Source organism: Hyperolius riggenbachi, chromosome 6, assembly GCF_040937935.1.
Source record: "Hyperolius riggenbachi isolate aHypRig1 chromosome 6, aHypRig1.pri, whole genome shotgun sequence".
Classification (NCBI taxonomy): domain Eukaryota; kingdom Metazoa; phylum Chordata; class Amphibia; order Anura; family Hyperoliidae; genus Hyperolius; species Hyperolius riggenbachi.
The window spans coordinates 335,209,692-335,350,189 of NC_090651.1; the positions used below are offsets into that span (position 1 = coordinate 335,209,692).

A 140,498-nucleotide genomic window follows, 5' to 3' on the forward strand; every position below is an offset into this window, starting at 1 on the left:
CCCGACGAGGCTGCAAGGTTTGTTGACTTCCTAAACAGTAATGTTTTGAATCTTGTTTTCACCTTCCAATGGTCACCTACTGAGGTCAATTATCTTGACCTCACTCTTAGGGGTGACCCTGGTCTGGCCTCTGTGGTCTCCAGTACATACCGCAAACCCTGCAGTGGCAACTCCACCCTGAGAGCGAATAGTTGCCACCCGTTCCACACTATCCGGGCGGTCCCGGTGGGCGAGTCCATTCGGATTCGCAGGAATTGTTCCGACCCTTCGGCTCTTGGGGTGGAGTTGGACGCTGTAGGCTCCTGTCTTACGGAGCGTGGGTATCCTAACTGGATGATACAGAGGGGGAGAAAACAGGCTGCTATGAGAACTAGGGATGAACTTCTACACCCCAGTTCTCATGCGACACGTTCACAGCGCACTAGGGACACGATATTTGTGACCACCTACAGTCAGGAGTACAGACAGGTCACACAGATTGTAAAAAGATGCCTGCCAGTCTTGCAGGCTGATGATACCTTTAATGAGATTCTTAAACAGGGAGTCAGTTTTGCTAGCAGAAGGGCCCCTACACTGGGGAGCATTCTGTCCCCCAGTTTGTTTTCTAGTAGCCTTCAGCGACCGTGTTGGTTGACCACCCTTGGTTCCTACAGATGCAATTTTTCCACGTGTAACTACTGTGGTGTACATAATTCCACTTGTTCTGTTGCTTCCTTTTCTAATGGGAAAGTGTTCCCCATCAAACAATACATAAATTGCCATACAAAGTCCGTTGTCTATCTTGTCTCTTGTTCTCTATGCCAATTACAATATGTGGGGTGCACTACTCGACACCTCAGACAACGGGTAGGTGAACACTATAGAGGGGCTGGCTGGCTCACTTTGGAGGTTTCCAATGTAGCCAAGCATTTCAGATCGGTCCACTCAGGAGACATGTCCTCCTTCTCATTTCAGGGCATAGAGCGTGTCAGCAGACCTTTGAGAGGAGGCGACGTTTACAAACGTCTCCTCACTCGAGAAGCATACTGGATCTTCCAGTTAGGGACACGCTCACCAAGAGGCCTGAATGCTAGATGGGACCTACACTCAGTTACCTGATAGTGTTACCATCTCTGCTTTGCCTAACTTTCTATTCTGGTCTGTCCTTTATAATATTTACAGTACTGTGTTATCTTATGCCATATTTATTGCTGTCGTATTCTTACAATGTATTTAATCATATGTATTTATACTTTATACTTTGTATATGTTTTTATCCTATTACTGTGATTGGGGCATTTCCCCAAAAATGTTTGTGATACACCTCTTTGTGAGGGTGGAGTCTTGAGCACGTGATACTGGGCGTGGTGCAACTCTACTTAAAGACCACCCTTGTTCACTTGCACCTATGCTATGATTAAGGACGTGTAACGTCCGAAACATGTCAGCATTTGGTGTTGGTTTTTAGCCTATGTGATTGATACAATAAAGCCGGTTTGACCTTACCGACATTGTGCGGACCTCACTTTTCATATTCTCTCACTGGTTTAAACTGCCTGGCTTACCACCTGCTCTGATTGAGTGTGTAGCTGCTGATAAGTCAGCTGATCTTTCCCTTCCATGCAAAACCTTTCAGTATGACAATCAGTTCAATGTGTCTGTTGCCACTTCAGGTTTTAAGCAGCCATCCAAAGCCTCTAGGTCTAAACGTAAAAGATCTAGGAAGGCTTCCCAGCGGAAAGATCCGTTGCCCTTAGCAACCACAAATAAAGAGGTTATTTCTGTCAAGTCTGAAATGTGCAAAACCATTCAGTATAACAATGATGTTGATCTGTTTCCTGTTTTTTTGCCTCAATCCAGAGCTTATGTGGATCCTGCTATAGGTAGGTATTAAAGCAGTTAAAAAAATCTGTTCTTGTTCCTGAACTCCACCCCTATGGAGATTATTTGGATACTGGCCTGTTTGAACCCCCATTTGCTTCCTGGGATATTGGGGCCTTGCTGGAAGAATTCGATTTTGATTGGAAAGCCTTTTGCGATTTTTACATCGCAAAAAGCGAAGATGTCTTGAATGCTTGTCTCGATTCTATGTACCTTCTGATTGATTCCGATGAATGTGACAAGGATGATGTGGATCTGGTGATCTATGTATGGCAAACGATTTTGGATGCGTTGCACAAACACCAACCAATTGATTCCAATAAAGAGACATCGTTGTCGGATGATTGTTCCTGCCTTTCTGGGGTAAAGCATGAGAGTCTTGACTTTGTGCAATCTGAAATGAATGAGTATGCCGCTGTGGTTGGTTCCTGTGCGAATCCTGAAGGATTCTCTCCTGACAGTGTGCAGTTTGAATCTGTGCGATCTGATGCCTGTTTCTCGGATGTTCCTGCAGATTGTGATCGGCATGAGTCTGCCGGTTTCCTCAAGGATGTGTGGGATCCTTTGTCAGTTAGAAACAGATCTTTGAGATCTTCCGTCTGTGACCCTGCTATGGGGAAAATTTCTCGACTATGCAGCGTCAAAAGTAAAATTTTTATGCCTAATAAAGTTTATCCTGTTGATGTCGCCATTTCTTCTGCAAATGAGTCTCTGTCTCACCCTGTTCACACCTGTAAGGGCCCGTTGCCTGATGACAGTTGCTCCAGTGTTTCGGTCCTAGATGCCTTGCAGTCTGCTCCGCAGATCGCAGAGGTTTGCGCTATAGAAGCGTCAGTTTCACAACCTAAAGTGAATTTTGATTCGCAGGTTTTGCGTTCTGATTCCTTGGATTCGACATGGTTAGCCGAATCTAAGAGTGAGACAGCGCTTCGGTTTTGCAAATCTGATGCTGAACCTTCTTTGCCTTGTTCAGAGACGCTTTCTCTGAATCTGCCCTGTACCATGAATAAAAACATGATCTCCACTTGCACTGACATTTGTGAGTCCCTTTCTTGTTTTGAGGAAAATGCTGGTTCTGCACCCTGTACTCTGGATGAGTTAATATTGCCTTGTACAATGTCTCCTGCAGTGCCCCTAGAGGCTCGTCTAGGTATTGCTGCTATACTCACCTGTTTTTCTGCAGTTTTGGAGTTGCAAGCTAGTTTGACTGCTACGCAGAATTCGGGGTGCAGTGAGATTAAAGTTGGGGAGTCAGTGTGTGTTCTAGTAGATATTCCTGTACATTCCGCTCATGATGAGGAGATCCAGTCTCAGTTTATAGTGGAACCTTCCCTGGGACATTTGCCCTGTCCACAAAATAAAGTTCCAGTTTTGCCCTGTAACATGGGTAGTTCAGAATCCTTCTCAGAAAACTTGAAAAATGATGTTCCTCAAGTTTTGTCTGATGTTCTGGAGGTCTCAGAGTTCCTCCCAAAGGGAGCAGAACTTGTAGGAGATGTCTCCTGCCCCCCAAGTCCTTCTGAGGTGTTGCCCACTTCAGTAGGCATTGCTGTTGTGCTGACTACCTTTGCAGCTCTGATGGAGCTTCACTCATATGTAGTCAATGATGATATTGCAGTCACAGAAATTTCTGAATTTGAGTCCGAGTCTTCTTTTGAAAGTCCAGTGCTTGAGACCATTGCTCGTGATGATTCTCTGCCCGGTCCTGGTTTTGGTTTCCTCGTGTCGGACTCTGAGGTTGGCAGTTCCCCGACATGTCCTGCGGTTTCTCCTGTGCTGGTGTACCCCAGTGTGCTCTGTGACCCAGAAAGCCCAAGTGTGCCTCGGTTACCAGCGTACTCAGATGCTTCCTCGGTGGAGACATGCTCTGATATGGCCTGCCTGCTTGCATGCCCAGAAGTGGTCCCTGAAAGTCTTGATCTTGATGGGGGTCCTCGTAATTCTGAATCCAGAATTGTCATTGGTTCCATGGGGGTTCTTGGTAATTCTCCATGTGAGCCTGGTGATTGTTCTGCCCTCTTGGGATCTCTGTGGAGCTTCAAAAGGTTCTGGGAGATTCCGGGAGAAATTTTGCTTGGTACCCTGGATAAGATCAACGGTGGCTTTTGTGTTGTAAGGGACACTTCGAACAGGTATTGTGGCAGGTTTGGTATTTTCAGACGCTCCTTGGAAGGTGGTGGGTATTGTCTGGAGGGTGTCGATGGCTTCTTCTCTGGCGTTCACAGTCCTGATGGGTGTTATACTGAGACTGGTAGTACTGATGGGCATGTTTCGGTGGCTTCTGTTTCCGATGAGGTCGGTTTCGGGTGGACTGACTCTGGAATTGGACCTTGTCGGGCTGTCCTGACCTTCATGAGTCTTCAGTTTGAGTCTGTTGCTAATAGCAGTTTTGAGGGTCGTCTGGAATTCGACCCTGGAGGGGGGGGGGGGGGGTACTGTGATGATTTGCTCAGCTGCCTGTGCAGGCAGGCAGCTTTTTGACCATTGTTTTGATTTGCATGCTGCAGGACTCTGTCAGTTTTGCAGCTTGTGCTTGCAGAGGAATTTGCATACGTTGTCATGCAAATTGCCTGGCCACATTCATTGGAGGCGTGTACTATAAGTACTATGTCTTTCCCACAATGCTTTGCTGTTCATAAGGATTTCATCCTATGTAACACTCCTGGTGGGGTGTCAGCCTTGCTCTCTGTTTGAACATCAGCTTAGAGTAATTCCTGAATCTGCGCTAGGCAGATTTCCCCTAGTGCAGTTAGGATTGTATCAGTGGCGTTCCTACCGTCAAGCGGCAGGGGCGGCCCGCACCGGGTGTCTTGATGCTTAGGGGGTGACACCGGGAGTCCTGTGTTGCCGCCCCTGCCGCTGCAGTCAGTGCACATGTTGTGCAAATGTGGGATTTTACACCCCCCGTGGCCGTCCCCGCTGACAACCTATATGTGTCCCCCCCCCCCGGGGCCTTCCCCGGTGACAGGCAGGACTCAGGAGCAGCCCAGCTTCAGACCTCCGACCAGCCGGCGACCAGTATGCGGGCGCTAGGACCCAGCGGACACCGCACTGACATGCGGAAGTGACATCACTTCCGCATATACGGCGTGGTGTTCACTGAGTTCGGTGCGCCCGCATACTGGTCGCCGGCTGATACTGAGGTCTGAAGCTGGGCTGCTCCTGCCTGTCACCGGGGAAGGCCTGTGAGGTGAGGTGAGGTGAGGTGAGGGGGGGGGGGGGGTAGGTTGTCAGCGGGGACAGCCACGGGGGGTGTAAAATCCCAAATTTGCACAACGAGTGAAGGGCACCTGTCACTATCTAACCTGGGGGGGATCCCTATTACTATCTAACCTAGGGGGTCCCTGTCACTAACTGGGGGTCGCTGTCACTATCTTACCTGGGGCAGTGGGGGGTCCCTGTCACTATCTAACCTGGGGTGTCCCTGTCACTATCTAACCTGGGGTGTCCCTGTCACTATCTAACCTGGGGGGTCCCTGTCACTATCTAACCTGGGGGGTCCCTGTCACTAACCTGGGGGTCGCTGTCACTATCTAACCTGGGGGGGTCCCTGTCACTATCTAACCTGGGGGGGTCCCTGTCACTATCTAACCTGGGGGGGTCCCAGTCACTAACTAACCTGGGGGTCACTGTCACTATCTAACCTGGGGGTCGCTGTCACTATCTAACCTGGGGGTCGCTGTCACTATCTAACCTGGGGGTCGCTGTCACTATCTAACCTGGGGGGGTCCCTGTCACTATCTAACCGGGGGTCGCAGTCACTAACTAACCTGGGGGTCGCTGTCACTATCTAACCTGGGGGGTCCCTGTCACTATCTAACTGGGGGTCGCTGTCACTAACTAACCTGGGGGTCGCTGTCACTATTTAACCTGGGGGGTTGCCGTCGCTGTCACTATCTAACCTGGGGGGTCGCTGTCACTATCTAACCTGGGGGGTCGCTGTCACTATCTAACCTGGGGGGTCCCTGTCACTATCTAACCTGGGGGGTCCCTTTCACTAACCTGGGGGATCGCTGTCACTATCTAACCTGGGGGGTCCCTGTCACTATCTAAACGGGGGTCGCTGTCACTAACCTGGGGGTCCCTGTCACTGCCTAACCTGGGGGGTCCCTGTCACTGCCTAACCTGGGGGGTCCCTGTCACTGCCTAACCTGGGGGGTCCCTGTCACTGCCTAACCGGGGGTTGCTGTCACTAACCTGGGGGTCGCTGTCACTATCTAACCTGGGAGGTCCCTGTCACTAACCTGGGGGTCCCTGTCACTATCTAACCTGGGGGGTCCCTGTCACTATCTAACCTGGGGGGTCCCTGTCACTATCTAACCTGGGGGGTCCCTGTCACTATCTAACCTGGGGGGTCCCTGTCACTATCTAACCTGGGGGGTCGCTGTCACTAACCTGGGGGGTCCCTGTCACTATCTAACCTGGGGGGTCGCTGTCACTATCTAACCTGGGGGGTCCCTGTCACTATCTAACCGGGGGTCGCTGTCACTATCTAACCTGGGGGGTCCCTGTCACTATCTAACCTGGGTGGTCCCTGTCACTATCTAACCTGGGGGGGTCGCTGTCACTATCTAACCTGGGGGTCGCTGTCACTATCTAACCTGGGGGATCCCTGTCACTATCTAACTGGGGGTCGCTGTCACTATCTAACCTGGGGGGTCCCTGTCACTATCTAACCTGGGGGTCGCTGTCACTATCTAACCTGGGGGGTCGCTGTCACTACCTAACCTGGGGTTTCCTGTCACTATCTACCCTGGGGGTCGCTGTCACTATCTAACCTGGGGGTCGCTGTCACTATCTAACCTGGGGGTCACTGTCACTATCTAACCTGGGGGTCCCTGTCACTATCTAACCTGGGGGGTCCCTGTCACTATCTAACCTGGGGGGTCCCTGTCACTATCTAACCTGGGGGGTCCCTGTCACTATCTAACCTGGGGGGTCCCTTTCACTAACCTGGGGGATCGCTGTCACTATCTAACCTGGGGGGTCCCTGTCACTATCTAAACGGGGGTCGCTGTCACTAACCTGGGGGTCGCTGTCACTAACCTGGGGGTCGCTGTCACTAACCTGGGGGTCGCTGTCACTAACCTGGGGGGTCCCTGTCACTGCCTAACCTGGGGGGTCCCTGTCACTGCCTAACCTGGGGGGTCCCTGTCACTGCCTAACCGGGGGTTGCTGTCACTAACCTGGGGGTCGCTGTCACTATCTAACCTGGGGGGTCCCTGTCACTATCTAACCGGGGGTCGCTGTCACTATCTAACCTGGGGGTCCCTGTCACTATCTAACCTGGGGGGTCCCTGTCACTATCTAACCGGGGGTCGCTGTCACTATCTAACCTGGGGGGTCCCTGTCACTATCTAACCTGGGGGGGTCCCTGTCACTATCTAACCTGGGGGGGTCGCTGTCACTATCTAACCTGGGGGTCGCTGTCACTATCTAACCTGGGGGATCCCTGTCACTATCTAACTGGGGGTCGCTGTCACTATCTAACCTGGGGGGTCCCTGTCACTATCTAACCTGGGGGTCGCTGTCACTATCTAACCTGGGGGGTCGCTGTCACTACCTAACCTGGGGTTTCCTGTCACTATCTACCCTGGGGGTCGCTGTCACTATCTAACCTGGGGGTCGCTGTCACTATCTAACCTGGGGGTCACTGTCACTATCTAACCTGGGGGTCACTGTCACTATGTAACCTGGGGGGTCCCTGTCACTATCTAACCTGGGGGGGTCGCTGTCTAACCTGGGGGGGTCGCTGTCTAACCTGGGGGGGTCGCTGTCTAACCTGGGGGGGTCGCTGTCTAACCTGGGGGGGTCGCTGTCTAACCTGGGGGGGTCGCTGTCTAACCTGGGGGGTCGCTGTCTAAACTGGGGGTCCCTGTCGCTATCTAAACTGGGGGTCCCTGTCACTATCTAGAATTCAAATATACCAGCACTCCAGCTTTCTCAAAGAATCACGCTCTTTTATTGATATTGGTAACCACACACGCCTTGAGAAAGGGGGACCCTGCGAGGCCCCGAAACAATTGTCGGTCATTTCTGTGGATATGTTAGCTCAATAAAAGAGCGTGATTCTTTGAGAAAGCTGGAGTGCTGGTATATTTGAATTCTGGACTTATACTTTGGTGGTTTGCCTATACCACAATACCAAGCACCCTACCAAAGATGGTGTGCCCAGTCACAACTTTTCCTGTTCCTGTCACTATCTAAACTGGGGGTTCATGTCACTACACAAACTGGGGGGCACCAGTCACTAGCTGAACTGGGGGGCACCAGTCACTAGCTAAATTGGGGGGCACCTGTCACTAGCTGAACTGGGGGGCACCTGTCACTACCTAAACTGGGGGGTACCTGTCACTACCTAAACTGGGGGGTACCTGTCACTAACTTAACTGGGGGGCTCCAGTCACTAATTGAGCTGGGGGGCTCCTGTAACTACTTAAACTGGGGGGCTCCTGGCACTACCTAAACTGTGGGGCACCTCTCACTACCTAAACTATCTAGGCCAGCCAGCCCAACATAACCACCAGCCAACCAGCCCAGAATCACTGGCAAAAAGGCCACAGCATCACCACCAGTCAGGCCAGCATTTACTTCAACCAGCCAGTCCAGCCACAGCATCACCGCCAGCCAGCCCAGCCACAGCATCACCGCCAGTCAGGCCACAGCATCACTGCCAGGCCTTTCAGCTCACACATCATCGCCAATCCAGACAAAAATAGTATTGCCAGCCAGGCACAGCAGCCAGTAGAGGAGAATTCAGAAGCCAGGTGAGAGGTGTCTACCATATTAATGGGGCATTTTGCCTATTTATTTGAAATGCTGTATATTTATGTGCCTCATGACTGCTGAATTTGTCTTGTTGGTGGCCTCATGGTTACTGGATTTGTCTTTTTGGGGGCCTCATGATTTGTTGTGGGCCTCAAGATTGCTGAATTTGTCTTGCTGGGGGCCTCATGATTGCTGAATTTGTCTTGTTGGGGGACTCATAATTTATTGGGGGCCTCATGATTGTTGAATTTGACTTGTTGGGGGCCTCAAGATTGCTGAATTTGTCTTGTTGGGGGCCTCATGATTGCTAACTGCGAGACTATGGGAAAAGCGGAATCAACCTCATATGAGACAATAGCATTGAGGCCTGGAACCCACTGAAAACCGCAAACGCAAAACGCAACCGCTAGCGTTTTGTCTGAGCGGTTTGCAAGCGGATTCATGCGCGTTTTTGGTCGTGTTTTGCAACATTGTATTTTTTTCCCCAGCGGGTGCCTAGCGTTTTGCGTTTTTATCCTGATTGGTCCTGTGAATTATTTTTCATTTTGTTACAGTGTGCTGAACCGCAAAACGCTAGCAAAACCGCTCAGTTTAGGTTTTGCTGAGCGTTTCCGCTAGCGGTTCAATACTTTACATTGAAGCGCTAACGCTCCCAAAATGCTGCATGTCCTGCGTTTGCGTTTCTGAGAAACGCAAACGCTCCTGTGGAAGTTGCCCCATCGATTAACATTAGCCCATCGTTTTGGCAAACTGCTAGCGTATCGCAGTGCTGCCAAAACGCTGCCAAAAGCGCTCCTGTGGGTTCCAGCCCTAAAGGAGTTATCCGGGCAGTTTTAATAAAATTAACCGGGGGCTTCCTCCAGCCCCAAGCTCCCAGGACCTCCCTCGCCGCATCTCTGCTCTCAGCCGTTCGCCGGAGCTCCGACCCGGTCCCCGGCGATGATGTCAGAGCGACCTGGAGGTTGCTCTGTACTGCGCCTGCGCGATCGGCGCTGTCAATCACCGCCACGTGGGCCGGAGCGGACTGCGCAGGTGGTAGTAGTTCTTAGCCTCCGGCGAACGGCTGAGAGCAGAGATGCGGCGAGGGAGGTCCTGGGAGCTTGGGGCGTTCATTTTATTAAAACTGCCCGGATAACTCCTTTAAACCTACTTTTTTTTTTTTTTTTTTAGCTTTTTAAAACAGAAAATAAAACTGGGGGGGTTTTAAAAAAAAATAAATACATTTTTCAGGAGTAGGATGGATGAAATTGTTTATCTTCACAGTTTATTTTCAACTTGGATTTTCCATAATGTTCATGTATGAGTTAAAATGTTTGTATTTAGTTTAAATTGCTGTTGGCACTTTGCGATAGATAAGTGACTTTTCGCCACCACTGTCCTAATCTAATGTCCCACCATTGCTAAGTTCATGTAAACTAGTCTCCACCCGTGACCACACCCACATTTTGGTATATGACCACACACATTTTTTGCGCAACGTAGCCCCAATTACGGGGGGGCAGGGCTGTGGAGTCTGAGTCGAAGAGTCGGAGTCTGGGCAATTTTGGGCACCTGGAGTTGGAGTTGGAGTCGTTGATTTCATAAACTGAGGAGTCGGGTGATTTTGGTACAAAATCCACAGCCCTGTTAAGTATTAAGACTAAGGAGTCGGAGTTGAAGCTATTTTGGGTACCCGGAGTCGGAGTCGTGGTTTCATAAACTGAGGAGTCGGAAGATTTTTGTACCGACTCCACAGCCCGGGGGGGGGGGGGGGGGGGTGACTGTGGATAACCAGCACCGGGTGCCAAATACCCTAGGTACGCCACTGGATTGTATTATCTGTTTTGCCTGTTCCGTCTGTCTTGTGTTTGGATCGCACAAGCCCTAGCGTTAGCGGCTGTGGATCCTTCTGATTGTGTCTGGAGTGTAGGTTGGAACAGCGGTTGTTTCTGCCTACCTCATCTGTTCTGTCTCCTGGGATTGCGCTAGCCACCTTTCGCTAGCGCTGTGGATCCTTCTGTTCTGTCTCCTGGGATCGCGCTAGCCACTTTTCGCTAGTGCTGTGGATCCTTCTGTTCTGTCTCCTGGGATCGCGCTAGCCACTTTTCGCTAGCGCTGTGGATCCTTCTGTTCTGTCTCCTGGGATCGCGCTAGCCACTTTTCGCTAGCGCTGTGGATCCTTCTGTTCTGTCTCCTGGGATCGCGCTAGCCACTTTTCGCTAGCGCTGTGGATCCTTCTGTTCTGTCTCCTGGGATCGCGCTAGCCACTTTTCGCTAGCGCTGTGGATCCTTCTGTTCTGTCTCCTGGGATCGCGCTAGCCACTTTTCGCAAGCGCTGTGGATCCTTCTGTTCTGTCTCCTGGGATCGCGCTAGCCACTTTTCGCTAGCGCTGGGGATCCTTCTGTTCTGCTACTCTGTACTTGGATCGCGCTAGCTACTTTTCGCTAGTGCTGTGGATCCTATCTCTCGCTTGTCCCTGTTTTCGTGTGTCTGTCTGCTACGCTTGCTGGAGGCTTGGTGAGGTAACCGTTAAGCAAGCGCTCGCTTCCTCTGTTTCATGTTTGTCTGTTAATGGTTAGTTAGGCGTGCTTGTCTCTATTGTGCTTATCACGTGGAGACCGCGCATAACCGCGTGCACTGTTGCGAATGAGTGCGGTGTTCACGGTTAGCTAGCATTTGTTATTTTCCGTATCTCCTCATTGTATTATTTGCTGTGCCTTTGCTAACCTCGTATTCTGTCCTGATCTGCCTTGTGTCTCGTCTGGCGATCGCACCTCTCGCGATCGCGTTCCTATTTCATATCTGCTGTTGTGTGTGTGCGGTCGCGGGGTGGCGACTGGATTGGCGCACACACATACAACCTGTCCCTTTGCTCATTCTCAATCGCAATCGCCTCTCTTGCGATTGCGTTCTGCGTTTCGTACAATTCCTGTCTGGCATTTGTGGAGGTACAGAGGATTGGTTCCTCTGCACTCCCCAGCGCCATCTGCCGACAGGACTTTTCCCTCTACGGGTGCGTAGCACCTTTTGCTGGGTTCCTGCAAATTATACGCTTGTGGAGGATTTCCGCCGTGTCAGCGCACGCGTTGTGCGCTGATCACGGGGAAAGTTCCACAATCGTTACAATATATATATATGGGCGCTCATCAGGATTCCGGATATCCGGGTAACCCGGATAATCCGAGCTTTTTCATATATCCGACCGGATTCGGATTCCGGATACCTGGGCCAAAATCCAGATAGGTAACTGCGGATATTTGGCCGCATATCGCGGATATCCGCGGCTATTGCGGGTATCCGGATCCGATTAGTGCTATTTGTATTGCAGCAGGTAAAAAAGATCTCTATCCACCCTCCTCCTCTATTGTCTTCCAGGGATTTGTAGGATGTCAAAAGCCAGCTCACATACATTGACCAGGAATCAAACCCAGGTGAACTGCTTGGAAGGCAGCTATGCTCACCACTATACCACCAATGCTACATGCTGAAGCCAGCCTAGCATGTACCCTTGTGATATACCCAAGAGAAAAATGAGCTTGCTTAGGGATTTGTAGGATGGTCACTCCCAGAGTGCACCTCAAAAAATCCGGAGATAGAGCCTTCTGTCATGCTGCCCCTACTCTTTGGAACTCCCTACCACACCCAGTAAAGACAGCACCATCCCTGGAGCTATTCAAATCCAGACTGAAAAGCCACCTGTTTAGCCTGGCATTTCCAGACTTATAAAATTCTTCCTCTGTACCACGATGGTCGGAGCCATGCTTATGCGCTTTGAGTCCCATGGGAGAAAAGCGCTTTACAAATGTTATTTGTTGTTGTTGTTGTTGTTCAAAAGCAAGCTCACATACATTGGCCAGGAATCAAACCCAGGTCAACTGCTTGGAAGGCAGCTATGCTCACCACTATACCACCAACGCTACATGCTGAAGCCAGCCTAGCATGTACCATTGTGATATACCCATCCACAGTTGGGACAAGGTCCTCCAGCACCCAAGGCTGAGACACCAAAGTGCGCCCCTCCATCCCTCCACAACAGCCGTCACACACTGATTGCTATTAGACTAAGAGGCACCCCAGGGCCCCCAACACCTTAATCTCTAGTCATCTGGCTTGTAGTCACTTCCATGTATCTCCTTTTCTTATTTCTTTCTGCTTCAAACACAATTAGGAATGACAGCTGAATGAATTGTGCGCCACCTACTACACTGCGCCCTGAGGCTGGAGCCTCTCCAGCCTATGCCTCGGCCCGGCCCTGTACCCATCCATCTCAAGGTTGTGCGTGCTCTGGCTTCACAAATGCTTTGCTGCATACCTCGGTTATAACGAGTGGTTATTTCAGACAACGTTGTTCTTCTATCAGCTTGAATCAGTCGGCCCATTCTTCTCCTCTAGCATCAACAAGGCATTTTCGCCCACAGGACTGCCGCATACCGGATGTTTTTCCCTTTTCACATTCTTTGTAATCCCTAGAAATGGTTGTGCGTGTAAATCCCAGTAATTGAGCAGATTGTGAAATACTCAGATCGGCCCGTCTGGCACCAACCATGCAACGCTCAAAATTGCTTAAATCACCTTTCTTTCCCATTCTGACATTCCGTTTGGAGTTCAGGAGATTGTCTTGAACAGGAGCACACCCCTAAGTGCATTGAAGCAACTGTCATGTGATTGGTTGATTAGATAATTGCATTAATGAGACATTGAACAGGTGTTCCCAATAATCCTTTAGGTGAGTGTGTGTGTGTGTGTGTGTGTATATATATATATATATATATATATATATATATATATATATATATATGATTATGATTATTATTATTGTGGAATTTGTATGGTTGCTGAGAAGTGAACAATCCGTTCAGTTCCTCTTGTTAGGACTAAAAGGTTCACTATTGCTAAAACTTGCAAGATTTAACCACTTTGCCTCTTGAGAATTCATCTTAGCTCCACTACCCAAAGAAAGCCCAATGTGTGGTAAAAAAAATGTATAGATCATTTAGGTGTGATAAGTAGTGATAAAGTTATTGGCAAACGAATGGGAGGATTGCTGAAATGGGAAAATAGCTCTGGCCCATAAGGGGAACACAACCTGTAGTAGTCAAGTGGTTAAACTAATTGTATACACATACATTTATAAAGTACTTTTCTGCCAGAGTAGAATGCACTGTAAATTATCTTTTTCCTGGGTCACTGTTACTTACAGTAGGCAGTAAAAATCTGACAGGTTTTGGACAAGTTTATTCTTTAGAATAGCACTCTCTAGAAGTGATCTATACAACGATGCCATCAGCCTCTCTACTCACTTGCACACTGTTTCGGCATTTAGAAGGAGCCAATGCCATACAGTAAATGCTATTAAATATAAAGCAATCCTTGAGATCCTCCCATGAGGAGATGGACTAGTCCACAAACTGATCTGTCAGATCTTTACTACTATAAGTGACAGTGACATAGGAAAAATACATTTATAATTACATTTTCTCTTGGAGAAATGCACATTTTACACATATGTATATTACATTTTACAATTATTAGCGATATAAAGGTCCTACATTATTTTTAAATGCTTACAAGCATATGTAATCTCAAATGTTTAGCTGCTTCATTCTGATTGATATATACAGTATCAAGACTAATAGACACTATCATACCTTCCTATCAGTAGGTCAGTTTGCGCAAGTGTGGGAAATAAGCAACAACAATTCCTGCTCTGTGCAAAGAAGAAAAGTGAAACTACCTGGTCAATCTGTACTGATAAGCACAGTGTAGCACAGAGTACATATTTTATATTAACCTCTTTCAGACGATGTTAATTGAAACCCTGTTTGTGGCTGCTTAAAAAGGAACTGTTGCAAAAATCTTAACATCTAAAACACATACAAATAAGAAGTACATTTCTCCCAGAGTAAAATGAGCCATACATTACTTTTCTCCTATGTTGCTGTCACTTACGGTAGGTAGTAAAAATCTGACATTACCGACAGGTTTTGCGCTAGTCCATCTCTTCATGGGGGATTCTCAGCATGGCCTTTATTCTTTATAAAGACATTCCCTGAAAATGATTAACCCCCCTATGAGAAGATGGGCTAGTCCAAAATCTGTCGGCAGGGTCGGACTGGGCCACAGTAGTACAGTTTTTTCCCTCGGTGGGCCCCGCCTCCAGGTCTCTGGTGGGCCCCCCCTCCTTGTCTGACAGAGCTCCAATTGCTGCCTGCAGCACAAAAATTCTCTTCTCAGTGCTGTAATCACTCATGCTGAGAGCAGTGGCGTAGCTAAGGAGCTGTAGGCCTCGATGCAAATTTCACAATGGGGCCCCCCAAGCACTCTATACATAACAATTGATACGACGCACCAAAACCTGCCAATGGCAACTACAGTGTCAGAGGTGCAAGAAGGGGATGGGAAATAGCTTGTTAATGATTACCACTGTTCAAAGTATCTATAGAAGTGATTATTATGAGCACAGAACCAATAGAGAGGCAATACTGTAGTTGAGGGAGGGCCCTTCGGGGCCCCTTTGGCCCAAGGGCCCCGATGCGGTTGCAACCTCTGCGGTCGCAACCTCTGTAAAGTAGGACATTACTTTATATTGAAGGAGTGGACTCTATGCAAAGTTTTGGTGGGTAGCAGTGTCTCTGAATTACAATGCTGCTAAGATCATGTACATTTGTCCCTGTCCATAATACATCATGACCACAACCACCTTCCGGTGCATGGTCACGCCCTTTTTTCACTGCAATCAATGGATGTGTGGGCCCCAGGTTGAAATCTCTTTCGTGGGCCCCCAGTGTCCCAGTCCGACCCTGTCTGCCGGTAATGTCAGATGTCTACTACTTACTGTAAGTGACAGCAAAATAGGAGAAAAGTAATTTATGGCTCATTTTACTCTGGGAGAAATGTACTTCTTATTTGTATGTGTTTTAAATTTTAAGATTTTCGCAACAGTTCCTCTTTAAGCCTGCCAGGGCATAGATTTAAACTATTCTCCGCCGTGCACTCGCACTATTCCTGTTACTCTTGCCAATCCGGCGACACTGCAGCCCACTCGTTCTGCTGTCACAGTGACACCAGAGCTCAGTATCCCCCTCAACAACAAAAAACAACAACAAATAACATTTGTAAAGCGCTTTTCTCCTATAGGACTCAAAGCGCATAATCATGGCTCAGACCAGTAATTGGTTGATTCGTACATTGTGGTACAGAGGAAGAATTCTGTAAGTCCTGTAGAGATGGCCGAACCTATGATTTTCGTTTCGCGAACCGGGTTCGCGTACTTCCGCAAAAGTTTGCAGCAACTTTTGCGAACCGCAATAGACTTCAATGGGGAGGCGAACTTTGAAAACTTTTATGCTGGCCAGAAAAGTGATGGAAAAGATATTTCAAGGGGTCTAACACCTGAGTTTTTTCAGTGACTACAAGAGGGAAACATTTTTTCAAAAAGACCTTATCGTTTTTAAGAAAATCGATTTTAAAATTCTCCTCCTGACCGTGGGAAAATTAAACGCTCGCCAACTTTAGCGGTTAATAGCAAAGCCCCTTTAAAAGCTAGAAACACCAAAATTGCTGGGAATGTTAAGAAGAACAGTGGGAATAAGAGGAAAAAAAGGACGACTTTATACTTTTTGAGAAAATCGATTTTAAAGTTTCAAAGAAAAAAGAGCAGATTCATTAAAAAGAACCGGATCATTCACGAACCGTTAGTATAGCTTAGAATGCGTCCTGTGCCGGATGTATAGCTGCCGGCTCCCGCTGTCTCTTCCCACCTGCCTTCACCTGTCACCCTCACCTAGGCTGGCACCTGGTGAACCCAGGTGCCAGCCTAGGTGAGGGTGACAGGCGAAGGCAGGTGGGGAGAGAAAACGGGAGCCGGCAGCTATGGGTCCCAAAGGATGCATTCTCTGCTATGTGGGGGGCGGCGGAGATCTTCAATCAACTTAATTGAAGATCGCAAGATAAGAGGATACTATATTCATGGGATCATTTACCGAGGATATTGGCGTGGGAATTTTTTTTTAAAGGTACAGTGAAGTAATTCTGGTTAATTAACAACATTAAAGGATTTTTTTCGTCTGGAGGGCTTCGCGACGGGCGGCATGACGTCACTGACTTCATCGATGTCGTGACATCATTGGGAGTCCCGATCTACCCCTCAGCGCTGCCTGGCACTGATTGGCCAGGCAGCGCACGGGGTCTGGGGGGGGGGGGGGGGGGCGGCGCGGTGAGCGGCGGCAGCTAATCGACGCAGAGCGCCGGCGATCAGAGTGCACACACAGCTAGCAAAGTGCTAGCTGCGTGTTGCAAAAAAAAAAGTATGTAAATCGGCCCAGCAGGGCCTGAGAAATCCTCCTGTGCAGCATAGCCGGTGCTCAGCACGGGCTTACCGCCAGGGAGGTTAAAGGATTTTTTTCGTTGTTGTGTTTTATTTCATTTAACCCTTTGTGGAAATGGGTAAGGGGTACTTTGTACACCTATACTCATTTCTCCTGGGAGGGTGTGGGCATCTGGGGTCTCCTTCTTAAAGGGGACTCCCAGATGCCACCATGAACCACCCCCCAGGGAGTCGTCGCCCCCACCTCCTCCTGGGGCACCAGAGGTGGGGAAGAGCCACTTGTCCAAGGGCTCAGGGGGGGGGGGAGTGGAAGGTTTGGCCGCCCCTCTCCCCCAGAGCCTCCCCATACCATGGACCACGCGGGCTGGTATAGCTCAGGGTGCGAAGCCCCACGCGGCCAGGGCTCCGCATTCTGGCTTTCCCAGCCTGCATGGGGGACAAAGGGTTACAGAGACCTCGGTAGGGGGGACCCCACGTCATTTTATTTTCAGATTTCCCACACTTAGCACATAAAAATAATTAAAAAAAATATTTTTTAAAGGACTTCCGAGGCCACAACGGATCAGGTTCTCATCCCCCTATCAATATGGCCACCACAGATTGCCGCGGCTGTGCAGTCCCCATAGACGTGATTGCGGCTGCGCAGCTCTAGGCCTCCTCCCGCCGCGTCATCAATATGAGTACATACATTGGACGCATCCTCCATGGATCTGGATTATGAAAAGGTATTTAACTTTTTTCACATTTGTGGCCTCGGAAGTCCTTTAAATATTGTTTCCTGCTATATTTTTAACATATCCTGCAAATTTGGTGTTGCTAGGATGTAAGGGGTCTTTGCTATTAACTGCTAAAGTCGGCAGGTGATAACCAACCAGAGTTATAGGGGTGCAAAAGTGCTAAATTTTGCCATTGGCTTTCATTGGGCTCCCTATTTCACTTTCAAAAATCTCAAATCTTTTCAAAGGACGATGGCTCAGCAGTGGCAAATTTTCTAGCATTGTAGGGACTTTTAGGGGGCTCAGGACTGGTGAGTTTGGGGCCCCTAGGCCAAAGAGGTCATAGCCTAGGGTCACAAAAGCTTGTTTTTTTTGACAATGATGGCGGTGACGAACGTAAATCGCCACCATGTCTGTTAGCAAAGTCTAAAGCTCACGACATGTCGCATGCAGGTAGAAGGCATATTGTTGTACTTGCACTCCAACGTTGGGTTCCCTACATCTCTGCAAACCAGAGTTATGGGGGTGCAAAAGTGCTGAATTTTGCCATTGGCTTTCATTGAGATCCCTATTTCACTTTCAAAAATCTCAAATCTTTTCAAAGGACAATGGCTCAAGAGTGGCAAATTTTCTAGCATTGTAGGGACTTTTAGGGGGCTCAGGACTGGAGAGTGTGGGGCCCCTAGGCCAAAGAGGTCATAGCCTAGGGTCACAAAAGCTTGTTTTTTTGGCAATGATGGTGGTGACGAACGTAAATAGCCTCCATGTCCGTTAGCAAAGTCTGAAGCTCACGACATGTTGCATGCAGGTAGAAGGCATATTGTTGTACTTGCACTCCAACGTTGGGTTCCCTACATCTCTGCATGGGGGTGCAAAAGTGTTAAAATCTCCCATAGGCTTTCATTGGGGCCTAGGTATTGAGGGTACAAAAGCGCAGGTTTCTGCCAAACGGTATGGCTGAGCGGCCCCAAATTTTCAGGCTTTGCACGGAGTTTAAAGGGAACCAGAGAGGAAGCACCCTTGTGTATTTTACCATGTATATCAGTAAGAACATTAGAGAAAACACTTACCATGCTCTCTGTTTCCTCCTCACTGCTAAAAGTGTCTGTTAACCTTCCTGGCGGTAAGCCCGAACTGAGTTCGGGCTATGCCGCCGGAAGGCACCGCTCAGGCCCCGCTGGGCCGATTTGCATAATTTTTTTTTTGCTGCACGCAGCTAGCACTTTGCTAGCTGCGTGCAGTGCCCGATCGCCGCCGCTACCCGCCGATCCGCCGCAATTCCTCTCGCCGCGGCCGCCCCCCCCCCCCCAGACCCCGTGCGCTGCCTGGCCAATCAGTGCCAGGCAGCGCTATGGGGCAGATCGGAGTCCCCTCTGACGTCACGACGTCGATGACGTCGGTGACGTCATCCCGCCCGTCGCCATGGCGACGGGGGAAGCCCTCCAGGAGATCCCGTTCTTTGAACGGGATCTCCGGATCTCCGATCGCCGGCGGCGATCGGAGGGGCTGGGGGGATGCCGCTGAGCAGCGGCTATCATGTAGCGAGACTTTGTCTCGCTACATGAAAAAAAAAAAAAAATTTAAAAAAAAAGATTTGCTGCCCCCTGGCGATTTTTTTGCAAACCGCCAGGAGGGTTAACAGCAGTCACAAGAATCCCAGACTGAGCAATTAAATCTGGCTTTGCTGGGAATGATTACTGCTGAGTCATTATAGCAAAGCCACAAGGGGGCAGGCTTGGGCTTGAAATAACACCACAGAAGACAGACTTAGCTATAATCTTTCTGTAGCAAAGCTAGACGGAGCAGCCTGACTTCTCAGTCAGGGATTCTTATCAGACGTGATAACAGTCAGATTACACAGAGAACAATGAAACAAAGGGCAGATTAGGTGTTTACTGTCATGTTCCCACTGATTTATAAGGTAAAATACAAGAGGGTGCTTCATCTCTGGTTCTCTTTAAGGGGGCTTGGGGCTGGTGAGTTTCGGGCCCTTACCTTACCGTTCGGCAGAAACTTGCGCTTTTGTACCCTCAAAACCTAGGCCCCAATGAAAGTCTATGGGGGATTTTAGCATTTTGCACCCCCATAACTCTAGTTTGCAGAGATGTAGGGAACCCAACGTTAGAGTGCAAGTACAACAATATGCTTTCTACCTGCATGCGACATGTAGTGAGCTTCAAAGTTTGCTAACGGACATGGCGGCGATTTACGTTCGTCACCGCCATCATTGCCAAAAAAACAAACATTTGTGACCCTAGGCTATGACCTATTTGGTCTAGGGGCCCCACACTCACTAGTCCTGAGCCCCCTAAAAGTCCCTACAATGCTAGAAAATTTGCCACTGCTGAGCCATCATCCATTGAAAAGATTTGAGATTTTTGAAAGTGAAATACGGAGCCCAATGAAAGCCAATGGCAAAATTCAGCACTTTTGCACCCCTATAACTCTGGTTGGTTATCACCTGACAACTTTACCAGTTAATAGCAAAGGCCCCTTACATCCTAGCAACACCAAATTTGCAGGATATGTTAAAAAGATAGCAGGAAACAATATTTAAAGGACTTCCGAGGCCACAAATGTGAAAAAAGTTAAATAGCTTTTCTTAATCCAGATCCACGGAGGACGCCATCCACACCCTCCCGTTCATTCCGCCATGGCTCCCGCAGTAATACCGGCCCCGGTCAGGTCCCGCCACAGATTGCCATAGCTGCGCAGTCCGCATAGACACGATTGCGGCTGCACAGCTCTAGGGCCACCTCCCGATGCGTCCGATGTATGCACGCATATTGATGATGCGGCGGGAGGAGGCCCTAGAGCTGCGCAGCCGCGGCAATCTGTGGCGGCCATATTGAGGGGGGAATGAGAACCCGACCCGATCAGAGAGGTTGGGACCCGACCGGGGCCGGTATTACTGTGGGAGCCATGGCGGAATGAACGGGAGGGCGTGGATGGTGTCCTCCATGGATCTGGATTATGAAAAGGTATTTAACTTTTTTCATATATGTGGCCACGGAAGTCCTTTAAAAAAATAATTTTTCTAAAATAATTTGTATGTGCTGAGTGTGGGAAACCTGAAAAAAAAATGATGTGGGGTCCCCCTACCTAGCTCTCTGTAACCCCTTGTCCCCCATGCAGGCTGGGATAGCCAGAATGCAGAGCCCTGGCCGTGTGGGGCTTCGCACCCTGAGCTATACCAGCCCGCATGGTCCATGGTATGGGGGGGCTCCGGGGGAGGGGCAGCCAAGCCTTCCCCTTTCCCCTGAGCCCTTGTCCAATAACCTCTCAGGCCAGGGTTGGTGGTAACATCCGAGAGAATCAGGGAGCTCTGCGTGCCACTGCTGGTCCGGTCTCCTTTTTTTCTACCCTTTAAAAAGGGGACCCCAGATGCCCACCCTCCTCCCAGGAGAAATGAGTATAGGGGTACAAAGTACCCATTACCCATTTCCACTGAGGGTTAAATGAAATAAAAACACAACAACGAAAAAAATCCTTTAACCTCCCTGGCGGTAAGCCCGTCTCTGTCACAGAGGCGCTCAGTGTGGTTTTGATGCTGATAAGCTGTATGCTCCTTTTTGATTGGCCTGATGAAGCGGGATTGAGCCCGTGAAACGCGTTGCCTATTTTTACTGTGGAGTATAAATAAATTGTTGTTTGACTGTTGATGCAACAGTCCTTCCTTTGTTTGCTTTGTCTGCATGGATGGGATAGGCCCACCACCATAGCCGGCCTTTGACCTGAGCGACTGGAGCGGTCGCTCAGGGCGCCGGCTTCCAAGGGGGCGCCTATAGCTGGCTACCTATACTGAGGGCACCTACACCTGACTTCCTATACTGGGGGCACCTATGCTTGGCTACCTATATTGAGGGCACCTGCACATGAGATCCTATACTGGGGGCACCCATACCTGTCTACCTACCTATACTTACAGTAGTCTGAGGGCATTTTATTGGGGGTGGGGGGCGCACTGCGGCTATAACGCATGGTGCAAATTGTCGGCGCTGTGCTGTCATTCCAATTGGGGGGGGGGGGAACCTAACTGTCCCACTGATTGTTTTAATTAATATTCCTGAAATGTTCTAGACTTCATTTTTAAATTTATTCAGGATAATGCACTCTTTTCATCCATTTTGTGGTTATTAGTATTTTTCTATTATACATATGTGATGTGTCAAGGAGATCTGAGCATTTGGCATGATGTGTCAGAACTTCAAAAAGGTTGGGAACCATTGTCCTAGGGGGTAACTCAGGAGAAAAGGTGAATTGCATATGGGCCTGTGTGTGTGCGTGCGTGCGTGCGTGCGTGCACACGTGAAAAGGATGAAGGAGGGGCACCAAAATCAGGTTTCGCTCAGGGCGCTGGGAAACCTAAGGCCGGCCCTGCCCACCACTGCCCCATCGGTTTTAAGCTCATTTAAGTGACTTTTATTCTATTGGCGCCTCTGGAACGCTTCTACATATTTAGATTACAAAGGTCAGCACTACAGAGAACACTTAATAGCTTAATAACTATAAACCATAGATGCAATTTTTTTGTTTAGAAAAGCTGTAATATCAAAATAATCTACCACCAACACAAATACATCAGCAGCAACAGAAATCTTCATTGTATCCGTGGAATAAAGAGAGTTCATTATTTTATTGCAGCCATTGTGTATTGAATAATGCAGAAATAGAATATAAAAAGGATAAAATACACTAAAAACTGTTTAAAATGGGTGGTAGTGGTGGACTTACCACCCAGCAGAAGACACAAGTGGTCCGATTTGGAAAAAAAACAAACAATACAATATTGACATACGAGGGTTGAATGAAAAGTAATGCCTCCACCTCCATAACTCGTCAACAGCACTGGTTTGTGGCAAGTACTGGATTGTTCAGTAGACTCTCCTCTACAGTTCCAGTTGGTAGGAAGCCTTAGCGTTGGACGGTTGTGTTGTTGCAGTGCAAAGTATGAAACCCTGCGCAGAAGGTCGGTCAATGCGATTTAAGCAACGTGCTGTTATTGAATGTATCCATGTTGATTTCCTTGAACGTGGAACAACAATCAATTCGGTGTGGTACATCACAACCAGGGGCGTAACTAGAAATCACTGGGCCCCCCTGCGAATATTTGGATGCCCCCCCCCCCCCCCATAGGTGCCAAATAATCGTAATGGGGCAGCGTTTCACTGTAAATTAATTGTAAAGTGGGCAGCATTTCACCAGACAATCGTAATGTGGGCCAAAAAATCGTAATGTGGGCAGAGTTCACCAGAAAATCGTAATGTGGGACAGAAAATCATAATGTGGGCAGAGTTCACCAGAAAATCGTGATGTGGGCAGCAGTTACCAGAAAATTGTAACGTGGGCAGCAGTCACCAAAAAATTGTAACATGGGCAGCATTCACCAGAAAATTGTAACGTGGGCAGCAGTCACCAGAAAATTGTAACGTGGGCAGCAGTCACCAGAAAATTGTAACGTGGACAGCATTCACCAGACAATCGTAATGTGGGCAGCGTTCACCAGAATATCGTAATGTGGGCCAGAAAATCGTAATGTGGGCAGCGTTCACCAGAAAATCGTAACGTGGACAGCATTCACCAGACAATCGTAACGTGGGCAGTGTTCACCAGAAAATCGTAATGTGGGCCAGAAAATCGTAATGTGGGCAGAGTTCACCAGAAAATCGCAATGTGGGCAGCAGTCACCAGAAAATCGCAATGTGGGCAGCAGTCACCAGAAAATCCTAATGTGGGCAGCAGTCACCAGAAAATCACAATGTGGGCAGCAGACACCAGAAAATCGCAATGTGGGCAGCAGACACCAGAAAATCCTAATGTGGGCAGCAGTCACCAGAAAATCGCAATGTGGGCAGCAGTCACCAGAAAATCGCAATGTGGGCAGCAGACACCAGAAAATCGCAATGTGGGCAGCAGTCACCAGAAAATCCTAATGTGGGCAGCAGGCACTAGAAAATCCTAATGTGGGCAGCAGTCACCAGAAAATCGTAATGTGGGCAGCAGTCACCAGAAAATCGTAATGTGGGCAGCAGGCACTAGAAAATCGTAATGTGGGCAGCAGGCACTAGAAAATCGTAATGTGGGCAGCAGTCACCAGAAAATCGCAATGTGGGCAGCAGTCACCAGGAAAAAAAAATGCCCCTGTAAAAAGAAAAACAATTCACTTACCTGTCAGGAGTCTCTCCTGGCCTCTGGTGCGCAGCTCCCCGATGATCCTCCTGTGCACTGCAGCACATCTCCTGCGCTGACAGGCAGAGTGCAGGGCTACGGCAAGATGGCTGCCGAAGCCCTGTACTGGAGACACAAATAGTCTCCAGTGCAGGGCTTCTTCGGCAGCCATCTTGCCGTAGCCCTGCTCTGCCTGCCGGAGGAATATGCAGGCTGCTGGAGCGGGGCTGCGTGGAATGAACTGGCTGCAGCGTCTATTAGACGCTGCGGCCAGTTGAGCACCTTGTGTGGGGTCCAGAATCGGGCGGGCGGCGGCGGCGCTCCCCCGCGCACAGTGAGCGGGCCCTAGAGCGGCCCCGGGCCCCCCTGCGGCTGACGGGGTCGCATCCCCGGTAGGTACCCCACTGATCACAATGCTGCGAACTTTGAAACGACGGCTGACTAGAGTTGGGCCGAACCTCCGATTTTAGAACCGCAATAGACTTCAATGGGGAGGCGAACTTTGAAAAATAGAAAAAATTATGCTGGCCACAAAAGTGATGGAAAAGATGTTTCAAGGGGTCTAACACCTGGAGGGGGGCATGGCGGAGTGGGATACATGCCAAAAGTCCCCGGGAAAAATCTGGATTTGACGCAAAGCAGCGTTTTAAGGGCAGAAATCACATTGAATGCTAAATGACAGGCCTAAAGTGCTTTAAAACATCTTGCATGTGTATACATCAATCAGGTAGTGTAATTAAGGTACTGCTTCACACTGACACACCAAACTCACCGTGTAACGCACCGCAAACAGCTTTTTGTGTAGTGACGGCCGTGCTGGACTGGTGCGCACCATGGCGAGAACAGGTATGCAGTGGCGGGTTCACTGAACAGAACAGGTATGCAGTGGCGGGTTCACTGAACAGAACAGGTATACAGTGGCGGGTTCACAGAACAGGTATGCAGTGGCGGGTTCACTGAACAGGTATGCAGTGGTGGGTTCACTGAACAGGTATGCAGTGGTGGGTTCACAGTACAGGTATGCAGTGGTGGGTTCACAGAACAGGTATGCAGTGGCAGGTTCACTGAACAGGTATGCAGTGGTGGGTTCACTGAACAGGTATGCAGTGGTGGGTTCACAGTACAGGTATGCAGTGGTGGGTTCACAGTACAGGTATGCAACAGAACAGGTATGCAGCCAGGAACAAGCTAAGCCTAACTAATCTTTCTCTATGAGAGACAGTCTGCAGCAGCTCGCCCTACTCTCACTAACGCAGGCAGATGAGTGAGCCTAATGGCCGCCGCTGCCTGCCTTTTATTAGGGGGGGAGTGGCTCCAGGGGCTAGTGTAGCCTAATTGGCTACACTGGGCCTGCTGACTGTGATGTAGAGGGTCAAAGTTGACCCTCATGGGTGCATTATGGGGCGAACCGAACTTCCGCAAAAGTTCGCCTGCGGGACGCGAACGCGAACCACTGAAGTTCGCATGGAACCGTTCGCAGGCGAACCGTTTGGCCCAACTCTACGGCTGACGAGAGTCCGAAAGGAAAAGAAAAATGTTTTCCTGCAGCATGACAATGCCAGACCACACACAGCAAATGCCACCACAGCAGAACTGCAGAGACTGAACCTCACCACCGTACGGCATCTTCCATACAGTCCAGATTTGGCGCCGTCTGACTTCCATCTGTTCCCGATAATGAAAGAAAGTCTTCGGGGACATCATTACGCTTCCGATGAAGAAGTTGAGAGAACTGTGAGAAGCTGGTTGCGGAAACAGAGTGTCGAGTTCTTTCGTGACGGCTTCAGGAAACTTGTTCATCGTTGGCAGACAAGTATCCAATTGTCTGGCGATTATGTGGAAAAGTGAATATTGACTATTAAAGATCACATTCTAAGGATTATTTCTGTATTTGATTTATTAAAATATTCCCATCCAAATCCAAGTTATGGAGGTGTAGGCATTACTTTTCATTCAACCCTCGTACAATCCGCTTATTGAATGTACAGCAATACCTAGAAAGCCCACTAGATGGCACTGTATGATACTGAAAGCTATGGTTTGTTGTGTTGGTTTATCTTCCCCTTTTGTTCCTGATTCTCTTTCTAGTAGTGTGTGTGACTGATTAAGTAGTGTGATAGCTCTGCTGCCTGGTTGGAGCAGAAAAAAATGGCTCATGTCACAATAGAAACTTTCTGGCGCACCATTGAACAGCATGGTAAACGTAATTTACCTTTTTGAGGTGCAACATTCTGGTGCCAGAATGTTGCACTTCAAAACGGTAAATTATGTTTACAATGGTGCGTCAGAAAGTTTCTATTGCGGTGAGAGGAGGTTCAGTGTGACAGACAGCAGGGTTAAATGATACATTACCTGCTCCTGGATGATCGCTTTTCCTCTCCACTTGTTAGTTTGAATGAGCCCGGCAGCCAGCCAATCACCATGCGGCTTCAGTCCCCACATTGTGATTGGCTGGCTACAGGACTCTTTCAAACTAAACATTTGGAGAGGAAACTGGATCGCCGGGACCTGGTAACCATGCCGGTAATTACATCTTATTGCTAAGGTTATCAGAGCCGTTTCTAGGTGAAATGGGGCCCTGGGGCAAAAAAAAAAACAAGGGGCCCCCTAGATCAGGGTTTTTCATTCCTGTCCTCAAGGCCCACCAACAGTGCATGTTTTGTGGAAATCCGCAGATGAAGTTAATCAGCTCTGCTGAGACACTAATTACCTCACCTGTGCATGTTTGTGCAGGGGCCGAGTCCTGCGTGAACGCGGGTGAATGGCGTCCACCCACTTATTCTTCAGGGTGAACGCCGTTCACCCCGGCTTGTGTGGAGGGGAGCAGAGCAGAGAAGGCGAGCTATGGGGACAGCGGGGATGGGCGGAAATCTCCCCTCCATCCCTCACCTTTGTGCTCCCCTTCCTGCCTCTCCCCTCCAGCTTTGTGAAGTGTCGGGCCCGGCGGCGAAAGTGGGCGGAGACTTTCCGCCTTCTTCTAGCCGCAAGGGACGCTCCGCTCTGTGTGCGGCTAGAAGACCAGACTAGCCGCACACAGAGCGCTCCGCTCCTCCCTTGCGGCTGGAACGAGGTAAGTCTCCGCCCACTTTCGCCGCCGGGCCCGACACTTCACAACGCTGGAGGAGAGAGGCAGGAAGGGGAGCACAAAGGTGAGGGATGGGGGGGGGGGGAGATTTCCGTCCATCCCCGCTGTCCCCATAGCTCGCCTTCTTTGCTCTGCTCCCTCCGGGTGGGGGCACACCTGGCTACCTGGGCACATATACCCCTGCCTACATATACTGGAGACATATACCCCTGGCTACATATACTGGGCATATATACCCCTGGCTGCATATACTGGGCATATATACCCCTGGCTGCATATACTGGGCATATATACCCCCTGCCTACATATACTGGGCATATATACCCCTGGCTGCATATACTGGGCATATATACCCCCTGCCTACATATACTGGGCATATATACCCCTGGCTAAATATACTGGGCATATATACCCCTGGCTGCATATACTGGGCATATATACCCCCTGCCTATATATACTGGGCATATATACCCCTGACTGCATATACTGGGCATATATACCCCCTGCCTACATATACTGGGCATATATACCCCTGGCTAAATATACTGGGGACATATACCCCTGGCTACATATACTGGGCATATATACCCCTGGCTACATATACTAGGCATATATACCCCTGGCTACATATACTGGGCATATATACCCCTGGCTACATATACTGGGCATATATACCCCTGGCTGCATATACTGGGCATATATACCCTTGGCTGCATATACTGGGCATATATACCCCTGGCTGCATATACTGGGCATATATACCCCCTGCCTACATATACTGGGCATATATACCCCTGGCTAAATATACTGGGGACATATACCCCTGGCTACATATACTGGGCATATATACCCCTGGCTACATATACTGGGCATATATACCCCTGGCTACATATACTGGGCATATATACCCCTGGCTACATATACTGGGCATATATACCCCTGGCTGCATATACTGGGCATATATACCCCTGGCTGCATATACTGGGCATATATACCCCTGGCTGCATATACTGGGCATATATACCCCCTGCCTACATATACTGGGCATATATACCCCTGGCTACATATACTAGGCAACTATACCTCTGGCTACATATACTGGGGACTACTATACTCATGGCTACTTATACTGGGGACACCTATAGACCTTGCTACCTATGCTGGGGGTACCTATTTTGGGGGAACTGCTGTCAGATTATCTGCATTTTTGTGGAATCGCTGTTATGTATTTTGGGGAACAGCTGCCAGATTATGTATGTTTGGGGGACCACTACTGCCAGATTATGTCTTTTGGGTGTTACGTGTATTTTGGGTGATCCGCTGCCAGGTTTCGCGTATTTTGGGGAACTGCTTCCAAATTATGTGTATGTCCGGGGAACTGCTGCTGCCACATTGTCTATTTTGGGGGAACCACTTCCATATTATCTGTATTTTGGAGGAACTTCTACCAGATTATGTGTCTTTTTGGTGAAATGCTGTCAGATTACATCTATTTTTGGGGGATACACTACGGCAGAGCTCAAACTTCCTCGGCAGACCTTTTACATCACTGCTAAGGTCATGTATATTTGGCCCCACCCATGACCACACCCATCGTGTGCTTGAACACGCCCATTTTTTGGCGCGCCGCAGGGGTTCTCCTAGTGAGTCCACTCACTTCTTTTCCCAGGACTAGACCCCTGTGTTTGTGGTTTTCTGCAAAACATGTACTGTTGGTGGGCCTTGAGGACAGGGTTGAAAAGCCCTGCCCTAGATGACTAGATGACACTCACTGACATTACAAGGGTTTACAGGGCATGCTTAAAGTGTCTTATGGGGCTGCTAACAGGAGACCGAGAAGGTGGAGCACAACGTCATGGGAACGACCTGACCAGAGGGGGCTGGAGGAAGCCCCAGGTATGTATAAATCTTTTATTATCTCTCATCTCAGGGTCACTTTAAAGTCATCCCCCCACCAATAGGGTTTACATGGCACTAGCAGGCTTCAAGTACTCAAAATCACCAACCGCAATACCCTCCCCCCTCCCATAAACAGGGTTAACATTACATTAGTAGGCAGCAGGCTTGAAGTCTTAACCACTTAACCCCCCCCCTACCCCGCCCCCTCCCGTCCTCCTCCATCACTTATGGCAGGCAACTTGTCAACTTCAAGGACACCCCCCCTTCCCCACCGGACTGAGCTTGACTCACCAGCACAGGAGGTCAGCAGGTGCCTGAAGGTTTGTCTTTAGTAACTGAAAGGCTAGATATGGCCAATATTTTATTTTTTTTGGTGTTATTCATTTATTTTTGATTACTTTGTTGTTTTTTTTACAGGAAATTAAACTACTTTAATTTTTTTTACAGGAAAATTACCATTGTCAACTGCTGTTCGTGGTTGTGCCACAAAAAGCCTGTGTGATTTGGGGAGTCAGTCTGCAAGCGCGGATGGAGTAGACATTAAGTACATCTGCACCAGTGGAAGCCCAGACCTACAGAAAGGCTTCTACCTTCTGATTTGCCTCTCTGTGCTCATGTTCTTGTTTGAAAGCATTTAAAAATTAAAAAAGAAAGGAAAAATACAGGTAGTCCCCAGTTAATGAAAGAGATAGGGACTGTAGGTTTGTTCTGATCCTGAATCTGTTCCCAAGTCAGAACACTGTGCCATCTATATCCCCTGTACCTCCTTTATAACACCCCTCCCCCCCCCCCCCCCATACCTACAGTGTCCTCTGCGTCACCTAACCTCTGTTCCCCCATTCCTTCAGTGTCTCCCTCTGTGCTACCCCCCCCCCCTGCCCCCCCCCCCCCCCCCACACACACACACACACAAACACACACATAGTCACCTCTGTCTCCCCGTGCCCTCAGTATAATGCAGCAAAATGTCATTTTACTGGTTTAAAAATACATTTTGAACTAGGCCTGATCCTAGCAGGCTGAAGATAAATAATAGGCCTACCTATACTCATTCTGCTGAAAGAGAAGCTTATGAATGTGTTTTGTCTCTGAACTTTTTATACTTATGATTTAATACAAATATTTCTTAAAAGAAACCTGAACTGAAAATTAAACATCAAAATAAATATACACATGTCATACTTGCCTCCCGTGTAGTCTACTTCTCAATCTTTTTCTCCTCTCCTGCGTCCTGTTTGTCCACTGTGATCAAGGGAACTCTCTGTCCTCCATTTTGAAAATGGCCATTACCCCAAAACAGCTTTCTGGTCAGCACACTGTAAAACTGTAACATTGCCCACGTGAGCCATAGGGAAACATGGACATTAACTGGCACATCAGTTGTCCTCTCAGCTATAATTGATAGCAACTAGAGTTGGGCCGAACGGTTCGCCTGCGAACGGTTCCATGCGAACTTCAGTGGTTCGCGTTCGCGTCCCACAGGCGAACTTTTGCGGAAGTTCGGTTCGCCCCATAATGCACCATGAGGGTCAACTTTGACCCTCTACATCACAGTCAGCAGGCCCAGTGTAGCCAATTAGGCTACACTAGCCCCTGGAGCCACTCCCCCCCTAATAAAAGGCAGGCAGCGGCGGCCATTACGGTCACTCGTGTGCCTGCGTTAGTGAGAGTAGGGCGAGCTGCTGCAGTGCAGACTGTCTCTCATAGGGAAAGATTAGTTAGGCTTAGCTTGTTCCTGGCTGCATACCTGTTCTGTGAACCCACCACTGCATACCTGTACTGTGAACCCACCACTGCATACCTGTTCTGTGAACCCACCACTGCATACCTGTACTGTGAACCCACCACTGCATACCTGTTCTGTGAACCCACCACTGCATACCTGTACTGTGAACCCACCACTGCATACCTGTACTGTGAACCCACCACTGCATACCTGTTCTGTGAACCCTCCACTGCATACCTGTACTGTGAACCCACCACTGCATACCTGTTCTGTGAACCCACCACTGCATACCTGTTCTGTGAACCCTCCACTGCATACCTGTACTGTAAACCCACCACTGCATACCTGTTCTGTGAACCCACCACTGCATACCTGTACTGTGAACCCACCACTGCATACCTGTTCTGTGAACCCACCACTGCATACCACTGCATACCTGTACTGTGAACCCACCACTGCATACCTGTTCAGTGAACCCACCACTGCATACCTGTTCAGTGAACCCACCACTGCATACCTGTTCAGTGAACCTGCCACTGCATACCTGTTCAGTGAACCCGCCACTGCATACCTGTTCTGTTCAGTGAACCCGCCACTGTATACCTGTTTAGTGAACCTGCCACTGCATACCTGTTCAGTGAACCCACCACTGCATACCTGTTCAGTGAACCTGCCACTGCATACCTGTTCAGTGAACCCGCCACTGCATACCTGTTCTGTTCAGTGAACCCACCACTGTATACCTGTTTAGTGAACCTGCCACTGCATACCTGTTCAGTGAACCCGCCACTGCATACCTGTTCTGTTCAGTGAACCCGCCACTGTATACCTGTTTAGTGAACCTGCCACTGCATACCTGTTCAGTGAACCCGCCACTGCATACCTGTTCTGTTCAGTGAACCCGCCACTGTATACCTGTTTAGTGAACCTGCCACTGCATACCTGTTCAGTGAACCCGCCACTGCATACCTGTTCTATTCAGTGAACCCGCCACTGTATACTTGTTCAGTGAACCTGCCACTGCATACCTGTTCTGTGAACCCGCCACTGTATACCTGTTCTGTTCAGTGAACAGTTTGGTGTGTCAGTGTGAAGCAGTACCTTAATTACACTACCTGATTTATGTATACACATGCAAGATGTTTTAAAGCACTTTAGGCCTGTCATTTAGCATTCAATGTGTTTTCTGCCCTTAAAACGCTGCTTTGCGTCAAATCCAGATTTTTCCCGGGGACTTTTGGCATGTATCCCACTCCGCCATGCCCCCCTTCAGGTGTTAGACCCCTTGAAACATCTTTTCCATCACTTTTGTGGCCAGCATAATTTTTTTTTTTCAAAGTTCGCATCCCCATTGAAGTCTATTGCGGTTCGCGAACTTTAACGCGAACCGAACCTTCTGCGGAAGTTCGCGAACCCGGTTCGCGAACCTAAAATCAGAGGTTCGGCCCAACTCTAATAGCAACTGATATATAACTGACAGCAACTGATATATTTCAGTTCTGACAAAATGTTGTCAGAACTGGAAGGGATCACTGTAAGAAGAAAATGGTGAGCTTGTGAGTGGAACTAATGGCAAGGTAACTATGTAATGTTCATTTGAAGTTACCGCATGTGTTTATTTTAAATAATTTTACTCAGTACAGGTTCCCTTTAAAAAGAACTTGATTGGTGTCTGGAGGATTTCTTTACAGTTCAAGCATTCTGGAGGTGTTACAAACCTGTTGCCATGGTGCCCCGGATCGATTCAGTGGCAGGAGGGGGAGCGGGCAGTTACAAACTCACCTCCGATCACCGCAGACACAGCCTCCAGCTCCTTCTGACTTCCTCCTCCGGCGTCCGTCGCCTTGGTTACAGCGCCCCCTGTGATAACGCACGGGGACGCTGTTACCAATGCGAGCTACGCCAGAGGAGGAAGTCAGAAGGAGCTGGATGCTGTGTCTGCGGCGATCGGAGGTGAGTTTGTAACTGCCCGCTACCCCGCCCCCCCCCCCCCCCCCCGCCGCTCTGCCCAGCTCCCTCCTTCCTTACTCCTGCCTCCCTGGGGACAGCTACCTATCTAATCTATACTGCGGAAAGCTGCCTATCTAACCTATACTGGGGGAAGCTACCTATCTGATCTATACTGGGGGAAGCTACCTATCTAACCTATACTGCGGGAAGCTATCTATCTAACCTATACTGGGTGAAGCTGCCTATCTAACCTATACTGCTGAAAGCTGCCTATCTAACCTATACTGGGGGAAGCTACCTATCTGATCTATACTGGGGAAGCTACCTATCTAACCTATACTGCGGGAAGCTATCTATCTAACCTATACTGGGTGAAGCTGCCTATCTAACCTATACTGCTGAAAGCTGCCTATCTAACCTATACTGGGGAAGCTACCTATCTGATCTATACTGGGGGAAGCTACCTATCTAACCTATACTGCGGGAAGCTACCTATCTAACCTATACTGGGGGAAGCTGCCTATCTAATCTACACTGGGGGAAGCTGCCTATCTAATCTACACTGGGGGAAGATGCCTAGCTAACCTACACTGGGGGAAGCTGCATATCTAATCTACACTGGGGGAAGCTGCCTATCTAATCTACACTGGGGGAAGCTGCCTATCTAACCGACGCTGGGGGCAGCTACCTATCTAACCTACACTGGGGGCAGCTACCTATGTAACCTACGCTGTGGGCAGCTACCTATCTAAACTACGCTGGGGGAAGCTACCTATCTCTCCACGCTGTGGGAAGCTACCTATCTAACCTATACTAGCCAGCCGAAGACAAGACAGAAGCCAGGTGAGGGGCTTATATATGTAAAATGCTGCCTATTGAATATGTTTAAGGTACGCCACTGCTATGTTCATGAACATTCGGCCCCACCTTTGACCACGCCCACTTTACATGGCATGACCACGCCCATTTTTCAGCACGGCGTGCTAAGCGCATCTTGATGCCCAGGGGTGCCCCGGATCTCACAGGAACCTAGAAACGCCCCTGACTACCTGCACTTCAACTTAGATGCAAAGAATCAATAAACATGTACTGTATGTTATTGTTTCAAGCTGTATCCCTCAGCCAATAAAATCATTGGGCCTAAAAGTTGTGCATTGTATTACTATGTAACGTTTTTGTTAAATGGAACACAATCTATTTGTATTTAATTTGAGTTTTATTATTAAAGATTTTTTTTTAATCCATAAACAGTGTAAACACTGGGGGGCCTCATCAAAGATTTTCTGGGGAGGCACCATTATTTGTAGTTATGCCTCTGCCCCTACCTTTTACGCACCACACTATGGTGGTAACAGTTCTACTAATGACAACAGATACTTATATTTTACCATTGGTTTTAGTGCTTTTGTGAAAAAAAATCATGTTTTAGGTCTTGTTTATGCTTATTTAATTACAATTCAGAACTTTTTTTTTTTTAAGCATATGCAAAGTTTGGTTCTCTAGTATAAATTTGTTTGAACAAGAGGAAGAGAGGAAAAAAAAATTTACCAGACGGGAGGGGCTATTGATAGCTGTGATTAATGTCTTTGCTTAGCACACATTTGAAATTAATGTGTCGTTATCTGCATCTTGAAGTAACAAGCTTAATGCAATATAGATTTTTCAGTTGCTATTTTTCCTTTTTGCCGTCATGTTAGCTTTGATCTGCATGTTGGTGTCGGCAACGTGCAAAGAACCAGGAGACTTCAGAGCATTTTTAAGCCTACAGGTGCATGTCAATATATTACGATATCATCAAGTGAATTGATTTCAGTAATTCAATGTAAGAATGTAAACTTATATATTATATAGATTCATTATATATAGAGTAATATATTTCAAGTGTTTATTTCTGTGTACATTTAAGGGCCAGTGCACACCAAAAACAGCTAGCGTATCCGCAAACGCTAGCAGTTTTTGAAGCGGTTTTCATGAGCAATTCTAGGCATGTTTGGAGCGATTTTCTAAACATGCCTACTGTTTTTTGGTGTGTTTTTGGGTAGCAGATTTAATATTTTGTTAAAGTAAAGCTGTTACTGGACAGCTTCTGCTTGAAAAATTGCTCTGATCCAAACAGCGTACGTTAAAAAGGGGCGATGGGAAAAAAGGGCGCCGGGTTTTTAACGATAAACATGGATTACGTTTAAAAATGTATTTCGTTTAAAAGTAATGTTTTTAAACGTTATAAATCATTAAATAATGTGTATTAAATCGGCAATTGTAAAAACGTTAATTTTTCGTTTAAATAATGAAACGCATAATAACGTTTAAAAAAAAAATTACTAAGTAACCCTCCCTGTACCTACCCCTAACCCCTAGACCCCCCTGTTGATGCCTAAACCTAAGACCCCCCCTGTTGGTGCCTAAGTAACCCTCCCTGTACCTACCCCTAACCCCTAGACCCCCCTGTTAGTGCCTAAACCTAAGACCCCCCTGTTGGTGCCTAAACCTAAGACCCCCCTGTTAGTGCCTAAACCTAAGACCCCCCTGTTGGGGCCTAAACCTAAGACCCCCCTGTTGGTGCCTAAACCTAAGACCCCCTGTTGGTGCCTAAACCTAAGACCCCCCTGTTGGTGCCTAAACCTAAGACCCCCTGTTGGTGCCTAAACCTAAGACCCCCCTGTTGGTGCCTAAACCTAAGACCCCCCTGTTGGTGCCTAAACCTAAGACCCCCCTGTAATTTTTTTCGTTTAAAAATAATGTAAAAAAAAAAAAAAAAAAAAAAAGTAATGTTTTTCGTTTAAAAATAATGTTTGGGAAAAATATTGTACTGGTTTTCGTTTAAAAATAATATTTAAACATGTATAAATATTTAAATAATGTGTAATCATGAGAAACAGTAATAAAACATTAAGTCTCCGGGCGCCGCTTTTAAAACGTTAGTTTTCTCCGGCGCCCTTTTTTCCTACCGGGCGCCCATTAAACGATATTTATTATAGAAGTGAATGGCGGCGCCCGATTTGTCCACTAGCCTCAGGCGCCCAAATTTACTGTTTCCCTCTTACCCACCCTGTTTTAAAAGAACAGGCAAATGTTTGATTTCATGAGGGCAGCCATCTTTTTGGTTGAAAGGAGGTGACAGGGAGCATGAGACACAGTTCCAACTGTCCTGTGTGCTGATCACCCCTCCCATTTGCTAGACAACGTGAATAACAACATAAGAAATCCCATCATGCTTTGCACAGCATCAGGGGAAAAAAGCCCAGGAAGTTTTCTTTGATGTGTGGAGCTTAGCTAAAAATGCAGCTAAAAATGATGCTTTGGTAAGAAAAAGTTCTGATGCTGTGAAACTGTTAAAGAAACACCTTGGGCTTGATTCACAAAGCGGTGCTAACTGTTAGCACGCCTGTGAAAAGCCCCTTAGCACGTCTAAAAGCGTTTTTTTTGGCGTGCTAATTTGCGCGCGAAACGCCTCGCACGCAAAGTTATGCGCGCAAAGTTTTGCGCGCTCATTGCACAGAGCGCAGGGCGCTCCGCGCGAAGTGCACATTAAAGCCTATGGGACTTAGTGTGCACTTAGGACTTTGCGCGCGCAAAACTTTGCTCGCGGTACTTAACGCACAATCTGATTTAGAAAACCGGTGCTAACCTACTTAGCACCCTGGTTAGTGCTCCTAAAGACTTTAGACATGCTCAGTAGGTTAGTACCGCTTTGTGAATCAAGCCCCAAGCCTTTTCAGTTCTGCTGAGCAGATTTTTAGTCCGGAGGTTCACTTTAACATTGAGGCAGAAACGCCTCAGAAATCGCAAAAATGCAGCAGGACCCAAGTTCGCGTGTCGGGAAAAAACAAACCGCTCTGATGTGCACCATCCCATTGAAATACATTAGCCAAGCGTTTTTCTACAGCCAAGCGTTTTAAAAAATGCTCAGAACCGCTCTTGGTGTGCAACACCAGCCCTTAAAGAGGTGCCCTTTAATTATGGAGCTGGAACCTGCTGAAAACGATTTCTGATAAAATATTAAGAAAAAGACACCGAGAGCCCAATATGGTGTAGTATGCTCAGGACAATAGTGAATAATGTAATGTGAGAAGGTTATACTCACAAACAAGGGTTACCGCTGAGGCAACCACTGTGTATGCAGGTGAGGAGATTAGACCTGTCCTCACTCAGGGTTAAGAAGTCGCTCTCTGTAGATAGACGAAAGGTAGGGGTGGGTCCCCCTTCCACCAAGGGTGGACACTATAATGACTTTGATGAACAGAGGCGCCAGCAGAATAAAAACAATAATTAAAAGTTTTAAAATATGCTGGGGAGGCAGTGGTGGACTTACCTCCGAAAGCAGACTAGACTACTTGTCTGATATAAATAAACACTTTATTAGTACCCCAATAGATGCAACGCGTTTCACAGGACCAAGCCCGCTTCATCAGGCAATAAAACAGGGGACAAAACAGTAGCTCTCAGGTAGCACGTATAGCGCTATAGCACAGAGGCGCTATACGTGCTACCTGAGAGCTACTGTTTTGTCCCGTTTTATTGCCTGATGAAGCGGGCTTGGTCCTGCGAAACGCGTTGCATCTATTGGGGTACTAATAAAGTGTTTATTTATGTCAGACAAGTAGTCTAGTCTGCTTTCGGAGGTAAGTCCACCACTGCCTCCCCAGCATATTTTAAAACTTTGAATTATTGTTTTTATTCTGCTGGCGCCTCTGTTCATCAAAGTCTGATAAAATATTGGTAATGTTACCGGCTTCCTAACCTACCTCACACTGACCGTTCCCTACCTACGCCTAGCACTAACCCCCCTCTTACCTACACCTCACCTAACACTAACTCCCTAGTTCCTTCTTACCTATAACACTAACCCCCCCACCTATGCCTAACACTAACATCACAAGCACCATTCAGCAGCCAAACGGGTGCACGGCTCCTAACCATGAAGCCCAAGGTACGCCAAGCTCACTCCCGCTATGTTGGCTACAAGATAGGACAGGATAGCCACATACTGATATCCAGAGTTCAGAATCAGTGCCGCAATAGTCGCAAATTACATTACGGTCTATGGCATTGCCCAATATACTGAACAGGCTGTGCACCTAATTTACCTGCTCTGTTTATGTATTTTCATTGTATGTCTCATAGCTAATAATTAAAAAAAACAAACAAAACATAATACAGTATCTCAGAAAATTATTATTATTAATTTATAAAGTGCCAACATATTCTGTGGCGCTGTACTAAGTAAGTAAAAAAACTGTGGTGACCTAATGTTCAAAGCAGTAACCAATTTATTCCAACACATGAAGCATAAAAACAGTATACGATTACTTACATCTTGTTCCCTTACTGACCATCTCCTGACGACGTTGAACAGCCGAAACCGGTCGGGAACTGCAGATTGGGCATTTGTCTTCTGCATCCTTGTTTGCCTATAGTGCATTATACATTCACAATATGTGCTATACGTTTTAAGGGTCCCTGTCATAATGGCCCGCAATGTAAGCAATTGTATACTGTTTTTATGCTAAATGTGTTGAAATAAATTGCTTACTGCTTTGAACATAAAGTGACCACTTTTTTTTTCCATTTATCTAGGTTGCGGTTACCTATACATATTGTGTTTGAGCACTGTGATGACTGCAGACCCCAAGGTTGACTCCAAGTGCTAAGGATTTTTGGCATACCATATACATATATGGATATGGTCGCCTGAGCAGCTGGTGGTTTTTCATTTTTTGGAACAGAACCTATATTCCTGTTTGACATTGATCGCTGTACAAAGTAATAAACAAACACGGGGTACATAATAATACAGACAATGGTATACACCAAGTGGTACAAAATACAGAATCGGTACAAAATACAGAATTTGTAATTATCTGCATATATACAGTAATAGGCTAAGTGCTTCAACCTTCAAGCAAGAAGAAGAAGTAGCGCCCTGCCCCCAGGGCCGGTCCAAGCAAGAAGAAGGGGCCGGTCCAAGCAAGAAGAAGAAGTAGCGCCCTACCCCCAGGGCCGGTCCAAGCAAGAAGAAGGGGCCTGTCCAAGCAAGAAGAAGAAGTAGCGCCCTGCCCCCAGGGGCGGTCCTACACTTGCCGCCGAGCTGGAGGGGGTAGCGGGCAGGAAGGGGGTATTAGGCACAGCGGCGGGGAGGGGGGTCGGACCCCCCTCCCTCACCTGGGTCCCCCATCTGCGCTCACCCTCCAGCTTAAGCTCAGCAGCAGCCGCCGCTATTAGTAAGAGGCAGCGGGCGGGGATGACTCACCTCTTCCGCATTCCATCGTGCATCCCACTGTCATCACTTCCTGCAATGCCGTCCACTTACAAAACAGTGGCCGGCATTGCAGGAAGTGATGACAGTGGAGCGCACGCTGGAACGCGGAAGAGTCATCTGCTGCTGAGCTTAAGCTGGAGGGGGAGCGCAGATGGGGGACCCAGGTGAGGGAGGGAAGGTCCGACCCCCCTCCCCACCGCTGTGCCAAATACCCCCTTCCTGCCCGCTACCCTCTTATGTGGCGAAAAGGATGAGAGACCCCTGCCCTTGCGAGCTTACATTCTAAAGGATGGGGGGGGGGGGGGGCAGGAGGTGTGGTAGTATACAATAAACATACCTAGAGGCAGTGTGTTTTTAGGATATCTAGTAGGACTGCAACTTGGCTAGGTCAAAGGGGGAAGGGCCCAAGGTAGAGCTTATGCTTGTCGGAAAAGTTAGTTGTGAGGAAGATATCAAAGGTTGGAGAGAAAATTAGAATGTATTGTGAAAAGATTCAATATTGTATTCAAATGGTATATCATTCCACCCAACTTATTAACCCAAAACTCCTGCAATGTTGTCCTGAGCTGTTATATGGTCTCCCAGTATGACCCAGGGGCCACACAAACATAAAGAAGACTGCTGACTTGACATTATCCAGAAGACAGTCACTGACTCCATCCACAAGGAGGAGAAGCTACAAAAGATCATTGCTATTAAGCTGGCTACCCACAGAGTGCTGTACCCATGCATATTCATAGAAAGTTAAAGGAATACTGTAGGGGTCGGGGGAAAATTAGTTGAACTTACCCGGGGCTTCTAATGGTCCCCCACAGACATCCTGTGCCGATGCTCCGGCCCCGCCTCCAGTTCACTTCTGGAATTTCAGACTTTAAAGTCTGAAAACCACTGCGCCTGCATTGCCGTGTCCTCGCTCCCGCTGATGTCACCAGGAGCGTACTGCGCAGGCCCAGTATGGTCTGTGGCTGCGCAGTACGCTCCTGGTGGCATCAGCGGGAGCGAGGACACAACAATGCAGGCACAGTGGTTTTCAGACTTTAAAGTCTGAAATTCCAGAAGTGACCCGGAGGCGGCGCCGGAGCATCGATGAGTGGCTGCGCGGGCACAGGATGTCTGTGGGGGACCATTAGAAGCCCCGGGTAAGTTCACCTCATTTTCCCCCGACCCCCTACAGTATTACTTTAAGTGGAAGGAAAAAATGTAGCAGAAAAATTGGAAAAAGCTTTAGGGATAACTGCAGCCTTGAGAAAAATGAATCTATATAATGTATGAAAGCAAGTTATGGGATGATAACTAGACTTGTACCTGAAGCTGGCCATTCTACTTTCTCCTTACCTTGTGAGCGTGAGTCATTGCTAAATATAACACTTGAGCAGGTCTTCTGGCAGAATGTGAAAAAATGTTTCCTTATTGCTTCTAAATATGCAATCATACAAAATACAATAGCTATTACCTTTTGTACAGGCATAATGTGATGTGCACAGGTGATTTATTGTTTTGTGTTCAGTAAATAGTTTGTGTTTTCTGGAGAGTCCTCCTGGAGACCACCGATCAGCGCAGTGGCACTCTGGAAGTTCACAACTGTGCTCCTATCCATGAGCAAGTGCAGCCGCACTGCGCAGGTGCCGGACACCTCCTGCCTGCGCAGTAGCACTGAGGAGCTCAGTCTTTGTGGAAAAAGCCAAGCGGCTCCGTGGTACTCCAAGACATCCTGTATGTCAGGAACCGGCCCGCGGCACGCCTGCGTATACGGTTCCCGACTGCGGGTTTGACCAGATCAAGCGGGGTGCAGCCTTATTCAAGCTAAAAACAAGGCTGTGACCCCTCAAACGCTCCTTACTGCCACCACTAGCCGTTTCTAGACCCGTCCACTCAGCTGTCGAGTGCTCAACACGCAATCTGCGTTTTCGTATTTGGGTCAGCTTTGCGCTTTAGGCCGAATACGAGAACGCCATGCACACCCACACACAATTGCAATCTTACACTGTAGTGAAGCAAAACCACTAACAGTCGTTCCGAACGATACTGTTAGCCACTCTGCTGTCGAGCTACTCGCACTGGCGTTTTCGTACGTTGGGTCAGCTGCGCGCTTAGGCCAACGTATGACAAACGCCCCACACACAATGCAATTACAATCTTATACGGTAGTGTCGCTCAATCATACAATGAGGCATGAACTTAGTAAGGGCTCATTTCCACTATCGCGAATTCGCATGCGTTTTTCGCATGCAAATTCGCATAGCAATACAAGTGAATGGGACTGTTTCCACTTGTCAGGATTCCTGTGCGTTTTTCTGTGCAGAAAAAATTCGGATGGCAGAGCCATCAGAATTCGCATACCGCATACCGCTATGCGAATCGCATGCAATGCATTTAATAGGAAATTCGCATGCGGTTTAGGTATGCGAATTTTCATGCGAATTTTCATGCGAATTCGCATAGAAACAATGGAAAAAGCACTCCAGCACTGCCAAGGTTAAATTCGCATGCATCGTCATCCATGCGAATTCGCATGCGACTTCGCATGAAAATTTGCATGCACCCGCATGCGAAGTTCGCATCCGCATGCGAATTTTTACCTCGGCGATTCGCACCGCACAAGTGGAAATGCAGCCTTACACTTCAGTCTCTTCTAGGCTATGAGTGTTAGTTTAGTACAGCAGAAGTCAAGCTTATTAAATAACAATTTAATATTCCAGAAAAAAATGGAACAATGCAGAAAATAATATATACAAAAGATGTACAAAAAACAAAGTAAAAAAGTTACAAAGTAAAAGTTACAAGATACACACATGGTGATTTGCTTACCAAATAAACAGACATCAAGATAGAAGAATCTTGGACTTGGGTTCTGTGGACGGACACCGTTCTGGTTGGACCAGGAGCCCACTTAGCGTGGAGTGGGAGTCCGGCTTCAGCTACTGTCAGGAGTGGACTGATTTTAGGTATCTGCCTCCTGCCTTTTATGTTGGAATATTTGTCTTGAGGCTGCAAGCCTGTTTGGACGGGGGGAACTAGTTTTAATTACATCCTCAGTCATAATTTGATTCCCAGATCTACTTCCTCATGTAAAATGTGTATTATAGCACACACACAACAAAAGACTTCCTTAACATCCAATTTTCAGTAGGCTGTCATGTAAATTTCAAACATGCCTGTTCCTATTCACCCTTGGTCACCTTCAGAGGCACCTGTAGTGGTCATTGACAAGCAGACCATCACACCTGAGACAGCAGATGGCCTAATGAGCCATTTCCTTGCCCCAAGCTAGTAATTCCAGGCAACAGCTCCCTTCTAGCAGACAATGGTAGAGTTGATCTACATACAGACTAACACATTAGCATTCAGGTTCCTGGCCAGGTGACACCTTAAAAAGCCAGACTAGCTTTTAGCAGACATACGTATCTGAGACAGTGCAGACAGAAAAATGACAAAATATGTCCCTGTATTACCGTTAACCTCGTAACTAGCTGCTATATTCCTGACACTGCACAGCGTGGCCACACACATTTATAGACGGTAGTGCAGATGCAAACTTCCAGAGGATCCCAGCCCTGGATCACAGGTTTCCTCTAGCTTTGTGGTGGAATGCTCCACCCCCATTGTATCACATCGCAACATCGAAAAAAGGTCATTCATATAACCCTGCTGCAGAGTGGGGCAACAGGGTCATATGCATAGCACTGCCCACCCAACGCACGCCCTGTGCGCCCGTTGCCTAGTGACATACTACCTGCTGGACAGGAAGTACGTCACTGTGATTCCTGTGTTTTCTATAATCATAATGGCATGGTTTGCCATGTCACAATAACATTGTATTTAAATATTTTGCATTGCCCATTGACTTACATATGCATTCCACTGCCGCTGGAAAGCGGAAGTCCGACGGTAACACGCTTTTGACTTTGCAGCGGGTCGGCAGCCAATTAGGCACTTGTAGCACAACGCAACACCATAAGCCCCTTTGCCTTGCATTGCTGTTGCGTTACTCTGTGGTAAAATAGGGTAACGCAAGAAACACTTGCAAGGCAAGCGTAAAAGGCGCCTCAGTGTATAAAATCAGTATGCAGAACTTTGAACTCTCTTTATAGTAAAGTGTACTGGAGCAAAATTTATTTTAGCTAAGTTTACAAAACATTTTATCTTTGAATTCTTTCAAATTGATTTCCTTGATTTGAAAAATGTATAAGAAGAGAAAGATGCCCTCAACTGGTACCATAAAAGTCCGATCTTTATTTGAAAGTGAACATACTGGACATGGCATATTAGCTCACACATATCAGAACTTCACACTTGCTCCTTAGTCATAGCATCATGTGGCCTGGCTGCCCATGGTCCTGCTCCTGGTCGAATTGGTGGGGTGGTGAGAGGTGTCCACTTTTGTCTACATTGAAAAATGTATGTTTTGACTTTTTTACCACAAAATCAAAGTTTGCATTTTTGTGTAATTGTGAAATCACAAAATTTTATTATGGGGGAGGTGATGGTGTTGCTGGGACTTAAAGTGTACCAGAGACAAGCTTAACTAAAAGTTTTATAAATACCTGAGGCTTCATCCAGACCCATGCGCACAGATCGCTCCCACGCCGCTGTCCTCAGTCTTCTCCCTCTTCGGTACCGGGTCCCGTAACTTCAGCCAGTCACGGCCAGTGTGCGCAAGAGAAGTGCTGCCGGAGAGATACGTAGAGGAAGCACTTCTCTTGCGCAGACTGGCCGCGACTGGCTGAAGATACGGGACCCGGTAACGAAGAGGGAAAAGACTGAGCATGGCGGTCTGGGAGCAATCCGTGCGCATGGGGCTGGAGGAAGCCCCAGGTATGTATAAAACTTTTTAGTTAAGCTTGTCTCTGGTTTCCTTTAATCACTTACATTCCAGAAGTCTCTGGCCTCTTAAGGACCAGAAACGTCTTGGTAAAAAAAGGGGCTCAGGTCATAGACGTCACACCGCATGGTCCCGTCTCTCTCAACAGTCGCACCGCTCTCCTGTTGCTGGAGTCCACTCACTCTGCTGTCAGTACAATTTCATTGGCTCCTGACCCTTTGATGACTGTGAGCCAATCACAGTGATCACAGGGTCAGAAGCCAATGAAGTTGGCTCCTGAGTCCTGACTGGCTTACTGAGCTCTGCTGTCATATCGACAGTAGAGCGAGTGGCCTGCAGGGATGGGAGAGTGGCGTGATTGGCGATAGTGGCTGGCAGGAGCCTGAGGTGCGGTAATTCAAATCTATGCCCTGGCAGGGATACCAGGGCCCAAACAGGGTGTAGATTTCAATTTCCGTAATTTGGAAGCAGTTAAAGAGATAGATTTGCAACATATACCAATTGCTAATATTATTTTTGGTAGTTATTTATTATAGTGTCAACAAGTTTGGGAGTCCCTTGGTCGAATTCTATTCACTCCCCTGGAGAGATCGAATCATCATTGGAAAGCTCTAAGGTCTTAGCTTTTGTTTACTACAGGCCCCGTTCCGATGCACCTTCCCAATTTATGTGCTGTTCACTGTACCTGCCTCTTGTTTCCACTCCTGCCACCCGACATCCCAGAGGTGGCTTCCAAACGATGACTCGATCTCGTCAGGGGAGTAGATAGAATTTGACCAAGAGGTTTCCAAAGTCGTTGATGGTTTATTACATGAGGATCTTATTTTTTTGTGATTGTCCTGCAAAGGTTACTAAATACAAAATAATTTTTTTTTGTTGCACGCAGCTAGCACTCTGCTAGCTGCGTGCATGACTCGAGCACCGCTGCTCCCCGCCGATTCGCCATCACGTGGATCGGACTCCCTCTGACGTCACAACGTCCATGACGTCGGTGACGTCATCGCGCCCGTCGCCATGGCGACGGGGGAAGCCCTAATGGAAATCCCGTTCAGAACGATTTCCTGACGGGCCTGATCGCCGGAGGCGATCGGAGGGGATGGGGGGATGCCGCTGCTCAGCGGCTGTCATGCAGCTAGCGCTAGGCTAGCTTCATGATTTTTTTTTAAAAAAAACATTAAAAAAAAACTGCTGTGCTGCCCCCTAGCGGTTTTAATTGACCACCAGGGAGGTTAAAAAATTGCACCATTAATGGGAACCTTAAGCTAGTCCGGTCCAGGTTTCCTGGATCTCTTAAAGAAAACCAGAGATGAAGCACCCTCATGTATTTTACCATATATATGAATGGGAACATGACAGTAAACACCTACCCTGCTCTTTGTTTCATTCCTCACTGGTTAGTCTGTCTGTTATCAGCTCTGATAAAAGTCCCCGACTGAGCATTCAGTATAGCTCTGCCCCAAATGATTATATCTGAGTCAGTCTTCTGTGATTTATTTTCAAGCCTGCCCGCTACTGGCTTTGGTTTCCTGCTACGAGGATACATAGCAGGAAAGCAGAGCCACAAGGGGGCAGACTTGGGCTTGAAAATAAATCACAGAAGACTGACTCAGCTATAATCATTTGGGGCAGAGCTATACTGAATGCTCAGTCGGGGACTTTTATCAGAGCTGATAACAGACAGACTAACCAGTGAAGAATGAAACAAAGAGCAGGGTAGGTGTTTACTGTCATGTTCCCATTGATACATATGGTAAAATACATGAGGGTGCTTCGTCTCTGGTTCTCTTTAAGTTATCCTCTCTGGAGGTGCCTGGAGATCTCTGGAAATCTGAAACTCTGGAAATTACAGTAACTAATATACCTGTAGGAATGTATTTAGTGCATCTTGCAGTTGATCTTTAAAGGGGAACTGAAGTAAGAGGTATACGGAGGCTGACATATTTATTTCCTTTTAATCAATACCAGTTGCCTGGCAGCCCTGCTGGTCTATTTCTCTGCAGTAGTATCTGAATAACACCAGAAACAAGCATGCAGCTAGTCTTGTCAGATCTGACTTTAAAGTCTAAGGGCTCGTTTCCACTATTGCGGTGCAGAATCGCCTGGATTCCACCGCTGATGAAATCGCATGCGGATGCGATTCCCCATGCGTTTTGTGCCGCGAATTCGCATGCGAATTCGCATAGGTGAGCGTACATGCGATTTTAACCATGTCACTGCCTGTGTGAATTTACATCAGTACCTATGCGAATTCGCATGCGAATTCGCGGCAAAAAACGCATGGGGAAAACGCATGCGATTTCCCTATTAAATACATTGCATGCGATTCGCATGCATTCCACTCTCAGGCGAATTCGTTGGCTCTTATGTGCGTTTTTTCACCGCTCCAAAAAACGCACATCACCAACGCAAGAGTGGAAACAGGCCCATCCACTTACATTACATGTGCAAATCCGCATGCGTTGGACGCATGCGGATTCGCGATAGTGGAAACGAGCCCTGAAACACCTGATCTGCTGCATGCTTGTTCAGGGGCGATGGCTAATAGTATTAGAGGCAGAGGATCAGCAAGGCTGCCAGGCAACTGGTATTGCTTAAAAGGAAATAAACATGGCAGCCTCCATATACCTCTCTCTTCAGTTCCCCTTTAAGCATCTTGTGACAAGAAAAATTACACATTAATCAGCTTTTTTTTTTTCTCCAGTTATGGTCAACGGGGCGGTGGGCAGAATTCTAACCTGCTATTGTGTAACTGGCTACACGTGTTTACATCTCCCCACCCACAATGCAAATGATAGATATATGGATTTTACTTAAGTTTTTCTTCAGCCATCAGGAGTGAATTCACCATAACTGAAGACCCAGAGAAGGTGAACACTTCCATGATGTCTCCTCTTGGGATCCTCGCTGTGCTCTTGGGTTTAGTGGCATCTGGTAAGTAGGTTATGTAAATCTGTTAGTACTTTGGTTGAATATAGGTTTAATTCATAATTCACTAATTTTTTGTTCCTGCTATTATTATTATTTTTATTTATATAACTCCAACATCTTCTGTAGCACTGTACATAGTACAAAACAAATATTGGGGAACGTATATACAAGTTCCATACATTGTACAGTCATGACGGTCAATAGTACACGTACAAATGCATACATAGTTAATGTGTAGTTTGAGATATCTCTAAAGTTAGTACATATTCATATGGTAGATTACAGCACTATAAGAAACACTAGGAGGTGGTCCCTGCCCTTGTGAGCTTACAATCTAGAGGGTGGTGGGGAGGAAACAATAGGGAAGGAAACACAGGGGATGGGGCAGGAAACTTCCAATGCTAGCAAATTATAGGCTTGTCTGAATTATGTCTGCTATTATATTTTGTTTTGTTTTCCCCCAGAAACCCTTTTTCAATTCACTAGTTTACAATAAGGGACAATAACACAAAGGTTTATTGCACACTGCTTACAGTTAAAGAGGGACTGTATCCAAAATAACATAATACATGCATTCTTTTACAATATTAATTTTTTTTTTCATCATAAAGAATTCTTTATTGAATTTTCAAAAAAAGGATGAATACATACGTTTGTGTGGTAAACAGATCTACACTTAAGATATACAGTTGGCTGATACAGTATATATATAAACATGAGATAAATTACCTTTAATATTAGGCCAAGGAATTATTATGAAATAGCGAATAGCAAGAGTATATACATTTCAGTGATGACAGTGTGACATAGCACGAGAGAAGAATACTAATACTAGTAATAATAGTGATGGTTCTTATGATAAACTTATACAATATTAATTTAAAGATTATTTAGTCATTGTAAAATCTTTCCTCTTCCTGATTAACTTTTTTGAAGTTAATCACAGGCGGTGACATCTTTAATCCTGGCAGGTGATCTCTGCGGAATGTTCGTTTTTGGAGAATTCTAAACGTAGTAGAAAAGATCTCTTGTCTCGCCGTATGCTCGGGGAAGGTGGTGGTGGTGGGTGAGGTTTGAATGCGCATAAAACCATAAAAAAACACAACCTAGGTTAATGCTTCATACACACTTGAGATAACAGTCTTTGGAAAATGAAAGATCACAGACCAATTTTACCCCATTCCATGCAGTATGAGAGCCATACTCTACACAGTCTATTCTATGGAGCTGAACTCCACTTCAGACAGAAATCTTTGCAAGATGCTGCACACAAAGATGCCCGTACACACTCAAAAGATCATTATCTGCAAAAGATCTGTTCCTGCAAAAGATCCATTCCATGCAAAATGCATTATAGTCTATGAGATCTGCAGATCCTCATACACACTTGGTTTAACAGACTTCATCTGCATATCTGGCAATCATCTGCAGATCTGAAAATCCACCCTGTTGAATCTGATCTGCAGATGATCTGCAGATGATTGTCTGTTAAACCAAGTGTGTATGATGATCTGCAGATCTCATAGACTATAATGCATTTTGCATGGAATGGATATTTTGCAGGAACAGATCTTTTGCAGATAATGATCTTTTGAATGTGTACGGGCATCTTTGTGTGCAGCATCCTGCAAAGATTTTATTTGTTGGGGAGTGCAGCTCCATAGAATAGACTGTGTAGAGTATGGCTCTCATACTACATGAAGGGTGGTAAGATTGGTCTGTGATCTTTCATTTTCCAAAGACTTTTATCTCAAGTGTGTATGAAGCATAAGCCTCAGTGGGAGGGCAGGACTACATATAGTAACATACAGTATAGCTATTGTAAGTGTTTTTGATGCTGAATCCAGGCTGGGTATCCTTAATGATTTACTGCATATGTTGTTATAGTTCTACTTTCAAGGACCACTGAAGTGGGAAGAATATGGAGGCTGCCATATTTATTTATTTTTAAACAATACCAGTTGCCTGACAGCCCTGCTGGTCTATTTGGCTGCAGTAGTGTCTGAATTACACTAGAAACAAGCATGCAGCTAATCTTATCAGATCTGAAAATAATGTCAGAAATACCTGATCTGCTGCATGCTTGTTCAGGGTCTATAGCTGAAAGTATTAGAGGCAGAGATCAGCAGGGCTGCCAGGCAACTGGTATTGCTTAACAGGAAATAAATATGGTAGCCTCCATATACCTCTCACTTTGGTTGCCCTTTAAGGCAACAGTGTAAATCATGGAGTGCACAAGGCAAAGAGGAAGTGATGACGCCACACAGAGGTTAATATTGAGGTGATGTTCTTGTTCTACATGGCGCAATACCACACCAATGTTTTGAGACCACGTGGAGGCTTATTATCAAGGCAATGTGACAATCGTGCCAACAATATAAATGGCAATGACAATATTTTACAGCTGGCTATCCACCTCTAGGAACCCACTATGACAGCGGTTTGCATTGTCCAAGTGGGTGTTGCATAGTGTGCAACAGTAATGTAACTTCCAGTTAGATTATTGCCACGAGCATTTTACCTTGATAAAGAGACCCAATGTGGTCTTGAAACGCTGGCACATCAGCAATAAATTTGTTCATCATTTGAAGGAAGTGCTGCATGTTACCTCTACAAAGTTCCTAGAAGACTGTTCATTGCACTCTACTCTAAGCCATACATTCACTCTAATTCAGGGGTCTCAAACTGAATTTACCTGGGGGCCGCAGAAGGCAAAGTCAGGATGAGGCTGGGCCGCATAAGGGATTTCACAAAAAAAGTCAATCAGCAGCTCCCGCCCGCAGAGCTGAAGCTGAAAGCTCTGCCCCTTCCAGGAAATGCCGGCGGATGGCCCCCCCGGGCGATTTGGGGGCTCTGCAGCCCTTGTTTAGCGGCGGGATGCGGCGGATTACTTGGGGGCACTGAAGCGAACTATAAGGAAGCTTTTGCCGGCGCGGGCCACAAAATATTGTATCGATGGCCGCAAATGGCCCGCGGGCCGCGAGTTTAAGACCCCTGCTCTAATTAATAATTCATAAACAATAATAAGTGATCAGGCTTATGAAAACGAATAAGGAGCAGCCGCTACAAACTGTGCCTCTTCTGGAAGCACTATCTGGTTTAGAAACAAATCCAGCTGCTCTCATTCTTCCATCATAATTTCGAACTATTGCTGCTGAACCTTACTTGCTATGTAAATGCCTAATTGTTTAGCCTGTTTAGGTTGCTCTGTGAACAAGCTACATATTCCAACCACTCTACTATGATACAACATGCTGGGGCCTTTACCAGACACAGAGATTTTACTTTTAACCTCAACCTACAAGGCGTTTCTAATTAATAAAATAGTAATGGTCTCAACACAGAGCCTTGGGGTACTGCACTTGTAAGGATGAACCAGTGTAATTTGCCTTCTTAAAACAGTAAGAACCAGTAAGAGTACTTATCATTATTACTTTCTACTCAATCTGTAAACCAGTTTTCTATGCATTTACCCACTATACAGTATTTTGTAGCCCAAAAAATGATCTTGAAAACTAATAGTCTGAGAAGAAACACATCAGGTGTTTTGGCAAAGTGAAGCCACTCCTGTTTATATGAGGTTGATTTTCAAAAAATATTTATTCCACTATCTCTTGGCTTATTAACTTATGAGAATTAACTTTTTAACCCAAGTTGTCACCTAGGAGATAATTTTTCATCTTCTATTTAAAATAACTTTCCAGGATCTGGAGTCGGGAAGACATTTTTTCCCTTTGGGGCTAATTGGACCATGCCTTGTAAGGGTTTTTTCGCCTTCCTCTGGATCAACAGGGATATGTGAGGGAGCAGGCTGGTGTTGTACTTTGTACTGGTTGAACTCGATGGACGTATGTCTTTTTTCAACCAAAATAACTATGTAACTATAGCACTTTTCAACTGAAAATGTACCAAAAAGTAGTTGAAAAAGTACTATCAAACTTATTTCAAGGATTTTCTTGCTTTCTGGTGCCTTAAAGGCATTTTATTGACAAGTTTAAAAATATATCACCTAGGAGAAAACTCATGAGAATAAATTAATTGCATATGGGCCCATTTCTGTTGTAACTCATGATTTATTTCTCTATGTCTGACTTAACTCATGAGTTCTCTCTTCCAATATCTTTGTCTAGTCTTTTTGTCTTTGTGATTAAACCCCTGTTTGCTAGTTTTATAAAAAAAAAGCAGGTAGACTTGTTTAGAAATAACTAAATTTTATAGGTCTAGCCTGGCTGTTGCTTATGATATTATTATATTTCCATATCTGATCCCCTAACAACCCCCATCCCCAAACATATATTTACTACAATACAATATTGTGGGTCTATACACGTATATGCGTCTATAAGTTCTATTTGAGATTGTTGATCCCATTTTAAAGGGCACTTGAAATGACATGTGACACCAATAAATATAGATACATACAGTGCTAGTACCACTAATAACTTGCCTGTGGTCCCTTTCTATTTTGTAGATAGCCAGAGTTTAAAAAGAGTGCATCTGTCTAGGCAATTGAGACATTTGAACAGCAGTCAAATTCAACCCCTACTCATCTGAAAAGTAACATAACCCATAACACTTCTATCTGGCCGAGGAAACAATCCTGATAAATAGATGGGTCTGTGAAGTTCAAACAGCTATTACTTATGTTTGTTTTTCAGCTGAATGAAGCAGACTTTATATCAGACTGCCATGGCTGCTGTTAGATTTTTATAAATTCAACCATTAGACCTTAGTCTTATATTTTTATTTTCAGTTTAGCTACTATTAGTACTGCCTGTGTATATTACACAGGCAGTCCAGGTTCTGGATAGACACTGGTCTATGTCATGGCAAGTTTGAGCTGCTGGCCTACCACTATGTATTATATATTATTTCTGATTCTGATTCTGCTTCTGAACCACAGGAGTAATAGACTGAAATTCTGAATATGCTCTATTGTTGTGCAACAATTCTAAGTAGAGAATCTGTCTGAGTTAATGCTTAGTCTGTTCCATTATGTCTTTCTCCATAGGCTACTCACTCACATGTATGCAGTGCTCATCTACAACATCCAATTCCTGTACGGGTCCCAGTGTGCAATGTGCCAACGGCACAGTGTGTTCAGCGATTTATGTATTAACCAGCGTAGGTAAGCATCTGGTCTCCATCTGCCTCCTGACCTACAAGAATGCATAATAATAATAAGAAGAAGATTTGATTGCTAACTTGATTGAGGATTATCAAAAGATGTAGCATCATATGCCTAAAGCACAGGTGTCAAACTTCAGGCCTGAAGGGCCAGATCCATGTTTAGGATGGGCTGAGAGAGGAATGTGTTCTACCTGATAGATCACACCTTTCCTGATTCAGACCCATCAATTAATTTGAGCTGTGTCAAAAATGTGTGAGGACCTCGGCCCTCGAAGGACCGGTTTGACATCCCTGGTCTAAAGCTATGTACCCACAGCCAGATGGATCAGTGGATTTCCACTGATGAACGTTTTTCCCCCAATCCATCTAGCCAAATCTCGAAGCATTGTTGGTGGCCACGCAAACAAATGATCATGTAAATGATTGCTTACACGATCGTGGCAAATTACTGCGAAAGTCAATATGGATTGGACCAATCTTCTGCCATATGATTCAACACGGCGGTCGTTTGAAAACGAACAACTGCCGCGGGTGGTCTGCATCGTGAAACATTGTTTAAAAATGTTTAAATGCTGTTAGTTACGCGATATTGTGAAAAAAGTTTGTTTGCCACAAAAAATTGCATTGTGGGTACAGGCCTTTAGATTCCAATCTGGCTTCTGGTTCACGCTACAAGCGCTTTTGACCATTTTTCCGATCGCCCGGGAGTCCAAAAGAGCTTTGCAAATGCAATCCAAAGGCAGTGATCCCACTATAGTGATTTATTTTTTTCGGAATCACAAAAACATTTTTTTCATCTATTGCACTTGTGTTTAAAGTAAAGGAATGTCACAAAATCCAAAAGCTTTCAAAATGATTGGGACATTTACTGGACAAAAAAAAAATGTGTGCAGTGGCCGACCCGCTTCGCAAGGATCATCCTTGTTCCATCAGATGTAATTTGGCAATAAATATATCATTGCCAAACTGCCTCTGATGAAGCAAGCGTGATCCTTCTGAAACGTGTCAGTCCATGAATGCATTTTATCTTTATCCTATAAATGTTTGTTCCTTACCTATTGGCACAAGTAGCCTGTGGTTTACTCATATCCTGATCTGGTCAAGGACTCATCTGGAGAGCTTCAATATCTTCCATATTGGGTCCCTGGACGCTGCTTCCACATAGATGGGATGATTGAGTTTGAGTGTGGTCCAAGTGAGCTCTCCCTTGGACTAGGGGTTTAATATAGAATTTAGCCTTGGGCAAAGCACTAAACAGTATGAAATGGCCAGCGGGCCATCCACTTCATCCACACTTCCCTGATTAATTTACTTATTGTTGTATGCAATATGCAGGATCTTGAGAATGCTCTGAACTTTTTTCATTGCAAAAAATAATACTCTTTGTGTGTACACCAGGTGGCGTTGACTCTCCGCTGTACAGCTTATCCTGTTCAGACCATAACTACTTTAACATGAGTGGAAGCGCCAGCACATTTGGAGGACGTATGAAAGTTGCCACAGGACACTGCGACACTGATAACTGCTCCCCAATTTTACCAAACAGTAAGTGATCCCCTATTCTTCATCCCACAAATCCCACAAATATAAATGTCCTTTGTCCAGGGCCGGCGCTACCATAGAGGCAAAGGGGGCAATCGCCCCAAGGCCCCAGAGCTTGTAAGGGCCCCCCAGGTGTCTCCTCCCTTAATTGTTCCTCCCAGGGGCCTCTGCAGAGTCTTTGGAAGAGTAGTGTCTCACCTGTGCTGGTGGGCAGGTGAGATTCTACACTGCCAAAGGGCCCAGGAAAGAAAATGTGGCTGCAACAAAGGGCCCCTAATGCCGCTTTTTGGCCGGGTGGTGTCTGTTGGAGGGCCTCAGGGTTAATTTTGCCCTGGGGCCCCACTGTTACTAGAACCGGCCCTGCCTTTGTCCCTAGGCTTGTGGTTTGCTGCAGAATGGAAAACACATGCAAAATTGCTTGTACTTCAGTAATTCGCAATGTGTATTTCAAAGTTGCACATGTTGGATTGCATACAATGCTCTGCTATGGGTAATACAAATGTATACGTTTCATGTGCGTTTTTTACAAAATAAATGTACTAGTCAGGGGCGTTGCTAGCCCCAAAGATCAGTGGGCACGTGCCCCGGATCTATTCTGGGGTGCCCCCAATGTCCCCGAGATAGAGTCAGCCTCAATGGCGGGAATGCTGGAAGCTGTGGTGCCTCTTTGTGGGCATACTGGGTGCTGTGGTGCCATGCTGGGTGCTGTGATGCCTTTATGGGGGCATGCTGAGAGCTGTGGTTCTTCTATGGGAGCATGCTGGGTGGAGTGGTGCCTGAATGGGAGGCCCATGGGAGCATGGGAGGAGGCCCACTGGAAGGTCAGGGAATGCTATGGGGGAACTGCCAGATAACCTGGTGGCAGGCCAGCCTGCCCAGCAGAAAACCAGTACTGCCAGCGTAATAGCCATATAACTGTGCCTAGTTATGTTTAAGTGACACTAGTGCTTATTTATGTGATATGCTGCATATTTGCTATTTTTTTTTTTGTATTAATGGAGAGGAGGGCTTCATCCAACATGTTGCTGGGCAGGCCTACTTAGACCACTGTTAAGTTCAAGTAAATTTGGCCCCACCCATGACCATACCCACGTGCCCCGGATCTCTACGGATCCTAGCAACGCCCCTGCTACTAGTGTATTTTTCTTCATGTGGAGAAGGCAGATTAGTAAATAAACACGAAAAGTAAACACATGGAAAATGCAAAACGCAAAAGCATACAAAGTCGCAACCCCCCCCCCCCCCCCCCCCCCCCCGAGGAAAAAAAAAAACAGAAAAAAACGCAGAAACAAACATGGCAGAAAACACAGAAAACGTGTGGTTTTCTGCACAGACAAGTGTGCTCTCAGCCCTAAGATTACCATGATTTGCTGAACTATCAGATGGAGTCTGGAATGTTCCAAATTACCTGAAGGGTGCTAAGTTCGGATTTACCTTCACTTTAAAAGCATAGCTGATATCACTAATGGGGTCTATAACAATCCCCTATTGCCCCCATCACCCCTTAGATCAGATGTAGGGAATCTAAGGTTTGGGAGCCAGATGTGGCTCTTTTGATGGCTGCATCTGGCTCGCAGACAAATCAGTAGGAGTTGATTCACTAAGCCGCGCCGCTCAAGAAGCACAGCTTAGTGTGGCAGCAAGTAAAATGTGATGCCCCTTTAATAACATTGTAATGTCTCCCCTATCTATTGTACAGTTCTACATAATATGTTATCGCTTTGTTAATAAAGTTTAATGATAATAATCAATGGGGCTGCTGCAACTGGAACATATACAGCAGCCCCTCCTTCTCACACATTGGGGAGGAGACAAAATTCAATACAGTACATTATTTTCCCTGTAAAAACCATGTTTGTTTGTTTTTGTTTTGTTTTTTTTCTGGACATTTTTTTTTCACAAATATGAATAGTCTCAAAATGCATTCTTCCCCTGTCGTGTTGACTTGATGGATTTAAAAAAAATAAAATCAGATTTTCTAAAAAAAAAAAAAAAAATGCTTTATTTTTTTGCACAAAAATTGTCATTTGAAAATTTTCTGCAAAAACGAAAAATAGCTATATGCTTCCTGTTATGTTGAATACTCCTTTTGAGCAATTATACTTAAAGAGACACTGAAGCGAAAAAAAATGATGATATTATGATTTGTATGTGTAGCACAGCTAAGAAATAAAACATTAAGATCAGATACATCAGTCTAATTGTTTTCAGTACAGGAAGAGTTGAGAAACTCCAGTTGTTATCTCTATGCAAACAAGCCATTAAGCTCTCCGACTAAGTTAGTCGTAGAGAGGGCTGTTATCTGACTTTTATTATCTCAACTGTTCCTGGACTATTTACTTTTCCTCTGCTAGAGGAGAGGTCATTACTTCACAGACTGCTCTGAAAGACTCATTTTGAATGCTGAGTGTTGTGTAATCTGCACATAATATAGAATGATGCAATGTTAGAAAAAACACTATATACCTGAAAATAGAAGTATGAGAATATTTTCTTTGCTGCTAATCTTCAAGTAATTATTCATAGTACACAACCAATTCACTATATCATATTTTTTTTTTCGCTTCAGTGTCTCTTTAAAAAGCTACCAAACACATCTTTACATGGAAATTGCTAAATTGTCACTGGCAGTTTCGCAAAATCGAAAATCTCACAAATCAGTTTTGTAAAACTAGTGGATGCAGTTAAATAAGACACTCGTAAACAGAATTTGTTGATAAATCACATTTTTTTAATGACATTAAAAGGTAAAATCAATCAAAAATATAGTGGTAATCTTTTACTTAATTTTATGATTGTTTCAGTCAATTTACGATTGTTTACACAGAAAATCCTCATTTTTGTGGTGAAGATGGCTGCCAAACTCGCGACAATCTCACAAAACCAGATTAGGGTTGATTTGATGCAAAACCAAACTTGAAAAATCCGCTTGCTTTTCCCTAATGGCTAGTCAGGGATAGAGATGGCCCGAACGGTTTGCGGCAAACTTCCGTGGTTCGCGTTCGCGGACACCCGCAAACTTTTCCGGAAGTTCAATTCGCCCCCATAGTGTATCATTAGGGTCAACTTTGACCCTCTACATCACAGTCAGCAGGCACATTGTAGCCAATCAGGCTACATTCCCTCCTGGAGCCCCCCCCCCCCCCCTAAAAGGCAGGCAGTGTCAGGCATTGGACTCACTCGTGTGCCTGCAGTTATTAGAAAAGGGAGAGCTGCTGTTCAGAGACCTATAGGGAAAGCTTAGTTAGGCTCTTGTAGGCTTCTTAGCTTGCTCCTTGCTGATTCTTATTGCTAAAAAAGCACCCCTCAACAGCTTTTTTGAGAGCTAATCTTGTTCTTGTGACCTATTTTGTGTGTGTGTGTGTGTGTGTGTGTGTGGTCAGTCAGTCGCAGCTGGCCTTTGGCCCATTGGTGGTAATTACTACTGTGCCAGGTGCAGGTTTGTAATACCCATCACTGCATATAACTACCTGTTGTTCACAGTGCACCCACCTACCTACGTGAGCGCACACAGTGTCACTGTGCCTGTCCGGTACCTGTCTGTGTGTGACAGGTGCACATTATAATACCCATCACTGCACATACCTACCTGTTGTTCACAGTGCATCCACCTACCTACCCCTTGGTGGTAATTACTACTGTGCCAGGTGCAGATTTGTAATACCCATCACTGCATATAACTACCTGTTGTTCACAGTGCACCCACCTACCTACGTGAGCGCACGCAGTGTCACTATGCCTGTCCGGTACCTGTCTGTTTGTGACAGGTGCACATTATAATACCCATCACTGCATAAACCTACCTGTTGTTCACTTCAGTGCACCCACCTACCTACGTGAGCGCACGCAGTGTCACTGTGCCTGTCCGGTACCTGTCTGTGTGTGACAGGTGCACATTATAATACCCATCACTGCATATACCTACCTGTTTTTCCCTTCACTGCACCCACCTACCTACATGAGCGCACGCAGTGTCACTGTGCCTGTCCGGTACCTGTGTGTGTGTGACAGGTGCACATTTGTAATACCAGTCATTGCATAATTGTTCACAGTACCTGTGTGACCGCACGCTGTGTAATATACCACTCTGAGCATACCTGTTAACTGCAGCTGTATGACAGCTGCACATTGTATTGTAATACCAGTCACTGCATACCTTTCACTGCATCTGTGACTGCATATTGTATTATACCTGGCAGTCAGTGCATACCATTCACTTGAATGGATGGCAGACTTGCCCTCCATAACAGATTCTCGTTAAAGGTAGTAAAGTCGATTAGTGTTATATACAGCAGGGCCTCGAAAGTCCTCCTGTATTGTTATTTTTTGTCACTACCTCAAGACTTGCATGCCATGCCTGCTGCCTTCCTTGGATGTGAGGTGGTAGCCGTTTCTCAGGCTCCAACTCCGGACCGGATTCGAACACCTGACTTCCCGGCCGTACGCTTTCTTTAACAATGATAGAGGAAGAACCATCGACAGTATGAGCAGCGATGGACTACTGGATGCGCAGGCTTGACCTGTGGCCAGAGCTGTCACAATTTGCCATCCAACTTCTGTCTTGCCCTGCCTCAAGCGTCCTGTCAGAAAGGACCTTCAGCGCAGCTGGAGGCATTGTCACTGAGAAGAGAAGTCGCCTAAGTCACAAAAGTGTTCAGTACCTCACCTTTATCAAAATGAATGAGGCATGGATCCCAGAGGGCTACTGCCCGCCTGACGACTAAGTCAGTCCCCACACACAGCATCTCTGCCTGCACGCTGTGTGACTGTCTGCCCCAAGACTAAGTCGGTCCCCACACAGCATCTCTGCCTGCAGGCCCCTTGACTCCGCCACCACCAACAGGGTCCAGGACTCCAGACGGATTCCTGAATTTTTAAGGCTGCTGCTAGCAGCGGCCGCTATAATAATTTTTCTGGTGCGTGTACATGCCTGTCTAATTTTTCTGGCTGCACTGCAGCTGCAACAACAAAACAAAAGGCATGTACATGAGCCCATGCCCCTTCGTGATTGAATTGAAGCAATGACCGCCGGCTATATGAGTGTCTCAGGGGGGAGGGGAACACCCAAGATAATAAGGTTGTTGCTTCATTGTGGACAGACCAAATTCGATCAGCTGGACAGTCACTGTTGTTCTATCATTGAGCTACCACAGCCCGGCGACCATATGGGCTTGAAAACCGCCACGGCCTGCACTCTCGCCATGGTGCGCACCAGTCCAGCACGGCCGTCACTACATAAACAGCTGTTTGCGGTGCGTTACACAGTGAGTTTGGTGTGTCAGTGTGAAGCAGTACTCTAATTACACTCCCTGATTGATGCATACACATGCAAGATGTTTTAAAGCACTTTAGGCTTCCAATTTAGCATGCAATGTGATTTCTGCCCTTAAAACGCTGCTTTGCGTCAAATCCAGATTTTTCCCCGGGACTTTTGGCGTCTATCCCACTCATCCATGCAAAAACTCAGATGTTAGACACCTTGAAACATCTTTTCCATCACTTTTGTGGCCAGCATAAATGTTTCTAGTTATCAAAGTTCGCCTCCCCATTGAAGTCTATTGCGGTTCGCAAAAGTTTGCCATTTTTCAAACGTTTGCGGAGGTTCGCAAACCTAAAATCGGAGGTTCGGGCCATCGCTATTCAAGGAACGCAAAGCCTCTGACTGACCTCAAACACTGTAAGCAAAGGCAACGACTGGCCAGAGCTACTGACCAATCAGAGCGTAGCTTGACTCAAAACCAATACAAATAATTGTTTACTAAATAAACTGTTTAATCGTATGCTATTCTGTGCTCTCTGTCTCTTTCAGTGCCTACAGACAGCTCAGTGCTCAATGGGTTGGCGTGCCCCTCCTGTGTGTCTGGTGACTCCACTTTGTGTTACAGCCAAGACACCCAGCAATGTACAGGCAGTGAGGACATGTGTGTTCTCATATCTACACGAGTAGCAGGTAAAGTATGCACATGCATTCTATAGCATTGCTTTCTTTTCAAAGAGGAGCTCCAAAGAAGGACATAATAATGAATACTGTCATGATGAACGCACTGAGTGCTGTTAGTCCTGCCATAACTGTTACAAGTGTTTATTTACTTATGGTTCCTTCATGTAACAATTCAAACAGCCTGATAGACACATGGGGCATTATCACACTCATACATTGGTGAAGCATTTGAATGTGCCAGGAATAGGGGCATCCAGGAGGTGGCACCCTCATAAGATAGTGAAGCCGGATGTGGCAACTTGGGGGCTGATGATGATTTACAGTCTTCTCAGTTTAACATTTTTTTACATGTGAGACCATTTGAAATTTTAATCCCTGCACTAGGCTAATGCTGATTGGTTCCGCGCTCACCGGTTACACTTACCCTCCCCAGCACACATTTTCTGTAGTTAGTGGTATAAGTGGCCTAATCTTCACTGCACCAGTGAGATCCTGAGATAGAGATAGGACCACATCAGCTAGTTGTAAAGAGAAACCGTAACCAAGAATTGAACTTCATCCCAATCAGTAGCGGATACCCCCTTTCCCATGAGAAATAGTTTCCTTTTCTCAAACATTTCATCAGGGGGGACTATATGACTGATAGTGTGGTGAAACCCCTCCCACAGGAAACTGTGAAGACCATGGTCCTGGCAGTTTCCTGTCTGTGAACCTCGTTGCATTGTGGGAAATAACTGTTTACAGCTGTTTCCAACTGCCAAAAAAGCAAGCAGCAGCTACTTCCTCTGACATCACCTGCCAGCAGTAAAAATGTCACCATGTGTAAATCAAGGAGAGGAAAGCTTTTACAATGGGTAAAAACTGACTAAATCATTTATACATAATTATTGCAAAAAATGAAGCACTTTTTTTTATTACAGTATTTTCACTGGAGTTCCTCTTTAATTCTGGGCACAATATGTACTGGTTACAGTTAATATACATGTAAAGGCTAATGATGAGCATCAATTTTCCATAATTGTTAATTTCACATTGTAACTCCCAATTATGCAAAATCGTAATGCAAAATTTCAGGAAAAATCGTAATTTAATTTGAAAATAGAATAGGGAACCAGAATTTCACATAATTTAGTTCTGGCTTTAAAGGGACTCCGAGCAGTGCAAAAACTATGGAAAGATGGATATCATTTTAAAGCTCTCTTTCTCCTCTTTCTGGCGACCCCTAAACCGCCGCCCTACGCCTTTTAGTTTTCGTGATCGAAATTGCCGCGGCCGCGACTTCGATCGCGAAAATAGAGAAAACTAAAAGGCGTAGGGCGACGATTTAGGGGTCGCCAGAAATAGGAGAAAGAGAGCTTTAAAATGATATCCATCTTTCCATAGTTACATTGTATTACCCAGGGCGACTTTTTCTGCTGACTTTGAGAAAAAGTCGCCCTGGGTAATACAATATAACTATGGAAAGATGGATATAATTTTAAAGCTCTCTTTCTCCTCTTTCTGGCGACTCCTAAATCGTCGCCCTACGCCTTTCAGTTTTCTCTATTTTCGTGATCGAAGTCGCGGCCGTGGCAATTTCAATCACGAAAATAGCGAAAACTAAAAGGCGTAGGGCGGCGGTTTATATATCATTGGAAAGAGGAGAAAGAGAGCTTTAAATATGCATCTTTCCATAGTTTCTGCACTGCTCGGAGTCCCTTTAACAATTAATAGCAAAGTCCCCATACATGCTATCTTCACCAAAATAGGGCAAAAAAAATAAATCCAAAAAGACCTTGTAGTTTTTGAGAATGTCTATTTGAAAATGCAAAGAAAAATGTTTTTTAAACTTAGAAAAATTACACTTTCAAAACTGATTTGAACTCATGTTTCCTTGGCATTTTCTCAATCAATCAAATCGATTGAATGCCCAAATAGTAATTACGTATGGGCATAATTGGGAAAATTCTGTGAAATTTCACGTAATCTTAATTAGCAGATTGCGACCATCGCAAGTAGAGATTGGCACAGGATCGACACAGCAGCCAGTAAAGATGCATTTTTATTATTAAATGAATGTTTGGTATCCCTGACAACTAGTGTATCTGAGCTTTTAGTATCCTTCAAGTCTAGAATATTTTTTAGCTCCATGTTGCCATGTTAGTTACTGGATTTTACTGTGTGCAGCCCTCTGGCATCAGTTCATCTTTGTACCCATATCCTCAATGGAGTTAAGAGAATGTCCATACTACCTTAGTGTCCCATGGCTTTGAGGCCCATATAATTGTTTAGGCCCAGTCATTTTTATGTAGCTATTACCTTCAGGGCCGGTTCTAGCTAAGATGGGGCCCCGGGGCAAAAGTAATCCTGGGCCCCCAAAACCAATACCCCACATCCTCCCCCCTGCGGCTGCCGCCAGCCATATCCCCGCTCGCTTCTCCACTTGGGCGTTGCCCCACTCCAGTGTAATAAAGTAAGTGGGAGAGAGACACACTCACCTCCCGAATGATCCAGGAGGTACAGCTCCTGTCTGTCTGCCCTGTAGCAATTGTCCTTCACTTCCTGCTTCTCCGTTCAGGCACTAGAGCACAAACGGATTAGCAGAAAGTGCAGGACAATCACTACAGGGCAGACAGACGGAGCTGCACCTCCTAAATCGTTCAGGAGGTGAGTGTGTCTCTCTCCCACTGACTTTATTACATTGCAGTGGGGCAATGCAGCGGGGGGGTGGGGGGGGGGTCGGAAGAAGCAAGCGAGGAGGGATCTGGCTTGCGGCAGCCATAGGGAGCGAGCAGGGGTATCCCGGTATATGAGTCATATGCTTTGAGGCAAAGGGGGACACTTGGGGGCCCCTATGGAAGCGGGGGCCCTGGGGCAATTGCCCCCTTTGCCTCTATGGAAGCGCCGGCCCTGATTACCTTTGCTGTCCAGTAGTTTTCAGTTTTCATTGGCCAAAAAACAGAGATGACCATAAAAAGATTGGAACCCTGAACTGCTAATCAATTAACTGGCAAGTGGGTGGTCTTAATTAATAGGCAGTTTGGGGTGATTAGAACCTGCACACATTGGCAACAGAAATCTGCATACATGGCAAATGTTTGCTTATCTCTAAATTTTGCTTCCATTTTCTTTCCCGAATCTAGTGCAGTGTTTCTAGAGCCCATATTATTCTCTTTGATGTCTGGTGGATTATTTGACATTTGTTTTACAACAAAGAAACATTTGTATAGTGCTATTCTCCCATGGGACCCAAAGCAGAAAGGCTTTCCCCAGATTAGCATGGCAGTTTGAGATGATTTGCAAGGGAAAAATGTATGTGATCATTTATGCAAGACCAAACAGGTGGCTTTTCAGTTTTGATTTTACTGCCTCCCGGGTTTGAGCTGTTTTGATTGGGTGCTCCATAGGGTAGGCTCTGGCTCTAGATGTTTTGAGTTGGGACTCGGAAAGGTGGTCAAGTTATTTGATCCTGTTGATCTGAGGTTGTGGGAGGTGTACCCAGTTCCTGTTATCTGAAACCTAAATTGTGTACAGCAGGGAAGCCTGTTGCTTCAATCGTTATCTACTAGTGGATCCCAAAGGACCACTGGGTAGTTCATAGTCACAAAAGAGGAGCGCCACCTGCTGACAGTGCCGTGCCGGCCAGTGTTGGCACTCCTGGTGTAGAGATTTTAACATAAGTATGCAAATTTTAAAGATAATTCTTCTCCATTTTTTGAGTAGCCAGTATAATGAACAAATGAGTTGTGTTATATAGAAAAGGCAGGGTTTCCTTGTTAACAGCCTTGTAGTATTCTGTACTAGCTGCAGGAGGTGTAGGTCTTTATTTAGAAGGCCTGTATAGAGAGCATTGCAATAGTCCACCCAGAGCAGGATCATCCTCCAGGCTCCCTAAGCAGTTGCTTGGGAAGTGTCAAGGGGTCCACCTGCCATCTCTGAGTCTAACTCCCATGATGTGATGAAGTTGTGAACAAGGAATGGAAGATCCTCCGGAAGTATAAACTGATTCATTTTTTGCAGCTGAAATTTAATTCCTAAAGCTTAATTCTCCAGGAATCAGTATACTCAGTGTTAGAGCTAATAAGGTCTGAGTTCCCTACGCTCAGTAGTGCTGACTTGCTGCTAAGTGCTGACCTCCGATGAGCAAAACCTCAGTTTTGTCAGCATTTAGTCTATACCAGTTGTCATTCATTCCCTACCGAAGCTCCACTAAGCACTTGTTTATTTGTGGGTGTTATAGGAGTGGTATGTCAGTCCATGTTTTCGGATGATACTTCCAAGGGGTAGCATGTATATGTTGAACCACAAAGCAGATAGCATCAAGCCCTGGGACTGGATACTATATACAGTGCTGCCCATAATTATTCATACCCCTGGCAAATTTTGACTTAAAGTTACTTTTATTCAACCAGCAAGTAATTTTTTGACAGGAAATGACATAGGTGTCTCCCAAAAGATAAAAAGACAATGTACAAGAGGCATTATTGTAGAATAAAACATTTTTTCAACTTTTGTTTACATTTGAGTAACAACAACAACAACACATAACATTTGTAAAGCGCTTTTCTCCCATGGGACTCAAAGCGCATAAGCATGGCTCCGACCATCGTGGTACAGAGGAAGAATTTACAGAGTAAAAAGTGTCCAGTCCAAAATTATTCATGCCCTTCACAAACTGTCGCCAGTCTGTGGGAAAATCAAAAGTTCTATTCCATTCCAAATAGTCTAAGCTGTTCCAAGGCATCCTAATTACCCTGATTAATTGGGAACTGCTGTTTTAATCAACTCAACAGGTGAAAAACAGCAGCTCTGTGCAGTTGGTTTGTGGACAGTCATGGCTAAGACAAAGGAGCTCAGAGAGGACCTGTGGCTGCGCATTGTGGCTGCTCAGAAGTCAAGAAAGGGCTACAAGGCCATTTCTAAATGTTTTCAAGTTTCAGTGGCTACAGTGCAAAGTATTATTAAAAAATACAAGATGTTCTGCGCTGTAAAAAAATCTCAGAGGACGTGGTTGGAAGCCAAAACTGACAGCTGTGCTGGCCAGGAGGATAGTGAGAGAGGTGAAAAATAATCCAAGGATCACCACCAAGGCCATCCTGGTGAATCTGGGCTCTGCTGGTGGCAATGTTTCAAGGCAGACAATCCAACGGACACTGCACACTACTGGGTTCCAAGGATGCAGACCAAGGAGGACGCAACTTCTCCAGATAAGGCACACAAAAGCTTGCTTGGCCTTTGCAAATGCTCCTCTGGACAAAGAAGAACTTCTGTGTTATGATCAGATGAAACAAAAAGTGAATTGTTTGGTCACAATGATGTTTCCTTCATTTGGTGTAAAAAGGAGAAGCCTTCAACCCAAAGAACACCATCCCCACTGTCAAACATGGTGGTGGGAACCTAATGCTTTGGGGTTTTTTTCTCAGCCAGTGGACCAGGTAACCTAATCACAGTAAATGGTACCATGAAAAAAGAGCAATACATGAGGATTCTCAATGACAACATCAGGCAGTCTGCAGAGAAACGTGGCCTTGGGCACCAGTGGAGCATGACAATGACCCAAAACACACAGCAAAAGTGAGTGGTGAAGAAATCGTTATCAGACAACAACATTAACATTTTGGAGTGGCCCAGCCAGAGTCCTGACTTGAATCCAATTGTGAATCTGTGGAGGGAGCTAGAGATCAGGGTGATGGCAAGAAGACTCTCCAACCTGAAAGATTTGGAGCTCATTGCTAAAGATGAATGGGCAAAAAATACCTGTGGAGACCAGCAAAAAGCTGGTCTGCAATCATAGGATGCATTTGATTGCTGTAATAGCCAATAAAAGCTCTTCTGTTGATTATTGAGAAGGGTATAAATAATTTTGGACTGGACACTTTTTGCTCAAATGTAAATAAAAGCTGAGAATTTTTTTTTCACAATAATGCTTCTTGTTGTACATCGTCTTATTATCTTCTGAGAGACACCTATTTCATTTTCCATCAAACAATGACTTTCTGGTTGAATAAAAATAACTTTAGGTCAAAATTTGCCAGGGGTATGAATAATTATGGGCAGCACTGTATATTATAAACATGTTCCCTGAGTGTTGCCTCCAGGGATCTGATACCTGCTTTGTCTGTTGAAATCTGACAAAGCTGTGCAGTCGTTGATCTCTGGTGGCTCCTCTCCTGCTCAATCACTAAGACTTATACTGTATCCATAAATTATTATTTGTATTATTATTAATGCATTTACTGTATATAGCATTGACCCCTTCTACATTGCTTCACAGAGTACACTGAATACTTAAAGGGAAGGTCCAAGGTACTTAAAAAACAAAAATGTACTTATCTGGGGCTTCCTCCATCCCCTGGCAGCTGTCCTGTGCCCTCGCCGCAGCTCTGCTCCCAGCCGGTGGCCCGGGGTCCCCCCCCGTTGCAGATTCCGACCTCCCCAGCAGAAGAGCCGCTCGGGGTCGCACTGACATGCTCTGAAGTGTACAGCGCAGGCACAGAACACTGCAGATGACAGTCAGTGTGACCGCAAGCAGCTCTTGTGCAGGCGCAGTAGATGCCTGTTGGCATCTGCACCAGAGGGGACCCCGGGCCTCCGACTGGGAAGGAAGCTTTTTATTTACCTCGCATCACTGCCTGTCTCAGGAAAGGATCCATTCAAAGTTTTAGCTGATAAAGTATTCAACAGTGATCAGAAGTTTGTCATTCAGCTTTCAGGAGTCAATAGCTCACCAGTATGGATGGTCAATAAGATGCCTATAATTCAGCCTTATATTATTATTATTATTATTTATTATTCATATAGGGCCAACATCTTCCATAGCGCTGTACATAGTGGAAAACAAATATTGGTGAACATACTGTGTATACATAAGTAGTTCAAGACACTGTACGATCATAACATCCAGCAATACAAGTACAAATACATACATGGTTAATGTGTGGTTTGAGTTATCACTAAAATTGGTAAACGTTCATATGATACATTACAGCAAAATAAGAAACGGTAGGAGGTGGTCCATGCCCTTGAAAGCTTACAATCTAGAGCAGTGATTGCTAAACTTGGCACTCCAGCTGTGGTGGAACTACAAGTCCCAGGAGGCATTGCAATACTCTGATAGCTCTAAGCATAACTCGGGGAGGTAGAGGCATGATGGGATTTGTAGTTTTGTCACAGCGGGAGTGCAAGGTTAGCCATCACTGATCTAGAGGCTTGCTTGTATATCAAATGCAAATTGTATGAAGCTCAGAATTGGACTTGATAAACCACACTTCCTGTTTCTTTGTATTGGTCCAAGTTGCATACAATTCACCTAAAATCTTCTTTAAATCACCATGTTATTGACTATCTTTATTCATCAGCAGATTCAACCATATTCGCAGTATCTTCCGAAAATGTTGTTCCAATATTAACTAGTAGCGACTGGTGGCCTTTAGGTCAGTTTTACACCTGGCCATAACGATGACATTCTCCCTGCTGGACAGGAAGTACATCACTGGGATTTCCAGCTTTCCTGTCATACTCCCATCGTTCCATGCATGTGTGCCACACCACCGCCAACGTGGTTTAAATGTATGCGTAGCCCATTGCCTTCATTGACTTACATTACTTGTTACGATGCTGCATCGGCGCGGAAGTCAGACGGTAACACACTGTTGAGTTTGCAGTGGCTCTGCTGTGAATCGGGCATTTTCGGTGCAATGTGATGCGAAGAGTAAGTGTGCTAGGCCTTACAGACTTTTATAGCTGTTGTGTTACTTCATTGCGTGCAGAATGGGTTAAGCAACACAATGAAACCGGCGTTGTGTAAAAGGGATCTTAGAGGCATCTGCATGCCCTGTTATAGGAATTGGAGGACTGTCTGTAAATATTGGGCTGGAAATTAAATGACGGGTAGGATATAATTTGCTGGGATGTTTGCATGACAGTTTTTGTTTCTAACACCCTGTATTTTTATCGTTTTCACAGGAGGCCCGAAGCAGTCAACAGCGTTCCGTGGCTGTTCCAGCAAAAACATCTGTGACTTTGGCAGCCAGACGTATCTCCTCAATGGAATAGCGACAGACTTCAATTTTTTCTGCAGCGGCAAAGGCGCTGGCAGCCGAAGCCCCTGAAAGCCCTCTGTCTCTAGATCTTATCCTACTAAAGATCCTGTTCTAGCTCAAGCATCTGGGGGGAAAAAGTTTCAATAAACTTTAATGACAAAAACATAAAAGTAGTTTTCAAGCAATGTGAAAGTGTTTTGTTTTCTTTTGTTTCATTGGACTTAAAAGCACATAATGATTTATAGAGATGGTAAGGGCCCTGTCACACTGTGGCGGGGCAGCAAATTGCCGCACTGCTACCGTAGCCTAATGAAAATCTATGCTGCAGTACGCTGCGCTGGAAGTGCCCTATCTAACGCTCTTCCATACTTACATTACCGCAACTCCTGTGACATCCTGCTGCGATCTGCATCGGGCCAGAAGTCATGTAGTCTAAATAATGCACGCATTTTAAAAAACTCGCCACAATTATTTGCGCCTGTGCGGAAGCGTATTTTAGAAATACGCTTCTGCGCATGTCATCGGTTGCCAAACAGGAAGTAAGCATCACTTTCTGCTTAGCCGGATGCCAGATGGGGTATACCACATAGTAACACGGTATTCCAGAAAGGCCTGTTCAATTCATTTGATAATAATTCAAGGATGACACGTTTCCCAGGCCTTACCCACTTGTTCAGGTCAAAAAAATACAGTGTCTGTAACTTGAGTACCTCAGACTTGGCGTGAAAAGGTGGGTCAGGTCCGGCACACAGAGCTTTGCTGTCATATCGACAGCAGAGAGAGGGACCTGCGGCCATGGGAGAGCGGTGTGACCAACAAGAGCGGCGGGTATGTGCGGCAATTTGTTAGTAAGCACCATTTGTAGTAGCAGCAGTCTCTGATCCTTAAAGGGCCAGAAACTGCTAGTATGCAAGTGGTGAAAGAGAACTTGCATCAAAAAAAGTTCCTCTGGGGGGTATTTACCTCGGGAGGGGGAAGCCTCAGGGTCCCAATGAGGCTTCCCACTCCCTTGTAGCTGCAGGCAGTCCAGCGCTGGCTCCTCCGAAGAGTCCCGGAATCCTCCCTCGACAAGGCTGATAAGCGCTGATTTATTTACCTCTCCTGGCTCCAGCAGGGGCGCTGTTGCAGCTTTACGGACAGAGATAGGTGACAATAGCCGATCTCTGTCGGGTCCGCTCTACTGCACAGGCAGGAGACTAGCGCCTGCGCAGTAGAGTGGCCCGACAGCGATCGCTATTTCCGCCTATCTCCGAGGCAGAGAGCCGATACTGCACCTGCGCTGGAGCCGGGAAGGTAAATATTTATATCCCTGCTGGAGGGGAGCTTTATCTCCGCCGCCGTGGGACCGAGGAGGACAGGGGAAGCCTCAATAGGATCTGGAGGCTTCCCCCACCCGAGGTGAGTACCCCCCGGGGAGGTTATTCTCAATACAGGTTTTCAGGTTGCATTCACATATACACTAGTACAATGCAAGGATAAAAGAATCATACTACATAAATTAACCTATTGCCGACCACGTAACACTGATGGGCATGGCCGTGGCGGCAGCCCTAGGACCGCCTGACGCCGATCAACGTAAAGTCCTGGGGCTGGCTTTTGCAGGAGATTGCGTGCGCGGCTGCATGCGCACCTCCACTTGGTAGGCAGAGCTCCGCTTCAGTCTCCCAGCAGCGATCACCGCTCGGAGACTGTTGGCCATCTAATATACCTGTACAGAGCTGCGATCTAAGGCAGCAATGTACTAGGGACAGCCGTGTGACAAGGCTGCCCCCCTGGGACACAAGAGAGCGATTGGCTGTCATAGCTGAAGCCTATGACAGCCGATCTCTGTGATTGGCTGGAGGGAGGGGGTAAGGGAAAAAAAATGGGTAAATTTAATAAATAAAAAAGAACATAAATATTTATATAAAAAAAGAAACACTGGGGGGTGGATCAGACCCCACCAACAGGAATCTCTGTTGGTGGGGATAAAAGAGGGGGGAAATCACTTGTGTGCTGAGTTGTGCGGCCCTGCAGCTAGGCCTTAAAGCTGCAGTGGCCAATTAAGCAAAAAATGGCCTGGTCTTTAGAGGGGGTTTAACACTGCGGTCCTCAACTAGTTAAGAAACTTTACGTCAAATACTTTAAAACATTTAATAATAATCAGGAGGCTAAGCTCAGGTTTTAACATTTGGCCTATTTTTGGTTTGCAAATTCACATTTTTCCCCGTTATACAACACCAAAAATGTAGAATTTGTTTACGTCTTTTCTGTATTTACTACATAAAGGTTTTATCTAATATGTTTAGAAGCAGTAGGAGGCCTTTTGTTGAGTTCGAGAGGGACAGAAATTGTTTTAGTGTAATTTTAGGGAAAATATTAACTTAACAGTGGTGGGTGCAGTGATGATAAAAAACAATAAAGGTCAACTGAAAAGAGAGGGATATGGAGGCTGCCATATCTATTTCCTTTTTAAAGGACTTACGAGGCCAAGATTTTAGAAAAAAAATAAAAAAGTTAGCTACCTGCATCAGTTTGTCAGGCACGGAGGACGCCATCCGCGCCCTCGGTGCCGTTCCGCCGGGTCCCCGCCACTCAATAGCCCCCCGAACGGTCCCCGACCGCACGGCCCGAGTCGGGCTCTCCAGCCTGTACAAAGATGGCGGCCGGAGCTGGCCGCGGCTGCGCAGTACGCATAGCCGCGAGTGCGGCTGCGCAGCTCTAAGGCCAACCCCCCGATCCACGTAACAGTAGCGTGGATCGGGGGGTTGGCCTTAGAGCTGCGCAGCCGCACTCGCGGCTATGCGTACTGCGCAGCCGCGGCCAGCTCCGGCCGCCATCTTTGTACAGGCTGGAGAGCCCGACTCGGGCCGCGCGGTCGGGGACCGTTCGGGGGGCTATTGAGCGGTGGGGACCTGGCGGAACGGCACGGAGGGCGCGGATGGCGTCCTCCGTGCCTGACAAGCTGATGCAGGTAGCTAACTTTTTTATTTTTTTTCTAAAATCTTGGCCTCGTAAGTCCTTTAAGCAATATCAGTTGCCTGGCAGATCTGCCTCTAATACACAGGCAGCATGGTGGCGTAGTGGTTAGCGCTCTCGCCTTGCAGCACTGGGTCCCCAGTTCGAATCCCAGCCAGGTCAACATCTGCAAGGAGTTTGTATGTTCTCCCTGTGTCTGTGTGGGTTTCCTCCGGGTACTCTGGTTTCCTCTCACATCCCAAAAACATACAGATAAGTTAATTAGCCTCCCCCCTAAATTGGCCTTAGACTACAATACATGCACTACACAATATAGACATATGACTATGGTAGGGACTAGATTGTGAGTTCCTTTGAGGGACAGTTAGTGAAAAGACTATATATACTCTGTACAGCGCTGCGGAAGATGTCGACGTTATATAAATACTAAATAATAATACCGGTAATACTGCCTTTATTACTTTTAGCCATAGACCCTGAACAAGCATGCGGCATATCAGGTGTTTCTGACATTATTGTCAGATCTGACAAAATTAGCTGCAGGCTTATTCCTGGTGTGATTCAGACACTACTGCAGCCAAATAGACCAGCAGGGCTGCCAGGCAACTGGTATTGCTTAAAAGAAAATAAATATGGCAGCCTCCATATCCCTCTCCCTACAGTTATCCTTTAAACTGAAAATACTATGCAGCTTAATAACTGTTTCCAGACCAGAGCGATTGGGGCTGCGCAGCTCTGTCAGGACGTAGATTTCAACAATCGTCGCCGCACGGTCCTGCCCCTCCCACCAATCACGCCGCAACCCATTTGCCCTGCCGTCAGTATAACGGCAAAGCCGCGTGATCAGGTCAGGAGCTGCTTTTATTGGCTCCTAGTACCAGCCGTCTCTGATCCTTAAAGAGAAACCATAACCAAGAATTGAACTTCATCCCAATCAGTAGCTGATACCCCCTTTCCCTTGATAAATCTTTTCCTTTTCACAAACGGATCATCAGGGGAGTGTGGTGAAACCCCTCCCTCTCTGCACAATTTGTAGACAGTCCCTATTCAGTGTTCAGCAGAGTCTTCTGTACAGCACTGTTCTACCCCCAGTCTTTCTACCCCTCCCCAAGGCTGGAGGGGGCCCCAATCCAAAGTTTCCCCGGGGTCCGAGTGATTTCTAGTTACTCCCCTGGAGGCATGTGTTTTTTGCATGCCCTTTTGCATGCAGTTTTGTAAAAACAGTCCTAGTAATGTAATTTTACTCTCTTGTTGAAAAGGCAGATTATTAAAAATGCAAATACATGTGCATGGAAAACCCATGAAAAACTCAAACGCATAAAAAAGAGCAAATTCAGCAGAAACGCACATGCCAGCAAGCAAGAAAATACAATCAGTTTGAGAATTCTTTTTTATTCACTTTTGGGTACCCTTTCATTTGCAAAGTGCTGGAAAGTTACTTTGTTGGGAAGATGACAAATTATCTCCTGGGAGAAAACTCAGGAAACAAGTTTTTTGCCGATTGGCCAAAGAGAGATAAGATGAGATGATAGGTGAGATAGCTCATGAGATAACTTTTATGCATCAAGGTGTGCTTTTGGAGTTTTTTCTTCTAAAAGGATAAATAAGGCAAACCTAAAACAGAAAACTTTTACTCACATGGGGTTTGTTTCAGCCCCTAGAAGTCGTTCAGGCCCCACATTGAAGTGCGCTATTCCCCAGTTTGCCACTGTCCCCTCCGTAAGATCGGGACCCGCGGCTGGGTTGTGGTCTTCTGCCCATGTCATGTGCACCATGCACCTCTTGTGATCGCCCTTCCCCTGGCCAGGGGACACCACAACCCAGCCACATGCCATGGTATTATGGAAGGGACAGTGGCAGACTGGGGAATAACGTAACTTCTGCGTGGGACCTGATAGACTTCTAGGGGCTAGAAGAAGCCCCAGGTGAGTACAACTTTTCTGTTAAACTACGTAAAGACTGGGTCACGCCCATGGGCGTGACCGCAGCGGCAGCACCAGGACCGCCTAAAGCCAATCTGCATCAAGTCCTGGGGCCGGCTACAGCAGAAGATCGCGCGCAGGCTGCATGCGCATCTCCTGCTTGGGGGGCGGAGCTCCGCCCCGCCTTCAGTCTCCAAGCAGCAATCGCCGATCGGGAGACTCTTAAACGGTGAAACCGCCGTCTAATAAGCAGTGGCGGCTCAAGGAATTTTTTTTAGGGGGTGCTATGCAGGTGCTGGACCAATTTCCGGGGGTGCTGACGACCTGCGGCGCGCGAAGCGCGCCATGGCAAAAAGTGGGTGTGGCTACAACCTGCGGCGCGCTAAGCGCGCCGCGGCGAAAAAATGCCCGTGGTCATGACCGGATGAGGGCGGGGCTAACTGTAATTTAAAGTGAACCCAGGGTGAGAGTGATATGGTGGCTGCCATATTTATTTCCTTTTAAACAATTCTAGTTGCCTGGCAGCCCTGCTGATCTATTTGGCTGTAGTAATGAACTGAATTACACCAGAAACAAGCATGCAGCTAATCTTGTCAGTTCTGACAATATTGTCAGAAACCCCTGACCTGCTGCATGCTTGTTCAGGGTCTATGGTTGAAAGAATTAGAGGCAGAGGACCAACACGGCAGCCAGGCAGCTGGTATTACTTAAAAGGCGATAAATATGGCAGCCTCAATATTATTCTCACCTCGGGTTCCCTTTAAAAGTGCAACGCAAAGACAGAGGGCCCAAGTTTTGGTGACCCTTTCCCCAGAAAATTCACATAATTGTGCAGGTTTTCTCAAGAAAATACACGTAATGTGAGCAGATTTGAACAAAAAACATGTTCAATAACCCCAATATGCACAATCGTTAGCAGATATGACCCCAATATGCACAATCGGTAGCAGATATGACCCCAATATGCACAATCAATAGCAGATATGACCCCAATATGCACAATCAATAGCAGATATGACCCCAATATGCACAATCGGTAGCAGATATGGCCCCAATATGCACAATCGGTAGCAGATATGGCCCCCAATATGCACAATCGGTAGCAGATATGCCCCCAATATGCACAATCGGTAGCAGATATGCCCCCAATATGCACAATCGGTAGCAGATATGCCCCCAATATGCACAATCGGTAGCAGACATGCCCCCAATATGCACAATCGGTAGCAGACATGCCCCCAATATGCACAATCGGTAGCAGACATGCCCCCAATATGCACAATCGGTAGCAGATATGCCACCAATATGCACAATCAATAGCAGATATGACCCCAATATGCACAATCGGTAGCAGATATGGCCCCAATATGCACAATCGGTAGCAGATATGCCCCCAATATGCACAATCGGTAGCAGATATGCCCCCAATATGCACAATCGGTAGCAGATATGCCCCCAATATGCACAATCGGTAGCAGACATGCCCCCAATATGCACAATCGGTAGCAGACATGACCTCAATATGCACAATCGGTAGCAGATATGACCCCAATATGCACAATCGGTAGCAGATATGACCCCAGTATGCACAATCGGTAGCAGATATGACCCCAATATGAACAATCGGTAGCAGAAATGACCCCAATATGCACAATCGGTAGCAGAAATGACCCCAATATGCACAATCGGTAGCAGAAATGACCCCAATATGCACAATCGGTAGCAGAAATGACCCCAATATGTACAATCGGTAGCAGAAATGACCCCAATATGCACAATCGGTAGCAGATATGACCCCAATATGCACAATCCGTAGCAGATATGACCCCAATATGCACAATCGGTAGCAGAAATGACTCCAATATGCACAATCGGTAGCAGAAATGACCCCAATATGCACAATCGGTAGCAGATATGACCCCAATATGCACAATCCGTAGCAGATATGACCCCAATATGAACAATCCGTAGCAGATATGACCCCAATATGCACAATCCATAGCAGATATGACCCCAATATGCACAATCCGTAGCAGATATGACCCCAATATGCACAATCCGTAGCAGATATGACCCCAATATGCACAATCCGTAGCAGATATGACCCCAATATGCACAATCCTTCCTCAGCAGTTTTGACCACAATCAGCACCACCTGAAAAAGAAAAGAAAAACCCATTTACTCACCTACAGTCAGAAGACCTTCTTTCCCGACCTCCTGTCCCGACCTCCTTGTGGCGCGCAGCGCCCGCACGCCCACGATCCTCTTCCTTCCCGACGTCACGAGACTTCCTGCCTGCATGCTGAGAGCAGGGCTACGGGAAAATGGCCGCCCGAAGCCATGCACTGCAGACTCGAAGTCTGCAGAACAGGGCTTCGGGCGGCCATCTTACCGTAGCCCTGCCTGCTGCTCCGGGCTGCCGCTGTGTGAACTGACTTGGCGTCTTTTAGATGCCTGAAGTCAGTTCACTCCAGGGGGTGCTTTGGGGGTGCTTGGACAATTCTAGGGGGTGCTTGAGCACCCCCAAGCACCCCCCTGGTGACGCCCCTGCTAATAAGGCTGTACAGCGCTGCGATCTGCAGCAGCACTGTACTGGGGACAGCCGTGTGACACGGCTATCCCCCTGGGACACTAGAGAGCGATCGACTCTCATAGGCAAAAGCCTATGACAGCTTATCGCCGGGATTGGCTGGCTGGGGGGAGGGATTTTAGAAAAAAAAAATATATCAAAATGTATCACTCAAACACTAATGTAAATTTTTATAGTAAAAAAAAAAAAACACTGTGCGGGAGATCAGACCCCACCAACAGGAAGCTCTGTTGGTGGGGGGAAAGGGGGGATGATCACTTGTGTGCTGAGTTGTGCGACCCTGCCTTAAAGCTGCAGTGGTCAATTAAGTAAAAATTGGCCTGGTCTTTAGGGGGGTTTAACACTGCGGTCCTCAAGAGGTTAAAGTGTACCTAACCTGAGGTGACATGTGACATGATGAGATAAACATTGTATGTACAGTACAATATATATTGATAAACAGGCTGTTTTTCTTTGGTTTTTTACTTTTTATTTTGCTGCCTGAAAGAGTTATTTTTTCAGGCATGCTTCTGACTTGTAAACATCACTGATAAACAAACTACAACCATAAAAGTTTTCCTTCTTTTAAGGCAGGGGAAGATAGGAAAAGGTCAATAGTTCATGCATTTTAACTCTGGGACCCTTAATAGGCTGCTACTGATTAGAGACAGTAAAATATTCAATCTACTTTGTAAATGTGTAAATATAAAGTAAAACTATGGGATACTTAAAAAAAGTCATTTTTAGGAGTAGGAGGATAAATATAATAGTTTATCTCATTAGTTTATTTTCACCTTGTGTTCTCTTTAAGGTTTTCCTTGTGTATCTTTAAAGGACAACTATAGTGAAAGGTATATAGAGGCTTCCATATTTAGTTCCTTTTAAGAAATACTAGTTGCCTGGCTGCCCTGCTGATCCTCTGCCTCTAATACTTTTAGCCATAGACCCTGAACGAGCATGCAGCAAATCACGTGTTTCTGACATTATTGTCAGATCTGACAAGGTTAGTGGCATGCTTGTTTCTGGTCTAATTTAGACAGGACTGCAACCAAATAGATCAGCAGGGCTGCCAGGCAACTGGTATTGTTTAAAAGGAAATAAATATGGCAGCCTCCATATCCCTCTCACTACAGTTGTCCTTTAAACTGAATCTGAAGTGGAGTAAAAGATGAAAAAATACTTCAGTATAAGAAAACTTCTAGATAATCCAAAAGCTTCCTGGACCATCTTTGATCCCACTGTTCAAGTGCTGAGACCATCTGAACATAACCAGCAGGAGCTTGGATATGCTCCCATGGCCATGCTGTGATCTGTATATGAGCATCGCCATGCGGTCTGCGCAGTAGCACAAAGCCGCTTGTGCACCCCTTTTTTCCTCTATGCACAAGCGGCTTTGGGTACTGCACAGGCACAAACTGTACTTGCACAGAGGCAGTATGGGAGCATATCTTAAAATAACAAGAGAGTCCCAGCCAGCAGCGGCAAGGTCTAAAAGATCAGGGAAAGCTCTGAGGCACCCAGAGGCTTCCCATTACTAAGGTAAGTATATTCTAAAGGGATTCTGTGGATAAAATTAAAAAAAACTGACACTTACCTGGGGCTTCTAGGGAGCTTACTGCACAAGTGCAGTACGAAGTTTTCATGTACTGCGCCTGCGCAGTAAGCTCCTAGAGATGCGAGCGGGAGCTAGGCATAGTCCCTCTTTTGGAGGGACAGTCCCTCTTTGGAAACCATGTCCCACTGTCTCTCTTTCTACCTCACTTGTCCCTCTTTCAGGACTTATGTACAGATCTATATAAATATATTTATTTTCCTACTGAAAATGTGTTTAATTGACTCCAAACTTTATTTCCATCCTTTAAATTGATATATTTCTTATTTTCGTGTGTTAAAATGAAGGACAATAAAACAGAATAGAGAGGACCAGTATGGTTTGAATTTTACAACAACATATTTTTTCATATAAAATCTTTAAGGTACTAGGGGTGTGGCGAGGGCGTGATTAGGGGTGTGGCAGGGGCATGGCTTAAGTGTCCCTCTGTCTTATTTCAAAAAGTTAGGAGGTATGGCTAGGACGCGCAATTGTATTCGTCTAGTTAGACGAATAATTGGAGCATGACCGGTGGCGGGGAACGGAGGATCGTAGAGGACGGCAAGGGACAGCACAGCTGCAGGGGGTCGATAGAAGCCCCAGGCAAGTGTCATTTTTAGTTTTTAATTATATCCACAGAACCCCTTTTTTAACTTGTGATCCCTCATAGATTTACTTTAATGGCAACAGCATCTGAGACCCCTCTGCCCACAAATGTTTAGCAGTCACCGCAGCAAGTGGAGCAAATAAAAAATTATAGCTGTATTTTACAAAAATAAAATAAATGTGGTAAAAAAAAATGACTTTTCATCATATTGTTTCATTCTTCACCTGAATAGCAAATACACTGTTTGGTATGGCTGTGCACTTGGGTCTACATGTACACCTTATATATCTGAGATAACTTATTCAGGGATTCAAGTAATATTTATAAGTTTTGCGTTGGTCGCAAAGAGTAGAAACGCAGCATGAAGAGGCTCAGTGAAGGTGGCGGTGAAGGTGTGTAAGTGCCTGATTGGGTCACACAGCTCATAGAAGGACAGCCGCCCAGCATCATAATCCAGATATAGTCCAAAATTCTGACTGGAAAATGTGTACGGAAAATGTATCTCTTCATCATTATATATAACACCACAATATTCAGTACACCTACGCAGAACCCAGGACTTATTATTACTCCCAACGGCTCCCTTTCTGTCTATGCTTGAATAAGCTACCCCCATCCTCCAGTTCCCTGTCTTTCCTGTCTCCACCTCCCAGTAGTGTTGCCCAGATGAAAATGTATTTTTACTTAAAACCTGATTGAGTACAAATCTCCTTGGATTTGGTGGGTAATAGATTTCCATATCTCCACAAGAAGCAGTTTTTAAGTCTTTTGAAACAGTTATATGATTTCCAGCTGTGTCCTCATCAAACACAACCTCTGCAGGTGTTTGCACAATCGTGTCCATCTTAGTTTCATTCACAATATGGATCAAACCCTTTAGCAAATTTATAACAATCATTTCCTCATGAAGATGTGACACCTCAGTGACCTCCCCCAGTTCCACTGAACCCTTGTGATCTACTGTTTTCATGTAATCATCTTTCTCTGCCTCATGTAAAAAATCCAGTGGATCTGCCATGTTGCACAGCTTCTCAACCTCCATCATCTTCTTCGAGATATTGTCCACTTCTGAAACCAGATGCTGGATAAGTTCAGCTATACGGGTGGAGATCTTATCTTCTCGTTGGTCAAACTCATCAATTATTTTCTTCTCTAGAGCATCCAACTTTTGATGGATGGTCCTAACCAAATCAGTGACTGTATTTTTTGCACTAGATGCACCCTCCTTTACTTTCATCTGATGATCTAGAAGTGTCTGGATCCTGCTCTTGGCCTGTAGGTTTTGTAACAAAAATCCTTCAACATCATTTCTCAGCTTTTTTCTTTTGTTCTCAAAAGCATCATTAATTGGCTCCACATGATGTCCCTTATGTTTCCCATTCAGACTGCAGGACACACAGATGCACATAGAATCCTCATTACAGTAATACTCCAAGATCTTCTTGTGGACGGAGCACTTCCTGTTCTCCAGGCAAGTGGTCGGCTCTATCAGTACATGTTCTGCTGCTTTATTGTGGACTTTCACATGACCCTCACACAGAGAAGCTTCACAAAGCACACATGTCTTTACAGCAGGCACTGAAGAGTTAATGCAGTAGTTACACAAGATTCCACTTATCTTGTGCTTTGGAATATTAGGCTGGAGACTCTCTGCAATGTTCCTTAGAGTGATGTTCCTGTGCAGTGCAGGACGCTCTGCAAACTCTGTACGGCATTGAGGACAGGAATAGCCAGATCCTTCTTGTGCATCCAGCACATCTCCTATACAGCTGCTGCAGAAGTTGTGGCCACATCTCAGCATAACAGGGTCCTGGTAGACACTCAGGCAGATGGAGCAGCTCAGTTCTTCCTCGCTGACATTAGCAAACGCCATTGCTGAGAACAAGGAAATAGGAACCAAACAGAAACAAGCTTTGTCAGCCAGTGTTTGATATGTGAGCTGAAGAGGGTGTGGCCAGACTGAGTAAGTTTCGATTCCTGTCTTCCCAAGGAGAATTCCTAAAATAATAAGTGGTCTAACAAGTTTTACTCTTGAAGTGAGATTCCACTTTTGTTGAGGAAAAAAAAAAACAGTTCTTTAGCTCTGCTCTGTAGAGTATATAATATATCTCTATAAAGGTGTTTCCTCTGGGCACTCTGGTTTCCTCCCACATTCCAGAAACATACATATAAGTTAACTGGCTTCCATCTAACCTGGGCCCCAGACTACAACACACATATGACCACAGTAGACGTTAGATTGTGAGCCCCTCTGAAGGACAGTTAGTGACATGACTATGTAAGCTGCAGAAGATGCCAGCACTATATAAATACTTAATGATATTTCTTTACCATTGTCCTGAAATGCTGTTTTGCTTTTCTTAACCACTTCACATTCTGGGGTTTTTCCCCTTTAAAGGGGAACTGAATTGAGAAGAATATGGAGGCTGCCATATTTATTTCCTTTTAAACAATACACTTTGCCTTCCAGCCCTGCTGATCTATTTGGCTGCAGAAGTGTCTGAAGAATATCAGAAACAAGCATGCAGCTAATCTTGTCAGATCTGACATTAATGTCAGAAACACCTGATCTGCTGCAAGCTTGTTCAGGGGCTATGGCTGAAAATATTAGAGAGAGACGATCAGCAGGGAAACCAGGCAACTAGTATTACTTAAAAGGAAATAAATATGGTAGCCTACATATCCCTCTGGCTTCAGTTGTCCTTTAATAAGAATCTGTATTATTAAAATCGCACAAAAGTAAACATACCAGTGTGGTAGGGGACATCTCCTATTCCCCTCTGCATTAAAAGTAGTCAAAAACAGTTTTAAAAAGTTTGTTTATAAACAAACAAAATGGCCACCAAAACAGGAAGTAGGTTGATGTACAGTATGTCCACACATAGAAAATACATTCATACACAAGCAGGCTGTATACACCCTTCCTTTTAAATCTCAAGAGATCATTTGTGTGTTTACCTTCTTCCCCCTGCAGCTCTCATCCACTGAAGAGTGACAGGCTGATTGTTTCTTCCTGCACACAGCTCTGTGGTGTCTGTAATTCCTCAGTATGAGACAGCCCAGCTCCTTTCTTAGCCTAACAGAAGATGATTTATCAAGCTTGCAAAGCTCTCTTCTCTCACTGAGAGAGCAGAGAGGCTGCCTAATCTAAATAACACACACGGGAGTGTGCATAGAGGGGGCGTGGAGGAGGGGCGTGCATAACAGATCAACAACACCGAAGAGTTGGCAGCCTTCCAGACACAGGGCGACAAATCTGACAGGAGAAAGATAAGTAGCTGCAGTAAGCCAGAGCAAATTAGAATAGGTTTAGAAACTTGTAGGATAGTACAAAAAAGGATGACATTTTTATTACAGAGTCTCTTTAAAGGGAAGGTTCAGGGAGTGGGAAAAAAAAATAAAAATCCATATCCACTTACCTGGGGCTTCCTCCAGCCCGTGGCAGGCAGGAGGTGCCCTCGCCGCCGCTCCGCAGGCTCCCGGTGGTCTCCGGTGGCCGACCCGTCCTGGCCAGGCCGGCTGCCAGGTCGGGCTCTTCTGCGCTCCAACGACGGGCTTTTCTGCATTCCACGAGGGCGCACTGACGTCATCAGACTGCGCAGTACAGCCTGGAGGACGTCCGATGACGTCAGCGCGCCCCGGTGAGGCACAGATTGGAGCGCAGAAGAGCCCGACCTGGCAGCCGGGCCTGGCCAGGTCAGGTCGGCCACCGGAGACGACCGGGAGCCTCCGGAGCGGCGGCGAGGACACCTCCTGCCTGCCACGGGCTGGAGGAAGCCCCAGGTAAGTGGATATGGATTTTAATTTTTTTTCTCACTCCCTGAACCTTCCCTTTAAGATTGCTGACAATTTTGGCATTTCAGCTGTCACTATTGCTACACCAATAACTTTTGCATTACTTATGCCATCAAAGAGATACACGTCGTTTTTTTCAGAACAATCTAGGCTTTCTTTGGGAAATATTTGTTTTTAAAAATAATTTAATTTTATAGGCATTTTATTAGGGAAAAAGGCATAAGTGCAGAACATTTTTTTATATTTCACATAACAAGTGCCACACTTATAAAACTTCTCCAAATATGTTACTTAACCCTTCGCACTCTCACATGCAAATGTTCAAACAAATGCATTCACAGATATACTCATCCAGGCACAACTGTTATCCCTACAGCTAAATTAAAAGCCAGGGTTTTAGTTCACAGAAGAATGCATTCTTATGCTTAGTCACCTATACTGCGTAGAAGTACCCAGGTAAACATAGGTGTCCTAACTCTGGCCCTGTAACATGCATAGTGAAGACATGCAAACACATTCATTGCATCAAACCTATCAATGGATTAGGAGCACACATCCTAACTTCCTCTCCTGGGAAAGACAGTGCATCTTACCAATCGCACAAGGGAGCTAACGTTATGTGTCCATGTGCACCATGCGCATACACCAGCATAAGCTGTCTGCATGCAGGGATGGTCGTAGTCAGCCAACTTCGCTACGCTGGAAATACGCATAGTTTTACGCAATTACGCTTCGCCAAACTACGGCTTCGAAAACAAATATTCGCTTCGGATGCATTTCGTAGAATACGCGTTAAAATACGCAATTACGCGTATGCGGATACTTAGGCCTGTATGCAGAAAATTGTACGCATTAATTTCTTTATAAATGCATAAACTGTGAACCCTTCTATGCGTACATTCCCCTTTCCAATGCGTAAATTTGTATGCATACAATCGCATGCGGAAAATTAGACGCGAGTAACGCATTCGTAGTTCACTACGCAATACACATGTTAACTACGCATAGTGGGCGTAAGCTACGCGTATCGGTACTTCGCTATGCGTAAATTCGTAAGCGTAGTTTTGAAACTTCGCCTATGAACTACGATGCGTAGATGCGAACTACGATGCGTAAATTCGCACTGGCGTAGTTTCTGCTCATCCCTGTCTGCATGCTGACAAACATACAGGGGAAGGGGGGAGTGCACCGAATTGGACCCTAGCCACAGGGGTCAATGATAAGAATAAACTCCCCCCTTCCCCTGTATGTTTGTCAGCATGCAGACAGCTTATGCTGGTGTATGCGCATGGTGCACATGGACACATAACGTTAGCTCCCTTGTGCGATTGGTAAGATGCACTGTCTTTCCCAGGAGAGGAAGTTAGGATGTGTGCTCCTAATCCATTGATAGGTTTGATGCAATGAATGTGTTTGCATGTCTGCACTATGCATGTTACAGGGCCAGAGTTAGGACACCTATGTTTACCTGGGTACTTCTACGCAGTATAGGTGACTAAGCATAAGAATGCATTCTTCTGTGAACTAAAACCCTGGCTTTTAATTTAGCTGTAGGGATAACAGTTGTGCCTGGATGAGTGAATCTGTGAATGCATTTGTTTGAACATTTGCATGTGAGAGTGCGAAGGGTTAATTGATTTTTGCTGTTTCTAGCCACACCCCCTTCAGCACCTCCCTTTCCCTAATAATTTATTTAATGTCCTAACTAGAGGCGATGTGCCTGGATATATGTATGTTTACAAATATGTTACTTGTCTTTTGCCAGGTAACTTGATACTCTACATGCCATATATCCTCACTAGTTGGGAATGTGGCATACCATTATCTCCAGCTTGTGTGTTTGTAGCAATTGTATTAGATCACTATGGCGCACAGTTTGGGGACCCCAGTACTGTACAGATACATTGCTAGGCAACAGCTCAGTGCTGTATATGTATAGTGTTGGGTCCTGGAGTTTTGGCCCAGCGATCACATGTGACCGCTACGGGCGGCAGCCATTAGAGGTGTCCTCTAATCTTAGGACTAAGTATAGATGACACAAAGGGTTCATTTATTAGGTAGGAGTTAATATTTTACTTAGAGGGGGAGAGAAACCCCCCAATTATTTAAGGGGTCACTGTCACTTTTTTCCTGTTTCATACTTCCCATCTTTTTGAGATGAGAAAGAGGGACACTTAAGCCACGCCCTGCCACACCCCTGATCCCATCCCCGTCACACCTCTAGTCACGCATACCATAAAGATTTCATAGGAAAAATATGTTGTTTTATAATTCAAACCACACTGGTTCTTTCTATTCTGGTTCATTTTCCTTCATATTAACACTTTAAAATTAGTAATATAGCAATTTAAAGGATGGGAATAAAGTTTAGAGTAAAACAAACACATTTTTTAGTAGGGAGAGATATATATATTTACATAGAAAGAGAGGCAAAGTCCTGAAAGTGAATCAGAGACGAAGCACCCTCATGTATTTTACCATATATATCAATGGGGACATTAGAGAAAACACCTACCCTGCTCTCTGTTTCATTTTTAACTGTTCAGTTTGCAGCCATGATAAAATCCTCGACTGAGCATTCAGTCTGGCTTTGCTCGGGAATTTTTATAGCTAAGTTTGTGTTCTCTGGTGTCTTTTCAAGCCCCAGCCTGCCCCCTTGTGGCTCTGCTCAGGAATCATTATAGCTGAGTCATTATAGCAAAGCCAGACTGAATGCTCAGTCGGGGATTTTATCAGGGCTGATTAAAAGCAAGCTAAACAGTTAAAAATGAAACAGACAGCAGGGTAGGTGTTTCCTCTAATGTTCCCACTGATATATATGGTAAAATACATGAGGGTGCTTCGTCTCTGGTTTATATGAAAGAGGGACAAATGAGGAGGAAAGAGGGGCAGAGGGACAGAGCTCCCAAAGAGGGACTGTCCCTCCAAAAGAGGGACAGTTGGGAGCTATGATGTTTTGATGGAATGCACACAATTAAATGAATGTGTGAGTGTGCATGAGCACTTGCGGGAACGGTGGGGGTGCACGCATGCAGAAGTGTGCATGTGCACGCATGGGAGCGGTGGGGGTGCACACGTGTGCATGTGCACGTGGGAGCGGTGGGGGTGCACACGTGCAGAAGTGTGCATGTGCACGAGTGGGAGCGGTGGGGGTGCACACGTGCATAAGTGTGCATGTGCACGTGTGGAAACGGTGGGGGTGCACACGTGCAGAAGTGTGCATGTGCACGCATGGGAGGGGTGGGGGTGCAGAAGTGTGCATGTGCACGTGCGGGGACGCTTGGCAGCCTTTTAACTGCAGCACCTGAATTTCACATCCTGGAATGCACAGGAGGACTAATTAGGAGGACATGAAATTCAGGAATGCTCGCCTGTTTTTGTAAGTTAATGGTATTCAAAATGATCATTGCATTTCAGTTTACAGCTGGGTATACAGGACATTTCCACTTCTGTACTGACTATACTTGATTTTCCCTTTTGTCTTCCCTCTTCATAGGTGAGTATCTGTCTTTTTTTTTCTTGCTTTAGTTTAAAGGGAAGATGAGAGGTGACTGACATCCAGGGGAGAACGGGACAGGGGGCGTGGTGGAAGAGGGGAGAAAGAAGTCCGGCCCCTCTCCCAGTTGGGGATAAGATTATCAATCACTATGCGCGGGCAAAAAACGTTTCATGGGGGCCCTTGACCTGTAGTTATGCCTCTGATGCAGTTACACGTCAATTATTTTATGCTGTACCTGGGGGGTACTACTTACCTCAGGAAGGTGAAGCCTCTGGATCCTATTGAGGCTTCCACCGTCCTCCTCAGCCTCCTGTATCCAGTGCTGACAGCCCCCAAACTGCACGTGAGGCAATATTTACCTTTTGGGCTCCAGCCCAGGTGCAGTAGAAGCTTTCTGATTGGGCTCTGGCAAATCACGCCTGCGTAGTAGAGTGGACCTGAACAGGTTTGGCTATTTTTGCCAGAGCCTGACCGGAAAGCTTCTACTGCATCTGCGCTGGATAGGGATGAGCGTAATGACCTAATTACGAATTTCCGAAATTTCGCGAAATTACTACAATTACGATTTCAGCAGTAATCGAAATTTCGTAATTTTCGCAAATTTTCGTAATTACGATTACGAAATTTAGTATTTTAAAGTTTGCAAAGGTTTCTATCCCTGTAGATGCCTAAAATGAATGAATAACCAACCTCCTCCTCCTCCCCTCCCTCCCTCTCTCTCTCTCTCTCTCTCTCTCTCTCTCTCTCTCTCTCTCTCTCTCTCTCTCTCTCTCTCTCTCTCAAGATTTGTAGTATTTCAAAACCATACTCACATTCATGACATGTCCAGGGATCAAACCCAGGCCAACCACATGGAAGACAGCTATGCTCACCACCATACCACCAAACACACACTAAATAGACTGCTAACCTAAATCTTACTTGTACACAGTCATATGAGACACATGCTGGGTGCAGGGCTTTGTGATTGGACCATGCGATAGAGTGAGGTGCAAAAATGAAATCATGCCTAGCAGAGGATGGTTTCACAGTGCTAAATGCTAGGCTGGCTGTGGTGCAATTGGTTAGTGTGTCTGGCTGGTAACAGCAAGGTTACAGGTTCGATTCCATCCAGGCATGTCTTTTCCTTTTGCGTTCAACAGTTGTCCAAACAGAGCCAACAGAGCCCCAGATAGCCATGTAGAGTTAGGTCACAGCTAGCCTGGCTGTGGTGCAATTGGTTAGTGTGTCTGGCTGGTAACAGCAAGGTTACAGGTTCGATTCCATCCAGGCATGTCTTTTCCTTTTGCGTTCAACAGTTGTCCAAACAGAGCCAACAGAGCCCCAGATAGCCATGTAGAGTTAGGTCACAGCTAGCCTGGCTGTGGTGCAATTGGTTAGTGTGTCTGGCTGGTAACAGCAAGGTTACAGGTTCGATTCCATCCAGGCATGTCTTTTCCTTTTGCGTTCAACAGTTGTCCAAACAGAGCCAACAGAGCCCCAGATAGCCATGTAGAGTTAGGTCACAGCTAGCCTGGCTGTGGTGCAATTGGTTAGTGTGTCTGGCTGGTAACAGCAAGGTTACAGGTTCGATTCCATCCAGGCATGTCTTTTCCTTTTGCGTTCAACAGTTGTCCAAACAGAGCCAACAGAGCCCCAGATAGCCATGTAGAGTTAGGTCACAGCTAGCCTGGCTGTGGTGCAATTGGTTAGTGTGTCTGGCTGGTAACAGCAAGGTTACAGGTTCGATTCCATCCAGGCATGTCTTTTCCTTTTGCGTTCAACAGTTGTCCAAACAGAGCCAACAGAGCCCCAGATAGCCATGTAGAGTTAGGTCACAGCTAGCCTGGCTGTGGTGCAATTGGTTAGTGTGTCTGGCTGGTAACAGCAAGGTTACAGGTTCGATTCCATCCAGGCATGTCTTTTCCTTTTGAGTTCAACAGTTGTCCAAACACCGAGCACAAAGTTTTGCATGCGTAAAGTTTTACGCACGCAAAATACCCCATGGGGTTCAATGGCGCAGCGCGCGCACGCAAAAGGAAAAGACATGCCTGGATGGAATCGAACCTGTAACCTTGCTGTTACCAGCCAGACACACTAACCAATTGCACCACAGCCAGGCTAGCTGTGACCTAACTCTACATGGCTATCTGGGGCTCTGTTGGCTCTGTTTGGACAACTGTTGAACGCAAAAGGAAAAGACATGCCTGGATGGAATCGAACCTGTAACCTTGCTGTTACCAGCCAGACACACTAACCAATTGCACCACAGCCAGCCTAGCATTTAGCACTGTGAAACCATCCTCTGCTAGGCATGATTTCATTTTTGCACCTCACTCTATCGCATGGTCCAATCACAAAGCCCTGCACCCAGCATGTGTCTCATATGACTGTGTACAAGTAAGATTTAGGTTAGCAGTCTATTTAGTGTGTGTTTGGTGGTATGGTGGTGAGCATAGCTGTCTTCCATGTGGTTGGCCTGGGTTTGATCCCTGGACATGTCATGAATGTGAGTATGGTTTTGAAATACTACAAATCGAGAGAGAGAGAGAGAGAGAGAGAGAGAGAGAGAGAGAGAGAGAGAGAGAGAGAGAGAGAGAGAGAGAGAGAGAGAGAGAGAGAGAGAGAGAGAGAGAGAGAGAGAGAGAGAGAGAGAGAGAGAGAGAGAGAGAGAGAGAGAGAGAGAGAGAGAGAGAGAGAGAGAGAGAGAGAGGAGGAGGAGGAGGAGGAGGAGGAGGAGGAGGAGGAGGAGGAGGAGGAGGAGGAGGAGGAGGAGGAGGAGGAGGAGGAGGAGGAGGAGGAGGAGGAGGAGGAGGAGGAGGAGGAGGAGGAGGAGGAGGAGGAGGAGGAGGCTGGCTGGCTGGCTGGCTGGCTGGCTGGCTGGCTGGCTGGCTGGCTGGCTGGCTGGCTGGCTGGCTGGCTGGCTGGCTGGCTGGCTGGCTGGCTGGCTGGCTGGCTGGCTGGCTGGCTGGCTGGCTGGCTGGCTGGCTGGCTGGCTGGCTGTGCTATTCATTTTAGGCATCTAGAGGGATAGAAACCCTTACAAACCTGAAAAAGTAAAATTTCGGTTAGAGAAACGAAATTCGTAATTACGGGAGTGAAATTTCGATTACGAAATTGTAAATTACGATTTGAAAATTAATTACGAAATTACGAATTTGGGTCGTAATGTTAAATTTCGCATTCGTAATAAAAGCAGTTCGAAATTTCGAAAATTTCGGCTCATCTCTAGCGCTGGAGCCAATAAAGGTAAATATTGCCACGCACTGCTTTGCATGGGTTGTTGTCGGGGGATTTTTTGGGGACCCAGTGCTGGATCCCTGAGGCTACAGAGGCCTCACTAGGATCCTGAGGCTTTCCCCTCCAGATGTAAGTACCCCATAGGGGCTGGTTTGTTTGTATTTATTTTTTTCTGTTACAGATGTATTCTAAAGAGAACAGCGGGAACCAGGAACAAAAAATCTTTGTAGGCTCACAGGGTTTACACCCAGAGGCATGGAGGTAGTTAATCCCACCCAATAAGCCCCTCCATGCCACAGACCATGCAGGCTTGTATAGCTCAGGCTGCTGAGCTCCATGCAGTCCGGGCTCTACATTCTAGCTATACTAGCCTACATGGATGACAAGGGGTTACAGAGGCTTTGGGACCCCATCTCATTTTTTTAAATTTACTTTTATCAGTGAAAACAAAAGGTATATTTGCGAGAAATCCTTTTACAGCAGTATTGTGGCTGTACAACGATGCCCTGCAAAAGAATTGCCAGTTCCACCTGGTTTCCAGATGGTCATTATGCTCTGTGTACTGATCACCTAGAAACCCCAGCAGGAAAATCACTTCTCTTTCTGCTGATATTCTCCATTAATTGTCATTTAAACATATTTAGAAAGCATATTTTCTATTGTAACTTTAAAATCATTACTCTCAAAAACTAGAAGGTCTTTTCAAACGATTGTTTTTCTCGTTGCCACTGTTCTCCTTAACCTATTTTAGTTCCTGGACGTAGAAAGTACGTCCAGGAACCATGCGCGCTCCCGCGGCCGATCGCACACGTGCTCCTGGCCGCGGTTCGTTAGCCAGGCAATCAGTGAATCGGGCTATGGTGCCCGATCACTGATTCCTCTCCCCCGCTGAAAAAGAGACAGCTTCTCTCGGAAGCTGCGCTTTTTCTGGCTGTAGCATCCCCCCTGCGTCTCTCTAAGCGTATGTTACGCTTAGAGTGACGTCATGTAAACAAACATAAGTAAAGCTACAACTAAAAGGAAAAAAAATAAAACTCAAACACGCATTTATATTATAAATCTATTGTTTACATCCCACCCTCCCAAAACTACCCAAATAAAATGTTTAATATAAAAAAACAAAAAAACATTACAATAAAAAAAAAACATGTAAAAAACTTATTAAATATCAATGTAAAGATGAAATATTTCTATATTTTTTTTTTTATTTTAAACTTGTAAATAGTGATAGATGCAAAACGGAAAAAATGCACCTTTTATTTCCAAATAAAATATTGTCGCCATAGATTGTGATAGGGACATAATTTTAACGGTGTAATAACCGAGACATATGGGCAAATACAATACTTGAGTTTTAATTATGGAGGCATGTATTATTTTAAAACTATAATGGCTGAAAACTGAGAAATAATGAATTTTTTCCGTTTTTTTCTTATTCTTCCTGTTAAAATGCATTTACAGTAAAGTGGCTCTTAGCAAAATGTACCCCCCAAAGAAAGCCTAATTGGTGGCGGAAAAAACAAGATATAGATTAGTTCATTGTGATAAGTAGTGATAAAGTTATAGGCTAATGAATGGGAGGTGAACATTTCTCAAGTGAAAACGACAGAACGCGAATGGGTTAACCACTTCACGTTCTGAAGTTTTTACTTCTAAAGGCCCTTTCACACTGGGGCTGTGCGATGCATTAAAATGGCCGGCTGCCAGACGGGGATTACTGCGTGCTAATGCGCTAATTCCCGAAGGCCTGTTATTGGCGGTGCGGCCCCTTCTGCCGACAATCTGCAGTGTGAAGCCAACCTTAAAGGAAACGTCCAGGATGAGTAAAAAGTAAAAAATCTACTTACCTGGGGCTTCCTCCAGCCCCTGGCAGATGTCTTGTGCCCTCACTGCAGCTCCACTCCCCACTGGTGGCCCGGAGTCCCATCCGGTACAAGAGGCCTACTTGCGTTCCAGCGTGCAGCTCACGTAGTCGCGCTGACATCATCCGAGCTGTACTGTGCAGGTGCAGTAGTTCTGCGCCTGCGCAGTACAGTCCGGATGACGTCAGTGCGCCTCAGTGAGCCGCATGGTAAAGCCCAAGCAGATGCCGAACTGGTGAGGTCGGCATCTGCAGCAGAGAAGACCGGGAGCCACCGGCACTGCAGCGAGGGCACAGGACGGCTGTCAGGGGCTGGAAGAAGCCCCAGGTAAGTAGATTTTTACTTCTTATTTATCCTGGACCTTCCCTTTTAAGGGTTTATTTTTTAACAGGCTCACTGTCACTTTAATGATAATAAAAAAGTACATTTTTTTCTTATCCTAACTTAAAGGGAACCTTAACTGAGAGGGATATGGATGTTTCCTTTTAAACAATACCAGTTGCATCACTCTCCTGCTGATGTCTTTGGCCACAGTAGTGGCTGAATTACACACCTGAAACAAGCATGCAGCTAATCCAGTCTGACCTCAGTCAGAGCACCTGATCTGCAAGCTTGTTGGGGGGCTGTGGCTAAAAGTATTAAGGTGTGTACACACGTGCTACTGTTGCCTGAAAGTCCGCCCAGCAGGAGGGTCTGACGGACCCGTCATTGGCGGCCGTAGTGCGTGTGTACGCATCTTTAGAGACACAGGATTAGCAGGAAAGTCCGGCAACTGGTATTATTTTAAAAAGAAAAATCCATATCCTTCTCAGCCTAGGTTCCCTTTAAAGGGAACCCAAGGAGGAGACTTCAATTAAAAAAAAATATTGCTGGCGGACGAATTAGTCTTTTTGCAGTAATTTTTGCTACACCATTTGATGGCGCCCAAATTACTCGCTGAGTGCCGCACAAGCCGTAATCCCTATTACAGCCTATGGCGGCGCCGGCTGTGCCCAAATCTGTTTTTACAGCACTCACATGAAACAGCATGCAGATCAGAAGATCCTAGCTGAAGTCTGACTAGATTAGTCCAGTTGCCTGGTGGATGGTCCGATCAGACTCCACCAACAGAAAGCTCTATTGGTGAGGAGAAAAGGTGGTGGGGTGGTGAGGGGGGGGGGGGGGGATCACTTGTGTGCTGTGTTGTGCGGCCCTGCAGCGAGCCCTTAAAGCTGCAGTGGCCATTTTAGTAAAACATGGCCTGGTCTTTAGTGGGGTTTAGCACTGTGGTCCTCAAGTGGTTAATGTAATAACTTTTATTTTTGTTAAAAATGTATAGTTAAAAAAAATCCCCAGACGTATGTTCTACCGTATACATGTATTAGTTTATATAAACTTGGAATATAGAGATGGATAGACTGATTTTTTTTTCTTTCTTTCTTTAAAGTGAACCTTAAGTGATCAAAAGAAATTGAGTTTTACTCATCTGGGGCTTACCTCAGCCCCCTGCAGCTGATCGGTGCCCACGACGAGTCGCTCTGATGCTCCGGGTCCAGCTGGCGGCCACTTCCGGTTTTGCCGTCAGGCTGGGGAACGCAGCTGATACTACGCGTTCCCAGCCAAAATAGCACCGCATATGGCCGCATAGGGGTACTATTTAGGCTGGGAACGCGTAGTATCAGCTGCGTTCCCCAGCCTGACAGGTCCTGACGGCGAAACCGGAAGTGGCCGCCAGCGGGACCCGGACCCGAAACATCAGAGCGACTCGTCGTGGGCACCGATCAGCTGCATTTTGGAACGCGGAAGGAGCCCGACCTGGCCGCCGGCCTGGCCAGGTCGGGCCTGCCACGGGCTGGAGGAAGCCCCAGGTAAGTGGATGCGGATTTTATTTTTTTTAAACAGTCCCTGAACCTTCCCTTTAAGGTTCACTTTAAGAGCTAAAGCCTGGTACACACTTTCATTTATGATTGGCCAATCAGTGACCAATTTTATCATCTCTATCTATGTAGTATGAAAGTCAACAGATATTGCATGCTATGAGCAGATTGTGTAGGCGAATACTCATACTACATAGAGGTGGAAAAATTGGTTAGTGATTGGCCAATCATAACTGAAAATGAGACCTTATCTTTTATGTTTTACAACAATACAAGCCATTTTGTTGTGCTTGAGAGTGCCGGTCCTTATTTTAGAGCATTTGGGGGTAAAATACCAATATTATAGACATTGGTGCAGTGATGAGAAACATTACATTGAAAATACTTTTGGGTGTATGTTAAAAGAAATAAGCATAAAAAAAGAAGAAAGAAAAGAACAGAAACGTTATATTGAAAATACTGTTAGGGTATCTGTCTGTCTGTCTGTCTGTCTGTCTGTCTGTCTGTCTGTCTGAAGCAATCAGTAACAATGGGCAGTGATATGCTAATATGCACATTATGTACATTTTCTTCACATTTATGCCGCTTCGATCCGTAACACTGGAGTGCTGTAGCTGGTGATTTTGGTCCAAATCCAAACTACATAGGTCTGCATGAAAAATATATAATTTACATCTACTCAAAGTTATTAGCATCCCCTTCACCCTTTCAAGCAATCAGGCATTTAAAAATATTACATTTGATCATTGTAACTACGGTGAGATTCTTCCCTGCTAACACAATTCTACCAGTCAAGCTCCCAGGTGGGGCTCTGATAATCCTACTAATATAATAAATGGGAAAGTTCGGATGTTTGGATGTTTAGATATTTGGATGTTTGGATGTTTGTTACTCGATCACGCAAAAATGGCTGAACGGATTTGAATGAAATTTGGCACACACATAGTACATTACCTGGAATAAAGTATAGGATACTTTTTATTCCCATAACCAAAAAGGGGCGGAGACAAATACACATTTCACGGGAAAATGTAAACTGCAGCAATTCTTACACTATTAATGGTAGGGTTCTCAAACTTTGCACAGTTGGCCGTTGGGTGACTGGGATTAATATTCAGGAAAGTGGGTGGAGCCTACAAAAGCCAATCAAATTAACCTATTGATTTTCAAGGGGAATATTTACATTGCTGCCATTCTTGGACTGTTAATGGCAGAGGCCTCAAACCTGGTACAGTTGATCTTTGGGTGATTGGGGTTCAATTTCAGAAAGGGGGTGGAGCCACAAACAGCCAATTAGATTTGTTTCATTCCAATGCAAATTATTGATGCCAAAAACTGCAAAACTCACAAACTTGGTAATTGAGTAATTTATTAATTGGGTGTTAGGGTTAGAAAAGTGGGCGCAGCCAACACCAGCCAAATACATAAGCGGGCAACGTGGGTTCATAAGTGGGCGGAGACAAATACAACATTTTACACTGTTAATGGTAGGGTTCTCAAACTTTGCAGAGTTGGTTACTGGGTGACTGGGATTAATATTCAGAAAAGTGGGTGGAGCCTAAAAAAGCCAATCAAAATTCACCTATTGATTTTTAAGGGGAATATTTCATTGCTGCCATTCTTGCACTGTTAATGGCACAAGTCTCAAACCTGGTACAGCTGATCATTTAGTGACTGGGGTTTAAATTTATTAAAGGGGTGGAGCCACAAACAGCCAATCTGATTTTTTTTTTATTTTAATGCAGGTTATTGATGCAAAAAAAAGACCACAAAACTCACAAACTTGGTCATTAAGTAATTGATTAATTGTGTGTTAGGGTGAGGAAAAGTGGACGCAGCCAACACCAGCCAAATACATAATCGGGCAATGCCGGGTCATCAGTAGGCGGAGACAAATACAAATTTTACTGAGAAAATGTAAACTGCAGCAATTCTTACACTGTAATGGTAGGGTTCTCAAGCTTTGCACAATTGTTCACTGGGTGACTGGGATTAATATTCAGAAAAGTGGGTGGAGCCTACAAAAGCCAATCAAAATTCACCTATTGATTTTCAAGGGGAATATGTAATTGCTATCATTCTTGCACTGTTAATGGCACAAGCCTTAAACCTGGTACAGTTGATCATTGCGTGACTGGGGTTCAAATTCAGAAAAAGGGGGTGGAGCCACAAATAGCCAATCAGATTTGTTTAATCTCAATGCAAATTATTGATGCCAAAGACCGCAAAGCTCACAAACTTGGTCATTGAGTAATTGTGTGTTAGGGTTAGAAAAAGTAGGCGGAGCCAACACCAGCCAAATACATACCCGAACAAAGTCAGGAAATCAGTGGGTGGAGAAAAGTACAAATTTCATTGTGAAAATGTAAACTGCAGCTATTCTTACACTGTTAATGGCAGGGTTCTCAAACTTTGCAAGTTGGTCACTGGGTGACTGGGATTAATATTCAGAAAAGTGGGTGGAGCCTAAAAAAGCCAATCAAAATTCACCTATTGATTTTTAAGGGGAATATTTCATTGCTGCCATTCTTGCACTGTTAATCACCTGTACCTGATACAGTTGGCCATTGGGTGATTGGGGTTCAAGTTTAGAAAAGGGGTGGAGCCACATCCAATCATATTTATTTTATTTCAATGCAAATTATTGATGTCAAAGTCCGCAAAGCTCACAAACTTGGTCATTAAGTAATTGAGTAATTGTGTGTTAGGGTTAGGAAAAGTGGGCGGAGCCAACACAGCCAAATTCATACCCGGGCAACGCCGGGCGTCCAGCTAGTATATATATATATATATATAAATATATATATATATATATATATATATATATATATATATATATATATATATATATATCTCATCAAATAAGTACATACACTGTATACACTAGTTGGTGTGACTGTCCTGTTGGGTCTACATGTACTCAATTGACCTCTGATATATGTTATTCAATGTTTTCATCTTTTATTTTTTATTTTTGCATAACTGCCATTGAGTAAAAATGCAGCATGAAGGGGCTCAGTGAAGGTGGCAGTAAAAGTGTATAAATGTTTGACAGGGTCACACAGCTCATAGAAGGACAGCTGTCCAGCCTCGTAATCCAGATATATTCCAAAATTCTCGCTGGAAAATGTGAAAGAATCATTTTTCTCCTCATCATTATGCATTACTCCACACTTAGACTTGCGTAGGACCCAGGACTTTTTATTACTTCCAATGCTGCATAGATTTCCTGATCTGCCTATAGTTGAATACGCCACTCCTATCCTCCAGTTCCCTTTTCTTCCTACCTCCACCTCCCAGTAATGTTTCCCTGATGAAAATTTGGTCTTACTTAAAATTTGAATATTTGCAAATCTCATTGGATGAAATGGGTAAAACACGTCTGTACCGACTTCCATGGTTATGCAGCTCTTTGTGCGCTCCATGTGTCTCCGTGGCGTTGATTGGCTGGCAGGACCACGTGATGCAAAGTGTTCCACTCCGCATCACGTGGTCCCGCCAGCCAATCAGCGCACAAAGCGGCCGCTCCAGGAAGAAAACACTGCACGTCAGCAGTGCAGTGAATATTAATTAGCCATGTGGCTAATTACTGCGCATGGGCAACCAGTCTGAACGCACAGTATGCTGCACTTTCAGAACATACAGCCTTACATTGTAACGCAACGTGGGCACTGTGAACAGTGCATTTCGTTTTCATTGCTGTGAGTTAGGCTGCGTTACAGGCTGCTCTAACGTGCGCCTGTAACGTCTTACTGTGAAAGCATCCTTACTACATCTGTGACAATAAAGCCCTCATGTAATACTCCAAAGTCCGAATGAAGAGACGCTACTGCGCCTATGCTGGATCGCAGTAGGTATTTACCTTGGGGGTCGCAGGGCTGGATTGCTGGCACCGAGGAGTATACCCCAAAGGGGTTTTTTTTGTTACAAGTTTTCTTCAACTGCAACAGCATTTGAGACCCCTCTGCCCACAAATGTTTAGCAGTCACCGCAGCAAGTGGAGTGCCTAAAAAAATAAAATCATATTTTACGAAAATAAAATAAATGGGGTAAAAAATGTACTTTCCATCATATTGTTTCATTCTTCACTTTAATAGCTACTCTACAAATGAGTACCGTAATCACACTGATTCATATAACTGCGCACTTTGGTCTACATGTACACATTATACCTCTGAGGTAACTTATTTAGTGTTTCAATTTATAATTTTAAGTTTTGCATAGGTCGCATAGAGTAGAAACGCAGCATGAAGAGGCTCAGTGAAGGTGGCGGAGAAAGTGTGTAAGTGCCTGATTGGGTCACTCAGCTCATAGAAGGACAGCCGCCCAGCATCATAATCCAGATATATTCCAAAATTCTGACTGGAAAATCTGTATGGAAAATGTATCTCTTTATCATTATATATAACACCACAATATTCAGTACACCTACGCAGAACCCAGGATTTCTTATTACTCCCAACTACTGCCTTTCTGTCTATGCTTGAATAAGCTACCCCCATCCTCCAGTTCCCTGTCTTTCCTGTCTCCACCTCCCAGTAGTGTTGCCCAGATGAAAATGTATTTTTACTTAACACCTGGTTAAGTATAAATCTCCTTGGAATTGGTGTGTAATACATTTTCATATCTAGATAAGAAGCGATTTTTAAGTCTTTTGAAACAGTTATATGATTTCCAGCTGTGTCCTCATCAAACACAACCTCTGCAGGTGTTTGCACAACCGTGCCCATCTTAGTTTCATTCACAATACGGATCAAACCCTTTAGCAAATTTATAACAATAATTTCCTCATGAAGATGTGACACCTCAGTGACCTCCCCCAGTTCCACTGAACCCTTGTGATCTACTGTTTTCATGTAGTCATCTTTCTCAGCCTCTTGTAAAAAATCCAGTGGATCTGCCATGTTGCACAGCTTCTCAACCTCCATCATCTTCTTAGAGATATTGTCCACTTCTGATTCCAGATGCTGGATAAGTTCAGCTATACGGGTGGAGATCTTATCTTCTCGTTGGTCAAACTCATCAATGATTTTCTTCTCTAGAGCATCCAACTTTTGATGGATGGTCCTAACCAAATCAGTGACTGTCTTTTTTACACTAGATGCATCCTCCTTTACTTTGATCTGGTGATCTAGAAGTGTCTGGATCCTGCTCTTGGCCTGTAGGTTTTGTAACAAAAATCCTTCAACATCATTTCTCAGCTTTTTTCTTTTGTTCTCAAAAGCATCATTAATTGGCTCCACATGATGTCCCTTATGTTTCCCATTCAGACTGCAGGACACACAGATGCACACAGAATCCTCATTGCAGTAATACTCCAATATCTTCTTGTGGACGGAGCACTTCCTGTTCTCCAGGCAAGTGGTCGGCTCTATCAGTACATGTTCTGCTGCTTTATTGTGGACTTTCACATGACCCTCACAGAGAGAAGCTTCACAAAGCACACATGTCTTTACAGCAGGCACTGAAGAGTTAATGCAGTAGTTACACAAGATTCCACTTATCTCCTGCTCTGGAATATTAGGCTGGAGACTCTCTGCAATGTTCCTTAGAGCGATGTTCCTGTGCAGTGCAGGACGCTCTGCAAACTCTGTACGGCATTGAGGACAAGAATAGAATAAGTCAGATCCTTCTTGTGCATCCAGGACATCTCTTATACATCTGCTGCAGAAGTTGTGGCCACATCTCAGCAGGACAGGATCCTGATAGACATTCAGGCAGATGCAGCAGTTAAGCTCTTCACTGACATTAGCGAACGCCATTGCTGAGAAGAAGGAAGTAGGAGTAAAAGAGAAACAAGCTTTGTCAGCCAGTGTTTGTTACGTGAGCTTAAGGGGGTGTGGCCAGATTGATTAAGTTTCGATTCCTGTCTTCCCATGGAGAATTCCTAAAATAATAAGTGGTCTAACAAGTTTTACTCTTAAAGTGAGATGCAAATTTTGTTGAGGAAAAAAAAACAGTTCTTTAGCTCTGCTCTGTAGAGTACAGGGAGTGCAGAATTATTAGGCAAGTTGTATTTTTGAGGAATCATTATATTATTGAACAACAACCATGTTCTCAATGAACCCAAAAAACTCATTAATATCAAAGCTGAATATTTTTGAAAGTAGTTTTTAGTTTGTTTTTAGTCTGAGCTTTTTTTAGGGGATATCTGTGTGTGCAGGTGACTATTACTGTGCATAATTATTAGGCAACTTTACAAAAAACGAATATATACCCATTTCAATTATTTATTTTTACCAGTGAAACCAATATAACATCTCAACATTCACAAATATACATTTCTGACATTCAAAAACAAAACAAAAACAAATCAGTGACCAATATAGCCACCTTTCTTTGCAAGGACACTCAAAAGCCTGCCATCCATGGATTCTGTCAGTGTTTTGATCTGTTCACCATCAACATTGCGTGCAGCAGCAACCACAGCCTCCCAGACACTGTTCAGAGAGGTGTACTGTTTTCCCTCCTTGTAAATCTCACATTTTATTATGGACCACAGGTTCTCAATGGGGTTCAGATCTGGTGAACAAGGAGGCCATGTCATTAGTTTTTCTTCTTTTATACCCTTTCTTGCCAGCCACGCTGTGAAGTACTTGGATGCGTGTGATGGAGCATTGTCCTGCATGAAAATCATGTTTTTCTTGAAGGACGCAGACTTCTTCCTGTACCACTGCTTGAAGAAGGTGTCTTCCAGAAACTGGCAGTAGGACTGGGAGTTGAGCTTGACTCCATCCTCAAACCGAAAAGGTCCCACAAGCTCATCTTTGATGATATCAGCCCAAACCAGTACTCCACCTCCACCTTGCTGGTGTCTGAGTCGGACTGGAGCTCTCTGCCCTTTACCAATCCAGCCATGGGCCTATCCATCTGGCCCATCAATACTCACTCTCATTTCATCAGCCCATAAAACCTTAGAAAAATCAGTCTTGAGATATTTCTTGGCCCAGTCTTCAGTTTCAGCTTGTGTGTCTTGTTCAGTGATGGTCGTCTTTCAGCCTTTCTTACCTTGGCCATGTCTCTGAGTATTGCACACCTTGTGCTTTTGGACACTCCAGTGATGTTGCAGCTCTGAAGTATGGCCAAACTGGTGGCAAGTGGCATCTTGGCAGCTGCACGCTTGACTTTTCTCAGTTCATGGGCAGTTATTTTGCGCCTTGGTTTTTCCACACGCTTCTTGCGACCCTGGTGACTATTTTGAATTAAACGCTTGATTGTTCGATGTTCACGCTTCAGAAGCTTTGCAATTTTAAGAGTGCTGCATCCCTCTGCAAGATATCTCACTATTTTTGACTTTTCTGAGCCTGTCAAGTCCTTTTTTTGACCCATTTTGCCAAAGGAAAGGAAGTTGCCTAATAATTATGCACACCTGATATAGGGTGTTGATGTCATTAGACCACACCCCTTCTCATTACAGAGATGCACATCACCTAATATGCTTAATTGGTAGTGGGCTTTCAAGCCTATACAGCTTGGAGTAAGAGGATGATGTGGTCAAAATACTCATTTGCCTAATAATTCTGCGCTCCCTGTATATAATATATCTCTATAAAGGTGTTTCCTCTGGGCACTTTGGTTTCCTCCCACATCCCAGAAACATACATATAAGTTAACTGGCTTCCATCTCACCTGGGCCCCAGACTACAATGCACATACAGTATGACCACAGTAGGCATTAGATTGTGAGCCCCTCTGAAGGACAGTTAGTGACATGACTATGTAAGCTGCAGAACATGTCAGCACTATATAAATACTTAATGATATTTCTTTACCATTGTCCTGAAATGCTGTTTTGCTTTTCTTAACCACTTCACATTCCGAGGTTTTTCCCCTTTAAAGTGGAACTGAAGTGAGAAGAATATGGAGGCTGCCATATTTATTTCCTTTTAAACAATACACTTTGCCTGCCCGCCCTGCTGATCTATTTGGCTGCAGAAGTGTCCGAAGAATATCAGAAACAAGCATGCAGCTAATCTTGTCAGATCTGACATTAATGTCAAAAACACCTGATCTGCGGCATGCTTGTTCAGGGCCTATGGCTTAAAATATTAGAGAGAGAGGATCAGCAGGGAAACCAGGCAACTAGTATTGCTTAAAAGGAAATAAATATGGTAGCCTACATATCCCTCTGGCTTCAGTTGTCCTTTAAGATTGCTGACAATTTTGGCATTTCAGCTGTCACTATTGCTACAGCAATAACTTTTGTATTACTTATGCTATCAAAGAGGTATGCAAGCATTATGCTATCAAAGAGGTATGCTAGGCTTTCTTTGGGAAATCTTTGTTTTCAAAAATAATTTAATTTTATAGGCATTTTATTAGGGAAAAAGGCATAAGTGCAGAACATACACATTTTTTTATATTTCACATAACAAGTGCCACACTTATAAAACATCTCCAAATATGTTACTTGTCTTTTGCCAGGTAACTTGATACTCTACATGCCATATATCCTCACTAGTTGGGAATGTGGCATACCATTATCTCCAGCTTGTGTGTTTGTAGCAATTGTATTAGATCGCTATGGCGCACAGTTTGGGGACCCCAGTACTGTACAGATACATTGCTAGGCAACAGCTCAGTGATGTATCTGTATAGTGTTGGGTCCAGGAGCTTTGGCCCAGTGATCACATGTGACCGCTACGGGCGGCAGCCATTAGAGGTGTCCACTAATCTTAGGACTAAGTATAGATGACACAAAGGGTTCATTTATTAGGTAGGAGTTAATATTTTGCTTAGAGGGGGAGAGAAACCCCCCAATTATTTAAGAGGTCACTGTCACTTTTTTTTCCTGTTTCATACTTCCCAACTTTTTGAGATGAGAAAGAGGGACACTTAACCACGCCCTACCACACCCCTGATCCCGCCCCCGCCACACCCCTAGTCACGCATACCATAAAGATTTCATAAGAAAAATATGTTGTTTTATAATTCAAACCACACTGGTTCTTTCTATCTTGGTTCATTTTCCTTCATAGTAACACTTTAAAATTAGTCATATAGCAATTTAAAGGATGGGAATAAAGTTTAGAGTCAAACACATTTTTTATTAGAGAAATATATATATTTACATAGAAAGAGGGACAAAGTTCTGAAAGAGGGACAAATGAGGTGGAAAGAGGGACAGGGCTCCAAAAGAGGGACAGTTGGAAGGGAGCTTTGCTGTTTTGATGGAATGCACACAATTAAATGAATGTGTGAGTGTGCAGGTGGGGCTGCACATGTGCAGAATTGTGCATGTGCACTTGTGGGAACGGTGGGAGTGCACATGTGCAGAAGTGTGCATGTGCACTTACGGGAGCGGTGGGGGTGCACATGTGCAGAAGTGTGCATGTGCACTTACGGGAGCGCTGGGGGTGCACACGTGCAGAAGTGTGCATGTGCATGTGCGGGGACGCTTGGCAGCCTTTTAACTGCAGGATCTGAATTTCACATCCTGGAATGCACAGGAGGGCTAATTAGGAGGACTTGAAATTCAGGAATGCACGCCTGCTTTTGTAAGTTAATGGTATTAAAAATTATTGTTGCATTTCAGTTTACAGCTGGGTATACAGGACATTTCCACTTCTGTACTGACTATACACGATTTTCCATTTTGCCTCCCCTCTCCATAGGTGAGTACCTGTCTTGATTTTTCTTGCTGTAGATTTAGTTCAAACGAAAGATGAGAGGCGACTGACATCCAGGGGAGAACGGGACGGGCTGTGGTGGTAGAGGGGAGAAAGAAGTCTGGGCCCCTCTCCCAGTTGGGGATAAGATTATCAATCACTGTGCGCGGGCAAAAAAGTTTTCACGGGGGCCCTTGACCTGTAGTTATGCCCCTGATGCAGTTACATGTCAATTATCTTATGCTGTACCTGGGGAGTACTACTTACCTCAGGAGGGTGAAGCCTCTGCATCCTATTGAGGCTTCCACTGTCCTCTTCAGCCTCCTGTATCCAGTGCTGACAGCTCCCGAACTTCACGTGAGGCAATATTTACCTTTTGGGCTCCAGCACAGGTGCAGTAGAAGCTTTCTGATTGGGCTCTGGCAAATCACGCCTGTGTAGTAAAGTGGACCGGAACAGGTTTGGCTATTTCTGCTGGAGCCTGACCGGAAAGCTTCTACTGCGCCTGGAAGCCAAGAAAGGTAAACACTGCCATGCGCTGCTGTGCATGCGCAGTGCTTGTTGGGAGGGCCGGATTTGTACTCTTTACCGCCCAAGGCCACTGTCACCAGCTGCCCCTTCAGTATAGGTAGCGAGATGACCCCTCCCCCTTCCCTCCAGTCCAGTATAGGTAGCCACATGAGCCATCCCCATTTACCTCCAGTATAGGTAGCCAGTTGGCTCTTTTAATCCCTCCTTTTCTCACCCCCCTTTCAGTATAGGTAGCCAGCTCAACTTCACACTGCAGCAGCCATCAGTGTCACTCATTTTTGCCGTTCGTCTCCAGTGCAGAGGCTTCCTCTTCCTTTTAGTCTCCAAAGTTGCCCAAATCCATAGCCATCGGCCATAATGAAAACGTGCACAGAGTGCAAGGTGGCTGCGGCACAGGCGGCTAGCAGCAGAGTACCACAGTCAGGCACTCGCCTGATCTCCCTGCGTTGCAGAATTTGCAAGCTTGCAAATGCTGCACCAGTTTAGCCTGCTGCTTTGGTGCCCTAGGCCATGGCCTAGGGGGCCTTGGCCTAAATACGGCCCTACTTGTTGGTGGTTGTCGGGGGAATTTTTTGGGGACCCAGTGCTGGATCCCTGAGGCTACAGAGGACGGGGGAAGTCTCTTTTTACATTTACTTTTATTAGTGAAAACAAATGGTATATTTGCGAGGAATCCTTTTACAGCAGTATTGTGGCTGTACAACGATGCCCTGCAAAAGAATTGCCAGTTCCACCTGGTTTCCAGGTAGTCATTATGCTCTGTGTACTGATCACCTAGAAACCCCAGCAGGAAATTCACTTCACTTTCTGTTGATATTTGGCATGAACTGTGATTTAAACACATTTAAAAAGCATATTTTCTATTGTATCTTTAAAACCATTATTCTCAAAAACTAAAAGGTCTTTTCAAAAGATGTATCTTTCTCATTGCCACTGTTCTCCTTAACCACTTCAGGTTCTGGGGTGTTTACCTCCAAGGGCCCTTTCACACTGGCGCAGTGCGGTGCAGTAATTTTACCGCACCCCACCGCAGGGCAATGAAAGCCTATGGAGACTTTTGCACTGACGCGGTATAGCGCGAGCACGATGCAATGAAAGTGACGTTTTCGCTGCATGCCCGATGCTCGGACAGATCTATGTAGCCGCACGGTTCTGCGTCGACATGCGGCGGACCGGAAGTAATGTAAGTCTATGGCAACGCGTGTCAGTGTGAAAACCCACCTTTTTGCAATACACTTCTGCGCATGTGATCGCATTGGTCTCAGGAATGTCACTTCCCGCTTGACCGGCTGCCAGACGGGGACTAACGCGCGCTAATGCAGTAATCCCCGAAGGCCTGTTATTGGTTGCTGCCGCCAATCTGCAGTGTGAAGCCAACCTTAAAGGACACAACCAGGATGAATAAAAAGTAAAAAATCTACTTACCTGGGGCTTCCTCCAGCCCTATGGCAGCCGTCCTGTGCCCTCACCGCAGCTCCGGTGGCCCGGAGTCCCCTCCGGGACAAGAGGCCTACTTGCGTTCCCGCATGCGGCTCACGTAGTCACGCTGACGTCATTTGGACTGTACTGCGCAGGTGCAGTAGTTCTGCACCTGCGCAGTACAGTCTGGATGACGTCAGTGCGACTCAGTGAACCGCACGCTGGAACGCAAGTTGGCCTCTTATACCGGAGAGGACTCCGGGCCACCGGAGCTGCGGCGAGGGCACAGGACGGCTGCCAGGGGCTGGAGTAAGCCCAGGTAAGTAGATTTTTTACTTTTTATTTATCCTGGACCTTCCCTTTGACGCTCTCTGACACTCCTCTAGCCTGCAGGGGGGTTGCTTTCATTTTTGTGACCTCTGGGGTCGTGACGCTGGAAGGAGAGCTGCTCTGTGCGTCTCACACAGATCAGCGTACAGGGAGGCAGCGGAGCGGTATGGGAAGCAGCCAGGAAGAGACAGCTGCCCAATGGCAGCTGGGGAAAGCCTGCAAGAATGCCCTCAGTGTATGTTTTGAGCAGGGAATACCTCTCCTCCCTTCCCCATGAAATTGGTGACAATCGCATGTCCCCAATTTCCGGGGGTTATAGTGCGGCAGGGGTGGGGGGCAGAGAGAGGCGGTGTGGGGAAACAGAGGCATGTCCTGCAGCAGGGAACATGCCTCTGTGTCCCATCTGCCCCAACAACAAACATCTGCAGCAACAAACATTCACTACTAGAAGAATGCACGAGCCTGCACAACAATAACAGGGCGCACATGTTTATGAGCGGGTGTGTGCATGTGCATGCGTGCGGGCGTGAACAGCGGCATTCTGCACTCCAGTGCCTCGTACCTCCAGGAACACAGAGGGGCACAGATTTAGACGTTCGAGGTACGTCGAAAAACAAGAACATACCTAGCAAATTAGGCAATGCTAGCATGTATGGGGACTTTGCTATTAACCGTCAAGGTAGTTTCCAATGACTTCAATGTAATTTGCAGAAAAGTTTCAGCGAAAATTTGTGAAACAATCGTAAATTCAACAAACTTTTTGCAGTTATGATAGATGCATTTGCCCTCATCCCTAGAAATGAGGTATATCAATGAAAACACTACAAGGGTATTATAATTACTACTATTCCTTTTATTTATAGTGGTGTAGAGCATACAATACAGACAATAGTGGATAACAAAAACATACTATCATACTAGCTCATCCCAAGTACAAATTACATGCATAGTTGAAGTGGAACTCCAGCCTAGCTTTTTGGGTACATGTGCACGATTAGGCAAAATACACTTTGTGATGTGTATCAATTACGACCGTCACGACAGATTGGATCTTTAATATCCCCGACAATTCCCACTCAAAGTGCCGCGATCGTTTGAGCTATAGTTTGTGCCCAAACATGTGCCATCGCGTGTTCCCGCTTGCAGGAAGATGGATCGGGAAACGCCTGTTTGTCAGGCCGCGCTGCTGAGCTTTCCCCAATCCATCTAGGAGTGAAGACGAGGGATGGATGGGAGATCAGCAGGATGCCAGGCATCTAGTATTGTTTAAAAATAAATAAATATGTAAGCTCTCATATCCCTCCCACTTCACGTGTCCTTTAAAGCTCTGTTAGGTCTTAAAGCGGATCCGAGATGATAACTATAACAAGTAACTTGTCTATATATCTTATCTAAAGTTTAGATAGTTTACACAGCAAATCTAACTGCAAACAGCTTCAAAAGTTTATGATTATTTATTGCTGTGATACAATGAGGGCAGCCATGTTCTGTTTGTCACATTGTCACAGGCTGAGGGCTGGGGATGCTATCAGCTTGCCTGTGTGTAAATTCAGTCCCCTATCCTCCTCCCTCCTCTCCTCTGCCTCTGAAATCTATAGCTAGTAAACTCCTACTGCCCAGACTGAGCCCCCATAAGCCCTTGCTACAGTGCCAAGGCACAAAAGGAGCTGTGAGCGAGGCTTGTTTAGTTTATAGGGAATTAGAGTATTAAAACAAAACAAAACAAAGTATTTGGCTTGAGGAATGCCCTGTAAACTATATGAAAGGAACACAATTATGCAATGAGTAAAAGTTTATCTTGAATCCACTTTAACTGCTGTCTGCTGGAGAGAGTTACTTCTATACTTCTCTAGGAGGTGGTAAATATTCTCAGTGAAACGTAGCGGAAAGAATTGACAGATTACTGGGTGGGGCTGGGGAAGACCCCGCTGTCATGGTACACATTGGCACCAATGACAAAGTTAGTGGGAGATGGAAGGTCCTCAAAAATGATTTTCAGGTACTTGGAGATAAACTTAAAGCAAGGACCTCCAAGGTGGTGTTTTCTGAAATACTGCCAGTGCCACGTGCTACATCTGAGAGACAGAGGGAGCTTAGGGAGTTAAATAAGTGGCTGAGAAATTGGTGTAGGAAGGAAGGGTTTGGGTTCCTGGAGAACTGGGCAGACTTTGCAGTCGGCTACAGGTTCTACAGCAGGGATGGGTTGCACCCTAATGGGGAGGGTGCAGCTGCATTGGGGGAGAAGATGGCTAAACGGTTGGAGGAGATTTTAAACTAGGATCTGGGGGGAGGCGGGAGGATAAAGTCTCAATACGTAGACAAGATGAGGTAAAAAGACAGTGGGAACCTAACATTATGGGGGGTGGAGAGGGGGGTGGGGACAGTGTAAAGATTAAGGAGGTTGGTAAAAATTCAAGTAGCCCATTTCATGTAAACAAAATTGGTAAATGTGGTGGTAAAAATATAAAGTGCATGGTAACCAATGCTCAGAGCCTTGCAAATAAAATAGACGAACTAGAGTTCATTCTGAATGACAAAGGCTATGACATTGATTGTGGGAATAACCGAGACATGGATGGATGAAAGCCATGACTGGATAGCTAATTTAAAAGGATACAATATGTTTAGGAGGGATAGAACAGGGAAAAAAGGTGGAGGGGTTTGTCTCTTTGTTAAGAAATCTCTTACAGCTGTCCTCATTGATGAGATGGAGGAAGATTACGAAGATGTGGAGTCCGTTTGGGTAAATATTCATGGTGGAAATTTGCCAATTGCTTATTGGGGTATGCTACAGGCCACCTCTTATTAATGAAGCTGCAGAACTGCGATTACTACAGCAGATTGAAAAAGCTGCAAGTAAAAATGAGGTCATAATTATGGGCGACTTCAACTTTCAAGACATTGACTGGAGTATTGAGGCTACCCATTCTGGTAAAAGCAGCAGATTTCTGGCAGCACTACAGGACAATTACTTGACTTAAATGGTAACTGAACCAACTAGAAGGAATGCATTACTGGATCTGATTATTTCTAATAGACCAGATAATGTATCAAATGTGCAGGTTCAAGAACATTTGGGAAATAGTGATCACAACATGATAACGTTTGATCTGGTGACTGATAGGCCACGGGGCAGCGGGACCACTAAAACTATGAATTTTAGAAAAGCAAAGTTCAATCAAATTAGGCAGGCACTAAGTTTGGTGAACTGGGATAATGTACTACAAGGGGAAGACACTGAAGGGAAATGGCAAGCTTTTAAACTTATACTGAATCAATATTGTAGTATGTATATCCCATATGGAAACAAAATATCTAGGAATAAAAAAAGGCCTCTATGGATGAATAGAAAGGTTGAAGATAAAATCAAGAGGAAAAAGAATGCCTATAAGGTCTTAAAACAGGAGGGGACCGAGGCTGCACTAAGCAATTATAAGGAGTGCAATAAAAATTGTAAAAAATAAATTAGGCAGGCAAAGATTGAAGCTGAAAAACAAATCGCTAAGGATATCAAATCTAACCCAAAAAAGTTTCACAAGTACATTCACTCTAAAAAAAGAAAGGTTGACTGTATAGGACTCCTAAAGGATGAGGGTGGGAACTCAATGGTGAATGACCAAGGTAAGGCAGAGTTATTAAATGCTTTCTTTGCTTCTGTCTTCACAAAAGAAACAGCACTGTTGCAAACTACAGAGGCGGAAGAGTCTCAATCTTCACACTGTAATATTAAATACTTAACGCAGGAAGAAGTGAAGGCAAGACTAAATAAATTAAAAATATACAAGGCACCTGGCCCGGATGGCATGCATCCTCGGGTCCTAAGGGAATTAAGTTCAGTTATAGATAAACCCCTTTATCTTATCTTTTGTGACTCTCTTGCAACTGGCAGAGTCCCAGTGGATTGGCGTACAGCCCACGTTTTCCCATTATTTAAGAAGGGCAAAAAATCAGATCCAGGAAATTATAGACCTGTAAGCTTAACATCAGTTGTATGCAAACTATTTGAGGGGTTACTAAGAGATACTATACATGACTTCATAGTAGAAAATAATCTTATTTCTCAGCATCAACATGGGTTTACTAAAGACAGATCCTGTTTGACTAACATGCTCAGTTTTTATGAGATAGTGAATGCTAATATGGATATTGCTGTAGATGTGATATACTTGGACTTTGCAAAGGCCTTCGACACTGTTCCCCACAAAAGTCTGGTGCAAAAGTTGAGGATGCAAGGACTGGGGAAGAGTCTGTGTTCATGGATAGGGAACTGGCTAATGGACCGAAAACAAAGAGTTGTGGTCAATGAATCGTACTCAAAATGGGAGACTGTTAGCAGTGGGGTCCCACAGGTGTCTGTTCTGGGTCCAGTGCTCTTCAATTTATTTATTAATGACCTAGTAGATGCAGTAGTGAGCAATGTTGCTATTTTTGCAGATGATACAAAATTGTGCAGAATCATCAACTCTCAGGAAGATAGTGTCATATTGCAACAGAATCTAGATAGGATGGCTATATGGGCACATACATGGCAGATGAAATTCAATGTTGACAAATGTAAAGTCATGCATTTTGGACGTACTAATGGTCTAGCACCATACAAAATAAATGAGATACAGTTGGGATACAGTTGGGGACATCAAACTTGGAGAAGGACTTAAGAGTACTCATTGACAACAAGTTAAATAATCGTACTCAATGCCAAGCAGCTGCAGCTAAAGCTAACAAAATTTTGGGATGCATTAAAAGGGAAATAAAAACTCGAGATGCTAGCATAATATTGCCCCTGTTTAACTCTCTAGTAAGGCCACATCTGGAATATGGAATTTAGTTCTGGGCACCACATTACAAAAAATATATTGCAGTTTTAGAGCAGGTGCAGAGACGAGCAACAAAATTGATACGTGGGATGGAAGGTCTCACTTATCAAGAAAGGTTAGATAAACTGGGTTTATTTAGTCTAGAGAAAAGACGCCTTAGAGGGGATCTAATTAACATGTATAAATACATCAGAGGGCAATATAATAGCTTGGCGGATGAGCTTTTTGTCCCTAGGCCTTCTCAAAGGACTAGAGGACATGATCTGCGCATGGAGGAAAAACGTTTTAGCCATTTATTTAGGAAAGGGTTCTTTACAGTAACAGTGATTAAGATGTGGAATGCATTGCCACATGAAGTCGTTATGGCAAACTCTATACCTGCATTTAAAGGGGGCTTAGATGCTTTCCTTGCGTTGAAAGACATCCATGGCTACAATTACTAGGTTATGCCTAATGATGTTGATCCAGGGATTTTATCTGATTGCCATCTGGAGTCGGGAAGGAATTTTTCCCTTTAGGGGCTAATTGGACCATGCCTTGTAAGGGTTTATTCGCCTTCCTCTGGATGAACAGGGATATGTGAGGGAGCAGGCTGGTGTTGTACTTTATACTGGTTGAACTCGATGGACGAATGTCTTTTTTCAACCAAAATAACTATGTAACTATGTAAAACCACAGATAGACAAGAGAGAAAATACAGAACATTTATATTACGACTTTCTTCTAGAAGGCTCAAAGTAGCAGTAAAGAAGCCCCAGGTAACTGTAAATTAGCGATAATGAACCATCTCAGGTTTACTTTAATGTACGGTAATAACTTTTATTTTTGTTAAAAATGTATTGTTAAAAAAAAAACAAACAAAAAAAAAACAGACATATGTTGTACCATTATACATGTATTAGTCTACATAAACTTGGAATATAGAGATGGATAGACTGATTTTGTTTCTTTATTTCTATAAGAGCTAAAGCCTGGTACACACTTTCATTGGCCAATCATTTACCAATTTTACCACCTCTATGTAGTATGAAGGTCAACAGATATTGCATGCTATGAGCAGATTGTGTAGGTGAACGCTCATACTACATGGAGGTGGAAAAATTGGTTAGTGATTGGCCAATCATAATTTAAACTGAGACCAGGCTTAAAGGAATACTTAAGTCAGCAAAAAAAAAATGACTTCTACTCACCCTGGGCTCTCCTCAGCCCCCTGCAGCTGAACAGTGCCCTCGCCGTGTCCCTCCGATGCGCCTGGACTCGCCGGCGGGCACTTTCGGTTTGGCTGTCACCAGCCGACAGGCTGGGAACGCGGCTGATTAGCCGCGTTCCCGGCGGCAATAGCGCCCTCTATAATGCTATTGCGGCCGGGAACGCGGCTAATCAACCGCGTTCCCAGCCTGTCGACCGGTGACGGTCAAACCAGAAGTGCCCGCCGGCAAGTCCAGGCGCATCGGAGGGATACGGCAAGGGCACCGTTCAGCTGCAGGGGGCTGAGGAGAGCCCTGGGTGAGTAGAAGTCATTTTTTTTTTGCTGACTTAAGTATTCCTTTAAAGGGAACCTAAACTGAGAGGGATATGGTAATTTCCCTTAAACAATACCAGTTGCCTGGCAGTCCTACTGATCTCTTTGGCTATAGTAGTGGCTGAATCACAGACCTGAAACAAGCATGCAGCTAATCCATTCTGACGTCAGTCAGAGCACCTGATCTGCATGCTTGTTCAGGGGCTGTGGCTGAAAGTATGAGAGACACAGGATCAGCAGGAGAGTCAGGCAACTGGTATTATTTTTAAAGGAAAAATCCATACCCTTCTCAGTTTAGGTTCCCTTTAAGTCTTATCTTTTATGTTTCATAGCAATAAAAGGCATTTTATTGTGCTTGAGAGTGCCAATTCTAATTTTAGAATATTTTGGGGTAAAATACCAGTATGATAGACATTGGTGCAGTGATGAGAAACATTACATTGAAAATACCTTGGGGTGTATGTTAAAAGAAATAAGCATAAAAAAGAAGAAATATCTATCTATCTATCTATCTATCTATCTATCCATCTATCAGTGATATGCTAATATGCACATTTTATGTACATTTTCTTCACATTTATGCAGCTCTGATCCGTAACACTGGAATGTTGTAGCTGGTGATTTTGGTCCAAATCCAAGCTGAATAAATCTGCATGAAAAATATATAATTTACATCTACTCAAAGTTATTAGCATCCCCTTCACCCTTTCAAGCAATCAGGCATTTAAAAATATTACATTTGATCATTGTAACTACAGTGAGATTCTTCCCTGCTCAAACAATACTACCAGTCAAGCTCCCAGGTGGGACTCTGATAAAAAAAAAAAATATATCATATATCACATCAAATAAGTACTGTATACACTAGTTGGTGTGACTGTCCTGTTGGGCCTACATGTACTCAATTGACCTCTGATATGTTATTCAATGTTTTAATCTATTTTTTTTATTTTTGCATAAGTGCCATAAAGTAAAAATGCAGCATGAAGGGGCTCAGCAAAGGTGGCAGTGAAAGTGTATAAATGTTTGACTGCGTCACCCAGCTCATAGAAGGACAGCTGTCCAGCCTCGTAATCCAGATATATCCCAAAATTCTCACTGGAAAATGTGAAAGAATAATTTTTTTCCTCATCATTATGCATTACTCCACACTTATTGTTAGACTTGCGTAGGACCCAGGACTTATTATTACTTCCAATGCTGCATAGATTTCCTGATCTGCCTATAGTTGAATACGCCACTCCTATCCTCCAGTTCCCTTTTCTTCCTACCTCCACCTGCCAGTAATGTTTGCCTGATGAAAATTGAGTCTTACTTAAAATTTGATTATTTACAAATCTCATTGGATGAAATGGGTAAAACATGGCTGTACCGTCTTCCATAGTTACAGTTTTTAAGTCTTTTGAAACCATCATACTCTGTCCAGCTGTCCGCATATCAAGCACAATATCTGTATTTGTGTGCACATTTGCATCTGTCTTTGCTTGATTCATAATATGGAACAAATCCTTTACCGCATCTGTGACAATAAAGCCCTCATGAAGATGTAATACTCCAAAGTCCTCCTTTGTTTTCACTAAAGCTTTGTGGTCTATTGTTTTCATGTTGTCATCTTTCTCTGCCTCAATTTCTTGTAAAAAACCCAGTGGATCTGTCATGTTGCACAGCCTCTCAATTTCCTTCATCTTCTTAGAGAAGTTGTCCACCCCTGCTTCCAGATTCTGGATGCTTTTAGTTATATGGGTGGTGATTGCATCTTCTCGTTTGTGAATTGCATCATTTATTTTCTTCTCAAGAGCATCCAACTTTTTCTGGATTGTTCTGAACAAATCAGTGACTGTCTTCTTGACTGTAGACGCATCCCCCTTTACTTTAATCTGGTGATCCAGAAGTGCTTGAATCCTGTTCTTGACCTGTACTCTTTGTGATGAGAGTTCTTCAAGATTATCTTTTAGCTTTTTTCTTTTGTTTTTAAAAATATCATTAATTGGCGTCACTAGATGCTGCTTATGTTTCCCATCCAGCCTACAGAACATACAGATGTATACAGAATCCTCATTGCAGTAATACTCCAAGATCTTCTTGTGGACAGAGCATTTCCTGTTCTTCACGCAAGTGGTAGGTTCAATCAGTACATGTTCTGCTGCTTTATTGTGGACTTTCACATGACCCTCACACAGAGAAGCTTCACAATGCACACATGTCTTTACCGCAGGCGCTGAAGAGTTAATGCAGTAGCTACACAAGATTCCACTTATCTCCTGCTCGGGAATATTAGGCTGGAGACTCTCTGCAATGTTCTTTAAAGCGATGTTCCTGTGCAGTGCAGGACGCTCTACAAACTCCGTACGGCATTGAGGACAGGAATAGAATTCAGATCCTTCTTGTGCATCCAGCACACCTCCTATACATCTGCTGCAGAAGTTGTGGCCACATCTCAGCACAACAGGATCCTGGTAGACATTCAGGCAGATGCAGCAGTTCAGCTCCTCGCTTACATTAGCAAACGCCATTGCTGAGAAGAAGAAACAAACTTTGTCAGTCAGTGTTGTACTCTTGAGCTGAAGGGGGTGTGGCCAAACGGAGTAAGTTTCGATTCCTGACCACTCATGGGGAATTCCTAAAATAATAAGTGGTTTTACAAGATTTACTGTTAAATGAAAATCCCTTTTTTGGAGTTAAAAAGCAGTCTCTTTAGTTCTGCTCTGTGGAGCTCAAGGACTAATGGCAAATATTATTTTAGTTTGTTCACCTTGTTTTTTTTTTCTTTTCTTTTTTTAACACATACACAGAGAAATAACTACACATGATAAAGGCCCACCAAAACTTTGCTGCCCCCCAACATTCACACCCCTTTTATCCGTGGTGACCCCCACAACCAGAAGGCCCATCTACCAGCAATATAACAAGTGTGGCCATGGTGACTCCACTACCCACAAGAATAACTGCTTGTTTTGGAAGGGATCAGGGCCGGCCCTAGACTTTTTGCCGCCTGAGGAAAAAATGATTGCTGCTGCCGCCCCCCGGGAGGGGGACCACCCCTGCCGAGCTGGAGGGGTAGCGGGCAGGGCGGGGGTATTGGGCCTAGCGGCGGGGAGGGGGGGTCGGACCCCCCCTCCCTCGCCTGGGTCCCCCGTCCTCCGCTCCCCTCCAGCCTTAAATACATCAGAAGCGCAACTCTCGTAAGAGGCAGTGGGCGGGGAGGACTCACCTCTTCCTCGCTCGATCCAGCGTGCGCTCCACTGACGTCCCTTCCTGCAGCGGCGTCCACTTACAATACAGTGGGCGACGTTGCAGGAAGTGATGTCAGTGGAGCGCACGCTGGATCGAGCGAGGAAGAGGTGAGTCCTCCCCGCCCACTGCCTCTTACGAGTTGCGCTTCTTATCTATTTAAGGCTGGAGGGGAGCGGAGGACGGGGGACCCAGGCAAGGGAGGGGGGTGGTCCGACCCCCCTCCCCGCCGCTAGGCCCAATACCCCCGTCCTGCCCGCTACCCCTCCAGCTGGGCGGCCGGCTCCCCGCACCCACCGATGGGCGGATGCCGCCCCTAGAAATTTGCCGCCTGAGGCAAAAGTTTCACCCCGCCTCATGAGCGGGCCGGCCCTGGAAGGGATGATTCTTGTATTGCAAGGGAGTGGAGTAAAGGGTTGGGGCTCCCCACAGCCCAGGGCCTCCCTTCACCTGCAAGCACTGTTTCCCCTATAGTTACACCTCTACATACACAGGCACAGTTTTTCCATAGTTTTCCCAGCAGAAACTATCAGGTGGGTGTGCCAAAGTCTACAGCCAATCACTGATTTTATCTAGGTGTAAAAAGAGAGGAAATTGAGCTCTGCACTGCACTGGGTAGTTAATCATCCATGCAGGAATTTGTACTCCAAACAAATTTTTTTTGCCATAGTTACAAAGAACAATTTGCACATATAGTCAGTAGTGGAACTTCATATCCACCTGTAAATTAAAATGCAAATACAACTTGTAACAACATTACCTTAAAAGAACAGGAAGATGGATGTGCACCCTTTTTTCTTGTTGTATAGCAATTATTGAATGAAAGAAAAATGTTCAAAACAGCATAAACTGAACTGTGAAGAACAAGAGCTTTTCCTTATGACAAGGGTAAGGAATAGGACCACCTTGTAAATAAGGAGTCAGTGTGTGAAGATCTCAGATTTGGGGGTTCTTATGACATCCTAGGACCCCACCACCATGTATTACTGTTGGGTATTCCACTTAATCATGTGTGTATCGCTACTGCCATCCAATTACATTGCACTGCTCTGAAAAAGATTTTGCTCTGCGTGGAGGCGGAAGATTTTTTTTTTCTCAATGCCTATACGGTCTTTTCCTACATTGTTTTTTTACCATGTTCCTTCTGATTTCCCTAACTTACGTGGAAAATTTGGTGATGATAGCATGTACAGAATGCATAGCATGAACCCTGGAAATTGGCGCTATTGACTTCAATTGATAAATTGGAACACGATACATGGAACAGAGCAACTTCCTATTTTCATGTTTGTACTCGGAAAAGCCAAATTCGAATGCAAAAACTGGAACTGTTCCGGTTCTGAGAGCTCAACCTTACTGATAAATTAACACTGTTCATTGCATTATTTTTGAAAAGCATTTTCCCTTTACAGCATATTTTTCTTGATTACTGTGCGCACAGTACCTTGGAGGAAAGCCACAAACTTGTCGGGCTGGAGGTGAAACAGCAAAGTGGTCAAACTGCCACCATTGCTATCTCATATCTGGTAAGCTTCAAGGGGCCTTGTGCAGTAAACTCCAATAAAGTTGCCATGTACAGGGAGAGCAACAGTTTAACCCGTAGTGGCGCTAATGGGTTAACAGTCGATAGTTCCCCTGAGCTAGCAATGTTAAAATAGGCTTCTGTACCCTGTGCACGGTAACTTTACCAAAGTTTACTGCATCAGACCCAAGATATCATATTTTGTGTATCTCAGGGAATATGTCTGATGGTTTCAGGAAGTACTTGAGCTTGATACTTTTGAGTAAGTAAAATAAATTCTAAATCTTCTTCTTCTAAATCTCCTTCTTCTTCTTTTCTGTAGCATGTAACATTGGCATTAGCAGCAGAAGGATTAGCTGGTAGCAGAGTAGGCAATTGAACCTGGTGATATCAGAATCAGAATCAAATTTAATGGCCAAGGACAGGGGTTGTACCTGAAATTATTTTTGGCACAGACAGGCTCGAGTAGTACAAAAGACAAGTTTTGCAGATATGCAGTATTGTTCAAGTTATACAGATATACAGTATTGAAGACAAACAGATACACAGTAAGTAGATTAATTCAAAGTAAGGAGAGCAGTAGAGTAGTTTAAGTGACTCTAGACTAGTTGGGGTGGTGTAACATGGGTGGGCTAACTACCCGGGTGTAAGCGCCGGAGCACGGGAGTGCGATGTGGAGGGTACATTGAGGAGATCAATGGCTTGGGGAAAGAAGGTATTCCTGTGTCTAGTGGTCCTGGTGGGTAGGGACCTGTAGCGGTGGCCTAAAGGGAGAAGACTGAAGTAGCGGTTGCCAGGGTGGGTGGGGTCGCCTGCTATCCTCGCAGCCCCTGAGCGCAGTCTGGACGAGTAGAGAAGGTTGAGTGGTGGGAGGGGAGTACCGATGATCCTTTCTGCAGACTTTATGACTATTTGTAGCTTGTACCTGTCCCTCGCAGAGGCCCCTGCATACCACACGATGATGGAAGAGCCAAGTATTGACTCAATGGCAGCAGAGTAGAAGCAGGTCATAATGTGTTGCGACATTCCAAACTTTTTCAGCTGTCGTAGGAAAAACAGGCGTTGTTGCGCTTTCTTCTGGATCATTGTGGTGTTTTCCTCCCATCTTAGGTTGCTGGATATGGTGGTGCCTAGGAAACGCGCGTGCGGGACCCTGGCAACCTCAGTGCCTTCGATGTGGACCGGTGGGAGTTCGGAACGGCCTTTCCTGAAGTCAATGATCAGTTCTGCAGTTTTGGCTGTGTTCAGTACAAGCTTGTTTGTCTTGCACCAGTTGCAGATATTCGTAATCTGTTGGCGATAGGCTCGTTCCTCGCTCTCATCTATGAGACCAAGGATGGTGGTGTCATCTGCAAACTTGATGACCTAGACGGAGTTGCTTGTTGAGGTGCAGAAATTTGTGTACAGCGAGAACAGCATTGGGGACAGGACACAGCCCTGGGGGGCACCCGTGTTGGTGATTCGCATCTGCGAGGAGAAGGTGCCCAGCTTAACTGTCTGAGTCCTGTTTGTCAGAAAGTCCTTCAGCCAGCTACAGAGGCTGGGATGCACATTGAGGAGAACTAGTCTGTCGAAGAGAATGTCGGGGCTGATAGTATTGAAGGCGGAGCTGAAGTTCAAGAGGAGGATCCTGGCATAGGTATTTGGTCTGTCTAGGTGGCTCAGAACGTGCTCCAGGCTGATATTGATGGCATCCTCCACGGACCTGTTGGCCCTGTAGGCAAACTGGTAAGGATCCATCAGATTCTTGGTGGTGTGTTTCAGGTGGGAGAGGACCAGCCTCTCGAAGACCTTCATGATGTTTGATGTCAGTGCGACAGGTCTGAAGTTGTTTAGGTCAGTGGCGCCTGGTTTCTTTGGGATGGGGATGATTGTGGAGATTTTTAGGCAAGAGGGAACCCTGTGTTCCTTTAGGGATTGTGAGAACAGGGAAGTGAGGACTGGGGCCAGTTGGTCTGCACAGGTTTTTAGGCAGAGGTTTGACACACCATCTGGGCCCTAAGCTTTCCTGGGATTGAGTAGCTTAAGGAGTCTAAGAACCTCGGCCTCTGAGACCATCACTGCGGCTGGAGGGCCTGGGCTAGTATGAGCCTGAAAGGTCGTGACCGGTGGCACCTGGTCAGAGGGTACATCTTCTTGGTTGTCTTCAAACCTACAGTAGAACCTATTCAGATCTTCTGCTAGCTTAGCACTGGGAGTCGTGTGATAAGGTGGAGTCTTAAAGTTTGTGGCTACCTTGAGACCTTTCTAGACTTCGCACGAGTTATTTGAGCAGAGGCTCAGCCGTAGTTTATCAGAGAACCTTCTTTTTTCCGCTCTCAGTTCTTTGTTGAGGGTGTTTTTGGCCTTCCTGTACTCCTCCCGGTTGCCACTCTTGTGGGCTTCCTCCTTGGTTCTACATAGCAGACGTAGCTTGTTGTTGAACCAGGGTTTATTATTGGGGTACACCCTATAGGACTTTGACGGGATGCACATGTCCTCGCAGAAATTGATGAACGATGTGACTCTATCTGCCCATTCATCTAGGTCGCCGTGCTGTGGGGCAAGGGCTGACCAGTCGGTGCAGTCAAAGTAGGCCTGTAGTTTTAGCTTCGCTTCCGTCGTCCATTTCTTGGATGTCTTAAGGGCTGGTTTGGAGTTCTCAAGTCGCCTTTTGTAGGTAGGAATCAGTTGGATGAGGCAATGGTCTGAGTTGCCGAGGGCTGCTCGAGTGGTAGCCTTGTAAGTGCCCTTGAGGATGGTGTAGCAGTGATCCAGAGTGTTCTGGTTCCTGGTTGGGCATGAGATGTGTTGTACGTAGCGTGGCATCTCTGAGTGGAGGTTGGCTTGGTTAAAGTCCCCCATAATAATGAAGAGGGAGTCTGGCAGGGCCGTTTCCCATTTCGCGATGGTGTCACTTAGGGTATGCGTGGCACTCTTGGCATCTGCGTCGGGGTGGATGTAGAGTACAAAAGAGGCAAATTCTCTTGGTGATTAGTATGGTCTGCAGTTGATTAGGAGGACTTCGAGGTCTGGAGAGCAGCTTTTGGTCAGGATGGTCAAGTCGCGACAGCAATAATAAAAAAAAAATGATGAGGATGAGGAATTGATGGCTGCAGATTACGCCATGGAACCTGGTGGTGGTACCACAGCAATAATTACAAGAAATTATAACAGCAGTAGTGTGTGTCAGCAGCATAGGCTGTGGACACTGGCGGTAGGAACACAGCAGGAATAATTACAATTTTTACAGCAGCAGGAAGAGTAGTGTGTGTCAGCAGTGTAGGCTGTGAACCGTGGCAGTGGGAACACAGCATGAACAAACGAAAAGGATAATACCAGCCCAGGAGGTTTCGGGCAGTGGTTGTGAAACCTATGTTGCGTTCAATACACTGCTGGGACAGCACAGTTTCAACCCAGACACCTCAATTCTTTTTTTTCGCATCAACCAACAGAGCTATTTTGGACACCACAGAGACAGCAGTAGTGTGTGTCAGCAGCATAGGCTGTGGCCCTGGCAGTGGGAACACAGCATGAACCAACTAAAGGTTCCGGGCAGTGGTCAAAAAGCCCACGTTGCATCCAATATACAACTGGGACAGCACAGTTTTTAACCCAAACACCTAATTTCTTTCTTTTTTTTGGCAACAAGCAACAGAGCTATTTTTGATACAATAGCAACAGCAATAGCGTGTGGTAGCAGTGTAGACTGTGGACCCTGGTGGCGGTAACACAGCAGGAATAATTTTTTAAATTTTTACAGCAGCAGGAGGAATAGCATGTGGCAGCAGCATCAGCCGTGGACCCTGGCAGTGGGAACACAGCAGGAATAAACCAAAACAATAACATGAAGTTCAAGGCAACAGCAGCAGTTGTGCAGGTGCAGTTGAGGCCTCCCCACAACTCGGACAGCACAGTTTTCAACCCAGACAGAAACACTAGAGCTATTTAGTAACACAATACCAACAGCAGTAGTGGGTGGCAGGCAGCGAAGTAGGCTGTGTAACCTGGCGGTGGGTACACAGCTAGCAGGAGTGAAATGCAGCAGCAGTGGGAGGAATAGTGTGTGGCAGCAGCGTAGGCTGCGAACCCTGGCAGTGGGAATGAAGCAGAAATAAACCAAGACAATAACACCATGAGGTTCTGGAAAGCGGTCGTGCAACCGGAGTTGGGGCCTACCCACAACTTGGACTGCATAGTTTTCATTCCAGACACCTCCAAATATTTTTATAACACCAGTCTTCTTTAATTTTGGAGGGTTTCAAATGAACTTTGCCATATTTTGTATGGAAGTGTGAACACAATTTTAAACACAAATATAAATCCCCTGGACTGGTAACGGCAAGATAGGCTTGAGTGAGGTAGAAGCAGGGATCCTAGCCATTTCAGGACCTCCTCTCACCCACACAGCGGGTGCCAGGAACTCACCTTCAACCCAAGCCTGGATCATTTTCATGAATGTCAGTCAGTCCAACTGGGTGGACAGATGAGAGCACTTGTCTGTGATCACGTCATCGGCCGCACTGAAGACTCTCTCTGACAGCATGCTGGAAGGGGACAGGATAGGACTTCCAGGGCATACTGGTCAAGCTCCCTCTAGATGTCCAGCCTCTTGACCCAGTACTACATGGGGTCTTCAGGGCTAATAGTGTCAAAGCCACTAAAAGACCCTATGTAGTCAGCCACCCAGCGGGTCAGCCACTGGCAGTGACTAGAGGAAAAGGCTGCTGCTGGCAACTCCTCTTTGAGCAGATCCACCATGTAGAGTTGCCTGGTGAGACCCAGCAGATCTCCTGGGCGCCTGCTACTGCTGACACAGGCCGCAGGCACCTGCTGGGTTAGCTGGACAGGGCCAGGGGGTAGAAGGCTGGGGAAAGGCTTCCTCCAGTCTCTGAAAAAGGGCCTCCTGCAACTCCCTTATTTGATGCTCTGTCTCAGTGTGCTGAAGGAACTCCCCCAACTTCCACTTCAGCCGTGGGTCGAGGATCATGGTGATCCAGATATCCTCCCTGTCCCTCATCTGGATCACCCAGGGGTCACTGCACAGAAAACGCACCATGTGAGCTGCCATTAGGAAAAGGTGCACCACAGCAGTTATGTCTGCCTCATCCACCTTCAAGATGACACTCCTGTCCTCTTCTGCCTGCTGAGCCTGAGTGTTATTGTCCCTTCTCCAACTATGCACCATTGCAGCGGTGTTCAGCCATTACTCCTCTGCAGCAAAGTCAGGGACCTCCAACTCCTCCTCCACTACCTGCAAGTCCTCCTCCTCCTGAGAGGTGGACTGTGCAGCTTCATGCTGTGCCAAGGCTGCCTCTCCCTATTCCAGCAGATCAAACAGTGCCCTTTCCACCAGGAAAACCATTGGCACCCACTCGCAGATGGATGCCCGGTCCCGGCTCACCATGTTGGTTCCGTGCAGGAAGGGAGCCAACACTAGGCATACCTACTGCATCTGCCCCCAATCTGCAGAAGGAACACCTGGAGGCTTGAGCCATCAGAGACGTTCTTATCAATTATGTAGCAGGTGACAGCCCTCCTGTGCTGGTACAGATGCTCCAACATAACCAGGGTAGAGTTCCAGCGAGTTGGCAAATCCATCAGGAGGCGGTGTGATGGCAGGCCCTCACGCTGCTGTATGTTGGCCAGTGTCGCTGAGGCAGTGGGGGAGCAGCAGAAAAGGGCAACACTTTTCCGCACTGCTTGCAGCAGATTGTCCATCCACCAGGTTCCGGACATAGGCCAGACAGGGCATAAAGGGCAAGTCTCCCCAGCTGCCATCAGGGTTACCTAATTGTCAGACACCATGTTCCCGACTCAAGGCCACTGGGAGTCAGCCACCTCTGCTCCTGCTCCAGGGCATTTCTGGCTGTCAGCTCTGCCTGCTCAGTAAGCCAGCACCTATTCAGTAGTAGACCTTGGGCAAGACTCCCTAACGCTGCTACCACCTATAATGCGCTTCCTAATGGCTGCAACTCTTGTTCTTTGAGTATGCCAGGAGAAAAGCGCAAGATAAATGTTGTGTGTTTTGTCTTGACCAATTCAAGCAGCGCTTGGCATTGGCGGTGCTTAACGCTGTTGCTGAGGTGGGCATGCTTGCAGGGTGTGCCCGTGCCAGTGGAGGGAATGGGATCAGAGGTGGCTGCTGTATCTCCTCTGACCCCGCAGGGTGGCACCACCAACTGGGCTTCTGCGCCAGTTGCCGTTGCTGAGGCCTCACCCCCTTCCACCAAGGTGACCAGGAAGCAGTCCTGTCCAAAGCAGCTACTCCCAGAGTCCATGGTCAGATGGACCCGCCCACTCACAGAGTGACTGAGCGCAAGGGTCACGTTCTGGACCACAAACTGGTGCAGTGCTGGGATCGCCATGCGGGAGAAATAGTGTCAGCTGGAGATACGCCACCACCGGGACACCATACTGCAGGAGCACATGCATATCACTCTCCTCTTGCACAAGGGAGTATAGCAGGAGCTGGTGGGAACACATGGTCCAAGCTATAAAATCATTATAATCCAATCATAAAACGTTGTGTTAATGGTATAAAAGATTGTTAGTAATGAAGTAGTGTCCAATTAAATAGTGTGTCATTTGAATATCCAATGAGACTTTGGGTTGCTGCTCTTAGTGACTGTCTCTTCATTCCAGTTTCTAACCATTTTTATTTGCAGAATTGAAAGGCCACAAATCTCCTATTTCAGTTACCGCTAATTAAAAAAGTCAAGATGTTTCCTGTTTTTCCCACTGTGTGTTCCTCTTTTGCTAGACACAGTGTTGCAGAACACAAACCTCAAGATTCTTGATCAGAATATGCAGAATATATTTTTATATCAGGATTTAGTAGAACAAAACAGCGCTGGGCACCACCTGCCTCTGCTTCCAGTGAAATGTATTGACAGACTAATACATACAGTGTTAAGCCAAGGGGATAATAGGTCTTACAGCCGTTTCACGGTAAATCCGCTTCCTCAGAGACCAAAGGACCTTTGGTCTCTGAGGAAGCGGGTTTACCATGAAACGGCTGTAACACCGGCTGTAATATTGATCCATATGATATTAACAATACTATACTCTATATACTCTGCTTTCAGAATACAGTAGAGACCCAGTTATTCCAAACTCAACTAACTCAACACCCAGCCTACGTTGGCCTTCACCATGGTAAGTACTGCCGGCGTTTTGTACTGGTTGGTTGAGACTGCTTCTCAAGTAGTAGAGAGACCTCAATGCTGCAACCCAAATAATTGATTAGCATCAGGGAGTCTACCAGTCCACACCCGTATCCACCTAAGGTGTAGCAACAGTCCAACTAGAAAAAATTCTGGGGCTCTACCTATGGGCCAAATTTATTTTGCGAATAACAAAGTGCTTTAGCACTGTGTTATTCACAAAATAAATTTGGCCCATTGGCCTGAAAATCCAGGTAGAGACCCAGTCTTTTTTCTAGTTGAGACTGCTTCTCAACCAACCAGCACAAATAATTGGCAGTACTCCCCGTGGTGAAGGCCAACGAAGGCTGGTTGTGAGCTCTGCTGTGCTTAAAGACCAGTTCCACGGCTCCCCCAAGGCTAATATTCCAATTACTGTATTACTGTTCATGGTATGTACATACTGTAGAGTCAGGTATAGCACCTTATTAGCTAAGCCTATTTTTACAGGATACCTAAGCCCTTATCAAAATTCAAAAATGGGGGAGCAGGCATGTGTAGGAGGCTCTCCTCATGCCAACCGCTCCCCCTGTTCTCCTCTGTCCCCCTCTGTTAAGGCCTAATGTCCCTTCAAAGCAACTTCCTGGATGAGAGAGTTGGGGCGCACTGAGCAGGCGCTCCCTGGCGACGTGCGCCCTTAATGACGCACCTGCTGCCGGGAGCACTCTGCGCATGCATACTACATCACAAGCGCAGACGTGCGTCACCGGGCAGCACCTGTGCAGTATGCACTAACCCTCCTGACCGAGAAGTAGCTTCGGGGGACATTAGGCCTTAACAGTGGGGGAAGGAGGAGAACAGGGGGAGTGGTGGGCATGAGGAGAGCCTTCTACACATGCCTGCTTCCCCAGGTTTTGAATTTTGATGAGAGCTCAGGTATCCTTTAACAATGAGTCTCAAGCAACCAAAAAGCACGCTTCTGTATATAAAAGCTAAGGGGTCGTAACAATAGACCCTGCAAGGAATTCAGCCGCAGGGGGGTCCAGAACAGAAGCCACTGGGGGGCGGGGGCCCCATGGTGGTATAAGTTTCTTTTCCCTGTCCTAAGAGACTGACATCTAAAGGCACGGAGAGAAAAAACTTTATGCTCTCTGCACAACTGTTCTAATGCCCTCATCTGGTATCACGGTTTAACCACCCTGGCGTTCTGATTAAATCGCCAGGGTGGCTGCGGGAGGGTTTTTTTTAAATAAAAAAAAAACTATTTCATGCAGCCAACTGAAAGTTGGCTGCATGAAAGCCCACTAGAGGGCGCTCCGGAGGCGATCTTCCGATCGCCTCCGGCGCCCAGAATAAACAAGGAAGGCCGCAATGAGCGGCCTTCCTTGTTTTGCTTATATCGTCGCCATAGCGACGAGCGGAGTGACGTCATCGACGTCAGCCGACGTCCTGACGTCAGCCGCCTCCGATCCAGCCCTTAGCGCTGGCCGGAACTTTTTGTTCCGGCTGCGCAGGGCTCAGGCGGCTAGGGGGGCCCTCTTTCGCCGCTGCTCGCGGCGAATCGCCGCAGAGCGGCGGCGATCAGGCAGCACACGCGGCTGGCAAAATGCCGGCTGCGTGTGCTGCTTTTTATTTCATTAAAATCGGCCCAGCAGGGCCTGAGCGGCAGCCGCTGGCGGTGTTGGACGAGCTGAGCTCGTCCAGACCGCTCAGCTGGTTAATGAATCAAGCGCCATGTGTGTCTGTATGTGTGAAACATGTATGTTTTATCACAGAAGCTAATCTAATCGCTAGAGAAAATGCATACAGTGCTTCACTGCTGTCAGTTTTTACCTGCATGTGGAAGTTACATTTGATTGTGCACTAGCCAATAGAATAACATTGGTTCTCAGTTTACATGTGCAGAAAGCAAGGGGGGGGGGGGCTCATCTAAAGTTTCACAGAGGGGCCCAGTGATTCATAGTTACGCCCCTGAAGGGGTCTTTAAGGAACTTTAACAGAGCCTCACTATTAAAGGGTTAACCTCACAACTAAACTGTCTGCTTGAGCTTAGCTTTAAGTTTCATTTTGTAGTAATAAAGAGGCTTGTACTGTAGATTCTCCTTCTGATACCGGTAATTACTGGCTGTGTATCTTTTCTGGGTCTGAGTGATGTGACTTTGCATATGTTTGAGCCACTGCTGCCTCATTCGCTATGACATATTCCTGGTACAGCTAACCTCTGTTAACCTGTGAACTGAACTGTTGCCCCATTTCACTGGCTCAGACTTCTAGCATGATCCTGAAATGGTCCTCAGGTCATTGCCCAGCCAGCAAGCTCCGACTGTTAGCATTTATTTATCTTTCTCGTTTAAAGTGAACCTGAAACTTGCTTCAGGCAGAGCCGTTCTAGTAACAATGGAGCCCCCGGGCAAAATTAACTCAGGGGCCCCTGCCCCCCAATACAAGCCCTCCAAACAAAAAGCAGCAGTAGGGGCCCTTTGTTGCAGACACATTTCCTGGGCCCTTGTGCCAAGGCAGGTGAGATGCTTCTCTGCAGAAGACTGTGCTTAGGCCTCGGGGAGCAAGAGTTAAGTTGGGGGGAGACACCTTGGGGGCCCCTACAGGCTCTGGGACCCTGGGGCAATTACCCCCTTTGCCTCTATGGTAGCAAAGGCCCTGGTTTTAGGTTACTTAACCATGTAGAGGGAAGACTCTGCTTAACATAGACCCTTACCAGTCCCCAATCCTCACTCTGTTCCTTCATTCCACCTCTGCCCCCATTCATACCTCCCAACTTTTTGAGATGAGAAAGAGGGACACTTAAGCCACGCCCCTGTCACACCTATGGCCACGCCCCTGCCACAACCCTAGTCACGCATACCATAAAGATTTCATAAGAAAAATATATTGTTTTATAATACAAACCACACTGGTCCTTTCTATCCTGGTTCATTTTCCTTCATATTAACATGTTAAAATTAGTAATATATCAATTTAAAGGATGGGAATAAAGTTTAGAGTCAAACACATTTTTCTTAGATAAATATATACCGTCTTTCCCCGAATATAAGACACTGTCTTATATTCTTTTTGGGGAGGAAATGTGTGCTAGGGCTTATTTTCGGGGGTGGGAGGGGCTAGACGCTGTGTGTATGGGCAGGTGCGTGGTCTCTTACCGCACCTCCCTTGTGGCTGCGTCCCCCTCCGTTCCTGGTAATTCCTCCGGTGGCGGCGGCATAGTAATCCATCTGTGAGGGCGCCCTGTGACCCTCACGCAGTACGCTAGGCCGGCTCTGCGCTGGCGCCCTCTTCCTGTCATCATGTGCGCCCGGCAGATGCGTCCCAGGCGCACACTGATTAATCAATGTGCGCCTGGGACGCATCTGCCGGGCGCACATGATGACAGGAAGAGGGCGCCAGCGCAGAGCCGGCCTAGCGTACTGCGTGAGGGTCACAGGGCGCCCTCACAGATGGATTACTATGCCGCCGCCACCGGAGGAATTACCAGGAACGGAGGGGGACGCAGCCACAAGGGAGGTGCGGTAAGAGACCACGCACCTCCCCATACACACAGCGCCCCGCCCCCAGCTAGGCCTTATTTTCGGGGTAGGCCTTATATTTCAAGCATGCTTGAAATATAAGGGAGGCCTTACTTTCGGGGTAGGTCTTACTTTAGGGGAAAGACGGTATATATATTTACATAGAAAGAGGGACAAAGTCCTGAAAGAGGGACAGATGAGGAGGAAAGAGGGACAGGGCTCCCAAAGAGGGACAGTTGGGAGCTATGCCCATTGAATATACGCCACATCAGTACTCCTCACCAAGCTTTGGAAGTAATCTCATCCTTGAGCGCTCCTGAAGACAGTCACATCTGTCACATCTGTACTGCGCACGTGTGAGTCTGGACTTGCTTGTACAGATCCACTTGTCTTCTGCAGTACTGGGGACCTCAAGTACTTGCAAAGCCTACATGAGGAGTCCTGAAGAGAGCTCTGTAAAAACAGTGCAGGAGATCTGGGCACAGCTGGCATCACCATAGGCCATAATAGGAATTATGGCTATAGCGGCGCTCAGTGAGGAATTTGGGCCAATTATATATGATCCGCACAGAATCCAAAAACAGAAGACGAGTCTTCAACAAAGAATAAGAGCAGGCAAATCTCCACCACAATAAATATTGGGGCCACGGCACAGCTCTGCAATCATGGATACCCAGAAAAAGGAAAGAGGCTTACCAGCTGGTGACAACCCACATTATAAGGTTGTATCAACGCTTTGGTAGAACATCAGGAAGCAACAGTCCATCCAGGATCCACTAATTCAGCAATGATTCATCTCACGAATGGATATCAGTAAACATCATAAAAAACAAACGGCAACTCTAAGTGTAACCCGTTTAATATAGAGTTTCCATAGTAAAACAGCATAAACAATAGCATAAAAACAAAACTTACATACGGGGTCCATGCAATGGGAACCCCAAGAAAGTTGCATGTGTGTATGGGTCAGCAGTATAGGACAGTATAAAAGTGCCGCCTGACTTCTTCCCAACCGGTTTCGCAAACTAGCGTCATCAGGGGATTAACTATTAATTAATTTGGGCCGTCAAAAGATAGACAAATTACTACAAAAACACTGTAATTTGACCGCCAGCAATAGCTGGAAGTGGGAATACGGCTTTCCCCACTATGCACGGCGACCTGGGGGGGAATAGTAATTAACGGCGTCAGAACTTGTGCAATAGTAGGGTGAGCTGTTTTTTGGCTGTATCCTGTGCCCAAATCTCTGGGGGCCTAGAAATCATGGGCGGTGCTACAGTGGGGCATTGGCCCCCCTAGGAATCACTATCACCCCGCCCCCTCCCGCCCCCAGCTCAGTAACATACAGTTAACTGTTTCCAGGATCCAGAAGCATGCAATGAACAGGATCGGGTCTGTAAAAAAGTCTATGTAGTGTTAAGTAAACCAAGGGTCTTATCCATTTGCCATAAATATCTCACAACCCTTGCAAGATCCTTTGTAATTAATGTATCTGGATGACACTTATATTTGCAAAAAAAAATAATATATATATCTCTACCTCCTTCCGAATGTACAGTATGTTCTAACATTGTCAGTCAATGGGAATAGAGTGTGAAGAAGGCTTACAAGCTGAAAGCTTACTGTTTTTCTCTTAAACTAGCCAATACACTACAGCTTGTATTTTACAGACAGGAAGTTTTGAATCGGGATAATTATCCTGATTCAAAACTTCCTGTCTGTAAAAATACAAGCTCTAGTCTCCAGCAATGCTTAGCCACTAAGATAAGGAATTACACACATAGGGCTTGATTCACAAAGCGGTGCTAACTGTTAGCACGCCTGTGAAAACCCCCTTAGCACGTCTAAACAAGCTTTTCGCGCATAAAACTTTACGCGCGTACTGCACAGAGCACAGGGCGCTCCGCGCGAAGTGCCCATTAAAGCCTATGGGACTTAGCGCGCGTAAAACTTTGCGCGCGCAAAGTTAGCACGCGATCTGATTGAGAAATCCGGTGCTAACCTACTTAGCACCCTGGTTAGCATGTCTAAAGACTTTAGACGTGCTAAGTAGGTTAGCACCGCTTTGTAAATCAAGCCCATATTGTTTCTCTCTCCTGCCTCTTCCCCCTCCCCTTGCTTGTAGAGTCGTAAGACACAGGCTGGGGGCTGGAATGATTTGCCTGTGATCTGTCCACACAGGAGCAGCTTGCTAGCAACTAAAAGCATGCCAGCAAACTAGCCAAGTACATCTGTAGGTAACGTTTCTACAATAATAGCACCATCATTTGGACAAGCTGTTTGTGATGTTTACATTTGGTTCCTATCATTCCTGAACTACTTTGCCTTAATTTTATCATCTAAGTCAGGCAAAGGCAAATACAAACATACATTATGATCACCCAAATGGGCACCATCAGCCAGCCTTTATGGCCATAAAAAAAATTTTTTTTGAAGCTGGAGCCACGACTGCTAATTATATGAAAGCTCCTGGAGAGGTATTCAAGGTAGAAGGTTAAAGAAATTCACCGAGGCATGGCGCTGGAGCAACAGGATGGAGAAAAGATTGGAAAGGCTCTATGCTATCTAGAGTTTTGCCTCTATATAGGTGAGTATATTGCTCTTTTTTTTTGCCACCTTCAGGTTCACTTAAAGCAGCAGGAACAGCTATACAATCCTAGGAAGAAAAAAAAAAAAAAACAGACATCAGTAGAGTTTGTATGTTCTCCCCATGTCTGTGTGGGTTTCCCCCTGGCACTTCAGTTTCCTCACACAACCCCCAAAAACATACAGATACGTTAACTGGCTTCCTCCTAAACTTGGCCCTATACTATGATACATGCACTACATGATATATACATATGACTAAGGTAGGGACTAGATTGTGAGCTCCTCTGACAGTTAAGGACAAGACAATATATATACTCTGTACAGCGCTATGTAATATGTCAGCGCTATATAAATACTTAAAATAAGTAAATAAAGAGAAAACTGTTTCAGGCACTTTCTATTTTTACTACCTCTGACTGAAGCCAATTCTGATGTCATTTTCTCCCTCCGTTACACATGTGAGCACAGCATAGATCGTATTTCAGCAGCTTTCCACTGAACTGCCCTCAGCCAATCAGTGAGAACCAGGAATGTGGGAGGGGAGATAACAAGCTTCCTTTTCTTTGGCAATGTTCGAAATAGAGCCAGGCTGACTGAGATAAGATTTATTGCAGCAGAAACATTTCTGATTATATTGGAATGCTTGCAATCAGAATAATTCTATTTAGCCAAGCATGACTGGGTCGTGTCCGGAATTAGGCTTGACACGTACAGGGCTAGGTAGGATAGGACACAATATACATCAGAACATGTTTCGCATACAGAGGTAACTGGTTGGCATAATGAGCAAACACAGAAATTGAACACACAAAAATGAACAGTATCTATGTACAATGTGCAGCAGTGCAAACATGATTGTTGGTTACAGCATGGAAAGAAGAACTTCCTAAGGCGGGGGTGAGCTGGTGCTGGGGGAGTGAGTGAGTAGAGCTCAGAGAGTTGACAGCTGAGGGGAAGAAGCTGTTCCTATGCCTTGCGGTCCTGATGGAGATGGACCGATACCTCCGACCTGAGGGGAGCCGGGTGAAGAAGTGGTAGCCTGGGTGTGAGGGATCGTTAAAGATCCCCAGTGCTCTGGAGCGCCGTCTGGAGTTGTACATGAGGTACAGCGGGGGAAATGGTTACCCAATGATTCTCTCCTCTGATCTAATGACTCTCTGTAGTTTGTATCTGTCGCTGGCAGAGGAGCCAGACCAGGATGGAAGAACAGAGGACAGATTCAATTGTAGCGGAATAGAAGCTTGTCAGCAGCTTCTGGGCCATACCAAATTTCAATGCAGGATCAGGTTCCAGACTGCATAATAAACACAGAGCAGTTGGTAAATAGATTTTGATTTTGTGGGTAACAATCCCGCTTTAAACCGGACCTAAACTCTTACACTGCACAGCACACAATAAAAAGTCTTTATTCCATCTACTGTATAGTCGATATAGTACTTATATGCAGAAGCAATTCACTGCTCTGTGTTTTGTGTTTGTTTGGCCAAATCAAAGTGTCTACAGCAGTTAGTTCTGATCAGCAGCCCTGAGTAGACTGCAGGTGCTCTGCCTAGGCAGTTCTTCTCAATCAGTAAACACTGAGGCTTAACCCTTTCAGTGCTCCCTTAAAAGCAAAACAAAATTAAAACTTTGTTTTTAGGATTTTCATAAATTGAAATGACATTTTTCTTGCATAAATGTAATAGTCCTTAAGACACAGTCAGGCAACCATTTTTGATGGTGACATCGGTGGAACAAAAACATGGAGAGAGGACTATACAGCTTAAAAAAAAAACACGGCACGTACCATGTTCTCTTAAAAATTTACAATGGCTTCATGGTTTTTTTTTAGTTTAAATCATCCTTCGGGACCCTGTGTGCGCCATCTTCTGGCACTTAGCCCCACCCCTTGCAGAGCCGTTCTGTGGCGCTTCCATGGCGCTCTCTATCGCCTCTACAGTGTGCCAAGGCCCACGTCTGCTAAGCCCCGGAAGTTGATGCACGTTTATGAGAGGTGACTTAAAGTAGAACTGAACTGAGAGGAACATGGAGGCTGACATCTTTATTCGCTTTTAAACAATGCAGATAACCTGGCTGTCTGATATTTCTTAAAGTAAACCTGAGATGACAGCATATAAAAGTTTTATACATACCTGGGGCTTCCTCCAGCTCCCTCCACTCTGATCGCTCCCTTGCTGCCGTCCTCCGCCTCTTGGATTCTGCAGTAGATGCCCTGTTAGATTTGGCAGTCACAGCGTACTGCGTATCTGTGGCTGGGTACTACTAGTATTACTACTGTGCAGGCGCAGCACGCTCCCAGCCACGACGAGGATCGGGGGCCGACTGGCGAATCTAACAGGGCATCTACCGAAGAACCCAAGGGGCGGAGGACTGCGGAGAAGGATTGATCGGTGTGGAGGAAGCCCCAGGTATGCATAAAACTTATATATCCTGTCGTCTCAGGTACACTTTTGTGTGCATGCGTGAAAAAGAAGGAAGTAAATAGACAATGAAAGCAGGAACTGCAGATCCGTTCTTTTGCAGGAACTGATCTTTTGCATGTGTACAGCATCTTTCAAACCTCCCTGACAAACTTCTGCAACAGATTAAAGGGGAACTTCAGCCTAAACAAACATACTGTCATTAAGTTACATGAGTTATGTTAATTATAATAGATAGGTAATATAATTTTTTACCCACCCTGTTTTAAAAGAACAGGCAAATGTTTGTGATTCATGGGGGCTGCCATCTTTGTCATGGGGGCTGCCATCTTTTTGGTAAAAGGAGGTGACAGGGAGCATAAGACACAATTCCAGCTGTCCTGTGTCCTGATCACCCCTCCCAGCGGCATGCGCTAGGCTTCAAATGTCAAATTCAAAATGTAAAAAAAAAAAAAAAATTGCACCAAAACATCAGAACGAGAACAACAACATCAAAAATCCCATCATGCTTTGCACAGTATCAGGGGAAAAAAGCCCGGGCAGTTTTCTTCTGTGCAGCTAAAAATGAGGTTTGTATAAGAGAAACAAAGTTCTGATGCTGTGAAACTGTTAAAGAAACACAAAGCCTTTTCAGTGCTGCTAAGTCGATTTTTAATTCTGGAGTTTCACTTTAATTCCTCGGTTTGCAAAGATTTTTATCTGATGGGTGTACTCAGCTTAAAATAGACTTTGGATGTAAGATCTAATGCCTAGTACACACCATACAATTTTCTGTTAGATTTTTCTGTTAGATTTTCTGATTATTTTCTGTACCGTGCTGGTAGAGACTGGTCATTATCTCTGGTGCATTGTCTTCTGGTTATCTCCTGCTGAGTAGAACAATGCCTAATTGCTCGGCAGATAGATGGTAAGATAGATAAATTTCCAAGATGTTGAAAATTATCTATCTGACTGAAAATCTAACAGAAAATTGTATGGTATGTGCCTAGCATAATACTACATGGAGGGTGGTAAAATTGGCCTTTGATCTTTAATTTTCCAAATACTTTTATCTCATGTGTTTACCCAGCTTTAGAAGGACCTTTCATACAAGCTGTCTAAGCAAAAATCAATACTGGTGTCTAGCATTTAAAAACTGCATTTAAAATTAACTGTTTACCTCCCACATCCAACATATACCCAAATTAAATTTTTAACTTAAAAAAAATAAATACAAAAATTACAATTAAAAAAACGAAACATAAATAGTTACCTAAGGGTCTGAACTTTTTAATATGTATGCCAAGAGGGTATATTACTAATATTTTTTTTAAATTATAAGCTTGTAAATAGTGATGGATGCAAAACTGAAAAAATGCACCTTTATTTCCAAATAAAATATTGGCACCATACATTGTGATAGGGACATAATTAAAATGATGTAATAACCGGGACAAATAAAATACATGTGTTGTAATTATGGCAGCATGTATTATTTTAAAGCTAAAATGGCCAAAAACTGAGAAATAATTCATTTTTTCAATTTTTTTTCTTAATATTCCTGTTAAAATGCATTTAGTAAAAAATAATTCTTAACAAAATGTACCACCCAAAGAAAGCCTAATTGGTGGAGGAAAAAACAAGATATACATCAATTCATTGTGATAATTAGTGAAAAAAGTTATTGGCGAATGAATGGGCGGTGAAAATTGCTCTGATGCATTAGGTGAAAAATACCCGTGGGCTGAAGTGGTTAAGTAGGTGATTTTATTGGGGTAGTCACATAATCTAACGACCTTCTCATATGTAATGCAAAGGTGTACAGTACAGAATTCTTAAGTTATGCCTGTGAAGACTAATCTGTGAGAACACAAAACTTATATTTGGTAGATTAGAACAAGCACCAATATAGATACATTATACTGTACATTACCTGCTTGCTTTCCCCCTACATAGTTTCTGTGGCTATTTGCTAGGCTGGTAGGGGGGAGAAAAATCTTGTGAATGTGAGACTGTCTATGTGTGCTAAGATGAGGGGGGGGGGGGGGCGGGGGGGAGTTAGGGGGGTTATGACACTGTGTGGGGGAGAAGGGCTGAAGAACTCGTGGACTCAGCGATTTTTAAAGTAGCTCACGAGCTGAAAAAGTGTGGGCACCTCTGGGTTAAATTGTACCGGAACTCTTGTACTGGACAGGAAGTCATATAGAAATGCAGTCTGTATGAACTTAAAGAGAAACTCCAACCAAGAATTGAACTTTATCCCAATCAGTAGCTGATACCACCTTTTACATGAGAAATATATTGCTTTTCACAAACAGACCATCAGGGGGCGCTGTATGACTGATTTTGTGCTGAAACCCCTCCCACAAGAAGCTCTGGGACTACGGTACTTTTGGCAGTTTGTTACAATGTAACAAGGTTCACAGACAGGAATTAGCTGTTTACAGCTGTCTCCAACAGCCAAAACAGCTAGCAGCAGCTACATAACCTGCCCACAGTAAAAATGTCACCATGTAATAAATGTCAGAATGTAAATCGGGGAGAGGAAAGATTTTACAATGAGCAAACTCTGACTAAATCATTAATACATAATTATTGTAAAAATGAAGCAATTATTTTATTACATTATTTTCACTGGAGTTCCTCTTTAAAGAGGAACTCCAGTGAAAATAATGTAATTAAAAAAGTGTTTCATTTTTACAATAATTATGTATAAATGATTTAGGCAGTGTTTGCCGATTGTAAAATCTTTTAAATCACTGATTTACATTCTGACATTTATCACATGGTGACATTTTTACTGCTGACAGGTGATGTAGCTGCTATATGCTGTTTTGGCAGTTGGAAACAGCTGTAAACAGCTATTTCCCACAAGGCAACAAGGTTCACAGACAGGAAACTGCCAGGAGTACGTACTCAAGAGTTTCTTGTGGGAGGAGTTTCACCACAATATCAGTCATACAGAGCTGAGAAGTTCTGAGTTCAGGTCCCCTTTAAAGGGTTTAAAGGGGTTCTCTGGTACCAAAAAAAGCTAAAACTGCAACTTACCTGGCCCCCTGCAGCTGGAATGTCCCGTACCGTCCTCCTCTGATGCGCCGTTCCCCGCCACCGGCACCGGGCTAATTATTCGTCTAACTGACGAATGATAGAAGTCCCAGGTAAGTGGCAGTTTTAGCTTTTTATTATGTACCGGAGAACCTCTTTAAGGCTTGGTTCGCACTTGCAACAGGTCTATTTGGCACAGAGCGGAGCATGTTCAGGCGGATACTTTAACTGCAAATATACAAGTCCAGTCTGGACTTAACGCTTGAAGTGATGCTCCAGTATTTACATTTTCTTTGATAGCAGTGATACAGCATAGTGACTAGCACAACGTTTCAGGGCAACACGTCCTTTGGCAAGTGCTTGAAGCAGTTGAGAAAGGGCATGTAGCCCGAAACGTTGTACTTTCTGTTTGCTGTACAACTGCAGATATATGAAAATAAACTCAGAAGATCATTCTTCGGGTTGAGTCCAGATTTGATTGTTTGTGTATGGACTTAATTCACATTGGAGGCTTGATGGACCTCCTACTGTGATCTGTGACTCCCCAAGATATTTGAAATAAGATCTGAGGCCTGTGGACAACTCTCTGTGTGTCTGCTAGGGAGTATTCCCTTTTTTTCTCCTCCTTCTCCTCTTTTATTCTTCCAGGAATCAGGATGGCATATTGTTGTAACGATCGGTGAAGTACAGAGAGGTCTGATTACCGATGACCTGCAGCGTCACGGGGAATACAGACGTATACCAGATTATATGTGATCTGCAGTATCACCGATAATCCAATATACTGGCTAACCTCTGTTCACCTGAGTAGAGTGTAGTGTTTGGTGTAACAGTAACACTAAGAGGCCGAGGCCTTGGTGCAGCAAGGAGAACTGCACGGATTCCTTCCGCAGACCTGAGCTCTCCAAGACGGGAGGAGTCAGACTGACAGTAGGAAGGAAAGTCCACGAGTGACCCTCAGAAGGAAGTATCACTATGAGGACTGGGAACCGCCTCCAATCGTGAGGTCGGTTCTCGAGGTCGGACAAGCCAGATCGTAACACACGGACAGATAAAGTACAAATACGGTAGGCAAAGGCGGAGTCAAAGTACAGGCAGGATTCGGCAACGGGGTATCAGATATATCGGGGTACAAAATCGGGAGGCAGAAACAGAGTCTAGGAACGAGCCGAGGTTCGGCAACAGGGTATCAGAAATATCGAGGTACAAGATCAGAGTTCAGGCGGATAGTCGAGGCAGGCAGAAGTCATAACAAATAATCACAATCAAACTAGTACTTTAGCTATCAAAATCTATCTAAGTGTAGGATTACAGCTCCAGCTGGTCCCGGCACACTTAAGGATCTGACTACGGATCTGGGTGCTCCCACATATGTGATCGCAACGCCAGACACCAGATGAATGAACAGCCAGCAGTATATATACATTAGGTGTCCCCCAGCACCTCCCTGATTGCTGGACCAATGGGAAGTGGAGCTATGGTCAGCTGACCTGCCTGGTCAGCTGACTCTCCCCTGGTGTCATAAGTTTTGTCTGAGTGCGCGCGCGCGTCACTCTGAATCTTGAGGGACTATGAGTCCCAGCCAGCACAGCCCCGCTCTGCGGTGTCTCCGCAGCGGGGACCTGCCGGCTAACCGCCGCATCCAGCGCGGTGGTTTCGCCGCTCTCTGCCGGCTGATGCACGGAGGTAGCCGCCTCATGATGTGAGGAGGCGGCTGCCTCTCCGTGCGAGTAGCTGCCGTGTGCGGAAGGAGCCACCCGCCGCTGGCTCATGGCGGCGGCTCCTCCGCGCTTTCTCACAATTGTAGTGCCACTGTTTTTATACTCTCTAGGGTAGTCATTCCCATGTGATGTAACACATTCATGTATCGCAGCAGCATCGGGTATGTGTCACCGCTCACCGCCCGCTGCCTCTCCCTGCTTCTGCCAGTCTCTGCTCTGTCTGTAATTAGAGCAGTGCTACAAGTAAATGGCCGCTGATGTCCACAAATGCAGACATCAGTGGCCATTTTCTTGTAGCCATCTGACTACAGACAGAGAGGAGGCGGGGAGAAGCAGGAAGAGAAGATGCCTGTGATGGAGGAGGAGAGGGGGTCACCTGGCACACTCATAGAGGAAGCAGACGCAAGCTCAGAAGGATACATGAGCGGTGGTCACAGGAACGGAGGGGGAAGCTGGCTGGCCACCTACTTGCCTAAACTATACTGGAGGCAACTATACTAACTACCCATACTGGGGCAGCTATACTACTGGGTCAGCTATAATACTTATACTGGGGCATCTATACTGGGGAACTATACTACCCATAATGGGGCAGCCATACTACCTATACTGGGGCATCTATACTACCCATACTGGGGCAATTATACTACCTATACTGGGGCATCTATACTACCTATACTGGGGCAACTATACTAGCCATACTGGGGCAACTATACTACCTATACTGGGGCAATTATACTACCTATACTGGGGCATCTATACTACCCATACTGGGGCAACTATACTACCCATACTGGGGCAACTATACTACCATTACTGGGGCATCTATACTACCTATACTGGGGCATCTATACTACCTATACTGGGGCATCTATACTACCCATACTGGGGAAGCTATACTACCTATAGTGGGGCAGTTATACTACCCATACTGGGGCAGCTATACTACCTATACATTTGTGATGTGTCATGGAGCGCTGAGCGTTGGTGTGATGTGTCATGACCAGGGCCGCCATCAGAATTTTCTGGGCCCCATACTTGGCAAACCTACAGGGCCCCCCTCACGCCAAATAACAATCTAATAGGTAGATTGTGTGGGGGCAGAGCCACAGTATGTGGGGTAGAGTCAAAGCAACTTGCCTGTGGCCCATAATACCCTCCCCCCTGCATTGATGCGTGTTCACCAATTACGCAGCAGGGAAGAGGGAGATGACCACACAACTCCTGTTATGCCACGTAGAATCCACTGTTTGAGCCCCAGACACTTCCTGGGCCCCACACTACTGTCCCTCTTGTACCCCCCTGATGGCTGCCCTGGTCACGACTTCAAAAAGGTTGGGAACCACTTCTCTAGGGGCAAGGCACCATCTTGTATTGATGATGTAGTGGCAGCCATCTTGTAGTCCCTGTTGTAATGTATGCTATATGAATTTAATCAATTTGTTTACTAGGAGTTGATACCAGCTGTGTGTATAACTCATGCTGTTTGTGTCCCATTAGTACAAAGTACTTACACATAAGATTTATAGTATTGATATAACTCATGGCGTATTGTCATTTTTAACCGATAATTGCTTTTAAGTATGAAAATAGAGACATTTTAGATTTAATGCATGGATTCAGAATTGTTCGAAAGCGGACATGTAAGATCATAAATCTAGTAATGATGATCAAGCATGAATACTTAATTGTTTTGATAGAAGAAAGATCACTTACAGCAAGGCTGTAAATCTGTCAATTGCATGGATGACCAGCATATGGCCTCTGGTTTGGATGCAGCCATTATGTTTTGTGTAAGAATCCCAAGAGGGCTTTATCATACTTCATGGTTTTCTATGGAGTAGGAAAGGTTTAAAAATGCAGTCCTTATTCTGGAAATTGCAATTCTCTCGACTTTAGCTGGACTGGCCATCTAGCATTGACTTGACCGCCTGTTTCGCCTAAGGAACTTCTAATCAGTCACGAGGGAAAGTCGCTCTCGTGGGAGGAATAGAAGTAACTGCAACCTAGAGCGGACACCTAGAAACACAAGGTGATGCGATGTGTTTATAATACTATATGTTATTATACTCTTATTCTCTGCCTTCTTTAACCTCTTGTTAAACCCCCCTAAAGACCAGGCCATTTTTTGTAAAATAGGCCACTGCAGCTTTAAGGAGGCCTTACAACTCAGCACACAAGTGATTTCCCCCCCCCCCTCCACCTTTTCTCCCCACCAACAGAGCACTCTGTTGGCTGTTGGTGGGGTCTGATCGCTCCCCCAGTGTTTATTTTTTTATATAAATATTTTCTCTTTTTTTTTTTTTATTAAAAAGCACTATTTATTTAATATTTCCCCAGTCAATCGCAGCACTGTACAGGTATATTAGACAGCGGTTTCCCCGTCTAATAGTCTCCGAGCGGCGATCACCGCTGGGAGGCGCCTACCAAGTCTAAGGCGGAGCTCCGCCTACCAAGCGGAGATGCGCGCACAGCTCTCCTGCAAAAGACGCCCAAAAGACTTTACGCCAATCGGCGTTAGGTGGTCCTGAGCCTGCCCCGCGACCAAGCCCATCAGCGTGACGCGATTGCCAATAGGTTAACCACTTCGGGACCGGCCACCTAACCCCCCTTAAGGACTAGGGCAATTTGCATGGGGGGGGGGCACATTTGGGGGGGTCGGGCGGCCGGATCCCGTCTGTGGCTGGCTGGGCATGGTGTCCCCCATGGAGGCAGGTGTCCCCCCCGTAGCTGGCAGCTTTCACTCACCTTCCAGGCTCCAGCGATGAGCCGCAGTAGCCACCTCTTCTCCAGCCAGCATCTCCGCTCCAAATGACGCTCAGGTCGGGTCGCGACTTGATGACGTCATCAGGAGCAGAGATGCCGGCCAGAGCAGAGGGGGGCACCGATCGTCGCTGGAACGGCAGGGAGGTGAGTTGATCCTCTCCTTTTCCCATTGCCGCCGCCGCTGTCAAAGTGATCACTACGATCCGACGGCGATCGTCGTGATCACGTGATCAGCAGCCATACGCGATGGCTGCTGATCACTCGGGGGAGATGCCAGCTGTCATATGACAGCTTAATCTCCCCCTCCGGGTGCGCACAATCGCGTCTGGACGGTTTGTTAGCGCGGACTTTGAATCAACGTCCGGTCAGAACTGTACCGCCACCTGCTGGACGTTGATTCAACGTATCTGGTCCGCAAGTGGTTAAGATAGCTTTGTATTTTGTATCAATAAATTTGTTAACTTTGTTGGTTGTGTCTGATGATTGGAGGAATCAGAAAGAACCTGCAATGGTTACCTGTTAAAGTAATGTTAGAGGTTCAGAAGGGCTGCCAGAAAACTGGTATTGCTGAAAGTGGACTTGAACTCTTGTACATGACAGAAGGAAGACAAAGAGAAATGCATCCTGTATGTATTTAGAAAGTTTAGCCTAATTCCCCCTCATCTGTCACTAATCACATGTTGTAATCTGATCCCTTATCTGTGTCAGCTCACTGCCACAGCAGAGCAGCTGATTGGTAAACACAGGATGTTAACACTAAGGGCCTGATTCACAAAGCGGTGCAAAGTGTTTGCACGCGAGTGAAAAGCCCCTTATCACGTCTAAACTCAGTTTAGGCATGATAAGAAGAAACTCGCGCGAATTTTCCGCGCGCGCAGCACCCGGCGCTTCGCGCGAAGCTCCCATTAAGCCCTATGGGACTTTGCGCGCGCGCACGTACGTACGTACGTACGTACGTGCGTGCGTACGCGCAGTAGCTTCGCGCGAGTTAGAGCACAAAGCGGTGATAACTTTGCTAGTGCAAAGGTTATCACGCCTAAAGTCTTTTAGGCGTGATAACTGAGTTATCACCGCTTTGTGAATCGAGCCCTAGGCCTGCTTCCTTAACCGGGAGCGCTCTGCACGTGACATCACTATGTCGTGTGCATGACATCGCACACATGCGGCCAACACCTGCGCAGTAGTTCCCGACTCCGGCGATCCGGAAGGTGCTGCCGGAAGGGCATTTAGGTAGAATGCGGAAGCAGAAAGGAGAACAGGGGAGCAGTAGGCATCAGCACAGGTGACAGTATATGCCTGCTCCCCCTGCTTCTCTAGCTTGTTACACATTTGGTATCCTTTAAGTTCGCATTCACAGTGGGACGTTATGGTCGCACGTTATAAAGTCTTATAGCGTAGCTCACCGCACTGCAATGCTAATCCTATGGGCCATTCACAGTGTGACGTTATGGTCGCATTAAAAAATGTTGTGTTGTGGTAACTCACTGCTTGCAGTGCATTACCCCTTAACGCAAATACGTTGCGACTTCAATAAAATGCAACGTCCCACTGTGAATACAGCCTCAAAGGGTACCTGAAGTGACATGTGACATGATGAGATAGACATGGGTATGTACAGTGCCTAGCACACAAATAACTATGCTGTGTTCCTTTTTTTCTTTCTCTGCCTGAAAGAGTTAAATATCAGGTATGTAAGTGGCTGACTCAGTCCTGACTCAGACAGGAAGTGATTACAGTGTGACCCTCACTGATAAGAAATTCCTCTTTTTATCTCTTTCTTGCTCTCAGAAGCCATTGTTTTAACTATAAAAAGTGTTTTATAATTGGAATTTCTTATCAGTAAGGGTCACACTGTAGTCACACTGTCTATCTCATCATGTCACATGTCACTTCGGGTATCCTTTAAGGCTATTATGCTGTTGCGTATCTTTTAGAGGAGAGAGGAAGTTCTGAGTTCATGTCTGCTTTATAGGGCAATAAATATGGCAGCCTCCATATCACTCTCACCTTTAAAGGATACCACAACTGACATGTGGCATAATGAGATAGACATGTGTATGTACAGTGCCTAGAACACAAATAACTAGGCTGTGTTCCTTTTTTTCTTTCTCTGCCTGAAAGAGGTAAATATCAGGTATGTAAGTGGCTGACTCAGTCCTGACTCAGACAGGAAGTGACTACAGTGTGACCCTCACTGATAAGAATGTCCCCCTTTTTTATCTCTTAAGAAAAAAAGGAACACAGCCTAGTTATTTGTGTTCTAGGCACTGTACATACACATGTCTATCTCATTATGCCACATGTCAGTTGTGGTATCCTTTAAAGGTGAGAGTGATATGGAGGCTGCCATATTTATTGCCCTATAAAGCAGACATGAACTCAGAACTTCCTCTCTCCTCTAAAAGATACGCAACAGCATAATAGCCTTAAAGGATACCCGAAGTGACATGTGACATGATGAGATAGACAGTGTGACTACAGTGTGACCCTTACTGATAAGAAATTCCAATTATAAAACACTTTATAGTTAAAACAATGGCTTCTGAGAGCAAGAAAGAGATAAAAAGAGGAATTTCTTATCAGTGAGGGTCACACTGTAATCACTTCCTGTCTGAGTCAGGACTGAGTCAGCCACTTACATACCTGATATTTACCTCTTTCAGGCAGAGAAAGAAAAAAAGGAACACAGCATAGTTATTTGTGTGCTAGGCACTGTACATACACATGTCTATCTCATTATGCCACATGTCAGTTGTGGTATCCTTTAAAGAGACTCTGTAACTTCAAAAATGTCTCTTGGTCGGTACTTACCTTGGTAGGGGGAAACCTCTGGATCCTGTCGAGGCTCCACCCCCTCCTCTACCCCACGGTGGCAGCGCTAAGCCCCCAAAACCACATCCGACAAGGAAAGTCAGCTTTGGGGCAGTTGTGCCTCTCAATATTTACCTTCCCCAGCGTAAGCCCGAGCGGAGAGCCGCTACGGCGCCTGCACTGGAGCTGGGGAAGGTAATATTTACATGGCTGTAGTTCAGGGGCTGCTAGCACTGCCCCCATGGGATTGAGGAGGACGGGGGGGGGGGAAGCCTGGTTAGGATCCAGAGGCTTCCCCCACCCGAGGTAAGTATCCCCCAGGGGAAGTTTTTAATTAAAGTTACAGGTCCTTAAAGGAATCATCAGCCAAATTACATGAAAGCCAATTTACTTACCTAGGGCTTCCTCCATGTAACTGTCCTCGGATCCTTGAAAGACTTTAAGAACATACCGCTGGTACAAAAATAACTTTCTTTATTGGTTACATCATCAGGATAGGGAATCAGGAATAAAGATGATCACAGTTTTAGTATTATTGGTGG

The 140,498-nt window shown here is 45.7% G+C and overlaps 4 protein-coding genes across 4 annotated transcripts; 1 reads left to right on the plus strand and 3 right to left on the minus strand.

Moving 5' to 3' along the window:
* The first annotated feature begins 53,067 nt into the window (after window positions 1-53,067).
* LOC137522930 (phospholipase A2 inhibitor gamma subunit B-like) lies at window positions 53,068-67,306 on the plus strand. The gene is made up of 3 exons (XM_068243085.1): window positions 53,068-53,162; window positions 58,969-59,109; window positions 67,045-67,306. Exons 1-3 carry the CDS (start codon window positions 53,072-53,074, stop codon window positions 67,188-67,190), a joined length of 378 nt encoding a protein of 125 aa, XP_068099186.1. The 5' UTR covers window positions 53,068-53,071; the 3' UTR covers window positions 67,191-67,306.
* A 9,773-nt stretch (window positions 67,307-77,079) lies between these two features.
* On the minus strand, window positions 77,080-78,642 carry LOC137522211 (E3 ubiquitin/ISG15 ligase TRIM25-like). Its single transcript, XM_068242242.1, has one exon. It carries the CDS (start codon window positions 78,640-78,642, stop codon window positions 77,080-77,082), a length of 1,563 nt encoding a protein of 520 aa, XP_068098343.1.
* A 1,356-nt stretch (window positions 78,643-79,998) lies between these two features.
* LOC137522931 (E3 ubiquitin/ISG15 ligase TRIM25-like) lies at window positions 79,999-96,774 on the minus strand. Its single transcript, XM_068243086.1, has 2 exons — window positions 94,863-96,774; window positions 79,999-80,025 (listed from the first exon to the last, which is right to left on the minus strand). The coding sequence occupies exon 1, from the start codon at window positions 96,760-96,762 to the stop codon at window positions 95,197-95,199; it is 1,566 nt and encodes a 521-aa protein (XP_068099187.1). The 5' UTR covers window positions 96,763-96,774; the 3' UTR covers window positions 79,999-80,025; window positions 94,863-95,196.
* Window positions 96,775-109,239: 12,465 nt separating this feature from the next.
* On the minus strand, window positions 109,240-111,761 carry LOC137522932 (E3 ubiquitin/ISG15 ligase TRIM25-like). The gene has a single exon (XM_068243088.1). It carries the CDS (start codon window positions 111,738-111,740, stop codon window positions 110,160-110,162), a length of 1,581 nt encoding a protein of 526 aa, XP_068099189.1. The 5' UTR covers window positions 111,741-111,761; the 3' UTR covers window positions 109,240-110,159.
* Between the last annotated feature and the right edge of the window lie 28,737 nt (window positions 111,762-140,498).

Bases quoted from the DNA above. Each gene is read 5' to 3' on its own strand.
- LOC137522930 (XM_068243085.1), top strand. From the start codon at position 53,072: ATGAGTGGAAGCGCCAGCACATTTGGAGGACGTATGAAAGTTGCCACA. The intron at 53,163-58,968 runs GTAAGTGATCCC...TGTCTCTTTCAG, and splicing joins CTCCCCAATTTTACCAAACA to TGCCTACAGACAGCTCAGTG. The intron at 59,110-67,044 runs GTAAAGTATGCA...TCGTTTTCACAG, and splicing joins CATATCTACACGAGTAGCAG to GAGGCCCGAAGCAGTCAACA.
- LOC137522211 (XM_068242242.1), bottom strand. From the start codon at position 78,642: ATGGCGTTTGCTAATGTCAGCGAGGAAGAACTGAGCTGCTCCATCTGC.
- LOC137522931 (XM_068243086.1), bottom strand. From the start codon at position 96,762: ATGGCGTTCGCTAATGTCAGTGAAGAGCTTAACTGCTGCATCTGCCTG.
- LOC137522932 (XM_068243088.1), bottom strand. From the start codon at position 111,740: ATGGCGTTTGCTAATGTAAGCGAGGAGCTGAACTGCTGCATCTGCCTG.